We start from the raw sequence: 144,179 nt of genomic DNA, 5'->3' as shown, positions 1-144,179 counted from the left end.
CAGCAGATTGCCCTACACTAAATGAATAGCAGTATTATTAGAGAATAGAATATACTTTTTAGATAAGGGAAAACAGGAGGAAAGGAAGAACTAAAACATAGAGACTATGTAGTGAAATATTAAATACTTTATTTTGATGCAAAAATTAGTGACACATAGAAAAACATTTAAGATCAGATGCAATGAAAATGGAGGTAGAATTGCATGATCAAACTGCACAGATTGTGACAAAAGAAAAAGGACCTCTCTCCCAAATATGGTGACTGACCGTAGTTATTTGTTTAAAAACAGAGAAACTGAGGGCAATCAGATGGACCTATTTTTCAAAACAGAAGACCACATGATAGGCAAAATATTGTTTTACAAAGTGATGAATGTAGTGGCGTAGTGTATGGATGGGGAATTAACATACCACAATTGCAGGGTAAATATATATTTGTGTGGCGGTTATATAGCCGATCCATACACTAAGGCATACCTATAAAAAAGTATATCTTAATGGAGGTGCTTGTTACCAGGAGGTTTGAAAACTGGTAAAAAAACAGGATAATGAATGCATTTAATGTCTGTAAAATTTGTATTGAAAAAGAGGGAGGAAGAGCCATCAAGGGGATATAAAGGAATCCCAATAGTTACCTGTTGATAGTGCGGAGTCGCAGAGATGGGGAGAGGGGTCCCCCCAACGATCATTTCGCAGGAGCGCTTTTTCCAGGGGCAGTGTAAAGGTATAGGGGAAAATGTGCCTCTTTAAATAGTCATGGCACATTTGTGGTAGATCAAATCATTGCGACCTGGTGCGGCGCACGCACAGATCGCGGAAGGACGGGAGGCGGGGAAACCACAAGCGCCGTCATTCAGGCGCACGCCCAGGAGGTAGGGACGCGTCACCATGGCTCCCGGGCATGCGCATACGGCGGCGCAGGGCATCCTCGCCGCCCGGCCATCGGCAGATCAGCGCGTGCGCACGGTTGCAACCAGAGGATCTCCTCAGACCACACATGTGAGAGGTCAAGTATTAAGAAAATTTAGGCATAAGAGAAATAGCTCAAAGTATCATAAATTGACATAGACATAAAATCAGAGGACATAAACAGAATAAGTGCAGGTTCCTATAGATTGGTGGATCCAGAATACTTCAGAAGGAGCGTGTTAAAAAATATATATAATAGTGGATCCAGAGGAAAAGTCTTGCATTTATGTAAAATACATATAGGAAAACCTGCATAGAAAGAAGATAAAGAGGAGGAGAACCAATTAATAAAAGGTACAGATATAAAACGATATATTTTGTATATTCATATACCAACCTAATGTGACATCAGCTTATCCATCAGCTTACCCTACACTAAATGAAGCCAACAGCAGTATTATTAGAGAGTAGAATATATTTATTAGATAGCAGTAGCAATGTCTGGAAGGCTCGAATACCTGCATACATGCCTCTAATACGTTATCTCTTCTCTAGCAGCTTGCTCTACACTAAATGCAGTTACGATCAGTGTTATAGAATTAGCCCTGTAAAGTATTGTTGGTTTAATGTTGCATCAGCAGGTATTGTCACGCTGTAACACATTGTCCCTTCTCCAGCAGAACCTCTCCTTACACTATTTACAAGTACAGTGCGACAAGCATGGAATTACCAGGTATTATATAGACCCAAAGACGCTATGTAGCTGGCCAATCATAGTAATGCCAGTAGCCAACATGGCTATGGCACTATCATGATTGGCAGGCAATCTTTGCTTGTTTAGTAGTTGAATAAAAAGGCGCAAAACATGCGCCCAAGTATCAGTATACTCTATCGAGTATCCTGATGCTCAATCGAGTACTGATTACGCTCGCTCATCACTAATAATAATGCCTTTCAATGTGCACATAATGTTGCCTATATAGTGACAAATATTTTGCACTCAAAGGAAACCAGTGAACTGATTCATGTTGCCCAAACTATGGACAGCATGATTCAGATCCTGGCAGCACAACCGTGGTAAAACTCTACGCTATGGTAAAACTCTGGTGCCACCCCTGGAACAGCTTCTACCAGCAATTCAAGAGGTGATTGACAGGTTTCTTACTATTGGAGAGACCTATCAATCACCTGGAGTGGTGACAGATCAGAATAGTCTTGTTTCTGGCTATGGTTCCTGGTCGGATCTGTAATGTATATTTTCTCTGAAACGCTGGAACATTTCAGAGAAAAATATACCTGGCTGCATCGCACAACCAGGCCCTGATTCATGCTTCCCATGGTTTGAGCAGCATAAATTAACTGAAAGCTCCCTTTAAGGGACTAATACTATATAATGCTAAATACAAGACCTCATAACCTGACCATAACAGGTCTAAATATCACATGTAGCACCGAACATGAACTTTACTAGGTTTATAAAGATTTATTTTATTTAGAGACATAGGATAATACTTCACTACACTCTCCCAAATCTTCCTAAATCAGCACTGCTATCCCACTATATTGCAGTCTAGCACCTGACTTATTTTTTTTTTTTTTTAAATAAAAAAAAAAGAACCAAATATACGCCATTTCACCCCTCTGGCCTAGGAGCAGACGTAAGAGAGTGATAAGGATAACGGTTGGGCCTCTGCAAAAAATGTTGTTTCATTTAGACGCACCACTTAACTCTATACAGTAAATATGTAAAGAGGACCACCATGAACACAAGAAATGAAAGTGTGACACTACCACTATACAAGCACCACAGTTACCAGTAATACCGCCATACAATCACCATATATATCGTTCAGATACCAGGTGGACACCAACGTTTCACAGCTTATTTTCTAACTGCAGGCAACTCAAGATAATATACAGTAAGTATTTATATTCACTGTTTAGATATGTCTGTTTTAGGAAATACGTATATTGTACATACAAGCATAATTTTTAATAATGATGCATTTTTTGCTGTTTGTCTGTTCTCAAAATGGATAAAAAAAAATATACAACTGTGTGATAGTGTCCAATCATTACTAACGTGATCAGACTGTATAAAAACACAACCTGTATTCAAAATACATGGAAACTGCTGGTTAATTATTAATATTATAGCGCCATTTATTCCATGGCGCTTTACATGTGAAAGGGGTATACATAATCTGGACAAATACAATAATCAAAAACAATACAAGGCACAGACTGGTACAGGAGGAGAGAGGACCCTGCCCGCGAGGGCTCACAGTCTACAAGGGATGGGTGAAGATACAGTAGGTAAGGGTAGGGCTGGTCGTGCAGTGCTGTATGGAGTGTATGGAGATGTTTAGTAGCCTTACTGATGGATTTTTTCATGTTTTTTAGAATGAAAGTGCCAGTCTTTAAATTTGCACGCATTCCAATATATGGCTTTATGCTGCTTATTTTCTTCATAGTGCTTATATTGATAATCCATAGGTCAAAGCCTATAAGGATCAATATTAGTAAGTACAAATATTATAAAAAGATGCAAGGCAATATAATAAAAAAAATTAAATCATTAAGTCATAAAAAGGTTTCCCCCGGATGAAATATTTTTATCGAAACGTGAATTTGGAGTGGAGTGTCTCTAGATTCCTGCACCAGCACTATTTTACTAATTGTTTCCTGCTAATACCTGGTAATATACTGGTACAATGGGTTTCTGTTCAAGGTGTAGACTACCGTGTTTTTCGGTTTGTAAGACACACCAGATTATAGATACACCCCAAATTTAGAGAAAAAAAGGCTAAAAACAAAATGGGGGTAGTCTTATAATCCGGTGGGGACGATAGCGGTGGTGGAGTGGGGTCACAGGAGGCAGGGGCAGTGGTGAAGCAGGGCGATGCTATGGATGGTGCAGCTGGCGGGTGTCCCAGATGCTGTTTCAGAAACTGTTGGCGGTGGTGGCTTTGTTGGGGAAGCTGTTGTGGTTGTGCTGGGGCTGGGGCAGTGGCCTGGTTCTGCAGGCGGTGATGGCTTCAAATAATGGTGCCTGAAGCTGGCGCATGTGCAGATTGAGCTCTCGGCTCAATAACAAGCTGAGATCTTATCTGCATGGGTGCCATTTTCCTTAAGTTTGCTGCTGGGAGATCAATGGGCCATAGGCGGCACATGCGCAGATGAGATCTGGAGCCGAGAGCTCCATCTGCACACGCGCTGGCTCCGAGCACTATTATTTGAAGCCCTCATTGACCGCAGCCTCAGTTACCGCCACAGACCCTGCCCAGCTGCCGCAGATCCTGTACAGCCGCTGCAGACCCTGCACAGCTCCTGCAGACCCTGCACAGCTGTCGTAAACCCCGTACAGCTGCCGCAGCCCGTGCACAGCCGCTGCAGACCCTGCACAGCCTCAGCAGACCCTGCACAGCCACTGCAGACCCTGCACAGCCACCGCAGCATTGCCCCTGCCTCCTGCTACCCCTCTCCACCACCCAATGTTAAATTTTTGGGAGGAAATGTGTCTTATAATCTGAAATATACAGTATATACTACTGTAACTAGTTGGTACCATATTTGGTGCTTTAATCACTTGTTTGTGTAGAGATCTGCTCCAAGTAAGAACTTCCTCCACTTCAGCTGTTATTGGTTCTACCTGTTGTCTACCCTCATGTATACCCATGCCATTTATTTATTTGCTCTTGATGTGGCCACCCCTTGTTAAGTGTGTATGGATTGTGATTGTGCAGAGTTCATTTATGTGTATTTTCCAGGTCTTCAGATGGTCTACTCTGTGTTGTGTCTCCTTACTCATTTTAACATTGTATTTTTTAGGACTTAGGAAACCGGTTTACTTTTTATTCTGTTATATTACTTTGCATCTTTTTCTATTTGTGTTTTCCATAGGTAAAATTAATTGAGTTGCAAAAAAACCAAAAAAATCCCCATGTAGGCCAGGTCTTGTTCATACAGTCAGGGCCAGAAATATTTGGACAGTGACACAAGTTTTGTTATTTTAGCTGTTTACAAAAACATGTTCAGAAATACAATTATATATATATAATATGGGCTGAAAGTGCACACTCCCAGCTGCAATATGAGAGTTTTCACATCCAAATCGGAGAAAGGGTTTAGGAATCATAGCTCTGTAATGCATAGCCTCCTCTTTTTGAAGGGACTAAAAGTAATTGGACAAGGGACTCTAAGGGCTGCAATTAACTCTGAAGGCGTTTCCCTCATTAACCTTTAATCAATGAAGTATTTAAAAGGTCTGGGGTTGATTACAGGTGTGTGGTTTTGCATTTGGAAGCTGTTGCTGTGACCAAACATGCGGTCTAAGGAACTCTCAATTGAGGTGAAGCAGAACATCCTGAGGCTGGAAAAAAAAAAAGAAAAAACCCATCAGAGACATAGCAGACATGCTTGGAGTAGCAAAATCAACAGTCGGGTACATTCTGAGAAAAAAGGAATTGACTGGTGAGCTTGGGAACTCAAAAAGGCCTGGGCGTCCACAGATGACAACAGTGGTGGATGATCGCCGCATACTTTCTTTGGTGAAGAAGAACCCGTTCACAACATCAACTGAAGTCCAGAACACCCTCAGTGAAGTAGGTGTATCTGTCTCTAAGTCAACAGTAAAGAGAAGACTCCATGAAAGTAAATACAAAGGGTTCACATCTAGATGCAAACCATTCATCAATTCCAAAAATAGACAGGCCAGAGTTAAATTTGCTGAAAAACACCTCATGAAGCCAGCTCAGTTCTGGAAAAGTATTCTATGGACAGATGAGACAAAGATCAACCTGTACCAGAATGATGGGAAGAAAAAAGTTTGGAGAAGAAAGGGAACGGCACATGATCCAAGGCACACCACATCCTCTGTAAAACATGGTGGAGGCAACGGGATGGCATGGGCATGCATGGCTTTCAATGGCACTGGGTCACTTGTGTTTATTGATGACATAACAGCAGACAAGAGTAGCCGGATGAATTCTGAAGTGTACCGGGATATACTTTCAGCCCAGATTCAGCCAAATGCCGCAAAGTTGACCGGACGGCGCTTCATAGTACAGATGGACAATGACCCCAAGCATACAGCCAACGCTACCCAGGAGTTCATGAGTGCAAAAAAGTGGAACATTCTGCAATGGCCAAGTCAATCACCACATCTTAACCCAATTGAGCATGCATTTCACTTGCTCAAATCCAGACTTAAGACGGAAAGACCCACAAACAAGCAAGACCTGAAGGCTGCGTCTGTAAAGGCCTGGCAAAGCATTAAGAAGGAGGAAACCCAGCGTTTGGTGATGTCCATGGGTTCCAGACTTAAGGCAGTGATTGCCTCCAAAGGATTCGCAACAAAATATTGAAAAAAAAAATATTTTGTTTGGGTTTGGTTTATTTGTCCAATTACTTTTGACCTCCTAAAATGTGGAGTGTTTGTAAAGAAATGTGTACAATTCCTACAATTTCTATCAGATATTTTTGTTCAAACCTTCAAATTAAACGTTACAATCTGCACTTGAATTCTGTTGTAGAGGTTTCATTTCAAATCCAATGTGGTGGCATGCAGAGCCCAACTCGCGAAAATTGTGTCACTGTCCAAATATTTCTGGACCTAACTGTATATTTCCAGTAAGAATAACAAGGCTATGTCGGAAAAAAGGAATAATGCTCCATAATGGTTATTCAGTACTCAAGGGTTTGCTATGATGCATTCTTCCTTTTATTCTCTATCCAGCCCAGAATGCTCTAACAAATTATATTGATGACCGTGGAATATGTTACAAAAACCCCCAGTTTATGTTGTATCCCAAATTCAGACACCAGATCAAACTCCTTTAACTGCACATCCCAGATACACTAACTATACTCTTTCCGTTGAATGCTTTAGAACCCCCTGAGGCACATATTTACTGTTATTCACTAACCTAACAAGTAAATTACAATATGCTATCCTGTTATGAGCTCCATACAGATAAACAATATAGGTTCACCTCAGTGCCCTCTCCAAGGTGCAGATTTTTGCTGCCTAGTTAGCTATAGCCACAGAATAAATTATCCATTTGGCAGCAGACTTCCTTAGATATCCCTTTCTCCCACTGCCCCATACATATGCATGCTCAGCTTGGCCGAGAGGACACGTGTTCTCAGAAGTGTTAAGGCTACTTTACACACTGCGATATCGGTCCCGATATCGCTAGTGTGGGTACCCGCCCCCATCTGTTGCGCGACACGGGCATATCGCTGCCCGTGCCGCACAACATCGCCCACAGCCGTCACACATACTTACCTGTCCGGCGACGTCGCTGTGACGGGCGAACCGCCTCCTTTCTAAGGGGGCGGTCCATGCGGCGTCACAGCGACTTCACTGAAACGTCACTGAACCGCCGCCCAATCGCAGCGGAGGGGCGGAGATGAGCGGGACGTAACATCCCGCCCACCTCCTTCCTTCCGCATAGCGGCCGGGAGGCAGGTAGGGAGAGCTTCCTCGCTCCTGCGGCGTCAGACGCAGCGATGTGTGCTGCCGCAGGAACGACGAACAACCTCGTTACTGCTGAAGTAACGATAATTGGGAATGGACCCCCGTGTCGCCGATTAGCGATTTTGCACTGTTTTGCAACGATGCAAAATCGCTAATCGATGTCACACGCAACGGCATCGCTAATGCGGCCGGATGTGCGTCACGAATTCCGTGACCCCAACGACTCCGCATTAGCGATGTCGTAGCGTGTAAAGCCCGCTTTAGGCTATGTGCGCACTGGAAAATGGAATTTTCTCAAGAAAATTCCGCAGGTATTCAAAGATTACCGCACCCGCGGTAAAAAAAACGTGGCAAACCGCACCCGAAAACCGCATGCGGTTTGCCGCGGTTTGACCGCGGTATTGTTCGCGGTATTGCCGCGTGCGGGTTGGGATGTGCTTTATTGCATTCAATGCAATAAAGCACATTGAAAAAAAAAAAAGTCATTTAATTCTGAGATAATAGCTAGATAGACAGAAAAATAGATAGAGGGATAGATAGATAGAGGACAGATCGCTGCATTTCCCACGGTCGGCAGTGAGTTCACATTACCGGCCGTGGGAAATGACCGGTGATTACCTCTGCTGTCTGCTGCATTCATTCAGCACTGTGTCTGTGACAGTCGCGGCTGGATGTAAGCAGGACGCTGGAGCTGTGGATTATGCTGGACCTATGGATTACGCCGGAGCTTTGTTGCGGGAGGGGTTAATAAAATGGTGAACGAGGCTTGTTTGTTTTATTTAAAATAAAGGATTTTTCTGTGTGTTTTATTCACTTTACTTATGGGTTGATCATGTCAGCTGTAACATAGACGCTGCCATGATCAAGCCTGGAGTTAATGGCGGTGATCCACCACCATTAACCCCTTGTATTACCCTGACCGCCACTGCTACACGGCGGCAGGAAGAGCCGGGGACACGCCGGTGCTGCCGCATAATGCATGCGACAGTCCCGGGGCAGCTGCGGCTGATATTCTCAGCTGCGGGAGGGGGAGTGAGGCGGGGGACATTAACCCTGCCCCTCTCCCTCCCCAGCCTGAGAATACCGGGCCGCCGCTGTGTGCTTACCTCGGCTGGAGGGTAAATATGCAGCGGAGCCCACGTTCTTTGTTTTCTATATTTCCGTTTTCTTTCTATGTGTGTTCTATGTGTCTGTGTTCTATGTGTGATCTATGTCTGTGATGTCTGTGTGTGTGTGATCTGTGTGTGTTTACTCTCTGCTCCACTTCCTCTTCCTGTAATGACATCACTTCCCTGCAAAACCACAAGCAAGTGATGTACATTACCGGAGGTAAACAGCGAAATACCGCAGGGAATAACGCAGGAAAACGCAGTGAACCGCACAGAATTTGCTGCCTGCGTTATTCCCTGCTGGATTTCACGATTAACATTGGAGTCAATGTAGTGAAATCACGCAGCGATGTGCGGAAAAGAATTGACATGCACTTGTTTTTGCTGCGGGAATCCCGCAGCAAAACATGCAGCTGTCAAATTCCGCCCAGTGCGCACAGGATTTTTTTTGCCCATAGGTTTTGCTGGTGATTCACTGCAGAGATGTTATGAACATTTTCTGCAGCGAAACATGCAGCAAAACCGCAAAAAATCCGCGGCAAAATCCGGTAAGTGCGCACATAGCCTTAGAAGAGTAGGCTGCTGCCAGACATGTCTGCCATCAGCTTATCCATCTTGAGAACAATGCATGGGGTAGGCTGAAGTCAATATGGCCGACTCTTTTTTCCCAACTGATATACCAATGCACTCCTTTCTTTGCAGGTGAATTTACTGTTTAATCAGCGGTTTTTAAATGGCATCTGCAACAGTATGAACAGGATTAGTCTCTTTTGCACGGTAAGAGCTGATGTACATGTTCATGAAGCTATGGGACATTTTTATAAATGCAACTGTGCTAATTCTCTGCAGTAAAATATTGATTTATTCTTGGACCCCTTTTTACCATTACTTCTAAACTCTTTATTTTAACAATGATTTTTTAATGCATTTAATGCTTTTTTTAAAAAAAATATTCCTTACTCTGGAAAGGGATTATTTAGAGCAGACAGCTGGATGGAGTTTCAACAGACTACCGAGTATCCAGATCTACCATAACACTTTCCGAGAGGTCACACTTTCACAAATTCTCATTCTATGTAGTCCTATCCCCCCTCTCCATCCCCCCCCAACGTCACCCTCTTTTTTTTCCCTCTCCGATTTCTTTTCTTTCCCCTGCCTTTTGAGAAAATCCTAAAAAAGTTAGGATGGCACTTGTTGCATTACCACTAATGATTACTTTTTCGATCACATTTTGAATTCTGCATCCCTGTTCATTTCCTGTATTTTGTATTGTCAGATATGGATGATACAATATTGTGGTGGCTGTAATGTTTCCGTGTTTACTTCCTTTAAATAAAGAATGAAGAAAAAAAAAAAGGGAGAACCTGTCACCCAATTCATGCTGCCCAAAACGACCGCAGTATTAATCAAAGCCTAGGTGCACTATTGCAGCCAAGTATATACTTGAAAGCTCTGCCCGTGGACCATAACCGGGAGATGTGAGTTGTCCGGTTATGTCACCTGCCAGCCCTACCTAGCGCCGCTCTAGGTAAAGGTTTCTCGTTATGAAGGAAACTTGTCAATCGGCGCTGCAGTTTTTCGGGGAAAAATGTACTTGGCTGCAATAGTGCATCCAGGCTGTGATTCCTGCAGACTCTGGTTTGGGCAACATGAATCATGTTATAGCTTCCTTTAATTGCACAGAACATATAGCATATTTTTAGTGCATAGAAATACTCAATGTGTTAAATGTAATTGTGTAAGAATTACATCCTTACAAGTGATTATGTATCACTAGTAAATGAGTAGTTTAGTACAGCGCCACCATCAAATTCTTCCCCACACAGTTGATGGCTGGACACTTTAGGGAACTAAAGAACAGTCCCATTTGCACGTAATAGTGATAAAGCTAAAAGGGCCTCTGCGGCAGGGCTGTGGAGTCAGAGATGGAATAAAATGGACGGACTCCAACTCCTAAAATATATAATAAATTAGGTACAGCGGTTCAGTGGAGCATGTGCTGAATATTTTTTCATAACAATTTGGGAAAGTTATGAAATGTCGTATAAATGTCTGTTCTATTCCTGATCAAAAAATATAGGCTTGTAGTTGAGATGAATCTGTGCTGCACTCCAGCTACATGATATAAGTAGTGAAGCTCCTCCTCTATAGATAAGGATAAAAACAAAGACCCAAAGGATACCTGTAATCATCTCAGAACTGCTAGAGACTCGAGTGATCAGGAAAGTAGCATTAAGGTAAGTATTTCTTAAAGCAAGTGTAAACTTTCAATAAACAGCAAAATGATCCTTTGGAATTAGATGATCTTGTTGAAACTGCCTCACATCTCTCTCCTATTTATTAAATGCGCTGTGTTGTGCACACGCTGAAGCTGGCAATATGAGATTGTCTGCAAGAGGGACATGCTGGAACTCTGATTGGCTAAGTGAGAAAATTGGTTATTGCTGCCAGAACCCCTAAAACTGATTCCATCTTGAAGAGACGTGCTGGAAAAGGGGCAATTGTCGATCAAGCCACTCGATGGGTCAGCACTTATTTAATGATTGAGCTATTGCTTGAGCTGAAACCCTTTCTTGTAGACATGGCAAACCCTCAGGTAACACTAAATAAAGGTCAATGGACACAGGTGGCTGAATTGAAGGAATTGCTTAATCACCCATTTATAATGACTAAAAATAATTACAAGTTGAGGATGTAACATGCGGCATTTTCATAAAGAAGTGGAAGAACCTGCTGTTTTGCCTGTCCCAAATAGGAAGTTTACTCACAGATGGCATTGATGCTTCAATGAAACACAGAGACACTGCTATTAGAAAATAAAATTCTTCTGGCATCTATGGATATGGACCCATGTCATTGTATATTCCTGGATGAGCAACAGCTTACTATAGGAATAGAAGCTCTGACAGAGGTAGCAGTTAGGATGAGTGGGCTACAAGACTGCCAAGAGCAAGAGGGCTTGGATCCTGCCAGTGCTACTGCTGTCGTATCTTCAGCTTCATCAGATGAGGAGTGTAATTTTGAAATGTATTTGGATGACATAGAGCAGGCAAAGCGTTGCCGTAGAGAAAAAGATTCCACTCCCATAGCAAACAGATTGACGGACTGTGCATGAGGCAATTTCTTTATACCCTGATATTAGAGATGTTGCCCATGTGGTCAACGCTTTGCCACCAACCCAAGTTAGTGTAGAGAGGTTATTCTCTAGCCTTAAAATAATTAGATTAGATTTGAGGTCATCTATGAAGGGGGATCTGATGAAGGCGATACTAGTTCTCAGAACAAATTCATAGACTTCACAAATGTTATTCCATAAATTTTTGTTGAAAACTTTTTTCCCCACTTACTGCACAGTGTAATGCACTTTTACAATACTACATCAAATACATTAAAGTTTGTGTTTTAAACTTGCATTCCAATAAATCTATTTTAAGTTCTATCTAAACAGCTTGATTATAGCATCATAGAAATGATTAAAAGCCTGATGTTACCATTTTACTACAGTAAATTTATCACAAACATGAATCATGTATGAGGGAGTCAGAATCAGGGAAATTGAGGAGTCGGAGTTTGGCTTACAGACTCCTCAGCCCTGCTCTGCGCTTTCATTCCTAGAATCAATGTGGGCATCAGGGGTTAGTCTTCTACCAATCTTAATGTTATAAACATATCCTGGCAATATGACATATGATTATGAAATGATAATAACCCATTAAAGGGGTTGACCGGGACTATATTATTTTTTTTACTGTGTGCCTAAAAGAACTAACAAGCAGGTATGAGGGACCGCAGATAAGTCTTTGTGATCTTTTTTGTTTCTATGGTAACTAATATTACGTCACATGAAAGCCTTATGTGTCTAATATATGTTTTCAAAATTTTGTGTTTGTTGCTTATGGAGAAAGTATTCTACGCACTCAGGAAAACAAAATGGTTGAGTCTAATGCGGTATTCACAGCAACTGAGAGCAGAGGAGTGATAAAATTCTTGTTTATGCAAGCAAACTCAGCAAAGGATATTCATGGTGATATGTCGCAGACATTGGAGTATCAATGCCCTTCATATTACACAGTTAAGGACTGGGTGACCAAATTTAAAACAGGCCGCTTCAGCACCAATGATGAGGAACGTCCTGGAAAATCGAGAGGGGTGGTTGTTCTGGAGATCGTCAATGCTGTGCACAACCTCATACTGGAGAATCGACAATTTTCAGCTAAAGCAATAGCAGACATCATGGGGATTTTCCGTGAACGTGTTTGTCATTATTCATGAACATTTGGACATGAGGAAGCTATCTGCAAAGTGGGTCCCCAAATGTTTGACAACAGATCAGAGAAGCATGCGAGTGAAAACTTCCCGGTCCATTTATCAGTGTTTCCGGATTGTTAAGTACTTCCTGGATTGACTGGTCACTATGGATAAGACCTGTATTTATTTGTATGACCCTGAAAACAAGCAGCAGTCAAAAGAGTGGAGGCACAGTGGTTCTCCTCGTCCAAAGATGTTCAGGGTGCAAAAATCAGCCGCTAAAGGTGATGGCGTCTGTGTTCTGGGAAAAGAGGACGTGCTGCTAGTGGACTTCCTTCAAAAAGGGTCCCACCATCAATGTAAGGTATTATATTAAACCTTTGGACCAATTGAAGGCAGCTCAGAAAGCCAAAAGGCATGGCAAGCTGTCTAAAGGAATCTTGTTCCTGCAAGACAATGTCTCCGCTCACACTGCACAAGCGACCATGGCAAAACTGGGCTTCCAGCTGGTTGACCACCCACCTTATTCACCAGATCTAGCTCCCTCCCACTATGACACCTCAAGGGCACCAATTTTCACACCATTTGATGCCATGGCTGCTACGGATGCCTGGTTTGAGCCACAACCAAAATCCTTCTTTTTGCTAGTCTTACAGAACTTGGAATACTGGTCTAAGAAGTGTGTTGACATCAGTGGAGAGGATGTGGAATAAATGTAAAGTTTCATAATCCTATCTCATTTCTTTTTGGGCAAAGCGAAAGACTTATCAGCAGCCCCGCGTAGTTGTTTACTACCTACCTATTCTAGCCGGCACTTTCTTGAACAGGTAAATAGGATGGAAACTTCAGCTCACCTGCTGCCTAGACTGTTCAGCCTTGCGGGTGCCTAGGATCCTTCGGTCTATCCCAACCGGTAACAGGCAACGTGGAGTGAAAAAGAGGATGATCCGGCACAAAATCTCCTTAAGTAAAAATATCCAAGACTTTATTGAAGCATCATTAAAAACATCGTGAAGACCAAGTATCCACTCAGATGGTAAACATGGGGATCATGATACTTAAATACATATATTAGACACAGTCCATTATAAAGGCTGCAGGGAGCACGTAAGTAAGGGATAAGCAAAGTTCAAATGGAGAGGTAAATAGGATGGAAACTTTTTAATGATGCTTCAATAAAGTCTTGGATATTTTTACTTAAGGAGATTTTGTGCCGGATCATCCTCTTTTTCACTCCACGTTGACTTTCTTGAACAGCTCTGAATGAAATTCTGCTGCTTCACATCAACAGAGCAGCTTTCCTCTTCTAGTCGTCTGGTCTGTCTTCGGGGCGTCACTGCCAACGTCATGCTGATTGACAGCTGTCTCTCTGCAGTTGGGCAACAGGGAAATAGCTGTCAATCAGCATGACGTCAGCAATTATGCCCGGTCAACAGACCAGATCGGAAGAGACGCTGACGCTCTGTTGACATGATGTCAGTAGAAGCCGCAGAACCGCCGACAGGAGGGGTCTGTGACTGCTCTGTTCCAACAGAAATCTGTTGAGAACAGAAGCGATAGATAGTTAGGCACTGACTGTTACTTCCAAGGCCCGGCCCATAGTAAAAAAAAAAAAAAAAAAAAAAAAAAAGAAAATCCTGGACAACCCTTTTAATATACATTATAGTTTCCTTGCAGCCGCACAGATAAATTGAGAAGTATATTAAATCCCCAGTGTTAGAATCTAGTAGATGAATCATTTAACAGAAATAACATTTTGCTGATACTTTCACTATAAAACTTCCATTTGTGTTTATATTATTAGGTCCTTCTGTAGCAGCATTGGACAACATAAATGGACACATTAATAGTTTAGATTCCTGGAAATGTCTAGAGCGGAGAAGGAAATCAGCATGACCAACCATTGCAAGCCAAGACAAAACAGCATGTGTGGCAGCCTGGAACAAGATCAGTCATTTCGGGAAGCAAATTGATCTGAACAGCCTAAATACATTATGAATATATGAGACATTTACATGGTGAATTAAAAGCAGCCACATTTCAGCCCCTTGAAGAGCACAACATCTTCCATGCAAGACTCCAGCAATGTGTATGGATAATGTAATGCATCCAGCTCCAAAAAAAACCCCAAAAATGCTACAGTATGTAACAGAGATGAGCACACACAGGGAATATTTATCTCAGCCAAGGGAATTGTTTGCAATTTATGCTAAGGATGAGCAAGGGGTTTTCCTGCATACAAAGTGGTTGTTGGTATTATCCCACATTACTATCACAGCATCTGCCTTTATTGTTGTCAAATGATTTTTCTGCATCTTCAATTTCAGACAAATCCCCAAATCCTTCCCATAACTCAGTTATACTTTTTCCTTCAATTAACATAATAAAATTATTTACTGAAAAAAAAAAATTAAGTTTAAGGCAAAGTAAACAAAGTATCGCTCATACCACATATAAGATGTAAATGTACATCGGTTAAAGTTAATTCAAACATGTGGATCAGGCAAATAGCACTGTATTGTGAATACTTTTACCAAGATAGGAATGGTAAAATAAGAAAAGAAAACAGAAAAAAAACAGAGAAAGCAAATAAATTCAGATTATACCGTGTCATGGTACGACTTCTCAAAACAGTATTATGGAAACTATTTTAACTATAAAGACTGAGTGGAGATCAGAAAGAGAGAAGAAGGAAGAAAGAGATAGGTATAGGAAAGAGAAGAGGGTATGAGGGGGGGGGCGGGAAATAGATAGATAGATAGGAGTAAGTCGGGCGTCCAGAGAGCTCATACGCACAAATATACGAATCTTCATAAAGATTACAAATATCAGTTAAAAGGAACCTGGTGGATAAACGCAGTATAGCCCCTTATCTGTGCCAAGACGAATATTCCGGAGTCTCTCGGAAAATGAGCCAGGAAGTCCACGTGCCAGCATGTGCATCCCATTTGTCACTGTCATCTGCCATCAGGGATTCCATACGCTCCAATCTATTTATCTCCTCCAAAAATTCCCTCATAGAGGGGGTGGTAGTTGTCTTCCAATGTCTTGGAATAATCATACGAGCAGCGATGAGAAAAAAAACGCAAGATACCTCTTTTGGTCACAGAGAGAGATCCAGGAATTAGGGACAGTAAGGCTATTTGAGGAGTGGGGATTACTCGAATATCCGACAGTTGAAAGTACACTTCAAAAATTAAATCCCAGAATGGCCTTATCAAGGAGCAATCCCACCATATATGTTTCATAGTACCAATTTCGACTCCGCATCTCCAGCAGGTATCTGGTACTGTGGGGAAGATCTTATGCAGTACGTCAGAGCATCTGTACCAGCGTGTAAGAATTTTAAAATTTTTCTCCTGTGCACTACAAGAAATGGACATTTTATGAGAGAGTGTAAAGATTTTGAGATGATCTTGTTCCGACAACGTAATCTGTAGCTCTCTTTGCCAGGCCTCCAGATACGTTGGGGTCCCTTTATACTGGGCTGTACATAAGAGGTTGTAGATCAATGTGATGGAATGCTGCGGCACGGCTTTTAATGAAATTAGGGTCTCAAAGTGTGTAGGTTTGGATAATAGAGCGTTTCCCGGGAATTTCTTTTTTAGAAATGTGGTCAATTGAGTATATTCCAGCCAGGATAATCTCCTCTCCGGGCATGACTCCTGCAAAGCCCCAAAAGACGCCGTTCCAGATAATTTCCTAGCCACCTGTCCCAGTGTAGCTCCGTCTGCGGAGTCCCAACATAAGAAGGTAGATCTCTTCAACGCAGGGGGAAAGTCTAAATTATTAAAAAGTGGGCTCATACTCCCCGGACTGTGGGATAAGTTTAATGTCTCCAGATGTCTGTCCCAGAAAAGCATGAGCGCCTGAGTCAGAGGTTGAAACCCCGAGACCGCCGGTCTCTGTTGAAGGGGGGCCCATAGAAGCTGTGCCAAAGGGAACGGGGAGAGATGGGACTCAACGCCCACCCATTGTTTATTGAGATCGTTAAATCTCCAATCTAAGACCCTCGTGAGGAGGACACTCTGGTAATATTTTTCGAAGTCAGGTAAACCAGCGCCTCCCCTGGATTTGGGTCTCACCAGTGTGGCGTATCGAATCCGCGGTCTCCCCGTCCCCCAGACAAATCTGCTACACGCCCTCTGCAGCTGTCTAAAATACTGTTTAGCAACTTTTACCGGGACTGTTTGGAATAAATAAAGAAACCTCGGGAGTATGTCCACCTTGAGGGCATTGATTCGGCCAAACCAGGAAAGTCGGCCCCAGTTATATCTATTAAGATCTGCAAGAGTTCTAGTAAGCAGTGGGGAGTAATTAGCCTTAAACAACTCATCCGGATTGGCCGAAACAAATATCCCAAGATACTTGATAGATTGGGTCTCCCACTTAAATGGGAAGGCGGATTTTAGTCTATTGACTTGTGTGGTAGGAAGAGTAATATTAAGGGCCTCTGTCTTTGAGTAGTTTACTTTGAAGTTAGAAACCATGCCAAAGCGTTGAAATTCCTGGATGAGAACTGGAAAGGCGATTTCCGGGTTTGTTAGATATAGAAGGAGGTCATCAGCGTATAAGGCAAGTTTATAATATTTCTGACCTATATCAAAGCCCTTTATATCGGGGGAGTTTCGAAGGGATATAGCCAAATGCTCCATGGCTATCACATATAGAAGGGGAGAAAGAGGGCACCCCTGTCTAGTGCCATTAGATATTTGCAGAGGAGAAGATAGAGTATTATTGGCTCGAACTCGTGCCGAGGGCTTATGATACAGGGGCAGAGATTCTCTCCAACATAGTTTGACCGATTCCCAGCTGTCTGAGGGATGAGTGTAGGAAGGTCCAGTTAAGACGATCGAATGCCTTCTCGACATCGATCGATAGAAGGCAGGCTGGAGTACCTTGTCTGTACATGTGGGAGGTCAAAAGTAGAGTTTTAATAGTGTTATCGCACGCCTCTCTACCCCGGACAAACCCTGTTTGGTCAGTATGGATTGAGGCAGGCAACAGCGGGGACAACCGGTTAGCTATTAGTTTGGCGAAGATCTTGATATCTACCCCTATAAGAGAGATAGGTCGGTAGTTGGAGCATAGCGATGGGTCCTTCCCAGGCTTGGGAATCACCGTTATGGTAGCCGCAAGAGTTTGCGCGGCAAAGGGGCAAGCTGAGGATATAGCGTTAAAGGTCCTGGTCAGGAAGGGCGTCAGTTTCAAGGCGAATTGCTTATAGAAATTGGCCAGGAAGCCATCCGGACCAGGACTCCTACCATTGGCTAGACCCTTAATAACCTCAGTGACCTCCTGTTCGCTAAAAGGGTCATCTAGCATGAGAGAGTCCACATGGTTCAGTGGGGGGAGAGGGGTACCATCGACATACTCGTCCACTTTTCGCTTGGAAATTTGTTGGGGACATGTCCGCCACTGGGCCACCTAGGTTGTACAACCCGTCATAATAGTCTCGGAATACATCTGCAATTTCATGAGGTTTATATGCTGAATGGCCAGATGGTGATTTAATGGTGGGGATAAATGTAGAGGGCAGGCGAGGATTAAGAAACCTAGCCAGAGCTCTGCCTGGCTTGTTAGAGAATTCGTACATAAATCTCCTACCTCTGTCTCGGTGACGGGCAGACACTGCATCCAAGAGGGACCCCAGATCTAGTCTAGCCTTGAGCAAGTCTGTTAAAATCTGAGGGTCATGGGTCCGTTTATGGGCCTGTTCTAGGTGTTGGATGGAAGTCAGTAATCTATCTATTTTGCAAGCTCTATCCCTCTTGAGTCTGGTTCCCTGTTGAATAAAAGTCCCCCGGATCATCCCCTTCAGGGCCTCCCATTGGAGCGGTAAGGGTGTTGGGTCATTGGCGTGAAATTCGAAGAAGTCCGTGATGGTCTTCCTGATGGCTGACTGACATATCTGATCTTTTAATAAGTGTGGGTTCAATGACCATACCCACTCCCCAGGGCGCAAGTCTGTCAAGAGGAAAGAAAGTGACACCGAAGCATGATCGGACCACACTATAGGGTCTATAGTACAGGCCGGGTCATGTGAGAGTAGGTGGTGGCTAATGAAAAAAAGGTCTATTCTACTGTACATATCATGGACAGGAGAATAGAAAGTGTAGTCCCGTGTTTTAGGGTGTAGGGTACGCCAGATGTCAATAAGCCTCAAGTCCAGTAATTTAATCCTAAGACCCCGCAGTTTTACTGCAGGAACAGAGGACCTACCCGAGGAGGAGTCAACAGCTCGATCAAGGATAAGATTGAAATCTCCTCCAAGAATCAAGGAGCCTTCAGCGAAGTCAGAGAGGGTGTTCAGGTACTTTTGGCAAGTCCTGGCCGGGTCCTGGTTGGGGAGATAGAAATTGGCAATGGTAAATAATTTGGTACAGTGATAAAAATAAATCGCCCCTCTGGGCCGGACTTAACTACTAAGACCTGGGCTGTGAGAGATTTATGTAGAGCGATGCTAACTCCCTTGGATTTTGCGGCTGAATTGGTACTATGAAACCAGGAATTATAATACCTATGCTTAAATGTGGGAGTGTGGTCCGTTTTAAAATGGGTCTCCTGAAGCAATAGAATATGGATTATTTTTTTATGCATGTTATAAAAGGATCTTGGATCTCTTCTCTGGTACATTAAATCCTCTAACATTTAACGAGCATAGGTTGAGGTTCGCCATCTTAGAAGCCCTATCTTTTGGGCACCCGAGAGAAGAGTAGGGAGATGGAGAGGGAGAAGAAAGCAACTGAGATTACAGGAAAGAGAGGAGAGAAAGTAGTAGAACGGAAAAAGAAACCAGAATAATAAAGACTAGTATCAAAACCTGTCTTTACTTAGCCTCCTGAGTCCTAGCTCAGAAGGCAATTAAACTGAGAAAATACTCGTAACTAGTGTTCTAGGAACACACCCTAATGTGGGAGGTGACTGAAAACTGTCGCCTGAAGGACGGCTGCTACACCACCTAACTAGTTAATACCGAAAAGGGGTAGAAGAAAAGGAAACCACAGATGGTCAGTCACCCGACCAAAATGAAAGTAACATATATAACAGCTAACAGCTCAAGTTCAATATAATTAATCACAGCAACAAGGTGAGGAATGCAGCAAGAGAGATAAACTCCCGTCTCCTGGCTCACAACTCGTGAGGCTTTTAGGAGAAGCATAGATACCCATGGGGGTTCAGGCGTCCCAACTCAACATTGGAGCATGTCGGGAGGGGAGGCAGAGAATCCCAACATTATTAGAATTAGTGATGCCCGGGGGAGGGGGGAGAGGAAAGGAGAGGAGGGGGAGAAAAAAAACAAAACAAAAAAAAAACAAACAAAAAAAAACAGACGGACAAAGGTCAATATTAGTTAGGCATCAGAGTAGGCCATAACAGCTCTCATTCCTCCTTCAAACTACATGTATAACCCAGTAGTCCCGAGAGTTCAGGTCTCCGCCGATGAGGATCTCAGCGACTTCTGGGATCTTGGTCGCTGAGTACGGTGTTGATCAGGTGGGAAGGGACCTCCACGACTGACCATTCTCTAGGGTGGAGGTGTAGTATACGGCCAGTCCAGCAATTTTATCCCAGGGAGATCCAGAGCCGAAAGAAAATCTAGCAGGTCAGCCGGAGACCTCAAGATGATCAGGTTGGGACCTTTCCTGACTTGTAGTTGAAAAGGATAGCCCCAGGAATAAGCAATATTGTTGTTATGTAGAACCTCCAGTAGGGGTCTCAGGGCTCTCCTTTTTGCAAGTGTTGATCGGGAAAGATCCGCTAGAAGTTGTATGGGAGTTCTTTTAAAATCCAGGGTACCTTTATCTCTTGCTTTTCTCATAATATTCTCCTTGACCTGGAAGAAGTGTACCCTGCAAATAATGTCCCTTGGCCTCTCTGGGTCTGGGTTTCTAGGCCCCAGTGCACGGTGTGCTCTGTCCATCTAAATGCGTGTTTCAAGGGGACGTTCCAACAAGGAGTTAAACATCCTCTGCAGTGTAGAGGTCAGATCCTGAGGCCCGACTGACTCCGGCAAACCACGAATGCGCACATTATTTCGCCTGTTGCGGTTTTCAGCATCTTCAATCATGTCAAACAAGAGGTGGATCTGTTGAGCCTGCGGATCTATAAGCGGTTGTTGTGAGCTTTGCTGAGAGTATAAATCCTGGGTGGACGATTCAAGGGCCCGCACGGAGTTAGTTAGTGATGACATATCCTCCTTCAAGGAGCGAATTTCAGTTTTACACACAGCCTCCAGGCGGGCAATGTATCCCTCCATATCCATTTTGGTTGGCATAGCATTGATTTGAAGCCTTAAAGCTGATATTTCTGAGCCTTGGTCTTCCCCCATTGTGTTGCAAGGGAGTAGCTGTGTTCTCCCCTCCATGGCAGGGGAGGGCGAGCAAGCTCTTCTCCATAGCCTCTCCTGAGCCGGCTGCTGGGGTATTTGAGTGCTGTGGGGCAGGGAACGACCGCAGGGTACCTGGTGAGTTGGAGCAGCCAGGAAGAGAGGCAGGAGATCCTCTGCTCTGTGAAGCCCCAGGGGGAGAAGCGCGCCCTGCAGCCAACTTCCCACTGCTCACCCCTCCCCCATCAGTCACCACAGGCCGGTCTCCAGTGCCTCCTCCAGGAGCCATCCATCCAGGAGCCTGCGATGCCAGGTCAGTCTGCAGCCCCTCTCCGGGTTGCTGTGCAGAGCGGGCGGGGGAAGCAGGAGAACGCTCAGGCTGTGACAGCCGGGTCGCAGCAGCACGTGTCCCGGTCGCCATTACAGGCCTGGGAGGACGCTGGGCCTCAGTCAGGTATGGTACAATACCTTGCCCCCCACGGCTGGGAGTCCCTCTGGCAGGCGTCTGCGACCGGAGACCTGCTTTCCCTCTCATCTGACCCCGGTGCTCGCTCTTGATAGCTGGTGGGTGGTGGTGTTTGCAGCCGTTACTGAGGAGCTCCTACAGTGTGTGTCTTGCCGGCTCCATGTCCAGGCCACGCCCCCCAATTAACATAATTTTTATACAAGATGAATCATATTTGTTCTATTAGTATCCCAAACCCTCGTCTGGAATAGGTTTTATGTTGTTTGAAAAGATGTGTTCTAATAAACATTGGTGAAATGGTGAACAATTGAAATGGTGAAATATGAATCACAAATAAAAATGTAAATAAGTAGAACGTACATGCAGAAATTCCTATAAAGACACAATCTTGAAAACTGGCTAAAAGTTGAAACTTTGAAAACTCACTAGAGATTTCACCAGCAAAACATAACACCCAAACAAAACCCACTCCACCTTAAAGGGAAGAAATGTAATTGTTATAATAAGGGACCACATAACATAAGGACTAGTGGTGAGAGAGCACTAAAGTGCCCCTTATTCGAATTCAGTGGGTCTAACTCTGAACCGCTCGATTTGAGTAATAAGTATAATGGAAGTCTATGGGGAACTCAAGTATTTTTCTGGGAGATCCCACTATAAGGCTGGGGAGACTGGAAAAAAAATGCATGGGGAAGACACCTAGGCACTTTTCTGACTCATAGGTCAGTGCTGGCAAGTAGAAAATTAAATGATTTAAAAAAAAAAAAAAAAGTTTTTGATAACCAGTCAAGGTAAAGAAACACTGGTATTATCAGGCTGGGAAGTCCCATAGTTATGTGACCTTGTCAGCTTAAATAAATAGTAGCCTGCAGACTCCCAAGGATTAGCACATTTCAAACTCTTTCCGATTACCCTGCTGTGGTAAATGGTCGGACTCCGCCCAGCAGGCTTTTTCCTTTAAAAAGATATTTTTCACAGCACCTATACTCAGTCAACCTGATGTTTCACAGGCTTTTACTGTAGAAGTTGATCCATAAGAGGTGGGGTTTGGGACTGTGTTGTCACAATGTCCTTCTCCTGGTAAATGGTGTACATCTGCTTTCTTTTCCAAGAAATTGTCCAAGGCCAAGAGAAACTCTGATGTTGGCAATACAGAGCTCTTAGCGATTAGGAAAGCTTTCGAGGAGTGGCGCCACTGGCTGCAGGAGGCAGTTCATCCCATTATGGTAATCAGAGACCATAAAAACCTGTCAAATCTCCAGTCTGCCAAATGTCTCAATCCCAGGCAGGCTAGATGGACTATATTTCTTGCCAAGTTTAATTTTACTGTCACTTACTGTCCAGTTAAAGCTAGGATTAAAATGTAACTTTTAATATCAATAATATAAAATCATGATAGAGCAAAGTGCAATGCAGTGCATGAATAAATAACAATAAATGGATAGATCTCACCCAGTTCTTCTCCTGAGGAGATCAGACACCACCAGAAGATGTCTGATCTCCTCAGGAGAAGAACTGGGTGAGATCTATCCATTTATTTTTATTTATTCATGCACTGCATTGCACTTTGCTCTATCATGATTTTATATTACTGATATTAAAAGTTACATTTTAATCCTAGCTTTAAGTGATATTCCAATCAGGATTTGGGCTGCTCTGTTTTGCCGTTGCGGCAAGATTGCTTTTCTATTCACTTAAGGGGGCTTTACACGGTAGCGATATCGCTAGCAATTTCTAGCGATATCAAGCGTGTAAGTACCCGCCCCCATCGCGCACGCGATTGTTTGTGATCGCTGCCGTAGTGAACATTATCGCTACGGCAGCGTCACACGTACTTACCTGGTCGGTGGCGTCGCTGTGACTGCCGAACAATCCCTCCTTCAAGGGGGAGGGACGTTCGGCATCACAGCGACGTCACCGCAACGTCACTAAGCGGCCAGCCAATCAAAGCGGAGGGGTGGAGATGAGCAAGACGTAACATCCCGCCCCCCTCCTTCCTTCCGCATTGGGGCCGGCGGCAGGTAAGGAGACGGTCCTCGCTCCTGCGGTGTCGCACATAGCGATGTGTGCTGCCACATGAGCGATGAACAACATGGATAAACAACCCTTACCGATTTTTGAGTTTGGTACGACCTCTGTATGGTGAATGATTTTCACCATTTTTGAGGTCGCTTAAGGTCGCTGGTCAGTGTCACACGCTGCGATATCGTTAATGACGCCGGATGTGCGTCACTAACAACGTGACCCCGACGATAAAACATTAACGATATCGTAGCGTGTAAAGCCCCCTTTACTGTCCAGGGATTAAAAACATCAAAGAATATGCATTATCCTGGAGCTTTCCTGGTGCTAGTGATCATGTAAACTTCGATATCCATTTTGCAGATAGGGATGGTCATCTCGGTCTTGTGCTCAGACCTGGAAGGGGAGGTGTTGGAGGTTCAGAGGGAGGCCTCCTTCCCTTAAGGGAGGTTATTCGTGTCGCCCAATTTGAGCCGTAAACTATTTGGTGAACATCACAATTCTGCACTTACTAGTCATCCAGGTGGTAATAAAACCTCGCACCTCTTTTCTCATCATTTGTGGTAGCTGAGGTTGCATCAGGATGTGGTTAACTATGTGTCTTCTTGCAGCATTTGCGCACATTCCTAGGTAACGCATACTTATTTATCGAAATCTCTCCTACCATTGGCTATCAAGAAACAGACCATGAATGCATTTATCTATGGATTTCATTACTGAACTACAGGTGTCTTCAGGAAAGACTGTGGTTTTGGTGGCTGTGGATAGGTTCTGTAAGATGACGTATTTAGTTGCGTTGTCAGCACTTCCAAATGCTCATCAATGAGATTGTGAAGCTTCACGGGGTTCCATCCGATGTGGTCTCAGCTCAGGGAACCAGTTTGTTTCCAAATTTGGAAAGCATTTTGTGCTCGACTGAGGCTGTAGTTGTCTTTTTCTTCTGCCTTCCATCCTCAGTGGACTGGGCAGACCGAACGCATAGATCAAAATTTGGAAACTTACCTTAGGTGCTTTGTCTTCGAGAACCAGGAGGATTGGCCGAATTTGCTTTAACACTAGAACTACTGGACTCGTGACACCTATATTGAAATACATGGTGCAAAGTAGTCAAAATGACTACCTCAGTAGTTCTAGTGTGAAATAATCGTCACCAGGAGTTTACTGGCAAGTTACCATTCTTTGGTGCATACGGTTTTCATTCACAATTTGGTACCTTTAGTGGTAGGGCTGAATTGGGAGTTTCCTGAGGAGCTTTTTGCCTTATCGCTCTGTTCTGTATAGCAAGGGGTTCAGAGCAGGCCCGGACTGACCATAGGGCAATTCTGGCAAATGCCAGATGGGCCGGTCCCTGTAGTAGGCCGTTGCCTGTAGTGGGCCGTTGTATCTGCAGTCACCGCCGCGCTCCTCAGTAGTGTGTGCATGCCAGGCACACTAGCTGCAGCAGGACCAGGAGGCAGCGCGCTGTGCCGGCCCTTCTATGTGATAGTGTGCCCGGCATGCACACACTGCTGAGGAGCGCAGCGATACCGGTGACCGCAGCTTCCTCCTTCTTATGCAAATGTATTTGCATCTTTCAGACGTAAATATATTTGAACAGCACGCCGGGACTAGGCCCCGCCCCCGACGTGCAGCACCGTGATGAGATCAGCACCTTGCTGACGTCATCACAGTGCTGCGGGCTCCACCCAGGAGACATCAGGAAGCGGTAAGCGCTCCATGGAGGAGCCGAAGATACAGGTTTAATTAATGGGGATGAGTGAAGAGGGGCTGAGGACACAACGGGGAACATTTGTGAAGGAACACAGCTTTGTGACAGGCAGAGGGGGAGTACTGTATTCTGAGTGGGGGAGTTAGGAGTGTGTAGTGATGGGATAGTATAATTTGTGTGTGTAGGGGGTGATGGAGGGTGCATTGTACTATGTCTGGGGAGGGGGCATTGTATTGTGTGTGGGGGGAGGGGTAATGGAGGGTGCATTGTAGTGTGTGTGTGTGTGTGTATATATATATATATATACAGTTAGGTCCAGAAATATTTGGACAGTGACACAAGTTTTGTTATTTTAGCTGTTTACAAAAACATGTTCAGAAATACAATTATATATATAATATGGGCTGAAAGTGCACACTCCCAGCTGCAATATGAGAGTTTTCACATCCAAATCGGAGAAAGGGTTTAGGAATCATAGCTCTGTAATGCATAGCCTCCTCTTATTCAAGGGACCAAAAGTAATTGGACAAGGGACCCTAAGGGCTGCAATTAACTCTGAAGGCGTCTCCCACGTTAACCTGTAATCAATGAAGTAGTTAAAAGGTCAGGGGTTGATTACAGGTGTGTGGTTTTGCATTTGGAAGCTGTTGCTGTGACCAAACATGCGGTCTAAGGAACTCTCAATTGAGGTGAAGCAGAACATCCTGAGGCTGGAAAAAAAAAAAGAAGAAACCCATCAGAGACATAGCAGACATGCTTGGAGTAGCAAAATCAACAGTCGGGTACATTCTGAGAAAAAAGGAATTGACTGGTGAGCTTGGGAACTCAAAAAGGCCTGGGCGTCCACAGATGACAACAGTGGTGGATGATCGCCGCATACTTTCTTTGGTGAAGAAGAACCCGTTCACAACATCAACTGAAGTCCAGAACACTCTCAGTGAAGTAGGTGTATCTGTCTCTAAGTCAACAGTAAAGAGAAGACTCCATGAAAGTAAATACAAAGGGTTCACATCTAGATGCAAACCATTCATCAATTCCAAAAATAGACAGGCCAGAGTTAAATTTGCTGAAAAACACCTCATGAAGCCAGCTCAGTTCTGGAAAAGTATTCTATGGACAGATGAGACAAAGATCAACCTGTACCAGAATGATGGGAAGAAAAAAAGTTTGGAGAAGAAAGGGAACGGCACATGATCCAAGGCACACCACATCCTCTGTAAAACATGGTGGAGGCAACGTGATGGCATGGGCATGCATGGCTTTCAATGGCACTGGGTCACTTGTGTTTATTGATGACATAACAGCAGACAAGAGTAGCCGGATGAATTCTGAAGTGTACCGGGATATACTTTCAGCCCAGATTCAGCCAAATGCCGCAAAGTTGACCGGACGGCGCTTCATAGTACAGATGGACAATGACACCAAGCATACAGCCAAAGCTACCCAGGAGTTCATGAGTGCAAAAAAGTGGAACATTCTGCAATGGCCAAGTCAATCACCAGATCTTAACCCAATTGAGCATGCATTTCACTTGCTCAAATCCAGACTTAAGACGGAAAGACCCACAAACAAGCAAGACCTGAAGGCTGCGGCTGTAAAGGCCTGGCAAAGCATTAAGAAGGAGGAAACCCAGCGTTTGGTGATGTCCATGGGTTCCAGACTTAAGGCAGTGATTGCCTCCAAAGGATTCGCAACAAAATATTGAAAAAAAAAATATTTTGTTTGGGTTTGGTTTATTTGTCCAATTACTTTTGACCTCCTAAAATGTGGAGTGTTTGTAAAGAAATGTGTACAATTCCTACAATTTCTATCAGATATTTTTGTTCAAACCTTCAAATTAAACGTTACAATCTGCACTTGAATTCTGTTGTAGAGGTTTCATTTCAAATCCAATGTGGTGGCATGCAGAGCCCAACTCGCGAAAATTGTGTCACTGTCCAAATATTTCTGGACCTAACTGTAGATTTCCAGTAAGAATAACAAGGCTATGTCGAAAAAAAGGAATAATGCTCCATAATGGTTATTCAGTACTCAAGGGTTTGCTATGATGCATTCTTCCTTTTATTCTCTATCCAGCCCAGAATGCTCTAACAAATTATATTGATGACCGTGGAATATGTTACAAAAACCCCCAGTTTATGTTGTATCCCAAATTCAGACACCAGATCAAACTCCTTTAACTGCACATCCCAGATACACTAACTATACTCTTTCCGTTGAATGCTTTAGAACCCCCTGAGGCACATATTTACTGTTATTCACTAACCTAACAAGTAAATTACAATATGCTATCCTGTTATGAGCTCCATACAGATAAACAATATAGGTTCACCTCAGTGCCCTCTCCAAGGTGCAGATTTTTGCTGCCTAGTTAGCTATAGCCACAGAATAAATTATCCATTTGGCAGCAGACTTCCTTAGATATCCCTTTCTCCCACTGCCCCATACATATGCATGCTCAGCTTGGCCGAGAGGACACGTGTTCTCAGAAGTGTAAGGCTATGTGCGCACTGGAAAATGGAATTTTCTCAAGAAAATTCCGCAGGTATTCAAAGATTACCGCACCCGCGGTAAAAAAAAATCCAATGTGGTGGCATGCAGAGCCCAACTCGCGAAAATTGTGTCACTGTCCAAATATTTCTGGACCTAACTGTATGTGTGAGTGAGGGTAATGGGGGTGCATTGTATTGTGTGTGGGAAGGGGTAATGGGGGTGCATTGTGTGTGGGTGGGTAATGGGGGTGCATTGTATTGTATGTGTGTGTGTGGAGTGGTAATGGGGGTTCATTGTATTGTGTGTGTGTGTGTGTGTGTGTGTGTGTGTGGGGGGGGGGGGAGTGGTAATGGAGGTGTATTGTGTGTGTGTGTGTGTGGGGGGGGGGGGAGTGGTAATGGGGGTGCATTGTATTGTGTTGTGTGTGTGTGTGTGTGTGTGTAGGGGTGCATTGTGTTGTGTGTGTGTGGGGTGAGGGGTAATGGAGCGTGCATTGTATTGTGTGTGTGAGGGTAATGGGGGTGCATTGTATTGTGTTTGTGTGGGGAGGGGTAATGGGGGTGCATTGTATTGTGTGTGTTCGGAGAGGCGCAGAGTCATTAATCAAGGACTAATTAGTGTGATATCAGTGATATTAGTCCTGGACCTGTCCGCACAGGTACAAACCCCTGTAGTGACTGCAGAGCTTGTAGAGTGATTACGACACAGGTATGTTGCGGAACAATCCACAAATCAGGGAAGCAAAGAGCAGAGAATACATCAAGGTCTGCTACACACTGCAAAAATGTGTCACATAATGCCATACAGTGCTTACTTAGTGCCATACAGTACTCACATAGTGCCATACAGTGCTCACTTAGTGCCATACAGTACTCACATAATGCCAGTGTCACATTATGCCATACAGTGCTCACATAGTGCCATACAGTGTCACATAGCGCCATACAGTGTGACAGAGTGATAAAGTATCACATAGTGCCATACAGTACTCACATATACAAGTGCAGAAATATATTACACATTCACCATGCGAAAAGTGGGCCTGTGTACCCCCAAATGCCAGAGCTGAATTTTAGTCCCAGTCCGGTCCTGGTTCAGAGTAATTTAAGGCTGATAGGACACCGATAGAATTGTATGGCTGACAAAAACCGCTTGCCAGGTGTGGACCTAAGTATGAATGACTATGTGTTATTATCTAATCTGCACATAAATTGAAGATTCCTTCCTGGAAGCTGGGACCTAGATTTATTGGTACCTATAAAATAACCACCACTATTAACCCAGTAGCATTTTGTCTGTGTGGCACCCTGGACAAGCCAGGTCGTCACAGGTACTACACCAACACACCGCACACCCCGGCTAGGCACATCTAGGTCAAAACACAAATCCGTGTTGCCTTCCTCCAGGGACTGATGTCCACACCAGGTGGTGGGCCAGGCGGTTGGTCCCGCCCACCGAGGAGTTCACAGTCCTGGAGGCGGGAAAAGTAGGCAGATGAGTTTTGGAGTTAGAGAAGTGAAGTGGTAGAGGAGCAGCCTGACTGTGTCCGGGTGTGTGGCCCGGGCACATAGAGCAAGGTTGGCACACGGTGGTGACAGTCTGCAGGAGAGGCTGATTGGAGTGAACCGTAAGGACCGGGGACGGGCGGTGGCCCGCCAGTACCAGATCGGGGAGTGAAGAGAAGCCAGCACCATTCGGCAGGGCCTACGGACCCAGACCAGGCTAGGAGTCGCCGTAAAACTGGTCAAATTCGTTAGTGAAGGGAACCTCCGGGGTTTCCCAGCAGTCAAGACCCGATTGAAGGCAACAGCTCACACCGTAAAGGGAAACACAGTCACCGCCAAGGCTACAGTTCCCAGGGCCAGAGCCTGCGGGCAAAAGGGGCTCCCTCAGCATCCATCCAAGCTGGGGAGCGGGTTACCGGTGGGAAGCCATTGGAACCGTAAAAAAAAAAAAAAAAAAAAAAAAAAAAAGAAGAGGTGCAGGGAAAGGCAGTCACCATCAGCCTACCGGGAGGAGAACAACTGCAGCAGTCTGTGGGACCTGTCCATCCAGCCGTTTGTTTGACCAGAGACTCCGTGTAAATTACTGGCTGAGTGAGTACCACCGTGCCGTGCGGCACAGCGCTGCCCCCCGCGACCCTGCACCTCACCAGGCCCCATAACCCGCCTGCCATCCCTAACCCTCACCGGGGCCCCGGGACAACCAACCTCCCTACCCACGGAGGGGAGAACCAACATCCAAGCTGCTCCCTGTCATCGCTCCCGGGATCCCCGTCCAGAGCAGCGGTGGTGTCACAACTTCACGACAACCGTGGGTGGCGTCACGGACAATATCCCCAAACCACACACCACCCCCCTTTCACTCACGGGCGAGGAACGCCGCTCGAGTCCCCGGGATCTGGCCCACCGCTCGAGCCACCACCGAGCAGCAGCAGCAGCCGGACCCGAGCATTGGGTGAGCGCAGCGTCCCCTCCTCCGCCCGCGACATCTGGAGTTACCTCAGGCTCTTAGGATCCACAATGTGTTCCACAGGGCACTGCTCAAAATGTATGTGGTAGCTTTGGAGCCATCCCCCTTGCCGCCAGCCCCAATCAAGGTTGATGGCAACTTAGGGTTTAAAATAGCTGAGATTATTGATTCTCATTTTCTGTCATTCCCTTCAATACTTGGTGCGCTGGAGGGGTTATGGACTGGAAAAGAGTATGTGGTCCCAACATTGGATGTGAATGCTTTGTTCATTTAATGCTGCCCATCCGATAAGTCTGGTTCTGAATGTCTGGAGAGGGCGGTACTGTCACGGGTGACAGACAGTCCTGTAGTGTCCAGCTATAGAAGGTCACAGTGTTTGGCTGCACAAACTGCTCCCTAACCTTCTATCATGCCTGATTGGTTTTCATTCTTTACCCTTTACACCCCTAGGGCATTGTTCAGCCTGTCAGCTGATGTTCATCAGTACTTTGCTTGTCATTATATTCCTTCACTTCCTATTACTTGGTGCTGATGAGATTAGATACATCTTTATCAAGTCTGCTGTGTAAGCAGGCGGCTTGCATATGTGACGCCCTGGCAAAACCAGGTTGTCACAAATAAGCCCCTGCACAACACCGTTCCCTCATTAGGAAACACACAGCCAACCATTAAACCCCAGTCACCCCTTAGGGACAGATAGACACACCATTGGGCATGGCCAGGCGGTTGGTGCATGCCCATCCAGGGGTTTAGACAGCCCGGGGCGGGAAAAACAGTAGATGAGTTAGTAGTTCAGTGTGAGTGGAGGTCAGGCCTGTGTGTCAGGCCTGAAGCAAACTGACAGGTACCAGGGTAGGAGCCCTGGTGCCTTGGCTAGCAGGCAGACGGTGGTCTCCGTCAGCAGGAGACGGGAAGACGGCTCGGTGGAACCAAGGTGGACCGGGCCAGGGTTGTAGCCAGCCAGTACCGACACGGGGAACCGACCCGGACACCATAGCACAAAGGGGGGTACTCGGACCCTGAAGCCAGAAACCAGAATCGACTGGAGCTGGTTAATTAACCAAATGAGGCCAGGACTAGAGAATCTGTCCCACCCAAAGTCCCTCATAGAAGACAACAGCCTACCGATTAGAGATAAGATGCCACCGCCAAGGCCCATAGATCCCACGGGCCAACGTCTGCGGACTCGGCTCCTTAGGCCACATCCAGCTGAGAGCGGACGCCTACGTTTCATACTAGGAAGTCTTTTCTACTTAAACTGTGCAGGAAAAGGATAGAGACCACCAGCCGGGTGGGGGACCAGAACGGCACCGGCCACCAGCACATTGGTTTACCAAGAGACTTGTGTGTGTATCTAACCGTGAGTACACCAGAACCATCTGCGGTCGCCATCCCCTGCACGCACCAACCGGGTCCCAGGGCCACCATCTCTGCCCACGGAGGGGTTAACAACTTGCTGCACAACATCTCCCCCGGGTGCCTCGTAACAGCAGCGGTGGTGTCCCACCTCACCACGCACCGTGGGTGGCGTCACGAACTTAATACGGCTCAGCCCATGTATATACGTCCCCCCATTTATTCGGCGTGTCCGCAAGACCCCCGGGTCCAGAGACCCTCAAGCCACCTCCCCTGAAGGCTCGGACCCGAGCAGCGCCGGCTGCTGGCGTGGGGCAGCACACATACATCAGGAAAATCTTGGTGGTTGTTACAGCTTCTTTCACAGAGACAACTAAAAATAAGTTATTTGTGGTATTCCCTTGTTTGTTATCCCTATGTATCTTTTAGTGCTTTGAGGGGTTGACAAAGAGCTTATTCCATCCAGTCTCTACCTAGGCCCCAGATCATGGTCAGCCTAGGGTCAGGTATCTGACTAAGCACATAGGTGCGGAACCTATCTAGGGCAATGAGGGAACACCAAACAAAGTGGTACGCTTGATTAGGGGTCACATCTCCCCCTTCCCTACACAGGGTTTCCCTTCTGCCGTTTGCTTGGTACTTCCCCATACCTAGCGTGGCAGCCATTACTACTCAGTGAGGCAACCCCATCCCAATGTTTGGAGGAGTTCATAGTAGGCATCATCTCAAAAGTAAATCCAAATAAATGTCAGGTCCCAAAGTTTGCCAGCATAACATTGTTCAGAGCATACAAGTGCCTCACACAGTTTGCTGAAAAAATGTTAATGCTACAACTGAAAGTGCTAACAATGCAATTTGTGCACATATTGATTTTCTGTGGATCATATATGCACAGACTTTAAACACTCACCCAGTCTGCTTTCTACTTTGAAGTGACAATCTAAAGTACCATTGCATAATAGAGCAGCTGCAAAGAGCCAACTGTCAGATAGAGCTGGACTGCTCATAGGAGATGGCAGAGCCTGTCCATCACAGTCTTTGCCTTCATGATCACTGTATGCACAGTGCTAAACAAGCGCTGTGTATACAGTACTTGGAAGTAGGGATGGGCGAACCCCCCCCCCCCTCCCCGATGTTCAGGAGACTCGCCCGAACGTTTTGTAAAGTTCGCGTTCGGGTTCTGATATAACGTGAATTTGCGTGATAACACCGAACTTGGACTTTACAGTTATGTGATGGGGCGGGGGGGCTGTAAAATAAAGAATATAGTTAATAATAAACATTGTCATTACACTTACAGGTCCCCCGACGCGTCCTGCAGACTCTGTCTCCCACCTCTTTTCCTTCCGATCATCACTGTGCCCTCCCGGTAACCAGCACTGATTATAGGACCTTCCGTGACGTCATAGCATGTGACCAGTCACGTGTGTATTATCTCAATGACTACAGACATGGCTATGGCATCATACTAGGTCCTGTCAGTGCATCTTGCCAGTATGCGGTGCTCGCCCGAGCATCTCTGTACTCAGTATACTCAGCGAGTGCCGTGTACCGGTGAGATGCACGGGCACATGCTTGGCTCCCCATCCCTGCATGTCGGCGCTCTTTACAGAGGCAGCCCGCATGCAGGGACTGGCTGCCACAGCTGGTGAATAGCGGTGCCGGGAATCAGGTGATCGGAGATCACCGTTGCTATAGTAACCAGCCTGTCAGGTTACTATTGCAACTGTGGCAGCAGTGACGTCACCGCTTACCAACCCGGAGCCTCTGCTCACTCATTGAGTGATTAGACTGCATGGGGAGAAGAAGCATTCTTCCTCCCATGCAGTGCTGTCTGATGTAGCAGAGCTGCATGGGTTGAAGGAGAAAGAAGACAGAAGACCAGGATCGCGGAGGGGTGAGAGGAAGTAATAAACATGGAGTCTCTAAGTGTGTCTGTGTATTTATTTCTAATAAAGTATTTTTTCTCTGTGTAGTGTCTTTTTTTCACCCTTTATTGGAGATTCTTAATAGCCGGATCAAACTTCCCTGACATTAAGAATCTATGGCTTAATACTAGCTAGTAAAACAAAGCTAGTATTAACCCCTTATTACCCAGCGTGCCACCCATCACCAGGGCCACTGGAAGAGTTGGATACAGCGCCAGAAGATGGCGCTTCTATGAAAGCGCCATTTTCTGGGGCAGCTGCGGACTGCAATTCGCAGTGGGGGGGGGCCCAGAAAGCTTGGGCCAACCTGCGCTGTGGATTCCAATCCCCAGCTGCCTAGTTGTACCTGGCTGGACACAAAAATGGGGCGAAGCCCATGTTTTTCTTTTAATTATTTCATGAAATTTATGAAATAATTAAAAAAAGGGCTTCCCTATATTTTTATTTCCCATCCGGGTACAAATAGACAGCTGGGGGTTGGGGGCAGACTGTACGTGCCCGCTGTACTTGGCTAACATTCAAAAATATTGGGAAGCCCATGTCATTTTTTTTTTTTAGTTTTTTGGCAAAAAAAAAATAAGAAAAAAAAAACAAAACACAAAAATGCTTTCCTGGATTTTCCATTGCCAATGAAGATAATACCAAGCAGTTGGGGTTAGCAGCCAGTAGCTGCTTGGATTACACTTAGCTAGCAATACAAAAAATGCAGCGGGAGCCCACACATTTTTTTTATTTATTTAAATAGCAAAAATAAAAAAAAAAGGGCTTCCCTGTATTTTGATTGCCTGACGTCAGTACTGTAAAAATAAATCATATAAAAAAAAAAAAAAGGTAGCGCTCCGCGGTATTTTTAATTCTCAGCGCAGATAAAGCAGACGGCTATGGGCTGCCACCCCCATCTGCCTGGCATTACCTTGGCTGGCAATCAAAATACAGGGAAGCCCATTCATTTTTTATTTAAAAAAAATTAAAAAAAAAAAAAAATGCGTGGGCTCCCGCCGTATTTTGATCGCCTGTCAGGTAAAGCCAATAATATAGAGATAGACCTGGCTCACTCAACGTGGGGGTGCTCTGGAATAATAAGTCCAATATAACAAAAGAATATATCCGGCACACCACTATGCAAAAGAGGAATCTTGGAATTGGTTTGAAAAAAACATGGATTTATTGTGTATGTACAGGAAAGTCCGTCCAACGTTTCGATCCAAAAGGATCTTTCACAGGGACAATGGGACTAGTGTGAAAAAACACAAAACATACATAGAATTAAAAAACAGAAACAAAATATCATCAGTGGTACACTGTAGTGATTATATTACAGACATCATGAAAACAGCAGATACTGCAGTGACAAAAATAACAATATGAACATTTAAATCCATAGATTTCATAGGCACCAACTGATGAAACATGTAGATCTCCATTAGGACATAAAATAAATGACAATCTGTTGAAACATGAAAGAATTCGTTAGAGAAGTGACCATACATAAAAATAAGACACGTACCCTGAAGTATACAAGGGTTGTCAAATCATATCAGTGCAGGAGGCCATCAAAGTGTACCAGAAGGATGCGTAAGCGGTCTATGAAAAGGTAGATGAGGAAATGGGATGATGGTTTGAATAAAAAAAGTCTGATTACACAAGTCAAACAGGAGAAAGGGAACATACCTCAGTATTTCTATTAAGTGATATAGTGCTAGGGGAGTGTCCAACAAGAACGTGTCGTGGTCTTGTGTATAGCAGGGAAAAATCCTAAAGGGGATACATAGGAAAAAAGAGAGAGAGAAGTGAGGGGTAATCTTATGGTCCTACTTATAGAAAAACAGTTCTTTTTTACAGAGGTCTTTTGTATGAAAGTGTAATGGGGCATATATGTATCAACCTACCGGATCAATGGAACCAATAAATGTTAGTCACACAATGTCGGATGGGGAAACCGATCATGCCACTGACTGGGTCACATTAATGTAATTCCTTTATATAACGTGATCTGTATAGGCAATAAAATGTACAATGTGAGTAACAAAGGAGGAAGAAAGAAGCAGAAGAGAACAAGGTAAGAGGGTGAACGTACCGGAGAAGGGGAAACCTTGTTGGTAAATAGGGCATTAATATTAAGCGTGGAGTGGCACTATGACGGTCACTAAGATGAGAACAAATAATAGGTAGTATATGTTACATGACCCTATATCTCAATAAATGTTAGTGACAGGAACAATTGGGAGTACGTAATTCTCCTGTACCTGTTAAGTGCGTATCACTGGGTATATGGCTGGTTTGTAGGTAATGGTTTTTATTGGAAAGACATATACCAGTTCCCTACAGAAGAGGGATCCAATTTGTCTGAGGGGAATTCCCTTACAGCAAGCAGAGCAGGAATGCTGGATTAAGGAGAAAAAAAGGGGGGAGACCTGTAAATACTATACACTTATCCCACTGGTGCATATAGGACAAAAAGAAGTGTAAAGCAGAAATAGTATACCTTCCAGAGAGGAGGAATGGCAGTGCTGCCGGCTGAGAATGGGTAAACGGAAGCCTGCAACTAAGGTAATGTAATTATGATTAGCAAGCAAACAAGCATGAAGAGATAAGCATAAAGAAACGAAAAAGGAGAAACAAAAACCCCATGTGGTGCCATTGTTACTGTACCTGCGTTGGTGGGAAAGTGGATCTCCAGTGATGGCGTCAGCACTGTATGTGCACCTCTGAGGGATCTTTATACACCTCTGTATTAGGACGCTGCGTACCTCACTTCCCATCTGTCAGCACTATATAGGTTTGTATTAGGGACACACCTGGTCTTGTCCTTTTATCTATCCAACAGTATCTGTTAGCATATATGTTGTATATATGTCCCTATTTCGCTGCCCTCACCTTTATATGTAAATCACCATTTACCACCACTACACAGCCATACCACCACTGCACAGCTAACAGCACATATTAACATTCTCCCCAGACGCTTTATGTCACTCACACCACCCCCTCTCTCCCTAGTCCATATATATTCCTTTCCCTCTTTCTTTTTTCCTCTCTCTCCTTCCTCTTCTTCATCTTCCCTCTGTAAATCCCATTCAGTCTGCCCCCTCATGTGTCCCTGCACATATCCTACATTTGCATAATTATATGACCCTTTTGATCCTTATATCATAAACACAAAGCATAACGTCCACATATGCCCCAGGCGCTAATCGCGCATAGTATCTATTCATCTCCGCATGGTAGCCAATAGCAAGCACCTAACATACCATCACAACGCCACACCTCCTTCATTTAGAGACAAACACTGTTTCACATTCGCTCTGCGCATGCGCGGGTTACGAGACCAATGCGCATGCGCAGGCGTGCGCTCCATACTCCACGCTGCGTTCCACTCCGATACAGGAAGTGGACGCAGCGTCCTAATACAGAGGTGTATAAAGATCCCTCAGAGGTGCACATACAGTGCTGACGCCATCACTGGAGATCCACTTTCCCACCAACGCAGGTACAGTAACAATGGCACCACATGGGGTTTTTGTTTCTCCTTTTTCGTTTCTTTATGCTTATCTCTTCATGCTTGTTTGCTTGCTAATCATAATTACATTACCTTAGTTGCAGGCTTCCGTTTACCCATTCTCAGCCGGCAGCACTGCCATTCCTCCTCTCTGGAAGGTATACTATTTCTGCTTTACACTTCTTTTTGTCCTATATGCACCAGTGGGATAAGTGTATCGTATTTACAGGTCTCCCCCCTTTTTTTCTCCTTAATCCAGCATTCCTGCTCTGCTTGCTGTAAGGGAATTCCCCTCAGACAAATTGGATCCCTCTTCTGTAGGGAACTGGTATATGTCTTTCCAATAAAAACCATTACCTACAAACCAGCCATATACCCAGTGATACGCACTTAACAGGTACAGGAGAATTACGTACTCCCAATTGTTCCTGTCACTAACATTTATTGAGATATAGGGTCATGTAACATATACTACCTATTATTTGTTCTCATCTTAGTGACCGTCATAGTGCCACTCCACGCTTAATATTAATGCCCTATTTACCAACAAGGTTTCCCCTTCTCCGGTACGTTCACCCTCTTACCTTGTTCTCTTCTGCTTCTTTCTTCCTCCTTTGTTACTCACATTGTACATTTTATTGCCTATACAGATCACGTTATATAAAGGAATTACATTAATGTGACCCAGTCAGTGGCATGATCGGTTTCCCCATCCGACATTGTGTGACTAACATTTATTGGTTCCATTGATCCGGTAGGTTGATACATATATGCCCCATTACACTTTCATACAAAAGACCTCTGTAAAAAAGAACTGTTTTTCTATAAGTAGGACCATAAGATTACCCCTCACTTCTCTCTCTCTTTTTTCCTATGTATCCCCTTTAGGATTTTTCCCTGCTATACACAAGACCACGACACGTTCTTGTTGGACACTCCCCTAGCACTATATCACTTAATAGAAATACTGAGGTATGTTCCCTTTTTCCTGTTTGACTTGTGTAATCAGACTTTTTTTATTCAAACCATCATCCCATTTCCTCATCTACCTTTTCATAGACCGCTTACGCATCCTTCTGGTACACTTTGATGGCCTCCTGCACTGATATGATTTGACAACCCTTGTATACTTCAGGGTACGTGTCTTATTTTTATGTATGGTCACTTCTCTAAACGAATTCTTTCATGTTTCAACAGATTGTCATTTATTTTATGTCTTAATGGAGATCTACATGTTTCATCAGTTGGTGCCTATGAAATCTATGGATTTAAATGTTCATATTGTTATTTTTGTCACTGCAGTATCTGCTGTTTTCATGATGTCTGTAATATAATCACTACAGTGTACCACTGATGATATTTTGTTTCTGTTTTTTAATTCTATGTATGTTTTGTGTTTTTTCACACTAGTCCCATTGTCCCTGTGAAAGATCCTTTTGGATCGAAACGTTGGACGGACTTTCCTGTACATACACAATAAATCCATGTTTTTTTCAAACCAATTCCAAGATTCCTCTTTTGCATAGTGTTGTGCCGGATATATTCTTTTGTTATGTCAGGTAAAGCCAGGCAGCCAGGGGCTGGGCTTGCCCCAGCCGCCCCTGGAAATGGTGCATTGTTTCTTAGCGCCATTTCCAGGTGCTTTACCCGGCTCGTCCAGTGGCCGTGATGACAGTGGCTCGCTGGGTAATAAAGGGGTTAATACCAGCTTTGTATTCTCAGATGGTACCAAGCCTGAAATTCATGTCAAAATAGACATTGCCACCATGAATTTCTAGGAAACTGTAAAAACAAAAAACAAAAAACAGAATTTTTTTTTTATTAGAAATAAAACAAAAACAAATTTAGAGACTCCCCCTTCATTATAAAAAAAATCCTTACTCTGACATAATCCACAGGGACAGCCATGTCAGCTTCATCACTGTGCACAGATACAGTCTATACACAATGAGGAGCAAAGAGCAAAGTCAACTCTGCTTCATCACTGTGCACAGACAGTCTATACACAGTGAGAAGCACAAAGAGCCATTCAGGTCTGCTACATCGCTCTGGACAGAGCGATGATGCAGACGCTGACAGTGAGGGGATGATTGCACTTGCGTCTCAAATTGCATCACCCCACTCTCCCAACAGCAGCGCCTCAGCTGTGGAAATACATGCAGCTGACCCGCTGCCGTCGGGAGATTGTGCGCCGTGATGCGATGACACTCACATCACGGCGCGCCAGGACCTGTGATGAAGTCATAGTCACGTGACCAGTCTGTAGCCAATGAGGTAATACAACATTCACACGTGACTAGTCACATGGGTATGATGTCATGGTCAAGACAGGTCCTTTTAGCCAGAGTTGCTTACCAGGAGGGGGGGGGGGGGACAGCAATGATCGGACGGACGCAAAAGCAGAAGCATTGGGAGACAGAGTCTGTAGGACGTCGTGGGACCTCTAAGTATGATCATAATTTTTTTTAATAACATGCTTTTTTTTGTAACAGCTCCTGGACCCGAGCGTTCACACAAACGTCCCAGAAAGCTCGTGTTCGGGGTCGTGTGCACGAACACCATATGTTCGGTACGGACACTGAACTTTACAGTTCGGGTTCGCCCATCCCTACTAGGAAGCGCTTATAGTACTTTCTTCTCCAGACCCAGTTGTCATGTGATCACAGGGTGTAGTGCTTAAGCAAGAGCAGCTAGCTCCTGAGAGACCCAGCCAGCATAGAAATGCAGGCAAGAGGTTGAAATTGTCCTGTAATTTAGACGAATATTGCTGTCCCAGACACAGAGAAAATCAAGTTTAACACTAGAAGTCCTAGAAATTTCAAGCTCCATAGGGTTCCAATGGTAGAAATGTTAAATGACCCCTCTCTGGGACTTCTAGTTTTAAAAAGACAAAAAAAGCTGACTGATAAAAAAAAACCCTGTAATGTTTGGGAAAGGGGAATAAAATGTAAAATATATTTTAGCGATACTTTGTGGTTATTTAAAAAAATAAATAAATAAAATATACAGTGGAACCTCGCTTAACGAGTAACCCACTTAACAAGAATTTCGATTAAGAAGCAAAGCTTTCTGTAAATTTTTAACTCCATTTACGAGAAATCTTTGCTGTATGAGCAAAATCCTCACCGCACACACTTCCGGTTCCGTACATCCACCGCACCCTGACCCGCTCTTGCAGTCCACACAAACACACACAAGCACGCACACACATACAGTATTATGCTCACCTTACCTTCCGTTCCACCGCTGGCCTCATGGTTCTTGTATTTCCCGGGTACATCGCGACGTGCTCGCGGCGAACTACAAGACCCAGGAGGCCGGCGATGGAACGGAAGGTAAGGTGAGCATAAGATGTGTACCTTCAGTTCCATCGCCGGTCTCCTGGGTCTAATAGTTTGCCGCGAGGACGTCGCGATGTACCCGGGAACTACAAGTACCATGAGGCCGGCGGTGGAACGGAAGGAAAGGGGAGCATATAATATGTGTACCTTCCGTTTCAACGCCGGTCTCCTGGGTCCTGTAGGTCGCTGCTCCACTCCATGCTGTGCATTGGCAACCATAGCGACGAAGCAGGAACTTCCTGTCACCGCTACTCAAAGGCAGCGCGCTGGCCAATAAGAGACAAGCGGCTCTGCCTTTGACGTCAGCGCTCTGGCAGCAGAAGTTCCTCCCTCGTCGTTATGGTAACCCGATACTGTACACAGCCCGTACCGGAAAACAACAAGTCCCAGGAGACCGGCGATGGAACGGAAGGTAAGGTGAGCATAATATGTGCATGTGCGTGCGTGCTTGTATGTGTTTGTGCGTGTGTGGAATGGCACAAAAGGGGACCAGGATGGGACATTTAACAAGTTGTGGAACAAATTGTCTACATTGCAATGATTTCCTATGGGAAATCTTGCTTTGCTGAACGAGTAACTTGGATAACAAGCACACTCCCAGAACGGATTGTTCTCGTTAACAAAGGTTCCACTGTATATATAGTGTAATAACAACCTAAAAATTATACTTCACGTATCACATTCAATATCCAAACAAGAATTTTTTTTTAAAAGAAGCACTCACGATAAGTTTTATTTTATTAGTTAAATGTTTGCGTATGCATATAATGGAATGTGGGTGTGATAATATACTCACCTACCGCCGCTGTCTTGAGTGTCCAGCGCCATTCTTCTCTTGTTGGAGAAGAGCGGACTCCCGCATTTGAGTTTGGATTCAGTCAGACTTTAGAAGATTCAAGTTCAGGACCTGGACTTGATCTGAATGTCATTGGAAGTCACTGGGCAGTTCAGCTCACATACAGTTAGCCATAAACAGAGCATAAATAGAAGTGCTCTGGGGGAAGGAGGGCAGGTTTTTTTTTGTGCACACTACATCCAATAACAAAATGTTTTTAGCTCTAGTGCGAACCATTTAAGACACTGCAAGCGGCTTGCACTGGGCCGAGCACTGAGTGTACCTGAGTACAATGATGCTCATTCAAGTGGTTAGCATACATAAAGCAACTGAACTCCAAACTCTAACACTTTTTTTTTTTTGTAAAGTCTGTGTTTGGTACAAACATCGAAATTTACTGTTTGAGTAAGCTCATCCCCCCAGTGAGCCAGGTACAGTACAGCTTATAGTCCGAAAAATACAGTATTATATCTTCATATTTCCATCTCTGGTGGACTATATTTTGTGCACTAAACTTTATTTCCACAGAGAACATACAAACTCCATGCATTTAAAATGTAATATGTTTGGTTTTAAGTGAGCATTATACGTTTGTGATGACGGATAATATGTAATGAGATGTTCCATTATATGGTTATTATACACATACCAAAAATCATACTAAAAGATGTGGTCTTCAGATCCTCTACAGTACGGCAGAACTTTTGTCAGAAGAACTGTGCCTTCCCCTAAATAAAACTTTGATCTCTCTTCACAAGTAACTGAACTCCTTGTGTTCAGATCAACATGAATATATTCACATCCAAGATTCAGAATTTGTATTTGGTCCATCTAGTAGATGTTGATTTATTGAAGACTCATAGAAGCTGGCTTGTTAAACTTTTGATATAGACCAAGGGTGAGCAAAATTAAATTTTCCCATGGGAAACAGGAGAAGTCCCTCTAGACTGGAAAAGGGCAAATGTGGTTCCTATCTACAAAAATGGGGAAAAGGAGGATCCAGGGAATTACAGGCCAGTAAGCCTGACCTCTATTGCAGGAAAAATCTTCAAGCAAATTGTCAAAGAACATATACTTAGGTTCCTGGATGGGAAGGTATTAATCAACCAAAGCCAGCATGGCTTTATGACCAATAAATCTTGTCAGACCAACCTGATTTCCTTCTACAACAAAGTCACTGAATGGTTGGACCAGGGGAATGCTGTGGATATAGTATACCTTGACTTCAGTAAGGCATTTAATAAAGTATCACATGACATCCTCATTGAGAAGATGATCAAGTATGGAACTGACAAAAAAAATCAGTTAGATGGATTCACAACTGGCTTAATGATAACGAGTAATACTCAATGGATACACATCAACCTGGAGGAAAGTCAAAAGCGGGGTACTGCAAGGCTCTGTCCTGGGGCCAGTTCTGTTTAATATCTTTATAAATGATCTGGATAACGGAATTATTGGGAAACTCATAAAATGTGCAGATGATACTAAGAGGAAAGAGAGCGGTTTCAAAAGGATCTAGACACACTCGAAGGTGGCCTGGACGGCAATGTGAAGAGACGTGTTTGTGGAGCTCTCCTGCAAACTCCCTTGATAAATCCCTGAATACCGCTGTTATCACTGCCTCAGCAGGCTGTCAGGAAGATAAGGTGGTGAGGACTTATCTGGAGTGAGTCTGGTGGATGCAGAGAGGTGCCATGGTCCGTCACAGGCAAAAAGATAATGGAGGCGGGAAAGTCCCCAGCTCTCAGGATGGTGCCATGATAAGGCAGGAAGCTGAGAAAGTGAATGCAGCCTGTCAGGAGAGGATGCAGGTCGCAGCAAGGCTGGAGAAATTTGCCCGGACTTCAGAGAAATCACATCAGCATACAGATAACAGAGGTGAGGAGGGATTATATTAAATAGCCACTGGGTTAAATACACAGATTAACAGTTCAGGACAGCAGTATTGCGCAATAGGGTCACCATATGCGAGAAAAATTCTTTAAAATTTAACTTTTAATTAAATTATTCATAAAAATGAGGATAATCCTCACTGACAAACAAACAAACAATACAAGAATAGGTTTGGCCCCTCCTACTTTTCAAGAGTTCAATGCAAACCACAAGTAGACTATTACCGCTAATATAAAGTGGAACTTTTTGCCCATAAATCAGGTGCCAGTTTCATAAAGTCCACTGATAAATAAAGAATTGGAATTATCTCACCAAATTCTGATATACCACATATTAAATTCGAATGGGTTCAGGCATCCTCCTGGCGGAACCTCATGATTATGAAATTGTACCTCCCAACGCGTTTCGTTAGAAAAGCAAACTCATCAGGGGAGCTTATAATTGTGGCAATTACATCTCAGATCTCATAAAAAATGAGTCCAAAAAGTTCATCATATGCTGAAACAAAACATATATAGAGTAACAATAAGTATCAGCATATCAATGGTTAATCACACAATCATATGTGGAGAAACTCACCACAGATCATAGACTCAAAACAGGAGTCATATGTGCGGTCAATCCAATTCAGGTCCCACAAGCCATGGACCTCACTTGCAATGGCATGCTGAAATACATTTATAGATAAACAGACATCAGCATGTCAGGAACGATTCATTCCATGACAGCATGCAGACAGAGCAGGGGGACTCACCACATGGCAGGAGCGGCCGTGCTTCTCGCTCTAACAAGAGAGCCACCGCAGACTGTCAGGGTTTAAATGTTCCCACCCTGCACCAGCGTGTGACGTGGTTTCCGCCCATTCCGGTCACATGACCGCAGAGGAGCACACCACGTCATGATGTTTACACTGTAGCCGTGGTGATGTGCACCTCCCCTCAGCAAGTCATGTGACAGAACGTCACACAAACAAGGGAAACAGCCCGATATTAAACTCCAGGCACACAGTATCATTCCGGCTTGCATGCAGATTCAAAGAATCGTCCAATCCTCCAGCATTCATTCACAAGTAATCACTAGGAGGGTATTGTTTGTAAAGAACAGACTGCTCATGACTCAGTGATTTATATCCGCTTATTTTGAACAGTCGGTTTCACCAGTGTATATCACAAGCAGTATAATGGTGATTGCATACCATACTCAAAAGGTCACAGCCATACCACCACAATAATCAAAGACATGCCCGTGGAGAACAAAAGCCCCACTTTAGAAGGATGTCACCCAGAAATATGGGGACCTCAAAAAAGCTCAAAATCAATATTATACTCAAAGGGCAAAATAGCAAAGGGGCTCCGATGTCATACTAATAGTCAGATTAAAATAACCTACTGAAGAGCTAGCAATAAATTGTGCCCATATCGATCACAGCAAACCTCCAAAACCTATGAGGTTCATCAGGGGAACCTTTAAGAATACCAATCAGAAATAGAATTAGAAACCGCCACATAGATATTAGCCTGACCCTACTTAAACCAAATTTCAGGGATGGCCCTACCTATCACGTGGGGGTCGGCGCCGTAAGACAGAACGATGTGTGGGCGCCCCCACTCGGCCGACGTCTCACCCTCCTAACTAAGCTCACCCTACAACACCACTAAATAAAGGGTGCGAAAGAGAGTTCTTCATTTAAACCATTAGGATGAAGTGTTTTCAACCAGAAAATCCATCTGGATTCTTGCTGCAACAGTCTCTTATCCCAGTCCCCTCCTCTAGGTGGAGGCCTGATGTGATCGATACCCTGAAATTTCAAAACAGTGGAGTCTCCATTGTGTACTTTATTAATGTGCCTCGCCAATGATGTATCATTATTAAGTCTAATGTCCCTCAGATGTTCTCCTATCCGTCGTCTTAGTTCCCTGCGAGTTTTACCTACATACTCCATATTGCATATACAGGTCGCCTTATATATCACACCTCGTGTTTTACAATTAATAAACGACCGGATGTCATACTCTTTCTTGGTCACTTGACTGTGGAATTTGTTTCCCACTATGATGGAGTTGCAGGCAATACATCCGTCACATCTAAAACAACCCTTCAACGTTGGTATAGCCTCAAAAGGATTTTTTGGGGCGAGATAGCTGTGAACCAGCCGGTCCTTCAGCGATCTCGCTCTCCTATACGTAACGGATGGCCTGTCTGTAAGAAGGTCTCCTATATCACCATCCATTTTCAATATGGGCCAATACTTCTCAAGGATGTCTCTTACATCCCCCGCTCCATTGTTGAAAGTTGTTATAAATCTCATCACATCCCTGCCCTCGTCCTTCACCAATTTTTTAGGGGGGTATAGAAGATCTGTTCTCTTAACCTTCTTTATGTCAGCAGCCGCTCTACTTATCACTTGTTCTGGATATCCTCTTTCAAGAAATCTTTTCTCTAGATCTTTAGACTGGTTTTTGAAATGCAATTCATCAGAGCAGTTCCTCCGAATTCTGGCGAACTGTCCCTTAGGGATGCCCCTCTTCAAACTCAGGGGGTGACTGCTTTCCCATTTTAGTAACGAGTTAGTTGAAGTCGGTTTACGATAAGTACTCGTTACCAGGTTGCCTCCCGAGTCTTTCTCGATCAAAAGGTCCAAAAAGGATAATTTTGACTTATTCATCTCAAAAGTGAAAAAGAGACCCAAGTCGTTTTTATTCAAATCATCCATAAACCTCTTTAGTCCAGCTTCATTGCCTTTCCACACCATAAAAATATCATCAATGAATCTATACCAGATTCCGATGTTCTCATTGATGGACTCACGGTCCTCTCTGAAGACCATTGTTTCATCCCACCAGCCCAGGAGCAGATTTGCGTACGACGGGGCACAGGGGCTCCCCATCGCTGTGCCCCTGAGCTGGTGGAAGGTGTGGCCATCAAAGGAAAAAACATTGTGTGTCAGGCAAAACTTGAGGATATCCATGATATCCATCGGAGCCCCTTTGCTATTTTGCCCTTTGAGTATAATATTGATTTTGAGCTTTTTTGAGGTCCCCATATTTCTGGGTGACATCCTTCTAAAGTGGGGCTTTTGTTCTCCACGGGCATGTCTTTGATTATTGTGGTGGTATGGCTGTGACCTTTTGAGTATGGTATGCAATCACCATTATACTGCTTGTGATATACACTGGTGAAACCGACTGTTCAAAATAAGCGGATATAAATCACTGAGTCATGAGCAGTCTGTTCTTTACAAACAATACCCTCCTAGTGATTACTTGTGAATGAATGCTGGAGGATTGGACGATTCTTTGAATCTGCATGCAAGCCGGAATGATACTGTGTGCCTGGAGTTTAATATCGGGCTGTTTCCCTTGTTTGTGTGACGTTCTGTCACATGACTTGCTGAGGGGAGGTGCACATCACCACGGCTACAGTGTAAACATCATGACGTGGTGTGCTCCTCTGCGGTCATGTGACCGGAATGGGCGGAAACCACGTCACACGCTGGTGCAGGGTGGGAACATTTAAACCCTGACAGTCTGCGGTGGCTCTCTTGTTAGAGCGAGAAGCACGGCCGCTCCTGCCATGTGGTGAGTCCCCCTGCTCTGTCTGCATGCTGTCATGGAATGAATCGTTCCTGACATGCTGATGTCTGTTTATCTATAAATGTATTTCAGCATGCCATTGCAAGTGAGGTCCATGGCTTGTGGGACCTGAATTGGATTGACCGCACATATGACTCCTGTTTTGAGTCTATGATCTTTGGTGAGTTTCTCCACATATGATTGTGTGATTAACCATTGATATGCTGATACTTATTGTTACTCTATATATGTTTTGTTTCAGCATATGATGAACTTTTTGGACTCATTTTTTATGAGATCTGAGATGTAATTGCCACAATTATAAGCTCCCCTGATGAGTTTGCTTTTCTAACGAAACGCGTTGGGAGGTACAATTTCATAATCATGAGGTTCCGCCAGGAGGATGCCTGAACCCATTCGAATTTAATATGTGGTATATCAGAATTTGGTGAGATAATTCCAATTCTTTATTTATCAGTGGACTTTATGAAACTGGCACCTGATTTATGGGCAAAAAGTTCCACTTTATATTAGCGGTAATAGTCTACTTGTGGTTTGCATTGAACTCTTGAAAAGTAGGAGGGGCCAAACCTATTCTTGTATTGTTTGTTTGTTTGTCAGTGAGGATTATCCTCATTTTTATGAATAATTTAATTAAAAGTTAAATTTTAAAGAATTTTTCTCGCATATGGTGACCCTATTGCGAGAGGTGAGGAGGGAGAAGACAATGCCAGCTCTGATGAGATGGGGGATGGTGAACAGCAGCAAGATAAGACAGGAGAAGTAGAGGAAGCACATAGTGCAGACCAGGCTCCAGAAAACCCCACTTTAAAGGACATTTTTGCAGTGGTGTCTTTTTGTAAAGAGGCTCTGACTTCCCTGACGAAGCAAGTTAAGGGATTACAGGCAGAGGTTGCTGACATTAAGAAAGACCTCAAGAAAGCAGACCTGAGAACAACGGCTGTAGAGGAGAGAGTGGGGATAACAGAGGATCATATTACAAAACTACAAAATTCTGAAAAAACATTTGCACAGCAGATAGCTGAAATCACGGCAAAAAATGATGATTTAGAGAACCGCTCTAGAAGAAATAACATCCGAATTATCGGCATCCCTGAGAAAGCGGAAGGAAGAAACCCCACTGAATATGTAGAAGACTGGCTCAGGGGGAAAATGGGTGCTAATGTCTTATCCAAGCTCTATGCTGTGGAACGTGCACACAGAGTCCCGATGCAGCCACAACCAGCAGGCAGGGGCCCTCGCACTATGCTAGCCAAGCTCCTCAACTACAGAGACAGGGACACTATACTGCGAAAGGCAAGAGACATGGAGGATCTTATGATTGACGGCCAGAGAATTTCCATATACCCGGACTACTCCATTTCTGTTCAAAAGCTACGTATGACTTTTACAGGAGTAAAGAGGCGCCTGCGAGAGATGGGGGTGCAATACTCAATGATGTTCCCGGCAAAGCTAAGAGTGACGGCGTTGGAGCGGGTGCACTTTTTTACAACTCCAGAGGAAGCCATGCAGTGGTTGGACGCAAACGAAAAGCGGATCCGGTTGAAGGAATGAGCTGACTGTCTGAATCTGCAGTGTGTTGGAGAAGGCCGGCTGAGGCTCTACAACATCCTTAGGAGCTTACAGGGGACCCTTCTTGTTTTTTCCTTTTTTTTTTTTTTCTCCTTCCCTTTGGGATTGAGGTAGTATGCAGGGGGAATGCGAAGGGTTTGATGTGAGCTTCGCAGGACATGGGGACTGCCTAATTTGGCGCGGTGGGGGTATTTACAATTTGAGATTCCAGTTTAATTACTGTTCGCCATTTTACTGTTATATTGGTTGAATATTGAATATTGAGTGGAATATGATTATACATAGAAAGGGGGGGAGTGGAGAATTGTTGGAAAAGGGACGAGTTTTAAAATGTGTCTAAGAGGGGAAGGCGAGGGAGGTAGGGGGGAATTTAGTAGGGATTATGGACCAGGTTTGGAAAACCCGATGCTTCACGGGAGTACTCGAAAACAGGAAGTGGTGGGGAGTAGGAGGGGAGGGGAGCAGGGGGGGAGGGGGGAAAGGGGTAGGGTAGAGGCAGCATGGGGAGATACTACAAGGTTTGATGGTTTTACTGGGTGGGATAATGGGGGATAGAATTAAGGTGTTGAGTTGGAATATTAGAGGGTTATCAGATAGGTCTAGGAGAGCGGCAATAATTAAATATGTTCAAGACCAGAACCCGTCAGTAATATGTCTACTAGAAACGCATATAACAAAGGAGACAACACATGTTTTAAATAGGAGATGGGTGCAGAAGGCCTATCACTCCACCTTTTCCAACTATGCAAGGGGTGTATCACTGCTGATCCATAACTCTGTGCAATATGAAGAGATAGAAGTGTATGTGGATAAAGAGGGACAGTGTGTGGCCGTCAAGTGTAAAATATTTGGCAGACTCATGTGTATAGCTGCAATATATATACCACCTCCATATAAGTGCACCAAACTAAGGGAGATAAGGGAGTTCTCTGAGAAGGGGGGAGTAATCCCTTTTTTACTGGTGGGGGACTTCAATAATGTGATAGACCTGTACTGGGATAGGAGTAGTAGACCTCCAGGTATTCAGGATAGTTGTATGACTTCGTTTGGCACTCTTATTGGGGAACTTGGAATGGTGGATGCCTGGCGAGTGAGGAATGGGAGGGTATCCTGCTTCTCTTGTTATTCGGCTTCACATAACACTCTGTCCCGCATTGACATGGCTCTAGCTAGTGATCTGATGGATGCAATGATAAGTGACGTGCAATATCTGACAAGAGTGATTTCAGATCATAGCCCAATTCTAGTGTCCATACGACGGGGAACCCTGACAGGGGGAAGGAGGGGAGAGTGGAAGCTTCATCCAGCATGGATCCGTCATATTAATATGGGGAATATAGAACGGGATCTTGGGGATTTCTTTATCCACAACGAGGGTAGCACTGGTCCGCTGGTGGTATGGGATGCGATGAAGGCATACCTCAGGGGGCTCCTGTTCAGGGATATCTGTAAACGTAAAACACAGACGAGGCAGGATGAGAAAGATAGGCTGGAGGCCTTAGATAAGGCAGAGCTGGAAGCAATCCGGAGTACTACTACGGACGCGAAGCAAAATCTTAGGCAGGCGCATGAACAGGTTAATAAGATGCTTTTGGAGAAGGCGGTAAGGAAGCAGGCATTCCAAAAATTGCTTTTTTATGAGGAGGGGGAAAAAGTTGGTCATCTATTATCGGTCATAGCTGCAGCTCAAAGGAGTAGTTCATTTGTGCATGGTATGGACACGGTGGAGGGGACACAGGTCACTGAGGTTGAGGCGATCCTTGAGGTCTTTAAAGATTTCTATCGCACGCTATATTCTTCTAGCGGAGAGATGAGGGTGGAAGAGGTGGACTCATTTCTTGAGCGAGGTGAGCTTCCTGTGTTGTCTGTGGTGGATAGAGATAAACTGGAGTCACCTATTACTATTGATGAACTGGAGGGCGCTCTGCATGGCATGAGCAATGACAAGGCACCGGGAGCAGACGGGCTACCAGTTGAAATTTATAAACAGTTAGAAGAAATCCTATTACCCAAACTATTGAAAGTCTTTGAGGTGGCGGAGGGGGAAGGTGTATTGCCTGAATCTATGAGAGAAGCAATAATAGTAGTAATTCCTAAGGAGGATAAAAATCCGAGGCTTCCAGACTCATATAGACCCATCTCGTTATTAACAGCGGACGTGAAGCTTCTGGCTAAGGTGTTGTCAAACCGGCTGACTGGAGTTATATCTAACCTAATCCATATGGACCAATCAGGGTTCATGGCCAATAGGTCGACAGCTGCTAATATCAGGAGATTGTACCTTAATCTACAGTTGCCGCCTGACAACCCTGGCCGGAGGGTGATCGCTTCGTTAGATGCCCAGAAAGCGTTCGATAGTGTTGAGTGGGGGTATCTGTGGAAAGTGTTGCAGCATATGGGTTTTGGCCCACGGTTTGTAAAGTGGGTGCAGCTGTTGTATAATAGGCCTACTGCTAAAGTTAGAGTTAACGGTATGACCTCCTCAGCGTTTGAGTTGCACCGGGGAACGAGACAGGGCTGCCCACTATCGCCGCTCCTATTTGCTATTGCAATAGAGCCTCTGGCGGCGGCCATTAGGAAAACAAAGGAGATCCATGGATTTAAGTATGGGCATTTAGAGGAGAAAATAGCTCTTTATGCTGACGATTTATTACTTTTCTTGGGGGATCCATCAGCCTCATTGGATCATGCCATGCAGATAATAGAGAAATTTGGAGAAGTTTCGGGACTGACCATTAATTGGTCTAAATCGAGCCTCTTTAAGGTGGATGGGGAAGTAGCCTGGACAAATGAGGATACTGGGGCTAACAAATTGAAGAATGTGGACGAATTTAAATATCTAGGTATCCAGATATCTCTGCCAGTAGAAAAATACATACAGGTGAACTTATGGCCGCTCCTTAAAAAATTGAGAACCAAGGTGGATGCCTGGAACAAGCTACATTTGTCAGTTGTTGGAAGGGTTAATTTACTAAAGATGGTAGTAATGCCTAAACTCCTATACATACTGCACAATGCCCCTGTTTGTATTTCAAGGAAAAGATTTAAAGGGATAAACTCGCTGTTTAGGGACCTGGTGTGGGGTAAAAAGCAGCCTAGGGTGCGATTAGAGACTTTACAAAGGCCGAAGGATGAGGGGGGTCTAGCAATCCCAAATCCGGAATTGTATTATATAGCGGCGCAATGTCAACACCTCAGGGGTTGGTCTGATCGAGAGAAAGATGGGGGCATTAAAGAAGTACTGGAATACATAGTGGGTAGAAGTCCATTGGTAATGGGACTAGAGGATGGTGCGGTGGGGCTCCTGGGTAGAACATCTCCTACAATGGCACTTATAAATAAGACCTGGGATAGGCTGAAAAGGGTGAGAGGGGTGACCCGGTTAACCAAGTTTACACCTATCTGGGATAACAGTAATCTCCCGGAGATTCAGAAAATGGGGAATATTGAGGAGTGGAGACGCAAGGGTGTAATATACATGCATCAGATATTGGACGGAGGAATTGTGAAATCGTTCCCGCAGTTAGAGTGAGTTTCAGTTACCGGCGTCCGGCTGGCTCCACTACAGACAATTAAAACATGCGATTGCAGCCCAAGCGGCTAAACAAAGTGTGGCCATACAGACTGACCTGGTACTGGAGTATGTGTGTAAGGGCGGAGGAAGCACTAAAGGGATCATTTCTGGCACGTATAAAGATATACTACATACCTTTCTGTTAGAATACCCAATTAAAACTAAATCTAAATGGGAGGAGGAAGTTGGGCCGATAACGGAGGAGGTGTGGGAGAGTATCCTGGCGTATGTCCCTAAACTTTCCATGAGCGAACCGGCCAGACTGTCTCACCTATACGTGATTCACCGGGTATATAGGTCTCCCTTACTGATGTTTAAAATGGGGTTGAAAAGGAATTCGGAGTGTCCAAGGTGTCAGGGATCTGACGCAGGTATTTTTCACATGATGTGGTCTTGTCCGAGACTGGTCTCCTTTTGGACTAAGGTTATCCACAAGATAGGAAGAACATATGGGTGTGTCCTCCCCAGGGAACCAGTGATATGCCTATTGGGATATGTTGAGGAGCTTGGGGTGGAAAATACTATGAAAATTGTCATTGCTAGGCTGCTGTATGCGGCAAGAAAGCTAATCGCCAGGTCCTGGATTAAAAAAGAGCCCCCGACCAGGGGAGAGTACATTAAAAGGGTGAAGTGTATTCTTCAGCTGGAACGGGGAGTGTATGAAAGAAGGGGGAATGTTAAAATGTTTGAGAAGCTCTGGTCTCCTTGGCTGCAATGCGGATAGGACGAGTGATGGACCAGTAAACTGATATGGGACGGGGATAGCCGTCTGAGACCTCTGATGTGTATGTTTTGTTTTATTTGTGTTACTAGTTGTTCCTCCTGCACAACGGGATGGTTCTATACTACAGTTGAAGGGTATTATAAGTGTGTACTATATGGGATGTAGTATCGGGGAGAAGTGTTGCTGCCGGGGTGGGGGAGGGGGAGTTAAAGGGGTAATAGATGTGATAAATTTAATTTGGATGCCAATTTGTTATTCTGTTGTATGTACTCTGTTTTAATAAAAAAGTATCTGATTTAAAAAAAAAAGACACACTCGAAGAATGGGCTGAGGAGAACAGAATGGTTTTTAACAGGGACAAATGCAAGTCCTACATCTGGCTAAAAGAAATGTAAAAAGCATATATAGCATGGGAGGAATAGTAGGTGATAGCATCAGGGAAAAGGACTTGGGCATAATAGTGGATCCCAGATTCAACATGAGCCAACAATGCAGAGCTGCAGCTAAAAAGGCCAACAACATTCTGTGATGTATCAAGACAAAACATTGAGTCTAGATCAAGAGAGGTAATAATTCCCCTATACTCTGCCCTGGTCAGACCCCACCTGGAATACTGTGTACAGTTCTGGGCGCCCTAATTCAAGAAAGACATCAATATATTGCAGTAAGTCCAAAGTTGAGTAACCAAGATGGTAGAAGGTCTGCAAACCATGTCCTATGAAGAACGGCTAAAAGAACCAGGGATGTTTAGTTTGAAAAAGAGAAGGCTGAGAGGAGACTTAATAGCAGTCTACATATATCTGAAAGGATGTCACAGTGCAGAGGGAACTACCCTATTCTCATTAGCACAAGGAAGTAGAAGAAGCAATGGGATGAAACTTAAAGGAAGGAGATTCTGATTAGACATTGGGAAAAACTTTCTAACAGTGGAGGGCAGTCACAGAGTGGAACAGGCTATCACGGGAGGTGGTGAGCTCTTCCTCAATGGAAATCTTCAAAATGGAAACTGGATAAACATATAGCTGGGATGATTTAAGAGAGCCTGCACTCGCAGGGTGTTGGACCCGATGGTTCTTGAGGTCCCTTCCAACTCTATCATTATATGATTTATGAATTTTCCCATGGAGTGATAACGTGGCGCAGGGTGGTAGTCGTGGATGAAGTATTTGTCTGCCGCACCCCGGCACGCTGTATGAAAATGGAAGTCCTGGCTGGGTGTGTGGTGTTGCACTCTGGAGGCGATACGCCTTTGCAGGCAGCATGTTGCCGATGGTTTGGGCCGGCCAGGACCAGGTGGTGCACAGTTCATTGAGAGAGACCACAAGTTCATAAAAAATGTCATTTTACTGAACATAAACTTGTCAACACCAATGTACATTAGATAGTGCACATAAATAAATCTTCTTACATGTTTCAGTGTCACAAAGGATCATTAAGCACACAACCTTCAGTTCAGTTGTTCCAACCTCCATAAGTCCTTTTCTTTTCCACACTACCCAGCCAAGTATCACATCACAGTCCTTGGAAGACATTCTCCTCCTCAAGCAGTTCCACGTCTTTTCCCTGTTTTGCCAATGTGGCTGGACCCAGCTACTCAAGACGCCTCAGGGACACCTGCTTAAAGCACTCACGTCGTTCCTTGTCCCGCTGTGTCTTGGACCAGGACTTGTCATTCTCTGTCACTCATTCCTTATTTTCCTCGGTCACACTATTCTATGTAATGGGCTCCCTCTTTTCTTGTCACCCATATCATGCGGCTCTGCTGCTCCTCAGACCTGACGTCTGTCTCTGTCACAGGTTGGGCCCTAACTGACGTTTCCACAGCAACCGTTTCTCTCCCTCAGCAGTAGCTCTTTCCCTATTGGCTAATCCTAGAATCCCAACTGTCACCGGGCAGATTTAACTTTTCACCTGAACCTGTAACACTAGTAATACCTTATTAAGCATTATACATTATAACATTATATACTCCATAACATTACACCTTATACCAATACACATACTGTACATTACATCTTCAATACTGCTACACCTCTACATAGTAACATTCTCTACTCTGCTACATCTTATACATTACAATAGCTTACACTATACATTTCTAGATAATATTACTTTATATCTTATCACATATGTATATACTTAACACCACATTTGGTATCTTCAGGAATAGGAACTCGACTACCATCTTACATTGCTCCATGAGAGGAAAGCTGACCAACAGACTAAATATAAAATAATGAGCAGAATTAAGTTAATTTTTATCACTTAATATTGAACAAATTCAGTATGATGGCTAGCAGCTACTGCTAATACAGGTCACGATAGGAATTATTATAAAATGTATTCTTACCTGTAGCAGGTAATCAAAACCATATACCATATTTTTCAGTTTATAAAAAGCATCGGATTAGAAGACGCACCCCAAATTTAGAAAGAAAAATAAAATAAAAAAAAGTAAAAAAGGGGTCCATTTTATAAACTGGTGGTGTCTTACCAGAGGGGGGCGGCAGCGGTGGTGTAGCAGGGTTAAAGGACGCATGGGTGGTGGTGGAGCAGGTGTCCCAGATGCTCGCTGTGGGCGGATTGAGGCAAACAAGATCCAGAAACTGCGGTAGGTCGCTGTGCTGGGGGCGGTGAGGTGAGGCAGGGGCTATCCTTAGGTGCAGGGGACTGCTGGCGCTGTGCTGGGGCTGCTATGCTGGGGGGCAGTGAAGCAATGGCCAACCTTAGGTCGGCAGTACGGCTTCAAATAATGGCGCATGTGCGCAGATTGAGCTGTCGGCTCAATGACAAGCCAAGATCTCATATGCGCACCCACCACCTCTGGGTGCCATTTTCCTTAAGTCCGCTGCTGGGCTGGAGGCGGTGCGTGCGCAGATGAGATCTTGAGCTGAGAGCTCCATCTGCGTAGGCACTGGGCACCATTATATGAAGCCACACCATCGACCTAGGATGGCTCCTGCCTCACCAACCCAGCACAGCGGCTGCCAGCAGCCCCAAGCACAGCCCCAGCAGCATTGCCCCTGTCTCCTGCTAGCCCTCTCCACCCCCTCACGGTAAGCAATATTTGGGTGATAAGATGCACCCCTCATTTTCCTCCCAAATGTTAAGAGGCAAAGTGCGTCTCATAATCTGAAAAATAGGGTAATTTACAGTTTATTTAAAAAAAAAAAAAAAACCCACACTGCTCTTTTTATTCAGCCCCAAGTATTTACGAGGTATGGATGTGACTTAATCAACATGGGATATGTGACCGCCCAGGAACAGCCAAAGATAATCACTAAATTTATATTAAGAAATAATGTGAGTTCTGTAAAAAAAAGAAAGACAATTTAGGAAATTTTAGCAGCTTTGGTAATAAACTATAAAAAGGGAACGATAACTTTGTAAATTAGAACTATCAGGGAGGCGAGAAGTAAATAGATCGGCTTCTACGCACATATCTTTATTCTATTGTTATAGCTTTAACATACAATGAAAAGGTATGATTTTACTCACACCAGCTTTGTTGCCTGTGTCAAATCTTGAGCAGGTTTAGAAGATTGTTCCTTTTGTGTAACTGTTGGAGACTTTTATTCTTTACCGAAGAGTCATCACTATGTCTTCGGAGAGCTGCAGCGATCTGTGTCACCTCTGGCCCTGCTCCTTGAGAAGTTATTATCTTATTCTCTTCAGGTTTCCTTACATTCAGGCTTCACCCAGAGAAGCACAAAGTGGATATTTTAAGGAATGAGTTGATAGAATACAGGCATTGCAGGATACCATTATGCCAGTCATATTTGCATTGAAAATAGACAGCAGACCTTTGTGAATGAATCAGTGAGTCCAGACAAAACAAATAAAACACGTACACCAAAGGCTGCTCAGTCTAGCTCAAAAAACTAACCATAGGAGAAAACAAATGCAGTTTTCTGTCTCAATGCTTAAATCTGATAAACAAAGAAACTGGTTGCTGCAGTGAAGAAACCCAAGACACTTATTTACCGGTGAACCACATAAGATAAATAGAAAGGCACATTATGGGTCAACCCATCCCTTATACCCCAAGAGTGCAGATTTCATCACTAATGTTCTCTCAAGATCCCCTTTTATTTAACAGAGCAAAGAGCTCTTGTCCTTATGTATTACAGTCTTCAAGATAACTGCAATATTTGATCTGCCCATGTATGAGGCCTTGATTTTTGTTTTCGTATGCCTAACTTTTAAGGCAACAAAGTGAGCTACAGCTGTATGTTGATGCAGGAATCAGGACTACAGCATGGGAAAACTGGGTACAACATCATAATCACTGTGTTTTTAAACAGGTAAAATATATCTTGTACTGTGTTAGCCAATAGAGATAAAAAAAAGTTTGTTTAAATGAACTGAGAGTCCTCAGTAGTTGAAGCCTTTTAATGGCTAACTGAAAAGATGGTAATAATAGCAAGTTTTCGAGACTACTCAGGTCTCTTCATCGGGCTCAGTATAACACAAAATCTGAAGAGTCACATTTATACACAACAGGACATAGAATGTGGCAGTAAATAAAGCTGGGTTCACACATAGCGACAACGACCTTGTAAGTGGCTGTTATGATCGCTGCTTAGCTGTCAAACACAGCGACGCAGCAGCGATCATAACGTCGCTACATGTGCAGAGAGCAGGGAGCCGCGCACACTGCTTAGCGCTGGCTCCCTCCTCTCCTAGCTACAGTACACATCGGGTTAATTAACCCGATGTGTACTGCAGCTACATGTCACAGTGCAGAGAGCAGGGAGCCGCGCGCACACTGCTTAGCGCTGGCTCCTTGCTCTCCTAGCTACAGTACACATCGGGTTAATTACCCGATGCGTACTGCAGCTACATGTGCACAGAGCAGGAGCCGGCACTGGCAGCTGAGAGCGGCGGAGGCTGGTAACAAAGGTAAATATCGGGTAACCAGGGAAAGGTCTTCCCTTGGTTACCAGATGTTTACCGTGGTTACAGCTTTCCGCAGCTGCCAGACGCCGGCTCCTGCTCGCTTCATTATGTCGCTCTCTTGCTGTCACACACAGCGATGTGTGCTTCACAGCGGGAGAGCGACGACGAAAAAATGAAGCAGGACATTCAGCAACGAGCAACGACCTCACAGCAGGGGCCAGCTCGTTGCTGGATGTCACACACAGCGACAGCGACGGGACGTCGCTGCAACGTCACAGAAAATGGTGACGTAGCAGCGACGTCGTTGTTGTCGTCGTCGCTGTGTGTGACACCACCTTAAGACACGTTATGTGAAGCAGAACTATCACTATGGCAAGGGTGCACTGTTGTGGCCATAAATATTGTTGTAGTTCATAGATAAGCAGTGTGAACGTTTTATTGTCCTCTGATTAGTGTGTCTGGTCCGGGCTGTGATGCCCCCACATGCTCTGAGGAACACATTTCTTAACTGATGTAAAAAGACATAAATCCATGTGACACATTCATTCCTGCTCTGAATGTGTCAAAGGTCATCATAAGTTTGTATTTCCAGACTCTGTCTCTTTGGGACTTGAAATTTCCTTTCAATACCAGCTAAGTGATACGTCGTTGGATTCAGGGTCTCTTTGCTTACATCATGCTGCTCTCAGATTCACATTAAAGTGAACACAATAGTATTGTTTGCTGTCCTAGGATCTCCAAAACAAAAATCAGGAGCCAGCTGTCCTTATCATGAGTCAATAGGCTGTTAGGAAATAAATTTGTCATAATTGTCATTCATCCATAAAAAAAGGAAGGCATGGCTCCAGCATCTGAGTCCAAGACAGTTAGGAAAATGGAAGTGAAGTTTGTATATAACAACACAAAGTCTTTTAATAATAATTACTTTGTGGGATTTGTCTTTATTGGCAAGATGTTCGTAATCCAGTAGTCAAATAAAAAACACAGCGCTTTTATGTAATCTGAAAAAGACAAAAAGAAATCAGGCTGACACAAAAAACAATTGTAGGAAGTTAGAATTCAATATATCCTAGATAATGCATGCATTTGCTCCATTCAGTCAAGTCAACACAATACATAAGAAAGAAAGGTCACATCAGGCTTCTTACCTTTTTTTCATAAAAATGCAGAAAAAAAACAAGTGGAGTAAAGATTTTATTAACTATCAACCTGATTTCTCAAAGATTTTGTAGAAGTGAGCACCATTAGAAGCCACTGTATGGGTTAATTATTTGATATTGTTGACCACATGCCCTACCTTTGTAATGATGCAAACTTTACAATATATACAGTATATATATATATATATATATACATATACATACATATATACATATACATATATATATATATATGTGTGTGCCGTATTTTTCACTTTATAAGACTCACCTGATTATAAGACGCACCCCCAAATTTGGTGAAGGAAAACAGATTTTTTTTTAATGTTAAATGGGGTCCATCTTATAGTGCCAGTGTCCGTCTAACAAATCATATAGGGTATATGTCCCTCATAGCCCCATCCTAAAATTAGCCCCCTTAATCTGGATATGGCCCCCTTATATTGAATATAGCCCCCTTGTGCTGGCACACGTTCCCCTGTGCTGCCTATGGCCCCCTATGGATTGCACACATTTCCCTGTGCTGCCTATGGATTGCACACATTCCCCTGTGCTGCCTATGGCCCCCTATGGATTGCACACAGTCCCCTATGCTGCCTATGGCCCCCTATGGATTGAATACGTTCCCCTGTGCTGCCTATGGCCCCCTATGGATTGCACATGTTCGCCTGTGTTAGATATTGCCCCCATGCTGCTGCCCATAGTAAAATAAAACACTCTTTCCTTACCTCCTCCAGCGCTGATCTCCCTCCTGTCTCCCTCCGTGCTTCTGTTCCTCCACTTCCTGGTTCTTGGTGCCGGTCATGTGATCGGCACAGCAGAGTGACTTCATCTGTGTGCCTGATCACAGTGGAAGCAGGGACACCGGGGAGAAAAGATGGAGGAGGTAAGTAAAGCTTTTTAATTTTAGGATGAGCAGCAGCATGGGGGCCATGTGCCATCACAGTGGGACGCAGGCTCATATAATATGCACTGTTGCCCCAGCCCGTCACTGCGGTGCGGTTTCAGCGGTGCATATTATATGAGCGGGAGCAGGAGATCTAACGCAGCCGCCCGCAGCGACCACCTGCCCCCAGAGCGGACCCTGCTATCTATATATCTATATCTATATCTACACACATACATACATACACACCCCCTCCCCCCCGTATATTCGGCTTATAAGACGCACCCCCTACTTTCCCCCAAAGTTTGGGGGAACAAAAGTGCGTCTTATAAAGTGAAAAATACGATATATAGATATATATATATATATCTATATATCGTATTTTTCACTTTATAAGACGCACTTTTGTTCCCCCAAATTTGGGGGGAAAGTAGGGGGTGCGTCTTATAAGCCGAATATACGGGGGAGGGGGTATGTATGTATATATTATATATATATATATATATATATATATATATATATATATATATATATATATATATATATATATATATATATATATATATATATATATATATATATATATATACATACATACATACACACCTCATCCTGGTATAACCCCATCTTGCTATATACTGCCGTCCTGGTATGTGCTCCCATCCTGCTATATACCTCATCCTGGTATATGGCCGCATCATGCTATATACCCCATCCTGTCCTGCTATATACTCCATCCTGGCATATGGCCGCATCCTCCTATGTATCCCCATACTGGTATGTGCTCCCATCCTGCTCTATACCCCCATCCTGCTATATACACACACCATCATCCTGATATATACGCCATCATCCTGCTATATACGCCATCATCCTGCTATATGTCCGGCATCCTGTGGCACACAAAAAAAATAAATAAAAACGTTTATACTGTACTCGCCTTTCCTCGCTCCACGCAGCATGGCTCCTGCTCCCGTCTGTGCCGGCGGCGCTGTGTGGAGCCAGTCACGATCCCTACAGCATCGCGATGTCCTCCTGTCTGCCGGCTACGGCTGCGCGTGGACACGTGCGCACAACGATGACGTCATCGCTGTGAGCGCCGCTAGTCTCCACACAGCCTGAGGCGATTTTTTTTATTTAAATCAGATTTTTTTCAATAAACTGCTTTTTGAGGAAAATATTTTACCATCCAAAAGGTTCTTCCATCATGAGATAAAGCAGAGTTGTTTCACTCAGTAGAACAGAGGTCCCAGCCTCTTCTTCACGGCAAAAATATTACAACATGAACAGAGTTGAGAAAAAGACCTTAATCCTATTGTTCTGCAAAACTATGAATACAGAATCAACCCCTTCATTGCCAAGTCCAAGAAGTTAGACAATATGTTTCTGATTGTTTGGAGTGGAATAGATCTGCACAACACAAGAAGAATGTGAATCTAAGTGTGAGGAGGAGGAAGGGCAAGCAGACAAGAAAATGAAAGTGAAACTTTGAGCATAATACTGCAGCATAGCCACAGACAGACAAGTCTGGATCTGTTTGTGTGTACGATCTGAGGTTTATTACATTCTTTCCTTATAATGGCAGCAGGCCGTAAAAGAGACCCAGTTTGGGAATATTTTAATGAAGCTCCTTCGCCTATCGGTAAGGCAGGCATGCGTGCAAAATGCAAACGATGCAACAAAGAGATGCAAGGCCTGGTGGCGCGAATGAGGCAACATCACGAGAAGTGCGGTGATGAAGATGACCAAAGAAACACTTCTGAACAGGCAGGATCTTCAGGTTGGTAAACATTTTTATTGAATCCTATTTCTAAAGGCTGAACTGTCATGTGTGAGAAAAATTATATTTCTTATTATTACTGCATGTTACTGTCATTTGGTACAGTTATGAAGAAAAACAAATATTCCTTTTGGGGCAGGGGCAGTGATGTGTTGTGTACAATAAGCAGAAATTGTATAGTAAACAATAAAATAACAGCATTGACTTTTTTTGTTTAGGGGAATTCATGGATTCTGGAAACTATCCACCTCCAAGATCACCATCATCCTGTTCTACAGTTTCAGAGTTATCCATCCAGGATAGTGCTTCATTAGCAGCAGCATCATCATCAGACACCCACAGCCACATATCACCATCACCCAAAAGGAAGAAAAAACCTTTACCTCCTGGAACCACCATAGATAGGTTTGTGATAAGAACTAGCAGATTAGAAAAAGAGTTGATGAAAAAATTGCCCAGTTTATTTATGCAACGAACTCTTCTTTCCGTCTGACTGAGAACCCACATTTCATTAATATGGTTCAGTCACTGAGACCAGGATACAGTCCACCCAGCAGAGCTGATGTTGCAGGGAAACTGCTGGATCAAGTGTATGACAGAGAAATGGAGCAATGTGCAACAGCTCTGGAGGGTAAAATTGTTAAACCCAAGTATTGATGGGTGGAGTAATGTCCACAATGATCCTATTGTATGTGCATGTATAACAACAGAAGAAGGTAAAGTCTTCCTTACACAAACAACTGATACGTCAGGAAATGCACACATAGCAGAATACTTACAAGAAGTGGCAGTAAAAGCTATAACGACATGTGAGCAAAAATTCAAATGTCTAGTACGCAGTTTGGTCACTGACAATGCTGCAAACGTATCCAAGATGAGAAGAGATTTAGAAGAGCAGGGAGGGAATACAAAGCTGCTAATAACATATGGTTGCAGTGCTCATTTGCTGCACCTCTTAACCAAAGATTTAAGTGTTCCAGAAATAAAGGCTAATGTTGTTGAAATTGCTAAATACTTCCGTAATAATCATTTTGCTGCAGCAGCTCTGAAAAGGATGGGTGGAACCAAGCTAACGCTCCCACAAGATGTTAGATGGAACTCTGTGGTGGACTGTTCTGAGCAGTATATCAAAAACTGGCCTATTCTGATGACACTTTGTGAAGAAAATCGAGATAAAATAGATGGCACTGTCACGGCCAAAATCCTCAACATTGGGCTTAAGAGAAATGTTGAACATATGCTGAGCTTCCTGAAACCCATCTCTCAAGCTTTAAACAAAATACAGAAAAATAGCTGTTTTATTGCGGATGCTGTTGAAATTTGGAAGGAACTGAGTGAACAATTAAAAACAGAACTACACATGGACAGAATTAAATTACAAGCAGTAAACAAACGAATGGGACAAGCACTGACTCCAGCTCATTTTTTGGCAAATATTGTCAATATCCAATATCAGGGTCAAAACCTAAGTGCTAAGGAAGAGGAGTTAGCTATGACATGGGTATCCAGCAATCATCCATCTTTAACGCCAACTATAATAAACTTCAGAGCTAAGGGGGAACCATTCAAGAAATATATGTTTGCTGAAGATATTTTAAGGAAGGTCACACCAGTAAACTGGTGGAAGTCACTTAAGCGCTTGGATTTAGAGACTGTTCAAGTAATGATTTCACTTTTAACAGCAGTAGCTTCTTCTGCAGGCGTTGAAAGAATATTCTCTTCCTTTGGACTCATTCATTCTAAATTGAGAAATCGGTTGGGACCCAATAAAGGAGGAAAGCTTGTTTTTCTTTTCCAGATTATAAATAGGAACAAAGAAGAAGATGATGATGAAGATGACGACAAGTGAGCTACAGAGGACAGCAGGGACAGTAGTATTTAAGTTTTTCATGTGTCGGGTGGGCTGACAGTCTAAGTTTCTTAAAATTATATATATATATATATATATATATATATATATATATATATATATATATATATATATATATATATATATATATATATATATATATATATATATATATATATATATATATATTTTGTTTATCCAAATTAGTTAACAAACATGGATGTTTAAGCAAATAACTTATGCTGTAATGTTGTTATTGTTTCAGTTGAATAAATCTGTTTAAATTGTTATTAAGGTCAGGATTATTTTTCTCCTTCCTAAGTACAACAGAACAGTGGTGTCCAAATATGAATGATTAACCCATTAAACTGGGGAGAAAAAAGGAATATAAAAAGTGATTCTAAAAATCTTCATCTACTTGCATGTTAAAGTAGCAAGAACTAGTTTAGGTAGAAACTTTGATTTAAATCACTGATTTAAATCAAGCCTTACTGACTAGTGATTTAAATCGTGATTTAAATAGTGATTTAAAATCAGTTAGATTTAAAATCAAATCCACCCTGCAGCCGAGCATGATCACTCCAGGCTGTAGTTGCCAGGGGTGATCATGCGGCCGGCTGTTAGTGCGCGCGCACCCCCCGCCCATCACCCCGCCCACCTGTCAGCGTCAGCTTCAGTGCTGAGAGATGGGCGGGAGGAGGGCGTGCATATGTAATGAGTGGGCCCACGTGGTCACGGCAGGCGCTGCTGCAGCCTGCTCGTGCCCCTATGACCCGCTCCACCGCAGCACCCTCATTCCCCTCAACCACATTTAGACCATAATACGCACCCCCCACATTCCCCCAACATTTGGGGGGGGGAAATAAAACGTATTATGGTCCGAAAAATACGGTAAGTGGTGAATTAAAACATTGTAAAAATATAACTAAATTAAAAAAAAAGCCAGTGTCGCCATTTTTGGACACCCACAAAGTTTTGGAGGTTGATGAAGCTTAGTGAAGGCTTCTTTTTTGAAGGTTGACCTGATGTTTATTTGGACACTATTTTGGGGTAGATATGACATTTTGATCGTATCTTATTGAAATTTTTTGAAGAGTTGTGGAGACAAAAGAAAAAAAAAAGAAAATTGAAACTCCGGAATTGTATGAGTTTTTTTGTTTCTCTGTACACTGTTTACCGATCAGGTTAAGGTTATATTTTTATACAGATCTTTTTAAACCTTCATCTTAAGTGTAGGAAAAAAGGGCGCCTTGCGAGGTTTTTATTAGAGAGATATATATATATATATATATATATATATATATATATATATATCTCTCTCTATCTATCTATCTATCTATCTATCTATCTATCTATCTATCTATCTATCTATCTATCTATCTATCTATACACACACATATACATATACATTATATATATACATATACATACATATATTACACACATATACATTATATATATACATACACACACACATATACATACATACATACATATATACATACACATACATATATATATATATATCATACATACATACATACACACACACACACACACGTACGTACATACATATACACCCCTTTTTTCCCCCAAATGTTACTGTATTTCTTAGTCCTTTTCATGGATTTTAACCTCATCCAATCACTTGTATTATATACAGCATTACCACAGTATTGCTATATAGCAGAAATCACAGACTCCTATGAATACCATTCAGAAGCTGGCATTCACAGAAGTAGCATCATGACAGGCACCGAGGGGTCTTCAGTAGACCCCTTGGCATTATGGCAACCCATTGACACCATATGATCATGTTACGGGGGTGCCGATGAGCAGTTAAAAGCAATCCACCCCCTGGAACACGCATGATAAATGATGCTGTGATAAAATGACAGCGGTATTTACCAGAATAACAGCCGCGGTTGGAGCTCTCTAACTCTTAGCTGTTTAAGGTAGATAATGACTGAATAACACAGCCTTCATCTGTCAGGAATGGGGCAAGCTCAGCTCCTAAGGCCTCTCCATTCATCCTCTGCCAAGCAGAACTGTACATGTAAAGGGGTTAACTATACACATTTGGTAAGACTAAGAACCCTTACTGCACTTGCAGAAAATAAACTGAATTTCTTACACTTTGTTTTTGTTCATGTTTTGCACTGGAAATAAGCCAAATGTCCAATGCACTTCAAGCGTTGTACATCTTATGTTTTGTGCTGGTTCTTTGCCCACTTATTTCTTGGCAGAAATCTCCAGTTTAATTTAATCTTTTAAATGAGCAGAATCCTTAACTCCATTAAGTTTGAGCTACATGGACTATTAAAGAAAATGGACAAGGTTAGGGAGTGTTTAAAGTCCCCATATGAATGACTAAGGTTCTATTTGCATTTTGCTTACAACAGTCTAAACCTGGGGGAGTTGTCACAAAATGTACCTACCAACGTAGACATTATTCTACTTGTTTGTGACCTTGTCAGCATTCTGGCCAGCTCAAAAAAAATACTTCAGTCTACATTTCTCAGGAAATGTTTCACCCAACTAAAATCACACAACCAAAATGAAGAAGAGCTGATAAACAACGTTCACCTTAGCTTGACATATGTTTAGCTTTCTTATGATACATATTGCTTGTTTCAGTAGGAGAAAGCCAATAATGTCATAGGGCAACAATAAGTAAAATAATATTTTCCATGATGCTCAGGTATATAAAAGCTTTGGTATGGGATTGGACAGTAGACTGAAGGCAAGGTAGCCAACAAGTGCTCAGCACCATTAGAAACACCTTGAAGACTGTTGGAAGCCATTCCAGGTGACCACCTGATGAAATTGCAACTCTGCCAATCCCTTCACTGGCTTCCCATTGCCCAACGATTCCAGTTCAAAACATTAATCATGACATAAAAAGCCATCCACAACCTGTCTCCTCCTTACATCTGTGACCTAGACTCCTGGTACCTACCTGCACGCAACCTCAGATCCTCACAAGATCTCCTTCTCTACTCCTCTCTTATCTCCTCTTCCCACAATCGCGTACAAGATTTCTCCTGTGCCTCCCCCATAGTCTGGATCGCTCTACCTCAGCATATCAGACTCTCCCCTACCATAGAAAGCTTCAAAAAGAACCTGAAGACCCATCTCTTCCAACAAGCCTACAACCTACAATAACCCTCAGTCCAGTACACCACTGCGCAACCAGCTCTGTCCTCACCTATTGTACCATCAACCATTCCCTGTAGACTGAGCCCTCGCGGGCAGGGTACTCTCTCCTCCTATACCAGTCTGTTTTGTATTGTTATTGATTGTTGTAAGTATACTCCCTTTCACTTGTAAAGCGCCATGGAATATATAGCGCTATAATAATAAATAATAATTGCTTGAGAAGATACCAATGGTGCGTAGAGCTGTTATCAGAATAAAAGGGGGTACATTTAGAAATCCAAGGCTTAACACATATTGTGGTTTGTTTCACATGTGTTTCTTCATGGTATGCTTGCCTTCAGTCTGAATCTACAATGTACAGCACAGGCCAAAAGTTTGGACACACCTTCTCATCTCTAAAACAGCTATTAAGAGGATACTTTGCGCAGCAGGCATTCATGGTAAAATAGCTGCTAGGAAACCACTGGTAAGGACAGGCAACAAGCAGAAGAGATTTCTTTGGGCTAAAGAACACAAGGAATGGACATTCGACCAGTGGAAATCTGTGCTTTGGTCTGAGGAGTCCAAATTTGAGATCTTTGGATCCAACCACCGTGTCTTTGTAGAAAAGGTGAACGGATGGACTCTACATGGCTGGTTCCCACAGTAAAGCATGGAGGAGGAGGTGTGACGGTGTGGGGGTGCTTTGCTGGTGACACTGTTGGGGGATTTATTCAAAATTGAAGGCATACTAAACCAGCATGGCTACCACAGCATCTTGCAGCGGCGTGCTATTCCATCCGGTTTGCGTTTAGTTGGACCATCATTTATTTTTCAACAGGACAATGACCCCAAACACACCTCCAGGCTGTGTAAGGGCTATTTGACTAAGAAGGAGAGTGATGGGGTGCTACGCCAGATGACCTGGCCTCCACAGTCACCAGACCTGAACCCAATCAAGATGGTTTGGGGTGAGCTGGACCGCAGAGTGAAGGCAAAAGGGCCAACAAGTGCTAAGCATTTCTGGGAACTCCTTCAAGACTGTTGGAAAACCATTTCCGATGACTACCTCTTGAAGCTCATCAAGAGAATGCCAAGAGTGTGCAAAGCAGTAATCAAAGCAAAAAGGTGGCTACTTTGAAGAACCTAGAATATAAGACATATTTTTAGTTGTTTCACACTTTAAGTATTTCATTCCACATGTTTTCATTCATAGTTTTGATGTCTTCAATGTGAATCTACAATTTTTAGAGTCAGGAAAATAAAGAAAACTCTTTGAATGAGAAGGTGTGTCCAAACGTTTGGTCTCTACTGTACATATTCAAAGAAGAACGAAGAAAGCCATTGCATGAACTGGTATGTCCAAAAACATTTGACTGTTACTACAAGAATAATATAATATAGGGTTAAAAGTTCACCAAACCTAAAATATCCATACACTTAATAGGAGACAATAAAATAATCCCTCAATGAAACATTCATCAGTCCTGCAAATAAATATATTATAAATCAACAAATGCCTCAATATCTGGGAATGGTTCAAATAACTAGTCAGATTTCATTCAGAGAGGAGAGATATGTTCTAGAGACTAAGCAGGCTGTCAGGATTGAGACTTAATAAAATCAAGCATCTTCCAGTGTAATGTTAGACATGCAGGTTACAGAAGAGAAATTGTATTAATTTTAATGAACGCTTACTACAGAAATATTTTAATCCACATCATACATACAATGCATTATAAAAAAAAATGTAAAGGTGTCTAAGGTTTATGAGGAAACTTGGATCACAGAGATACTCCTTAGTTGGATGAGCACTCCTGCCATCGGTCAAAGGCTGTTTTTAATTATTGCTGGATTCTAACTGTCCGGTAAATTGATAGGCTTTTAACTAGAAAGAAAGGACATTTTTGTGTACTCACCGTAAAATGTCTCTTGAAGCCTTTCATTGGGGGACACAGACAGTGGGTTATATGTTGTCTCCAGGGGAGGCTTGACACTAGGTTTAAAAAAAGAGTTAACTCCTCCTACCACAGCATATAACTCCAGCTAGGCGGGAACTAGCTCAGTTTGGTGTAAAAGCAGTAGGAAAAGGACAACCAAAACCACAAGGGCGGGAGCGGTGTCCCCCAATGAAAGGTTCCAAGAAAGACATTTTACGGTGAGTACACAAAAATGTCCTTTCCTTTCTCGCCTTTTCATTGGGGGACACAGACAGTGGGACGTCCCAAAGCAGTCCCTGGGTGGGAACTGAACTATTAACAGTGTATAACATCAGACTAAGAGCTGACTAACAACTATAGTGAACACATCAAAACACTGTCAAGAACCGAGCAGTGGCCACTTATAAATGGGCCACTGCCGCCTGAAGGACTTGTCTTCCAAGAGCAGCATCCGCGGAGGCAAGCGTATGCACTCTGTAGAATTTTGTGAACGTGTGCACACTGGACCAGGTAGCGGCCTTGCAAAGTTTGGCCGCCGAAGCCTGATGGCGGATAGCCCAGGAGGCACCCACTGCTCGTGTAGAGTGGGCCCGCACAGATTGAGGGGGAACGGCACCTCCTGCTTTGTATGCCTCACAGATGGCAGTCCTGATCCATCGAGAAATCGTGGATTTAGACGCTGGGTTGCCCTTTTTGTGTCCTACTGGGAGGACGAAGAGGGCATCGGACTTGCTCAACAGCGCTGTTCTGGAGATGTAGATCTGCAGAGCCCTGACAAGATCGAGAGTGTGAAGGGCTTTCTCAAAAGGAGTGGACCGGGGCCGGGCAGAATGACGGCAACACAATGTCCTCGTTCAGGTGGAAAAAGGATACGACCTTCGGAAGGAAGGCGGGGGGAAGGCCGAAGGACCACCTTATCATGATGGAATATCAGGTAAGGTGAGCGACAGGAAAGAGCTGCCAGTTCGGACACTCGCCTGATAGAGTTAATAGCGACTAAAAAGGCAACTTTCCAAGACAGTCGCTGGAGAGAGATTTCTCTCAGAGGTTCGAAAGGAGGCAGTTGAAGGACTCCCAGAACCAGATTCAGATCCCAGGGATCTAAGGGGTGGCGATAAGGAGGGACCAAATGCGCTACCCCTTGAAGAAAGGTACGGACCTGAGGGCGAGAAGCCAGCTGCTTCTGGGGGAAAAAAAAAAAAAAAAATTCGACAAGGCAGAAACTTGTCCTTTAAGGGTACTGAGAGCAAAACCCAAGTCCAGACCGTCTTGCAGAAAAGCAAGAACATTAGGGATTGAAAAGGTCAGGGGCGACCGATTATGACGGTCACACCAGGAAAGATAGGTCTTCCAGGTCCTGTGGTAAATGCTGGCGGAGGAAGGCTTCCGAGCATTAAGCATGGTATGAACTACCCTGGAAGAAAAGACCCGATTTGGCTAGAATCAGGGATTCAAGCGCCACGCCGTCAAATGCAGCTGTGCTGTATTCTGGTGGAATATTGGACCTTGCGACAGAAGATCCGGGCAGTCGGGAAGACGCCAGGGAGTGTTGCTGAGAAGTTGGAGGAGCTCTGGATACCAGACTCTCCTGGGCCAGTCCGGGGCCACGAGGATCACCGGGATTCCCTCCGCTTTGATTTTCTTGATTACTCTCGGAATGAGAGGAAACGGAGGGAAGATGTAGGGCAGGCGAAACTGCGACCATGGAAAGACTAGGGCGTCGGAGCAGAGCGCTAGCGGGTCTCTCGACCGAGATATGAAGGGACGTATTTTGGCATTCATTCGAGACGCCATAAGGTCCACATCCGGGAGTCCCCAACGAAGAGTGATCTGATGGAACACTTCATCGTGGGGGGACCATTCCCCTGCCGCTAGACCTTACCTGCTGAGAAAGTCTGCGGCCCAGTTGTCTACCCCTGGGATATGGACAGCTGAAATAATGGGGATGTGCTTCTCTGCCCAAAGAAGAATCCTGGATACTTCCTTCATCGCTGCGAGTTCCTCCCTGACGGTTGATGTAAGCCACGGCCGTGGCATTGTCTGACGGGATCCGAACAGGGAGGCCCAATAGTAAGGGTTGAAAATTCTGAAGGGCCAAAAATATGGCTCTGATCTTCAGAACATTGATGTGCAGAGAGCGCTCGGAAGGAGGCCAGCGTCCCTGAACAGTGTGGTGGAGAAATACCGCCCCCCAGCCTATCAGGCTGGCATCCGTCGTGACTACCTGCCAGTGGACCGGGCGGAAGGACTTCCCTTGAGATAGGGATGAGGCTTGAGTCCACCAGACGAGGGAGCTGAGCGCAGACCGAGATCGGCGGACTGACCGGTCCAGGGAAGCTGGATTCTTGTCCCAGGAAGATAGAAGATCCAGTTGTAGAGGGCGCAGATGGAATTGGGCAAAGGACACGGCTTCTATGACCGCCACCATCTTGCCTAACACTCTCATTCCATTCCGAAGGGATGTGTGATGGCGAGAGCGGAGGGATTGGGTGGCCTGGATCAGGGAAGACCTCTTGTCCTCTGGAAGAAAAACCCGGGACTGAGCCATGTCTATCAGCATACCTAGAAAGGTGATGCGCTGATGAGGAATGAGGGATGACTTGTTGAAGTTGATAAGCCACCCTAGCCTTGACAGCGTGTCTAGGCAAATCTGCACGCTTTCTGAGCAAACGTGAAGAGAGCTCCCTTTGACAAGAAGGTCGTCCAAATAGGGAACGACCAGGATGCCTCTGGGGTGTAAAATGGACATGACGGCCGCCATGACCTTTGTGAAGACCCGAGGTGCAGTGGCCAGCCCAAAGGGGAGGGCCCTGAATTGGACATGACGGTGTCCTACGGCAAAGCGAAGGAACCGTTGATGAGAGACACATATAGAAATGTGTAAATAAGCATCTGGAACGTCTGTGGAAGCTAGGAATTCTCCAGGTTCCATGGCGGCTAGTACTGGTCTCAATGATTCCATTCGGAAAGTTCGAATCCGTACGAATTTGTTCAGCCGTTTGAGGTCCAAGATAGGGCGGACAGAGCCATCTTTTTTGGGAACGACAAAAAGGTTTGAATAGAAACCTTTGCCGTGCTGTTCCAGGGGCACTGGAATGATGACGTTTGCTTTCTGTAAAGAGGCTATGGCCTGAAATAAGGCCTGGCTTTGCGTTTTGGACTTTGGAAGACGAGAACGCAGAAACCTGTTGGCCGGCAGGGAATGGAAATCGATCTTGTAACCTGAGGTGACGATTTCTCGAACCCAAGCATCGTGAGTGTGGTCTAGCCAGATATCCCGAAAAAGCAGAAGCCGCCCTTCCACAGGAGTCGGATCTGCGGGATACCTGGCGTCATGCTAAGGGGGCATGTACAGAGCAAGGTCCTTTGGGTTTAGGTTGCTTGGAGTGGGAACGCCAAGAAGAGCCCCTTGAGGGACCGGATCCTCGATCTGAGCGTTGGGATGGTCCTTGGGCCGATGGTTTTTGGGGGGCAGGCCAAAAGGACTGCCTGCGCCAAGAAGATTTTTTGAAATTTCTGGCTACAGGCCGCTTTTGTGGTAGAATGGTACTTTTACCACCCGTTGCCTCAGATATGAGTTTGTCCAGGGATTCACCAAACAGACGAAGACCCTGGAAGGGAAGTGTGGACAGGGACTTCTTGGAGGCACTGTCCGCATTCCATATTTTTAGCCACAGAACCCTGCGGGCGAAGACAGCATTGGCTGCCGTTAGGGCTGACCAGCTAGCTGCATCTAGGGAGCCGTGAAGCAAATAATTAGAAGCGAGATAGAACAAATCAAGAATCTCAAGAGCCTCTGGAGGAATATTGCAAGGGCGAAGCAACTTGCGCAGGTTCCTACTCCACACGCTCATAGCTCTTGCCACCCATGTCATGGCAAACAGGGGGCGCAGAGAGGAGCCCGAAGCCTGGAAAATAGATTTGACCGCAGCCTCAACTGCGCGGTCGAACGATCAGGGTGATCTCACCGTTTAGATATGATTTGATGAAAAATCGGATCCTGGGCAAAGGACTTAGGAGGCTTCTTGGCTCGCTTGATTGCCGACTGAGAAGTCGGGTCCGAGGGCTGATCAGAAATCGACAGAGAGTGACTTACAGCCGCTATTAAAGTGTCTTCCATATGCCTAGACTCAGAAGGGACATCTGAATCAGAGTCAGAGTCTCGGGAATCGTGACTACTAAAGGTCACAGAGCCTGAGTCAGACTGACCATCGTGTGAGTCAGACGAAGCGGAGCGGTCGCAATGGCGCCTTTTGGAGACAGCCTTTTTACGTACTGGGGATGATACACCAGACGAAGGCGGGCTCCTCTGAGGGAGTGGAGCCGGGGGGAGGCTGCGGGAGCCTGTGGAAGGCTGGGATATCTGAGCGGCCAGGTCATCTAACCTTTTAGACATCAGAAGAGCCCATGCAGGGATAGCCTCATCAGACGGAGGTGCTGCCTGAATGGTGGCCGGGGCCGAACCCACAGATTGCACGACCCCCTTGTCCGGCAACGCCTGTTGTGACACTGTAGTAGGGGCATCGCAGCCCCGGCAGAATGGATAGCTTTGACCATTGGGAAACGAGCTTCCACAGGTGGTACAAGCATAGTACAGGTCCATAGAGGATCCCTGGGAAGCTTTATCACCCTTGCGGTTTTTACGCATGTCAGAAACAAACGTACAATTAGTACTTTGAGCCTCTAGCAGTATTACACTACTGTGGGTGAGGAGCTACTAGCAGTATTAGAAAGGGACTGCTATACAGAGCTGGTATCTACCAATAGTAAAAAGTGGCATACACTGTTAAACAGTCGGTATATACCTGCAGACACAGTCAGTATATACCGCTAAAAGCTGATATACACCACCAGCCAGCAGGCACACACCGCTAGAAAGGCAGCGATATACCGCTGAACAGAGCGGTATATAGTGCTGCAGAGTTGCAGAGCCAAGGAGGCGATCTCACCCGTGTCTACTCCCCACATGTAATGGCGTCCAGTGTTCTCTGGCAGCATGGAGGGGAGAGACGGCCCACTAGAGGGAGTGGCTTCTGGAGCAGTGGAGGGGGTGTTGCTAAGAATGCAGGCAGACACCGGGAGCTAAATTTATGATGCTTCCCCGGGAACACGGCCTGCATCGCCCCACCGGCGCCAAATCAGGCGGCGGTTGGATGCAGGGGACGGGTACACGTCATCTCCCTGCCTGCTCCTGGCTCCGTCTGAAGACGCGTCGGTCCTGGGATGCGGAGATCTCAGGGATGCATCTTCGGCTCAAGGCTAGCAGGTGCTCGGCTCTGCTTAGCCCTCTGGAGCTACCTTTGTGAGGTGCTTCCAGGGAGCCTGGAGGGGGACGCAGACCCGACCACTTGGGCGCGAGGGAAGACGGACGGCTTGTGCACGCCAGGTTTCCTCTGCCCGTACACGGGGGGGAACGGGGGTGAGTACACCCTGGTATTGCCCCATAGTCAAAAATAGAATAAAATCACAAAGAAAAAGAAATAAATAAACAAAAAAAACATGAGCTGGCCTGGGGCTCAGGACAGACGTGTCAGCCTCCCTGCTGACACTAAAAAGAACTGAGCTAGTTCCCGCCTAGCTGGAATTATATGCTGTGGGAGGAGGAGCTAACTCTTTTTTAAACCTAGTGTCAAGCCTCCCCTGGAGACAACATATAACCCACTGTCTGTGTCCCCCAATGAAAAGGCGAGAAAGGAAGCATGTTTGATTAATCAAATAATTAGGTCATGGTCCCATTAGAAAAAAGTTGCTTTCCATAGCGGATGGGCACACATCAAGCCAATTTGTGCACTAAGTATCTTAATTTTCTAAGTATATTCAATATGTATGGGAGGAATAAAACTAAGCGATAGCACAGGGGAAAAGGACTTGATAGATGCCAGATCCAACATGAGCCAACAGTGGGGTGCTGAAGCTAAAAAAAGCCAACAAAATTCTGGGATGTATCAAGACAAGCATCAAATCTATATCAAGAGAGGTCATTATTCCCCTCTACTCTGCCCTGGTCAGACCCCACCTGGAATACTGTGTACAGTTTTATACCCCCCAATTTAAGAAAGATATTGATATATTGGAGCAAGTCCAGAGAAGAGCAACCAACATGGTAGAAGGTCTGCAAACCATGTCATATGAAGACTGGCTAAAAGAACAGTTTGCAAAACAGAAGACAAGAGGAGACTTAATAGCGGTCTACAAATATCTGAAAGGTAGTCATAGTGCAGAGGGAGCTAATCTATTCTCATTAGCACAGGGAAGTACAAGAAGCAATGGGATGAAACTAAAGGCCCCGTCACACTAAGCAACATCGCTGCTAACGAACAACTTTTGTGACGTTGCTAGCGATGTTGCTGTGTGTGACATCCAGCAACAACCTGGCCCCTGCTGTGAGGTCGTTGGTTGTTGCTGAATGTCCTGGGCCATTTTTTAGTTGTTGCTGTCCCGCTGTGAAGCACAGATCGCTGTGTGTGACAGCGAGACAGCAACAACTAAATGTGCAGGCAGCAGGAGCCGGCTTCTGCGGAGGCTGGTAACCACAGTAAACATCGGGTAACCAAGAAGCCCTGTCCTTGGTTACCCGATATTTACCTTTGTTACCAGCCTCTGCCGCTCTCACTGTCAGTGCCGGCTCCTGCTCTGTGCACATGTAGCTGCAGGACACATCGGGTTAATTAACCCGATGTGTGCTGTAGCTAGGAGAGCAGGGAGCCAGCGCTAAGCATTGTGCGCTGCTCCCTGCTCTGTGCACACTTAGCTGCAGCACACATCGGGTAATTAACCTGATGTGTGCTGTAACTAGGAGAGCAGGGAGCCAGCGCTCAGTGTGCGCTGCTCCCTGCTCTCTGCACGTGTAGCTCCGTGCGCTGGTAACCAAGGTAAATATCGGGTTGGTTACCCGATATTTACCTTAGTTACCAAGCGCAGCATCTTCCACGCGGCGCTGGGGGCTGGTCACTGGTTGCTGGTGAGCTCACCAGCAACTCGTGTAGCGACGCTCCAGCGATCCCTGCCAGGTCAGGTTGCTGGTGGGATCGCTGGAGCGTCGCAGTGTGACATCTCACCAGCAACCTCCTAGCAACTTACCAGCGATCCCTATCGTTGTTGGGATCGCTGGTAAGTTGCTTAGTGTGACTGGACCTTAAAGGGAAGGAGATTCAGATTAGACATTAGGAAAAGCTTTGCCAGTAAAGGCAATTAGACAGTGGAAAGGCTACCATGGGATGTAGTGACCTCTTCATCAATGGAAATCTTCAAGCACAAACGTATAGCTGAGATAATTTTGGAAAACCTGCACTTGCGGGGGGTTAGACCCAATGGCCCTTGAGGCCCCTTCCAACTTTACCATTCTAGGATATAGCAGTAATGCAGTTTAAATGTCATTGTATTCAATGTTTGCAAACATCTTAGATCATACGTTGCTCAATGACGAACAATGTTTCTTCTAGCATTACGGAGCACCAGATCACAAGACAAAAATTATGACTAAATGGATTGGTGATCAAAACATTGAAAGACTGGGTCCATGACCGGAAATCTTCTCAAACCTCAATCCCATGGAGAACCTGGGGTCTATTCTTAAAAACACAGGTGGACAAACAAAAATCACAGAAATAAACTTCAAGCACTGAATACATGAATGAGTTGTCTCTTTAGGCCAGAGTCACACTTGCGAGTGCCTCGCGTGTAACTCGCGCGGGTCTCTCATTGAATCACCTGGCACGGACTCGCACTCTCCTGACAGGAGCGGGTCGGTTGCATGTATGTCTATGCAGCTGAGATTCTCCTGTCCTGAGAGTGTGAGTCCATGCCGGGCGATTCAATGAGAGACTCGCGCGAGTTACATGCGAGGCACTCGCAAGTGTGACTCTGGCCTTAGTCAGGATTTGGCCCAGAAGCTGATGTCTAGAAAATAAGGGCGAATGGCAGACGTCTTGAAAAATAACGGCCAACATTGAAAATATCGAGTCTTTGCATAAGCTTTTTGTATTGGTCAATAAAAAAAGTGTAAAAACTTATGAACTTATAATTGTTCTTCAGTAACCATATAAACAGATCACTTAAAGATTTAAAGACGCTGCAGATGCAATCTCTGAAAAACAAAATTTACTCATTTGCAAAACTTGTGGCCACAACTATACATTTCTGTTCTTGGTAGTTTTATTGCAGACTCTTAGTCTGTTATCTGATATATAGTAACTAAAGAATGGAAGCTCTGAATTATATAAAAACAGTAGAAAGTACATACCAGGAGGCATGGAGGATTGCTCTTTGAAGCTGCCCAAAGATTCGTTTAATCTTTCAATATCCTGTAGGAGAAGCAGGCTTTTGAGATGATGTAAGAGCTGAACTTCAGAAAAAAGCACTGCACCACTCTTGATCTGGTCCAGAATCTCTAGGATCTGTTCTACCATCAGAGCAGAGTCTGCACATCTGGTCTTGCCTGAAAGATATACGCATAACATTCTAATAGAACTTAGTTTAGCCATAGAAATGGAACCTGACAATAATTATAATTCATCAACATACAATAGGACAAAAAAATAGTAGAGGCTCCAAATATATCAATTCAGGATTAATATTAGCTTTCCAAACGACATCTATACATCTACGTTTGCTGTTAAATGCTGTGAGAATTGGGTTAGATTTTATGTGCACCCTGCCAGTGCTACTTTTTAATTTTCTCCCACTAATGGCAATGAAAGCCCGCATATTGAGAATTTAAAGGGGTTGTCCAGCCTTGCGACGCAAGTCTGAAGTCACTATATGTACAGAGACTTGTGAATCCTTACAGCGCAGTGTGCGCACTGTCAGGGTTCTCCATTTCTGAGAGCAGGTGGGCGTGTGACCGTGGATATGAGATTTGCATAACTATGGTAACATGCCGACAAGACATGCGCGGCCTCGCTCAATGCGAGTGAATGGAGTGATGCCGGACACGTCTAGGCAGAATGTGGGAAGGTGCAAATTGCATACTTGTGTTCACATGACCGCCCACTCCCAGCACCTGGAGAATTCTCCACATTGTGCCCTTTGAGGGTTAACACGTATACAGTCACAGAGGGACTACAGAGTTGCTCCCTGGTGACTGGTGAGGAGGGCCAAACAAATAGGAGGAAATTAATATGAACATAAGTAATTATAATTATTAGATGACATTAATTGCATAATTTAATATTGAGCAGAATGAAAAGGGTTTTCCCATGAACAAAATTCATTTTAAAAGTACATTTTAATCAATAAATCTTGGAATATTAATAAGATTCCCAATTGGACGTGGTTAAAAAAAAAAGGTTCCTGTGCTTATACAGTATACAGTATATGTCCCTGCTGTGTAATGGCCATATCTGACCGTACAGGGACCTGGTCTTGTCATACCACATCTCCTGGGCAGGGGAAGAAGTAAAAGACTATACAGAACGGGGTCACAGCTGATTTTTTTTTTTTTTTAGTTAAAATATTTCCCTGCCTGTTTTTTTTAAAAATGTTTTACCTGAAACAAAAAAAAAAAAAAAAAAAAAAAAAAAAAAAAAAAAAAAAAATCAGGCGCGATCCTGTGCTGAAATGTCTTAATACTCTTTTATTTCCTCCCTGGCCCAGGAGCTGTGGTATGATCAGACCATGTCCCTGCACGGTCAGACACGGCCATTACACAGTACATAGCAGGGACACATATATAACATTATCTCAGCACAGGAACATTTTTTATTTAAATCACATTCAATCGGAAATCTTATTATTATTCCAAGATCTATTGATTAAAATGTATTTTAAAATTAACTTTGTTGGTTGGAAAATCCCCTTTAAGTATGCGGATATTCCCTATCTCCTTTTACTGTATACCAGTATGAGCCCACACATAGCCCCCCTATATACAGCATGAGCTCCCACCCAGTCCCCCTATACACAGTACAAACCCCCTAATATAGTCTCCAATATACCATATGAGCCCACACACAGACCCCTATATACAGTATAAGCCCCCCTATATACAGCATGAGCAGCCACATAACCCCTTATATACAGTATGAGCCCCACATGGCCCCTCTATATACAGTGAGCAAACACATGGCCCCGCTTTATACAGTGAGCCCTCACATAACCTCTTTATATACAGCATGAGCCCCCAAACCGGCTCCTAAGACCAGCAAGAGACCCTCACAAAGCCTTTAAAATACAGTAAGGGCCCTCATATAGCTTCCTATATACATGATGAGCCCTACATAGCCCTAGGTACTTTATGAGCCCCAGATAGCCTACTATATATAGGAGTTCAACATAGCCCTCTATAAACAGTATGAGCCTCACATAACCTCCTATATACATCAGCCCAATATACCAATATAGCCTCCTATACACACACACACACACACACACACACACACACACACACACATACACACACACACATACACCTTTCTATATACAGCATGAGTCCCCACATAGCCGTATGTACAGAAGCTCCACATAGCCCCCTATTATAGTATGAGCTCATAAGCATATTAAAAAAAAAAACCATCACCACATACTCGCCTCTCTTCAGTTCCCCAATCTGCTGCACTGAACCTTTGCACAGCTGTCTCACACACTGATAGTGGAAGAAGGGGCTGGCTGCCCCACCTCCACCAAGGTATTCACCGTATTCAGTGGAGAGCGGTGAAATAGGGTGGCAGGCAGCAGCAGCGACAGCCGCGGGCACGGTGCAACCCTTTGGCTGTCTCGGTCCCCAGGCTGGACATAAACTGTCAGAGGACTGAATGTGACCAGAGGACAGCACTTTGTCCAGCCCTATATTGGACAATAAAAAGATGTACAGGGTTTTTAAATGAGACATATTCGTTAAGTTCTCTCATGAATTATTCTTATATCAAAAGTCCTGATGGTCAGTTAATAGCCATCTTAAACTACTTTGCAGTATTGCTAACAATTTTTTGCTTCTTTGATACCTCCATGATGCTGCAAGTTTATGATGCTGAGGGAGTGCTCTGGACAGAAATCAGCCTCCTGCCCACTTGGCAGCTAACGTTATACATATTTGCAGATGTAATCCTTACAGCTATACTGCTATATTTCTGCCATGGCGCTGGTCCTTTCCTGACGGCAATGCAATAGCTATTGGTTACACTACAGTGACCAGAAAACGACTAGTATTAATGGTGGGACAACCACATATAAATATAAATACATAAAATAATGGATAAATGGCACCTTCTTTCACAATAGTATGACTGTGTAACTATAGGACAAGTTAGGATGACCATTAAAAGGGGCGGTCTGACATACAAAGTAATTTTTATCCTTAATCCCTATTTAGTGGCATAATCTAAACTAATCTCTAAATATACTTTAAATTAAAAAAAGTCCGTCACTATTTTTTTTTCTCTTTTTTTACCACTTCCTTTGTTGAAGAGGTTTCATTTGAGAATCCCAGTGCATGCTGGGAAATTCAAACAAAGCATCATCAGGTGGCAGAGGCTGCGGACACTGCGATCAGTGACCCTCATTTCAGGGGCTGGGCTAGTCCCTGGTCTGTCACTGTGCAATGTGCACAATGACAGCACGCCCCCTGTTGCCACCTCAGATCAGCAGTAACAAGCTGGAGTGTTGTAAGACGAAAACACAAGGTGCAGGGATCAGCATTGCCTCCATAAGTGATGTCACCTTATTTGAGTATTGCAGCGTCATAAAAAAAGGAAGTGGGAGGAAAGAAAATGTAGTTAGAGAGTAGTGAGGGAAGTATATTAGAAATTATAAGTATATTAGAAATTAGTTGAGATTATTGCATTAAATAAAGACTTTAGAATCAAAATGACTTTTTATGTAAGACTACCCCTATAGAGCACTACTCCAGTGTTTTGGGTTTTTTTCAGCGCTGGAGTGGCGCTTAAAAGCTAAGTCCCCTGCCTCCGGTATTATACTCACCCTCCACATTTACATGCTTTTTTGGTGCTGCTCCAGTCCCACGGCGCCATTTTGTGACTGTACCTTCTGACTAGTCAGAAGTTATATCACAAGCTCCCAATACAATGCTATAAGATCCAGTATGAGGTTCCCATAGACTTATTTATTTAATGACCTCTGGAGCACTCCTGCAAACACTGGAGCTGCCGGCAAATAAAAAATAGCTGGAGACCGACAGGAGCAGCAATGACAGAAGATGAAGATTGAGGGGACTTGGATTTAAAGCACCACTCCAGTACAGGGGGGCAGGGGACTTAGATTTAAAGCTGGTGCAATAAAAAAAAACAAAAAAAAACAAAAAAAACCCCCACTCACTGGAGTGGTGCTTTAATATTTATTCACAAGCAGTATTGATATATTCTTCTTTTAGTGATGCATACTATCAGAGAAATATAGTTCTTCTGTTGACTGAAGGAAATCCAGCAAGTCCTCCCTTTTCTTTCGCTCTTCTTCCTTTGTGTGTTCATCAGCTTGCTTTCTTGTTTGGTCTTCTTTCTGGCACATATCGGACTGACGTGCTCCTCCTTTGGTCCACTTGCCTTCAGCCTTCAGTCTTGCTTTCTGTCTTTTTCTCTGCAATTTTCTCTTTTTGTTTTTATTGATCTTTCCTCCTTCCAACGATTGAGGAGTTTTTTGGATGTGTTGTTGTCGGTCAGAGGTGGACTCATTTTTAGAGTTTACTTTCCTCTTTTTCCGTCTTCGTCTTTTACAAGTTTCCGCAGGCTGATCTTCTAAAAACAATCATATACAATAATAGTCATTCAGTGAACAAATATACCGAAAATAAATTCAAATTTTACAATGACATTTTTGGAAACTTTGTAGAATTTCTAAATGTAAGGCTGGAGTCATCACTGAGCTAGAACGAAAAACAAACACAATTGAAGAAATGTAAACAATAACAAAAAAAACAGCAATGCTATGAATACAGTGTTCAGACACAAATGCACAATAGGGCGTACCAGCACCCCCCCCCCCCCCATGATATAGGGGCGAGCACAGGTGCAAAAATACTAATGGACAATCACTTTCAAACATATCTGAAGCATTGCCACCTTTAGCTTTTTTTGCTTTAGACTTTGTTTTCCATACATTTTTTGAACTGTGCTAAAAAAATGAAGAAAACGCTAGCGTTTTTTTTTTTTTTGCACCAGAAAAAACAGAAACAAGACCTCTATTAAATGCTTTGCATTGTTAAAACTATGCATTAAAACATGTGGAATTAAATGCTTAAAGTGTGAAACAACTGAAAATATGACATATTCTAGGTTCTTCAAAATAGCCACCTTTTGCTTTCATAACTGCTTTGCACACCCTTGGCATTCTCTTAATGAGCTTCAAGAGGTTGTCACCAGAAATGGTTTTCCAACAGTCTTGAAGGAGTTCCCAGCAATGCTTAGCACTTGTTGGCCCTTTTGCCTTCACTCTGCGGTCCAGCTCACCCCAAACCATCTCGATTGGCTTCAGGTCTGGTGACTGGAGGCCAGGTCATCTGGTGTAGCCTCCCATCACTCTCCTTAGTCAAATCGCCCTTACACAGCCTGGAGGTGTGTTTGGGGTCATTGTCCTGTTGAAAAATAAATGATGGTCCAACTAAACGCAAACCGGATGGAAAAGCATGCCTCTGCAAGATGCTGTGGTAGCCATGCTGGTTCAGTATGCCTTCAATTTTGAATAAATCCCCAACAGTGTCACCAGCAAAGCACCCCCACACCATCACACCTCCTCCTCCTCCATGCTTCACGGTGGGAGCCAGGCATGTAGAGTCCATCCGTTCACCTTTTCTACAAAGACACGGTGGTTGGATCCAAAGATCTCAAATTTGGACTCATCAGACCAAAGCACAGATTTCCACTGGTCTAATGTCCATTCCTTGTGTTCTTTAGCCCAAAGAAATCTCTTCTGCTTGTTGCCTGTCCTTAGCAGTGGTTTCCTAGCAGCTATTTTACCATGAATGCCTGCTGCACAAAATCTCCTCTTAACAGTTGTTCTAGAGATGAGAAGGTGTGTCCAAACTTTTGGTCTGTACTGATAATAAATATATATATATATATATATATATATATATATATATATATATATTACACACACACACACACATATATTATATACTAGCTGAAGTAGCCGGGCAGAGTCACTGTCTCTCTTCGAATGTGCGTCTGTCTCTGTGCGTCTGTCTCTGTGCGTCTGTCTCTGTGCGTCTGTCTCTGTGCGTCTGTCTCTGTGCGTCTGTCTCTGTGCGTCTGTCTCTGTGCGTCTGTCTCTGTGCGTCTGTCTCTGTGCGTCTGTATCAGTTTCTGTCTGTATCAGTTTCTGTCTGTATCAGTTTCTGTCTGTATCAGTTTCTGTCTGTATCAGTTTCTCTGTCTGTCTCTATATCTATATCTGTCTCTCTCTCGCTTTCTCGGTGTCTGTCTGTGTCTTTCCCCGGTCTGTCTCTTTCCCCAGTCTGTCTCCTCCCATCGCTGTCTCTTTCCAGGTCTGTCTCTTTGCCTGGCTGTCTCTGTCAGTGTGTCTGTCTGTCTTTTTCTGCCTCTCTCTATCAGTCTCCCCACCGACATCTTATTACCTCACACATAAGCTTCTTATACTAACAGTTTATTTTGTTCCTATAGCAACCACTGACAGTTGCTATTAATAGCCTCATCTTCCCACTTCCATTCAGTTTAATGGAGGCATGTTTTTTTAGAGAGTAACTGTAAAGCATGGGGTTAAATTTTCCTGTCAAAACAGTCTATGACGTTCCCTGAGTCACATGGGGCGTCTGTGCAAAATTTCGTGATTGTAAATGCGACAGTGCGGATTCCTTTAGCAGACATACTGTACATACATACATACATACATACATACATACATACACTCAGCTTTATATATACATCTAGTCTAATATATCTACATATATACACATACATACACATTTACACGCTTGTCTAATCATTGCCAGGGTTTGCTTCCTCCTCTCAGAACAGCATAATATAGGAAAAGATACCCTGATTCTAATGATGCATCACTTAGTTTACTGGATGCAGCAGTTATGTTACAGTTTTTAGATGTAGCAGAGCTTAGAAAGGCAACGCCACGCACACCGGATTTCTGTGAACATTATCTATTGACAGTGAGCTGCTTATCCGAGAAGGGGGTGTGGTCAGTCTGGCAGTCATGTCAGCTGTAGTCCAGGCATTGATAATTTCCTAGTTATAAAGCCTTCGTTGTAAGTAAACAAGAGCACACAGCCTAAGAAGAAACAAAATCACTGAAAACTGTGCCTTAAGCCCTGTCTATTGACATCTTCAGATTACATCGCAAAAAAACTGCTGACAGATTTCCTTTAACACTAAGGGCGGCTTTGCACACTACGACATCGCAGGTGCGATGTCGGTGGGGTCAAATTGAAAGTGACGCACATCCGGCATCGCATGCGACATCGTAGTGTGTAAAGCCTAGATTATACAATTACGACGATTTTGCGCTCGTTAATCGTATCATCGGTGCAGCGTCGGCGTAATCCATAATTACGCTGACGCGACGGTCCGATGTTGTTCCTCGCTCCTGCGGTAGCACACATCGCTGTGTGTGAAGTCGCAGGAGCGAGGAACATCTCCTACCTGCATCCAGTGGCTTCCGTAGGATATGCGGAAGGAAGGAGGTGGGCGGGATGTTTACATCCCGCTCATCTCCGCCGCTATTGGCCGCCTGCCATGTGACGTCGCTATGACGCCGCACGACCCGCCCCCTTAAGAAGGAGGCGGGTCGCCGGCCAGAGCGACGGTCGCAGGGCAGGTGAGTGCATGTGAAGCTGGCGTAGCGATAATTTTCGCTACGCCAGCTATCACAAAATATCGTACCTGCGACGGGGGCGGGGACTATCGCGTGCGACATCGCAGCATCGGCTTGCGATGTCGCAACGTGCAAAGCCCGCCTAACAATTTATTTCAAAAAAAGACGACAATCGGGCAGAAAAAAGCCATAATCATATGGTACAGCATTCCATTTCTAATAAACACATACTTTTAGCAGTGCGCCCTGATGCATGATGCACATCTCTGTATGAAACATTCGAAAAATAACTAGAAATGTGCTTTAAAAATAAACCAACATGTCTTGCCACATTAAATAAAACTAATCTGTGGTACTAAGAAGTCAGATGGAAAATATCTCCCAAAGCACACACTAATATAAGTGAGAAATTGGAAACCAGGACACACATCACCAAACTCATATTACTGAAGTTCTCCCAGGTCTTTTTTCTTCAAGTGCTTCACTACACATAGATTATTACAACATGCAAATGTAAATTAAACCCATTTTATTCTCTTCTGGACAAGCTCTATGGCACACACCAACCGTCCTAAATATTACTGTAATGTACAGACGTCTCTGGTCATATTATCCAGTATCATATCTGTGAGTGGCAAAAGTATGCAAACCTTTGGTCTCAATATCTGGTATGCAATAACTGCATCTAAAACATTTCCGATAAATGTTCATTAATCAGATGCTTGCAGGAATTTTTGCCTATTCCTCTGTACAAAACAGTTTCAACTCTGCTGATCTGAAAGTTTTTCCTCAGGTGTAATCCTGCTGAGGAATACAAAATTGCAGAATGAAGAGTATGGCTGCGTATGTCACATGAGCCTTTTCAATTCAAGTCTATGGGTGGAAGAAAAGAAAAAAAAAAAAAAAAAGTCGGCACATGGACCAGCTGTATGGCATCCGATTTTTATCAATACATATTAAAGGGAATCTGTCAGCAGGTTTTTGCTACCTCATCTAAGAGCAGCATGATGTAGGAAAATGGTTTATGAATCTAATGATGTATCACTTAGATTACTGAGTGAAGCTGTTCTGATACAGTGAAAGATGTTATTTTTAACATGTAACAGAGCGCTGGAAGAGCTGCCCCGCCCACACCAGGCTTTCAGTGTACATTTCCATAGTCCGAATCTGCTAATCACAGAGGGGGGCGGAGTTACACTGCTGCTCAGACCCACTAATGATAAAGCTAAGAGGCTTAAACTAAGGGGTACTTCTCACATAACGAGATCACTAGCGAGATTGCTGCAGAGTCACAGGTTTTTGCGATAGGGGTCTCACCAGCGATCTCGTTATGTGTGACACTAAGCAGCGACCTGGCCCCTTCTGTGAAATCGCTGATCGTTACACACTGTTCTGGTTTATTTTCTTCAAAGGCCATGTCCTTCTGGGCAGGACGCATCGCTGTGTTTGACACTGTGTGACAGGGTCCCAATGACAGTAGAGATCGTTATACAGGTCGCTACTACGACCTGTATTGTTACTGAGTCGTTGGTAAGGTCTGACTGTGTGACATCTCACCAGCGATATCCAAGCGACTTACCGGCGATTCTTATCAGGTCGCATCGTTTTCGGGATCGCTGGTAAGTCGCTAAATGTGACGGGGGGGGGGGGGGGCTTTACATTAAACGTAAACAAAAACAGACTTTCAGAGATAAGAGACAGCTGGCTGTAAACTTTATGTTAACTCTTACAGCATGCTGGCTTCAGCTAAAAGTAGAAATGTCCTGACAGAGGCCCTTTAAAAAAGGCAAAAAACCCTACTATAAAGATATAGATAGAATAGATCGATATCCTTCAGATATATAATGTCACCACTCCCCTACATACAATAAACTTGCACCCTTCATGCCTTTCATGTGCAGTTTATTCTATAGTTGCTTAAGCTTGTGTAATTAATAAATAAAATGGAAAAAACAACATGTGCTTTCCCCTATTTTATGAAACCAGCAAAGGTAAAACAGACAGCTGAAAGTTGATATTATCAGGCTGGGAAGGTCCATGGTTATTGGTCACTTATCAGTATTAAAAATACCAGCCTACAGCTGCTCTAGAAGTGGTGCATCACATTAGATGTCCCTATTCTGGCGCTGAGCCTCGGCTCTTCCCGATTGCCCTGGTGCGTTGGCAGTTGAGGTAAAAGGTATTTGGAGTTGATGTCAGCTGGGAATTTTTAAAAAACACAGCTGGAATAAAGCCCTGGTGTTAGTAGTGGAGAGGTTATCAGACACCCCAGACACTAACCTAGTAAGTAAAATGAAGGATAAAACAAACACACACACACACACACACACACACACACGGTGACCAATTTGACCTGTCAGATGCTCTTTGCCCTCCAACCCAACATGATTGATACCTGTATGCCCAAATCCCCCTCCCTAACCAGCCCTGTATAATGGTATGCAATAACATGAATGCTTACAAAAAACCTCGCTGTCCCTCTGCTATTAAGGGCCTTGACTAGTCGGAGGGGCGTTGTTTCCCCAGACTAGTTGGCCCTCTTTCCATGTTATCACAACCTGTGAGTGATAACATGATTACCATGAGCCGGTATTACCGAGGGAAAGGGAGGTTTATAAATTGTTTTAAACATTGAGATTAGTGAATACCATTATGCAGTGATGGTTAGGGAGGGAATTTATCCATACAAGTATCAATGCCTCTGGGTTGAAGGGCTTAGGGGATCTGACAGGGTCGCTTAAAAAAACAAAACAAAAAAAAAAAAAAAAAAAAAAAAAAAGAGAAACAACAACCCAGGCAGGTCTCACAAGATTCAGGATATCCAACATAGTCTACAAATTTAAATCTGAAAAAAAAAAAAAAAAAAAAGAGAAATCTAAACAATTGTCTCTAGTTCAACAATTTATCAGAAAGCAAAGTTCAAATGCAGGTCCAACCTAGTCCAATGCTTCCCATGACGTTCTCCGATTACATTAATCAAAGGCTATGATGGAGCATCGTTCTGACACTCCATGTGCTTTGAGCAACAGCCACTCCCAAATCTGACTGCACTCCACGGGACCCTGCGGAGAGGTCAATAACGTTATCGCTGTCCTGATGTTCTTGATCACATTGCGCTACACATGACCCGGCAATAATGTTACAGTCGTCACCGCTCTTCACAGTAGCCGGGTCGCTCGGAGCACAGCGTGAGCCGGAAGTGGCCACTACTTAAAGCCCATGGGGTGTCAGAAGGAGGCTCCAAAGAGTATGACAGAATCGAGGACCATCATTGAAAATGCTCGACTACGTTGAACCTGCGTGGGAACTTTGCTGTAATAAATTGGTGAATGAGGGACAGTGTCTTTTTTTCTTTTTATGTTTTTTTGTTAGGTTTCTATCTGTGGACTACGTCGGATTCCCTCAATTACATCAGACCTGCCTGGGTTTGTTTGGTAAAACGGAGAAAAAAAAAATTGAAGAGTCTGTGAGTGTTTTTTTTTTTTTTAAAAGTATGTATATGTGTCTGTGTGTTTTTTTTTTCTTTTTACTTACTGGGATAGTAATGGAGTTGTCTGATAAACACCTCTCCGTTACTAACATCAGGGATTCATGCTAGATTTGTTGTTTTTGGACAATTCACAGCTGACATCAACCCCAAATACCATTACCCCAATCGCCAAAACACCAGAGGAATTGGGAAACCAAAGCGCCAGAATTGGAGCATCTTATATGATGCTCCATTTCTGGGGCTGGTTATTTTAGCTTGAGAAGTGACCAATAATCATGGACTTTCCCAGCCTCATAATAATAATAATAATATCAGCCCACCATGCTGCTTTAACATTGCTGATTTCATAAAATAAGTGGAACCCCACATCATTTTTTTTTAGCTAAACAAGCTTAAAGTTTAACCACCACATGAAAGGCACTAAATGGTTCACATTTATTATAATATGTTGAAGGTTGTGAAATTATATCTGCAAAATATGTATTCTAGTCAAGTTATTATGTTTCTATATACAGTATTATTATATAGCTAGTATCTTTCTATCATCTATCTTTTTATGTAAGATTAAATCATCATTTATGACAACTAGCTTTAATTTACATAGTGTTATGGTATGTAACATATGATGTTAAAAATGCATTGCATTCAGATTTAATATGCATGTCATATGAATGATTGTCAATAAAAAATACCCCCCAAGAGAAAAAAAAAAAAATACTAATACAGTACTAATAATAATAAAATAATAATTAAAAAAAATATTGCACACTAGCATAGCACTTGCATGATATATGGAATGATATACACCTGACACCCGGCCATCTTTTCAGGATGAACATCGGGGCGATTTTATATACACAGATGTGCGCGAATCTTTAAAGGGCTATTCCCATCTCCAAGATCCTAGCCCATTATATAGTAAGCATAATAATATTAGCAAATACTTCCAATTAGAGATGTAGTATAACTCTCTTGATACGAGCTATGGTTCTTACCTCATGGGCAGGGGATTGCAGCTTAGGTATCTATGGTTACGTCCACTCATAGTGACAGTTAAGGGTGCTTTACACGCTGCGACATCGCTACCGATATATCGTCGGGGTCACGTCGTTAGTGACGCACATCCGGCGCCGGTAGCAACATCGCAGCGTGTGACACCAAGGAGAGACGATCAACGATCACAAAATCGTTGAAAAACGGTGATCGTTGACACGTCGCTCCTTTCCTTAATATCGCTGCTGCTGCTGCAGGTACGATGTTGTTTGTCGTTCTTGCGGCACCACACATCGCTATGTGTGACACCGCAGGAACGACAAACATCTCCTTACCTGCGTCCACCGGCAATGCGGAAGGAAGGAGGTGGGCGGGATGTTACGTCCCGCTCATCTCCGCCCCTCCGCTTCTATTGGCCGGCCGCTTAGTGACGCCAAACGCACCTCCCCCTTGAGGGAGGGATTGTTCGGCGGTCACAGCGACGTCGCTGACAAGGTATGTGCGTGTGACGCTGCCGTAGCAATAATGTTCGCTACGGCAGCAAGCACCAAATCTCACACGAACGATGGGGTCGGGTGCTAACGCTCGCGACATCGCTAGCAATCGCTAGCGATGTTGCAGCGTGTAAAGCACCCTTTAGTTGCTCGTGGATGTAAATATAGATACCTAAGCTGTAATGCCCTGCACATGAGGTAAGTGACATGGCTATATCAGGAGAATTATACTACATTTGCTAATAATAATATTGTTATTATTATGCCTACTACATATTGGGATACCATCTGAGAGATGGGAACACCCTTTTAAGCTCAGGGCTATGACCTGGCCATTCCAAACCTTTAACTTCATTCTACTTTAACCATTCTTTTGTAGAATGATTTGCATACTTTGGGTCGTTGTCTTACTTCATAATCTTCATTTCTCTTACAATTCAGCTGATATTTTGCTTTGAAAATTGCTGTTAAAACTCAGAACTCATTGTTCCATGAATGATGTTAAACTGTCCTGGCCCGAGTGCAGCTAAAAACACAGGCCTAAACCATGATACTACTACCACTTTAATTTGTCACGGATGGTACAAGGTTTGTATGCTGTAATTGAGCAAAATCTAAAACAGAAGCCCCACACAGTTTTTCAATATTGCATTTTTATGACACATCACTAATGTTTAGTTTGGTGTTTTTATCTATAGTACTTTCCGCAGCGTATTTTGGATCAATCACACACATCAATAATTGGGAAATTTTAAACAGCAGCTTCTCAAAATTAGCTGTTATAAAAGAAGTTAGGCTATGTTCACACAGGGCTTGTTTGGGAAGTTTTTTTAGCTGCAGATTTGCCTTGGTTTTATGCAAATCCATGCTATTAAAACGCTGCTTTTTACAGTGCCAGCAAAGTCTATGAGATTTCTGAAATCTCATGCACACACAAACATATCAGGTTTTTTTCCTGACTGTTTTGTTAAATACCTGCTTTTTTGGTCAGGTTTTTAAAGAATGAGCATGTCTGTCAATTCTTTGCTGCAGATTTGCTGTGTTTTTTCATGGATACAACCCGTTTTGTAGAAAAAAAAAAAAAAAAGGAGCAAATCCACACCAAATCTGCATCAAAAACACCACTAAAAAAACGCATCAAAATCACACCAAAAACGCAGATGACTCAAAGATTTCCTGCCACAAGATATGGTTATGGTCAGGAAAAAAAAAAACGTAACAAGCCCTGTGTGAACATAGCCTAAAGGTACCGTCACACATAACGAGATTGCTAGCGGTTTCTGTGACGCAGCAGCGATCCCGTTAGCGATCTCGTTATGTGTGACACCTACCAGTGATCAGGCCCCTGCTGTGAGATCGATAGTCGTTGCAGAATGGTCCAGGCCATTTTCTTCAAAGGCGATGTTCTGCTGGGCAGGACACATCGCTGTGTTTGACACTGTGTGACAGGGTCACAGTGACTGCTGAAACCGTTATACAGGTCGTTACTGCGTCGTTGGTAAGAGCTGACTGTGTGACATCTCACCAGTGACCTCCCAGCGACTTACCAGCGATCCCTATCAGGTCGTATCGTTGTTGGGATCGCTGGTAAGTCGTGTGTGACTGGGCCTTTACTCAGCCAGAAAGTCACAAAGAAAACAAGAGAAATCTACTGTAAAGACAATGTCACACGATACCTTCAAGATCTGAATCTTCTGTGGTGGAAGGTCTGAGATCAGTTTGAGGTGGTATATAGCCATCCGGGGGTAGACTCGCAGTGTATACCTTCAGCGGGGAAATGTTTGATTTTTCAATATCTGCAGGAAGAATATTAAAAGCTTGACTTAGAATAAATGTTAAACTAGGACTATTCTGGCATACAAGTCCTGATTAAAAATGAAAAAGCATAATATATATATTTTTTTTTTTTTGTTAATGGTTTTACACACATTTCCAAACATTGTTTTTGTGCTTTTTGGACAACTGTATCTACAGCAAAATGGCCGGCTTGTACAAAAAGCACAAAAACAATGTTTGGAAAGGTGTGTGAAATCATTAACATTATTTAATCACAAATACAATACTATGCACACGTGTATAAAAATATTTTAATGAATCAATACTGAAAGTCTATTTTTGTGAACCTATTTATTCATTGTACCCTCTCTGCCAGCAGAGGGCAATATAAGACTTTACACAAGGAAAAGTGCCAAGTACAGCAATTTATAGGATGTATTTGGTTTATTGTCTTTTTCCTTTCTTCGGGAATTCAGTTCCTCACGTATCACCCATCAGTTATACCCAAATATCCTGCAGTGGCTCCTGAATGTGGTAGTGTTGGGTGGCACAGCCTCCTTGATGCCATACATTTCCCCATCGAATGCTGCATGTACCAAGAATACATCTGTGCATTGGAAATTCAACAAAAATAAGACAACACATGCAAAGGGACAGTAAGATCCCATCCACTTGTATGGGTACATACTATGGTGCTATACAGCATGAAGTCTCTATTATAGGAGGACGTCAAGAAAAGAACTGAAGTTACAGTGATACGCTGGGAATCTGTCTGCGAAATTAGCCAGAAAACGCTGAGAAATAATTAATTGATATATGATCATTACAAATAATATATTGTTTATAGCCATTATTAAAAAGTACATATTCTGAGACTATAAAAAGTGAAGAAATATCAGAATATCGTCTGGACATTTTTTGATATTTCTTCATTTTTTTATTTTCTAAATGTATGGCTTTTTCCTCAATATTCAGTGAATCGTTAGCAAATTGTTATAATGAGTTTGAAAAGAAGGGAAATTATGGGCAGCTTTCATTTTTCATGCGCAGGCCTATTATCTAGGCATGGAAAAGCACAATTTATCAGTCACAGAACATCCTGTCTTTTCTGCACAGTGTTTTCATTGAATCATCAATCCCTCTTTTGTCCTGAACATTTCAATTTTTGTTTTGTAAGAGAACACTTTGATCCGATTATGTGTTAAAACAGCTTCTCGAAAAAAAAAAAAATGAAACAGGCGTTAAATAAGCGTACTGGAACACAGGCCTCCATAAAATTCACCAAACCATGAAGTCGATACACCCAAAATGGGACTAGATAGAGAAATCGGTTGTTAAAAGCTGTAAATATATTTATTATTCATGTATAGTTTCTATTATACAGAGAATGAAGCATTCGCAAGAATGTTTTTATTACCTAAACCTGTGTAAATACATACTGGTCACAGTCTTCCCTGGTTCCCCACCCACTCTGGAGACTAAAGTTCCAACTTGTCAGATCACCGGATCGTTGTCTAGCATCGGATCACACTGGGAATTGTGTTAAATACAAGGAAAGTCTACGGAGCATCAGATCGTGGCTCCGCGGCACATACATCACACTGTTGTGATCTGGTCTGGCAATCAGTAAGTATTGTGTTACACTACATTACACACATTTACACAGGTCTTGGGAATGCCATCGTTCTTAGCAGGGCTTCTATAAAGGGAATCTGTCACCAGGCTGTTATCACCCAATCTGGGAGCATGTATGCAATGTAGAGACAGAGACTGATTCCATGGGTGCCGGGTTGCCAACTTGACTTTTTATTTTTTCCCTATAGCTTTTCAAGAAACAAACAAATAATATTTTTTTGCTGACACACTCATAATAATCATTATGATTATAAGTGATACAGGTCTACAGCCCATAATTGTGAAATCACCAGCTGCATTCACTGTAAAATCATGGCGATTACAGTCAAAATAAGCTGTACAAGTTTGTATAGTTTAAAATAAATAAATCACTGACTCTATATATCTATCTATCTATATATATATTTTTTTTTTTTTTTTACAGACGTTTGGCAGCCCAGCATGGGTGTCAATCACTGGGCTGTTTGTTGCAGTTTTGATAAAATCAGGTTTTTTTTAATCTGCTGCAGGTATTCCAGTTCTCTGGATGCTGAGCTCTGTGTAACCCCACCGACACCACTTGATTGGCAGGTTTCTGCCTATGCACAGTGTATTCAGAAGCCTGCCAATCAGTGGTGGCAGCAGGGTTATACAGAGCTCATGAATATGGAAAGCTACATGGCAGCAGGTTTACTAGATCTGTAGAGATAATCTTCTCATAAACTGCAATTTTAGGCTGCAGTCACGCATGTAACTGGCGAGAGGATCGCACTGCACTTCCCAGACCGGCCGGCAGCTCTCCTGATAGGAGCTGGTCAGCTTCATGTATTTCTATGCAGCTGACTCGCTCCAGCCAGGAGAGCCACAGCTGGTCCGGGGCGATGTGAAGCGATCCTTTAGCGAGTCACAAGTAAGTGTGACTCCACCCTTATTTAGAGGACTAGTAAACCTGTTGCAGTGTAATCCTGCATATTCATGACCTCTGTATAATCCACCCCCCACACAGAAAGCTGCCAATCAGTGGTGCTAGTGAGGTTATACAGAGATCAGCATTTAATGAACTGTGAGATCAGCAGCAGATAAAACCGCCATTTTATCAAAACTACAGTAAGCAGTCCAGTAAAGAGACAACACTGGAATTAGGGTTTCTATCTCTACATCATGCTCCTTTCAGATGTACTATCAAAACCTGGTTAGAGATACCGATTAACATGGAACAAACACAGTTCCAACATTCTTTTTCTCCATTAATAGAGCTGAAGATTAATCTTCTAGCAGATACTTTTCAGTTTCATGCCTGGGCTGTTATGGTGTATATGGTACAGTTACCTGCTGGCTCGGGTAATGAAGGCTGTATAGGCTCTTTAGGTTCTTCAGGCTGTAGAGACTCATTTTTCAATGACGCACTCTGAGGATCAGCAACATTAGGATACAATCTTGTCAAAACCTTGGAAAGAAGGACTTAAAAATAAAGGACATTAATATGGAAGCTGCTCATGTTTCACGAAGACATCAGTAAAACATTGAAATCTAAATATTAGAAAATAATATGGATTTTTGTAATACTTTATATTATATTATGCTATTAGAGATACTGAATCATGTTAAGGCAGTTTAGTGACAGGTACAAGATACAAATCTGAAGAATGTACTCCTTTCTTTTTAATTGCCATTGACTGAAACAAGCTTTTACAGTCAGTGACTCATCTTATGTTACATTATTTAGCAGGATAACATTGGTGAGATATCAGCTTCTCTACAGCTTTAATTTAGCACAATAGCTATAAAAGCATTGACTTGTTTTACACCCTCCTGAAATATGTGATATCAATGGATATGTCTGTATTCGAGCTTGATGTATAATATTAATATCACAATACAGAAGGAATATGAATGAAATAAGCATTGTATTGTGAAAGTTACAATTTGCTTTCCCACTACACATGTCCAACTGTGAAAAGTATTTAACTGTTGACGAGAATCCAGAGCTGCATTCACAAATGTGCCGGCTCCGGGGCTGAATTCTCTTTCGTATTTCCAGCAGAATCAATGGATCTGCTCATTTTAATAAGAATTCTGGAATGTAAAAACTACACTGTCATATAAATGAAAAATAAAAATAAAAGTTTTCCAATTACAGTATAGAAGCTCAAGTAAGCTGCTACATACAGTACAGACCAAAAGTTTGGACACACATTCTCATCTCTAGAACAACTGTTAAGAGGAGACTTTGTGCAGCAGGCCTTCATGGTAAAATAGCTGCTAGGAAACCGCTGCTAAGGACAGGCAACAAGCAGAAGAGACTTGTTTGGGCTAAGGAACACAAGGAATGGACATTAGACCAGTGGAAATCTGTGCTTTGGTCTGATGAGTCCAAATTTGAGATCTTTGGGTCCAACCACCGTGTCTTTGTAGAAAAGGTGAACGGATGGACTCTACATGGCTGGTTCCCATCGTGAAGCATGGAGGAGGAGGTGTGACGGTGTGGGGGTGCTTTGCTGATGACACTGTTGGGGATTTATTCAAAATTGAAGGCATACTAAACCAGCATGGCTACCACAGCATCTTACAGCGGCATGCTATTCAATCCGGTTTGCGTTTAGTTGGACCATCATTTATTTTTCAACAGGACAATGACCCCCAAACACACCTCCAGGCTGTGTAAGGGTTATTTGACTAAGAAGGAGAGTGATGGGGTGCTACGCCAGATGGCCTGGCCTCCACAGTCACCAGAGCTGAACACAATCAAGATGGTTTGGGGTGAGCTGGACCACAGAGTGAAGGCAAAAAGGGCCAACAAGTGCTAAGCATCTCTGGGAACTCCTTCAAGACTGTTGGAAAACCATTTCCGGTGACTACCTCTTGAAGCTCATCAAGAGAATGCCAAGAGTGTGCAAAGCCGTAATCAAAGCAAAAGGTGGCTACTTTGAAGAACCTAGAATATAAGACATATTCTCAGTTTCACACTTTAAGCATTTCATTCGACATGTGTTAATTCAAAGTTTTGATGTCTTCAATGTGAATCTACAATTTTTAGAGTCATGAAAATAAAGAAAACTCTTTCTGTTGGGCCTTGCATTTTAGAGTTTGTCCCTGCAAGATACACAGGTGGGGTATGGCTTGGCCCCCCTGATCTAATAGTATGGGCGTCACCTAATAGGCTGCGGGTTTGTGACTGTTATCTGCATGTGTGAACAACGCTCTATGCAAGCCACTAGTGTTCAGTTTTATCATCTAGCAATCGCCCCCCTCCATTCCATGGAGGTGTGTGAGTGATTTGCTCCTCCTGCACCCATGATGCTTCCACTTTAGTGGGGGTTTAGCTGTATCCTGGTAGAGTATTAGTTTTTGGCCCGGGTGATGTAAACACTGCAGCCCATCTTTGCTGTAGTAAAGGCCCCGTCACACAGAGATAAATCTTTGGCAGATCTGTGGTTGCAGTGAAATCATGGACATATTGTTCCATTTGTACACAGCCACAAACCTGGCACTGATTGTCCACAATTTCACTGTAACCACAGATCTGCCGCAGATTTATCTCTGTGTGTGACAGGGCCTTAATGCAAAGTGGATAAGGAATAAATAAATAAATTAAAATTTAAAAAAAAAAAAAAAAAAAAAGAAAAAGAAACCAGCATGAGGTCGCACCTATTTTTGATAACCAACAAAGGTAAAGCAGACAGCTGTAGGCTGATATCAGGCTGGGAAGATCCATGGTTAGTTGGCCCTACCCAGACTAAAAATAGCGGCCTACATCTGCCCCAGAATTGGTGCATTACATTAGATGTGCCAATTCTGGTGCTTTCCCGGCTCTTCCCGACTGCCTTGGTGAGTTGGCAACTGAGGTAATTGTTTTGGGATGTCAGTTGTGTAACATCAGAATAAAGACTCACCGCCCCCCCACTCTCTCATTTACCAATTAAACCATTTAAAAAAATCCTCAAAGTTCTGACGCAATCAAATGGTGTAATGCTTCATGACGCCCATCAAATCCTATGGAGTCTCATTCCCAGTCATTCATGGTTAGCAACAGGGAATTTCTCACACTCATGGGGGGTGGGGGGGGGGGGGGGGGGGGAGTTTTTATTCAGAACTTCAAGGTTAATAGGGGTGTAAGATACACCTGTTTATTACTACCCCCTGGACCGGATGCCAGCTGTCAATTCACAGCTGACAAACTCCAAAAATATTACCCAGATTGCAACTGCACCAAGGCAATCAGGAGGAGCTGGGCAAAGAGACAGAATTTGCCCATCTAATGGATGTGTCACTTCTGGGGCAGCTGCAGGCTGGTATTTTTAGGTTAAAAAGGGCCCAGTAACCATGAGCCTTCTCTGCCTCATAATATCCGCTTGCAGCTGTCTACTTTACCTTGGCTGTTATCAAAAATAGCTGGGCCACCACATAATTCATTACTATTTTTTTTATTTTGTTCCCAGCAGCTTCCAGACATTTTCCCCATACTGAAAGCTTATTGATTTGTTGCCCTGCATCCTTTCAACAAACTTTATTCAGCATTCACACAGCATACAGACTCCAAAATCGACCATGGACTTCCGTGAGACATCAGTGTTCGAATTGGAGCCCCGCACACTAGGTGTCCGGTACGAAGCCCAAACTTTACCGCTTGGGTTTGCTCATCCCTACTTCTGACCAGCAGAACTTTGGATGCAGCTCTGGACATCAATGCTGGTTGTAACAAGATTAGTGTAAAATTAACAAGAAGTAACTTACCGTATTTTTCGCTTTATAAGACGCACTTTTGTTCCCCCAAATTTTGGGGGAAAGTAGGGGGTGCGTCTTATAATCCGAATATACGGGGGGGGGGGGGGGGGTGTATATATATATATATATATATATATATATATATATATATATATATATATATATATATATATATATATATATATATATATATATATATATATATATATATATATATATATATATATATATATATATATATATATATATATATATATATATATACACACACACACACACTACAGAGTCCAGGGGAGGTGCGGGCAGCTCTGGAGCTCTGCTGGGGGACTTGTGAAAGCTGGGAGCAGCAGACTTTGATCTCCTGCACCCGCTCATATAATATGCACAGCTGCTGTCCACCACCATGGTGCTGAAAGTGCACCGCGGCGATAGGCTGGGGCAGCAGTGTATATTATATCTGCCAGCCCCTTCTTTGATTGCACATGCCCCCTCCCCCGTGTTAGCTATGTCCCCTATGCTGCTGCAAACAGTAAAATAATAAACTTTTTACTCACCTCCTCCAGCGTGTCTGCCAGGCCTCCCTCCTGCTGCTGTGATAAGGCACAAGAGATTTCACTCTGCCGTGCCGATCACATGACCGGCCGAGAACCAGGAAATGCAGGAGGCCGGAGATCAACCCCGAGGAGGGGGACACAGACAGGACAATGCTGGAGAAGGTAAGGAAAGTTTATTTTCCTAAAAGCAGCAGCATGGGGCGATATATAACACAGGGAGCTGTGTGCCAGCAATAGTGGGCCATGTGCCAGCAATAGTGGGCCGTGTGCCGCCACATGGGGCCATGTGCCAGCAATAGTGGGCCGTGTGCCGCCACATGGGGCCATGTGCCAGCAATAGTGGGCCGTGTGCCGCCACATGGGGCCGTGTGCCGCCACATGGGGCCGTGTGCCGCCACATGGGGCCGTGTGCCGCCACATGGGGCCGTGTGCCGCCACATGGGGCCATGTGCCAGCAATAGTGGGCTGTGTGCAGCCACATGGGGCCATGTGCCGCCACATGGGGCCATGTGCCAGCAATAGTGGGCTGTGTGCAGCCACATGGGGCCGTGTGCCACCACATGGGGCCATGTGCCGCCACATGGGGCCATGTGCCAGCAATAGTGGGCTGTGTGCCGCCACATGGGGCCGTGTGCCGCCACATGGGGCCGTGTGCCAGCAATAGTGGGCTGTGTGCCGCCACATGGGGCCGTGTGCCAGCAATAGTGGGCCGTGTGCAGCCACATGGGGCCGTGTGCAGCCACATGGGGCCGTGTGCAGCCACATGGGGCCGTGTGCAGCCACATGGGGCCGTGTGCAGCCACATGGGGCCGTGTGCAGCCACATGGGGCCGTGTGCAGCCACATGGGGCCATGTGCCAGCAATAGTGGGCCGTGTGCAGCCACATGAGGCCATGTGCCAGCAATAGTGGGCCATGTGCCGCCACATGGGGCCGTGTGCCGCCACATGGGGCCGTGTGCCGCCACATGGGGCCGTGTGCCGCCACATGGGGCCGTGTGCCAGCAATAGTGGGCCGTGTGCAGCCACATGGGGCCGTGTGCAGCCACATGGGGCCGTGTGCAGCCACATGGGGCCGTGTGCAGCCACATGGGGCCGTGTGCAGGCACATGGGGCCGTGTGCCGCCACAGTGGGCCGTGTGCCGCCACAGTGGGCCGTGTGCCAGCCATAGAGGATGTGTGCCAGGCATAGGGGACATGTGGCATCACTGGGCCATATCCAGATTCAGAGGGCTAATTTTAGGATGGGGGGGGCTATGAGGGACATATACCCTATATGATTTGTCAGACGGACACTGGCATTATAAGACGGACCCCATTTATTAAAAAATTCTCTATTCCTTCACCAAATTTGGGGGTGCGTCTTATAATCAGGTGCGTCTTATAAAGCGAAAAATACGATTACTTACCTGTCTCTAGATTCATGCTGTCTAATAATTCATGTAGTGTGAATCAGAGCCTGGCTATTGATAGGTCTCAATGATCCCCAGATGTTTTTTAAACTGTTTTCTCTGAAATGTAGCAGTGTTTCAGAGTAGACATATCTGTCTGCAATCGTACAGACGGGCTCAGATTTCTGTCTCCTGTAATTTGGCCAGCTTGAAATCGAGTGACAAGATACCTTTAACATTTTAGAATTATGAACCTGGTTATCTACATTCATATTGATCAATTATAGTTTTCACAACAATATTCAGCTGGGAAATGTACTCGTCATCACCATGAAAAGTTTAAAAATGCAGTAACTGAAAGTGATCGTCATCTTTTACCACTATTTTGTGGGGGTTTTTTTGTCCAAAATTTTGTGTTGCTCATTTGTGTAATAAATCTATCATTTGATGGACAGAACAACAACACTTTTGTGAAACTGGACATAAAGTCATACAGTGCCTACAAGTAGTATTCAACCCCCTGCAGATTTAGCAGGTTTGATAAGATGCAAATAAGTTAGAGCCTGCAAACTTCAAACAGCAGGATTTATTAACAGATGCATAAATCTTACAAACCAACAAGTTATGTTGCTCAGTTAAATTTTAATACATTTTCAACATAAAAAAGTGTGGGTCAATTATTATTCAACCCCTAGGTTTAATATTTTGTGGAATAACCCTTGTTTGCAATTACAGCTAATAATCGTCTTTTATAAGACCTGATCAGGCCGGCACAGGTCTCTGGAGTTATCTTGGCCCACTCCTCCTTGCAGATCTTCTCCAAGTTATCTAGGTTCTTTGGGTGTCTCATGTGGACTTTAATCTTGAGCTCCTTCCACAAGTTTTCAATTGGGTTAAAGTCAGGAGACTGACTAGGCCACTGCAACACCTTGATTTTTTCCCTCTTGAACTAGGCGTTGGTTTTCTTGGCTGTGTGCTTTGGGCCGTTGTCTTGTTGGAAGATGAAATGACGACCCATCTTAAGATCCTTGATGGAGGAGCGCAGGTTCTTGGCCAAAATCTCCAGGTAGGCCGTGCTATCCATCTTCCCATGGATGCGGACCAGATGGTCAGGCCCCTTGGCTGAGAAACAGCCCCACAGCATGATGCTGCCACCACCATGCTTGACTGTAGGGATGGTATTCTTGGGGTCGTATGCAGTGCCATCCAGTCTCCAAACGTCACGTGTGTGGTTGGCACCAAAGATCTCAATCTTGGTCTCATCAGACCAGAGAACCTTGAACCAGTCTGTCTCAGAGTCCTCCAAGTGATCATGAGCAAACTGTAGACGAGCCTTGACATGACGCTTTGAAAGTAAAGGTACCTTACGGGCTCGTCTGGAACGGAGACCATTGCGGTGGAGTACGTTACTTAAGGTATTGACTGAAACCAATGTCCCCACTGCCATGAGATCTTCCCGGAGCTCCTTCCTTGTTGTCCTTGGATTAGCCTTGACTCTTCGGACAAGCCTGGCCTCGGCACGGGTGGAAACTTTCAAAGGCTGTCCAGGCCGTGGAAGGCTAACAGTAGTTCCATAAGCCTTCCACTTCCGGATGATGCTCCCAACAGTGGAGACAGGTAGGCCCAACTCCTTGGAAAGGGTTTTGTACCCCTTGCCAGCCTTGTGACCCTCCATGATCTTGTCTCTGATGGCCTTGGAATGCTCCTTTGTCTTTCCCATGTTGACCAAGTATGAAAGCTGTTCACAAGTTTGGGGAGGGTCTTAGTCAGAAAAGGCTGGAAAAAGAGATAATTAATCCAAACATGTAAAGCTCATGGTTCTTTGTGCCTGAAATACTTCTTAATACTTTGAGGGAACCAAACAGAATTCTTGTGGTTTGAGGGGTTGAATAATAAATGACCCTCTGAATAAACTTTACACAATTTAAAAAAAAAAAAAAAATAAATAAATAAATAAAATAAATTAAATATTCTTTTTTGCTGCAGTGCATTTCACACTTCCAGGCTGATCTAAAGTCCAAATGTCACAATGCCAAGTTAATTCCTGCTAAATCTGCAGGGGGGTTGAATACTACTTGTAGGCACTGTAAAATTCAGGTTGGCTAACATACAGGGTCACTGTTTCAAGAAAGTAGGCTCATCTGATGGAGAATGAAGTGACTAAGAAAATAACAAGTGTGGCGATTCATCAAGGCCATCATGAATATATACAGCTCTCGAAAAAATTAAGCGACCACTTCCAAATATTCAGTTTTTCTGATTTTTCTCTTTATAGGTATATTTGAGTAAGATGTAAATTGTTCTTTTATTCTATAAAACTACTGACAACGTGTCTCTGAATTTCCAAGCGATACATTTTCTATTTATTTTCTGAAAATGAGAAATGGTCAAAATAACAAAAAAATGCAGTGCTTTCAGACCTCAAATAATGCAAAGAAAACAAGTTCATAATCATTTAGAAACAACAATACTAATAATGTTTTAACTCCGGAAGAGTTCAGAAATCAATATTTTTTTGGAATAACCATGATTTTTAATCACAGCTTTCAAGCGTCTTGGCATGCTTTCCACCAGTCTTTCACACTGCTTTTGGGTGACCTTATGCTACTCCCGGCGTACAAATGTAAGCAGGTCTTCTTTGTTTGATGGCTTGTGACTATCCATCTCCTTCTTGATTACATTCCAGAGGTTTTCAATGGGGTTCAGGTCTGGAGATTGGGTTGGCCATGACAGTGTTTTGATGTGCTGGTCCTTCATCCACATATTGATTGACCTAGCTGTGTGGCATGGCACATTGTGCTGCTGGAATTAACAGTCCTCAGAGTTGGGGAACATTGCCTGAGCAGAAGGAAGCAACTGTTTTCCAGGATAACCTTGTTTGCAATATGATTCATACGTCCTTCGTAAAGATGTTTGTTGAATTTTCTTTAACCAATTTTCAGTTGTGCCCAACACCTGGTCGTCTAAGGGTTAGATGGAGACTTGGAGAGCCGTACAAGCCACGGTGTTTTGCACCCACTGTCAAATTTAGTGGAGGATCGGTGATGATCTGGGGATGCTTCAGCAAGACTGGAATTGGGGAGGTTAATCTTTGCAAAGGATGTATGAATCAAGCCGCATACAAGGTTATCCTGGAAAAACAGTTGCTTCCTTCTGCTCAGGCAATATTCCCCAACTCTGACAATGCGCCATGCCACACAGCAAGGTCAATCAATGTGTGTATGAAGGACCACCACATCAAAACCCTGTCATGGCCAGCCCAATCTCTAGACCTGAACCCCATTGAAAACCTCTGGAATGTAATCAAAAGGAGGATGGATAGTCACAAGCCATCAAAAAAAGAACTGCTTACATTTTTGCGCCAGGAGTGGCATAAGGTCACCCAAAAGCAGTGTCAAAGACTAGCAGAAAGCATGCCAAGATGCATGAAAGCTGTGATTAAAAATCATGGTTAATCCACAAAATATTGATTTCCCTGAGTTAAAACATTACAGTGGAATCTCGCTTAACGAGTAACCCACTTAGCGAGTATTTCGCCTAACGAGCAAGGCTTTCTGTAAATTTGTAACTCAGTTTACGAGAAAGCCTTGCTGTACGAGCAAAATACTCACCGCACACACTTCCGGTTCCGTACATCCACCGCGCTCTAACCCGCACTTGCAGTTCACACAAACGCACACAAGCACACATAAAACCCACACAAACACGCACGCACACACATATTATGGTTATTTGGTGGACCCGTAGAAGCCTGATTGGCAGGTGAAACGGCGATCGTCCTCTGTGAGGGACCCGCATCTAGGTCTCCTCTCGCCTATTTTATCCTGCACCTATTTCTGGAATAAAATTCACCAGCACAGCAGTTCAGTGCAGTCTGTCTTCCTTACCTTGGATATTCTGGACTTGATTCTTCTTTTTTTAATGACATGCACCCTGCAGCCGGACGGTACCGTATGCTGGTGCTACGCCTCTCGCACAAGTGAGTCATCACATGGTAACAGCAGTGGACTAGTGGTGCAGGATTTGTTTCTTTTTTGATACACCCACATATTATGCTCACCTTACCTTCCGTTCCCTAGCTGGCTTCCTGGAACTTGCATGTATCGGGTAACCAAGGCGACCGCTGCTGGACCTTCATCTCCCAGCGCGCTGACGTCAAAGGCAGGAGCCGCTTGCCTCTGATTGGCCAGCGAGCTGCCTTTGAGTAGCGGCTGAAAGGGGAAGGTCCTCCCTCCACAGGACATGTATCCGGTAACCATCGCGACAAGGGAGGAACTTCCCCTGTCAGGCGCTACTCAAAGGCAGCGCGCTAGCCAATCAGAGGCAAGCGGCTCCTGCCTTTGCCGTCAGCGCGCTGAGTGCGGAAGGTCCGGCATCGGTCGCCTTGGTTACTCAATACACGTCTTGTACTGGTGAACTGCAAGTTTCAGGAAACCGGCGAGGGAACGGAAGTTAAAGTGAGCATAACCTGTGTGTGTTTGTGCGTGTGTGGAATGGCACAATAGGGCACCAGGATGGGACATTTAACAAGTTGTGGAACGAATTGTCTGCATTGCAATGATTTCCTATGGGAAATCTTGCTTTGCTGAATGAGTAACTTGGTTAACAAGCACTCTCCCAGAACGGATTGTTCTCGTTAAATGCACAAAGAAAAGACAAGTCCTGCACCACTCGTACGTTCCTGTTACCATGTGGGCTCACTCACATGTGGGGAAGTCCAGCTCCAGCTGACCATACAGAGTCGGGTGCAGCGTGCAGGTCAGAATATGGGTAAGAATTCCAATAATCAGCGGGTGAGAAGAAAACTGACCACAAATCTGCTGCTATGCCGATATTTCTTTATTTAGTCATCAAGGTGCAGGATAATAACAGGGCGGGAGGAAACGTAGATGCGGCCCCTCGCTGCGGACGACGTAGAAGCCTAATTACAGGCGAAATGGCCGTCGTCCGCAGCGAGGGGCCGCATCTACGTTTCCTCCCACCCTGTTCTTATCCTGCACCTTGCTAACTAAATAAAGAAATATCGGCACAGCAGCAGATTTGCGGTCAGTTTTCTTCTCACCCGCTGAGGATTGTTCTCGTTAACCAAGGTTCCACTGTATTAGTATTGTTGTTTCTAAAGGATTCTGAACTTTTTTTCTTTGCATTATTTGAGGTCTGAAAGCACTGTGCATTGTTTTGTTATTTTGACCATTTCTCATTTTCAGAAAATAAATACAAAATTTATTGCTTGGAAATTTGGAGACATATTGTCAGTAGTTTATAGAATAAAAGAACAATTTACATTTTACTCAAAAAAAAAAAAAAAACCCTAGACAGAGAAAAAAAATCAGAAAAACTGAAAATTTGGAAGTGGTCTCTTAATTTTTGCCAGAGTTGTATATTTTTGTTATAAAAGCATTTTTTCGTGTGCAAAGGTAAGAAAACTTTAACCGCCCCCCAAAATAAAATAGAAACCTGGTTTTGCTGTAACTGCACTGACTTGAAGAATAAAATGCTTTTATTGTGTACATCATGCATATGGTATAAATGATAAAACAAATTCCTACACTAACGATTGTTCATTCTGCTTTCTAAAAGTCAGAATAAGGCCGACTGTAGACGAGCATAGGACAATTCATCCGAGTTTAACTCAGAAAACATGTCAATTTTCCTCTATATAATCAATTTTTTATGTCTGTATGACATCCATTTTCTAACATTTACATGATGAAATACATCAGTAAACAGAATACCATATTAGTGGTTCCAGTATACATTACCATATACAACCTACAAAAAGAATACTGAAACTCATTAAAACAATAATTTTTATTATTGAAAATTGTTAAAAACTTTTTACAGGAAGAAAAGTTGAGGGAGGGGGAAAAAGGGAGCATGAAAAATGAACAGTGAATGATATAATCCTGAAATGGTCACCCAGTATCTGTGAGAAAAGTAATTAATTGGTTCAATGCACAGAGTAAAAATAAGGGTCTCAGTATAGAATGGAGTAGTCAATGGAGAATTGGACACCTATGTAAAAAGGTATCCTATATGTATATTTAAATACTTTACAGGTGAAGGGATTGCTATTAATAGCATGTAAGGCCCGAATCGGCCCACATAGATCACTCCAAATCAATGGTCCTCACCATATAAAATCCAGTGGGTAATTGACTAGAGGACTCAGGTATCCCAAAATATCTAGATCTGAGGAGGTCAATTCATAACCAAGATCCTTTGGTGAGTATACTCCTATTGAATAAGCTATATACTAGAAAGAGACCACCCTAATGCAGATAACATATAGGGTATTTAAGAACAATATATATGAATAGTATTTCTCTGCACATCCACCGTATGCAAATAACACATAAGGTATTTTTAAACAATATATATGAATAACGTTTCTCTGCACATTCACCATATGGAGTAATGGACAGGTTTCAAGCAAGCCACATATATGTGCCCGTATTGGCAACTATAGATGGAAGGTCATATCTATGTAAAGAATATATATCTATATACAACTTAACCTTTCCAAAACTGAACTTCTGCTTTTCCCTCCATCTCCCAACCTTCCTAAACCCGACATCTCCCTCTCTGTGTGTGGCACAACGATAAGTCCTAGGCTGCAGGCCCGCTGTCTGGGCGTTATACTTGACACTGATCTCTCCTTCACCTCCCACATACAATCTCTTGCCCGCACCTGCCGCTTGCACCTCAAGAACATCGCTAGAATCCGCCCCTTTCTCACAATGGAAACGACAAAAACCCTCACCGTGGCCCTGATCCACTCTCGCCTTGACTACTGTAACCCTCTATTAATTGGTCTCCCCCTAACTAGACTCTCCCCTCTACAGTCCATCCTTAATGCAGCAGCCAGGGTCACCTATCTGGCTAACCGCTACTCGGATGCCTCTGCTCTGTGCCAGTCATTGCACTGGCTGCCCATATATCACAGGATCCAATTCAAACTGCTTGTTCTCACCCCCACAAAGCTCTCCACAGTGCAGCACCCTCCTACATCTCCACCCTCCTCTCTGTCTATCATCCCACCCGTTCTCTACGCTCTGCAAATGACTTTCGATTAACATCCACACTAATTCGAACCTCCCACTCCCGAATCCAAGACTTCTTCCGAGCTGCACCAAACCTCTGGAACGCTCTACCCCAAGAAGTTAGGACAAATCACAACTTACTCAGCTTCAGACGCTCCCTAAAAACGCATCTTTTTAGGGCGGCCTATCACACTCCCTAGCCAAACTAATTTCACCTAATCCCTCTACAACTTCTCAGAACATAACCCCACGTCAAACTCCTTGGCACCCAAATGCATCTCAAGGCTCTGGCCAACTGGTCCAGGAAGCCATCATCTATCCCCCATGAGCTGGCTGGATTGTCATTTTAAATAAACACTTGTACCTTGCCCCTCCCCCCATCTCATTGTAGATTGTAAGCTCTCACGAGCAGGGTTGCCATTTTTCCTTTTAAATATTGTATCCTCTATAATTGTTACTTGTCTGTATATGTATATGATATGTATATGTTCCTCCTGAATTGTAAAGCACTGCGGAATATGTTGGCGCTATAGAAATAAAGATTATTATTATTATTATTATTATTATATACAGCACACCAACAGATGTGATCTGTCAATGTAAATGAGTGTGCTCAGCAAGACTGTTTATCTACAGAGCAAGCACAATAAATCACAACTTATGCTGATAAAGAAAGACCATATATATATAATCAATCAGAAGATTGAGATGTGTATTTAGAATGCCAATATGCATATGTGCACATATATGTGTTCATGATGTTTCCCTTGATAAAGACGGCGAAACGCGCGTTGGGAAGCCCCCCTGTGGTCCCCAGTATTCTTAATATGTAAGTAATTTTTCTCTGTACATTCCACTTAATATTTATGTGTACCCTTAAACACTCTGGGTATATTATATGGTAATTCCGTCTGTGATGGGCATGTTTTTCTACTCTTAGTTGGTATAAGGTTTCTGCACTTGCATTTAATATCCGATTATATGTTGATTCATGTGTGCATACCCAGTCAGAGGGTTACTATATCTACTCTGTACATAAGTAGTCTTGCTGAACACATATGTGCACATATGCATATTGGCATTCTAAATACACATCTCAATCTTCTGATTGATTATATATATGGTCTTTCTTTATCAGCATAAGTTGTGATTTATTGTGCTTGCTCTGTAGATAAACAGTCTTGCTGAGCACACTCATTTACATTGACAGATCACATCTGTTGGTGTGCTGTATATAGATATATATTCTTTACATAGATATGACCTTCCATCTATAGGTGCCAATACGGGCACATATATGTGGCTTGCTTGAAACCTGTCCATTACTCCATATGGTGAATGTGCAGAGAAACGTTATTCATATATATTGTTTAAAAATACCTTATGTGTTATTTGCATACGGTGGATGTGCAGAGCAATACTATTCATATACAGTTAGGTCCAGAAATATTTGGACAGTGACACAATTTTCGCGAGTTGGGCTCTGCATGCCACCACATTGGATTTGAAATGAAACCTCTACAACAGAATTCAAGTGCAGATTGTAACGTTTAATTTGAAGGTTTGAACAAAAATATCTGATAGAAATTGTAGGAATTGTACACATTTCTTTACAAACACTCCACATTTTAGGAGGTCAAAAGTAATTGGACAAATAAACCAAACCCAAACAAAATATTTTTATTTTCAATATTTTGTTGCGAATTCTTTGGAGGCAATCACTGCCTTAAGTCTGGAAGCCATGCACATCACCAAATGCTGGGTTTCCTCCTTCTTAATGCTTTGCCAGGCCTTTACAGCCGCAGCCTTCAGGTCTTGCTTGTTTGTGGGTCTTTCCGTCTTAAGTCTGGATTTGAGCAAGTGAAATGCATGCTCAATTGGGTTAAGATCTGGTGATTGACTTGGCCATTGCAGAATGTTCCACTTTTTTGCACTCATGAACTCCTGGGTAGATTTGGCTGTATGCTTGGGGTCATTGTCCATCTGTACTATGAAGCGCCGTCCGATCAACTTTGCGGCATTTGGCTGAATCTGGGCTGAAAGTATATCCCGGTACACTTCAGAATTCATCCGGCTACTCTTGTCTGCTGTTATGTCCTCAATAAACACAAGTGACCCAGTGCCATTGAAAGCCATGCATGCCCATGCCATCACGTTGCCTCCACCATGTTTTACAGAGGATGTGGTGTGCCTTGGATCATGTGCCGTTCCCTTTCTTCTCCAAACTTTTTCTTCCCATCATTCTGGTACAGGTTGATCTTGGTCTCATCTGTCCATAGAATACTTTTCCAGAACTGAGCTGGCTTCATGAGGTGTTTTTCAGCAAATTTAACTCTGGCCTGTCTATTTTCGGAATTGATGAATGGTTTGCATCTAGATGTGAACCCTTTGTATTTACTTTCATGGAGTCTTCTCTTTACTGTTGACTTAGAGACAGATACACCTACTTCACTGAGAGTGTTCTGGACTTCAGTTGATGTTGTGAACGGGTTCTTCTTCACCAAAGAAAGTATGCGGCGATCATCCTCCACTGTTGTCATCCGTGGACGCCCAGGCCTTTTTGAGTTCCCAAGCTCACCAGTCAATTCCTTTTTTCTCAGAATGTACCAGACTGTTGATTTTGCTACTCCAAGCATATCTGCTATCTCTCTGATGGATTTTTTCTTTTTTTTCAGCCTCAGGATGTTCTGCTTCACCTCAATTGAGAGTTCCTTAGACCGCATGTTGTCTGGTCACAGCAACAGCTTCCAAATGCAAAACCACACACCTGTAATCAACCCCAGACCTTTTAACTACTTCATTGATTACAGGTTAACGAGGGAGACACCTTCAGAGTTAATTGCAGCCCTTAGAGTCCCTTGTCCAATTACTTTTGGTCCCTTGAAAAAGAGGAGGCTATGCATTACAGAACTATGATTCCTAAACCCTTTCTCCGATTTGGATGTGAAAACTCTTATATTGCAGCTGGGAGTGTGCACTTTCAGCCTATATTATATATATAATTGTATTTCTGAACATGTTTTTGTAAACAGCTAAAATAACAAAACTTGTGTCACTGTCCAAATATTTCTGGACCTAACTGTATATTGTTCTTAAATACCCTATATGTTATCTGCATTAGGGTGGTCTCTTTCTAGTATATAGCTGATTCAATAGGAGTATACTCACCAAAGGATCTTGGTTATGAATTGACCTCCTCAGATCTAGATATTTTGGGATACCTGAGTCCTCTAGTCAATTACCCACTGGATTTTATATGGTGAGGACCATTGATTTGGAGTGATCTATGTGGGCCGATTCGGGCCTTACATGCTATTAATAGCAATCCCTTCACCTGTAAAGTATTTAAATATACATATAGGATACCTTTTACATAGGTGTCCAATTCTCCATTGACTACTCCATTCTATACTGAGACCCTTATTTTTATTCTGTGCATTGAACCAATTCATTACTTTTCTCACAGCTACTGGGTGACCATTTCAGGATTATATCATTCACTGTTCATTTTTCATGCTCCCTTTTTCCCCCCCTCCCTCAACTTTTCTTCCTGTAAAAAGTTTTTAACAATTTTCGATAATAAAAATTATTGTTGTAATATGATTTTCAGTATTCTTATGATGAAATACAGCTTAATAAAAACGTATCCATAAAAATCAGATGCCACAGGTAGGTTCTGTGTGGGATCCAAATTGTCATTTTTTTTTTTTAAGCGATCATCTGATATATGTAGGAAAGTATGCATGATGCAATTTTTTTTTTTTTCTCACAGACAGTTGGACCGAGGAAACAATCGTTCATCTGAACAGCCCTAATGAATAAGGCTAGGTTCACATTTCCGTTGTTTATGATCAGTCACAATCCGCCGCTGTTAAACAACGCAATCAGTTTGGCGGATTCCGTTGTTTCCCATAAACTTGTATGAGCGGCGGATTGTGACCGATGCCCTTGCGTTGCATCCGCCACCCGACTGATCAGTAGTGGAACGACTGACCGTCGGGCGGCAGGAACGCAGCGAAATCCTTTTGATTTCACTGCGCATGCTCTCTCTCGGCGGCCAAATGCTCAGCTGATCGCCCGGCAGCCGCCTTCTGTGAGCGATCGGCTGATCACCCGGCGGCCAGCTTCTGTGAGCGATCGGCTGATCACCCGGCGGCCAACTTATGAGAGCGATCAGCTGATCGTTCACAATAGCCGGCCGCCGGGAGATCATATGATAGCTCTCAAAAGCTGGCGGCCGGCTATTGTGAATGATCACTCGTTTTACAACGGAATCCGCTTTCTCGTGACAATGAATTCCAATTCTTGTCACCCGTTGTACTACGCATCAGTCACAAGCGTCAAGCAACGCATGTGACTGATGCAAAACAACGGAAATGTGAACCTAGCCTAACATGGGTCAGAGTGCTGTCCGAGTGCTATCCAATCAAATATTGCACAGCATATGACTAATTTAATCTCATCTCCATGAGTCCTTGGGCTCAATGCACATTTATCCTATGATCTACAGCACTTACGTTGAGGTTTCTATCTAAATCTCCAAAACATAGGATTCAGACTAAATCTTCTAGTGCAGACATTGGCAATGTACCGTCTATGGGCCACATGCAGCTCTTTGGACAGTCAATGGGCTTTATGCAGTGGTGTCCTGCAACACGTGCCAGGTGTAATCACTATCATTGGTATCTGTAGCCTCAGGATACCAATGAAAACAATGACTGAAAAGGGAGCTAAAAACTCCCTCTTCCATCATTGAGCCTGTGCGCCTGAGAGCGCAGCAAGTGCGATGACATCACTACATCGCACCAACTACATAGCAGTACATAGCGAAGACTGAAGTAGTGCGGTAAGTAGTATAGATATTTTATTTTTTTCTACATCGTACTGCGCATGGCGGCACACAACACTATGTATGGGGCCACAAAATGTAAAGAAACATTTCCTGTATAGTGACTTATATATAAGACAGAATTAAAAAATAAAAAAAAAATTCAAACCACCTCTTCCACCCCTTAAGACCGCTTTACACGCTACGACATCGCTAAAGCGATGTCGTTGGGGGTCACGGAATTTGTGACGCACATCTGGCCGCGTTAGCGATGTTGTTGCGTGTGACACCTATGAGCGATTTTAAATAGTCGCAAAAACATTCAAAATCGCTTATCGGTGACATCCCCCTTATTCCCAATTATCGTTGCTGCTGCAGGTACGATGTTGTTCGTCGTTCCTGCTGCAGCACACATTGATACGTGCAACAACGCAGGAACGAGGAACCTCACCTTACCTGCGGCCGTCCGCAATGAGAAAGGAAGGAGGTGGGCGGGATGTTACGTCCCGCTCATCTCCGCCCCTCTGCTTCTATTGGGCGGCCGCTTAGTGTTGTCGCCCGGACCCGTCACACTACTACCTTCCTAGCGACGTCGCTGTGACTGGCGAACTGCCTCCTTTCTAAGGGGGCGTTCCGAGCGGCGTCACAGCGACGTCGCTAGGAAGGTAGTAGTGTGACGGGTCCGGGCGATGTTGTGCGCCACGGGCAGCGATTTGCCCGTGACGCACAACCGATGGGGTGGGAACGCACGCTAGCGATATCTGTAACGATATCGCAGCGTGTAAAGCGGCATTTCGGCTATGTTCATTAGTAGCGTTTTTGCACACTTATTGCTTTCAAAGCTGAAAAAAAAAAAAAAAAAAAAAAAAGAAAAACGCTGAAAGAATTGACAAGCTGCTTCTTTAAAAAATGCAGCAGTTTTGCATTTCATTCATGAAAAAAAACAATCATGTGCATTAGGTTTATGAAGTCTCCTAGCTTTTGCTGAAACTGAAAATCAGCTTTTTTTTTTCATGAGTTTCATGCATATTTAAAACAAACTGTGTACATAGCCTTAATAACCGGGCCAACTCTCACCGTATTTCCCTGCTGCCTATGCCTACAGCAGATGACATAGTATAGGTGATAACTAAAACTACACCCGCCGATAGTCACCGGTAAATGTAATTTTAACATTTTACTACTTTATCTGGGCACTTGTATGTGATATTGTCAGTCACATCCTGTTTAATTTATCAAGGGGGGACTCTGAAGGTCACAAAGCCTATGCAGCCAATGCAAGAACAGTCAAAAATTGGTAGGAAGACGAACTCCAATACACCCTATATTAGACATAAAGGAGGGCCTCATACACGTTGTTAACATTGTTAGTAATTGGGACTGCTACACTCATAAATGCTATGCAATAAGTGCAAGGGCTGCAAAAATTAGAAGGAGGTACTCCAATACACCCTGCAAGACACGTAGAGGAGCGCCTCCGAACTTTTTTGTTACCATTAATAATAGTGGGACTCCTGGACTGGGATAGCATATGCATTAAGTGCAGGGCTCACAAATATTTACCCATGGGGCACATTATATTATTTGTGTACATGAAGTTTTGAGCTAGACCTCTAAAAATTATGAAGAAAGGCATCATAGATGCCCTTGCAAAAGGGAATCTGTCAGCAGGTTTTTGCTACCTCATTTGAGACCTATATGATGTAGGAAAAGAGGTCCAGAGTTCAAAGATATATCACTTAGATTGCTATGTGCAGCCGTTCTGACACAGTGAAAGTTTTTAGATTTTGCATATAGAAGTGTTGGGACAGCTGCACCCGCCCACACCAGGCTTTTCGTGTACATTTCCAAAGACAGAAACTACTAATCAGAGAAGGGGGCAGAGTCGGACTAGAGTTTATGTGCTGCTGAGACCCACTAACAATAAAGATAAGAGCCTAAAACTAGCATTGCAGGTAAACAAAAAAAAAAAAAGAAACCTGCTGACACATTCCCTTTAAGAGGGAGGGTCGCATGACCTGTTGCAATGGTAGAGAAGGAAGGCACATATAAGAAGAAACAATAAACCGTATACACTTGTTTGGTGAGAAGGGGTGCAACGAATACCCCCCAAAAAAAAAAAAAAAAAAAAAAAAAACCTAACATTTTAATTGCCTTTTTGTTCCGCTGCTTTTATCCGGAGGGATTCAGAAGTCTGGGCCAATCCAAGCCTTATTCACTTTCATAACAGTCAGCAATTACAGTTGATATGTGGATGCACTAAGATCCCACTCAGACAAAACGCTAGAGGCAAGGCAGACCAGCACCTTCAAAGCGTAGTTGGACAGTTCATGCCAGGAGTCCAGCATGGATGCCCAATAGTTGTACGGAACTGAGTAAATATGGAGGACGCTGGTATGGTCGGCTAGGTACTCACTCACAATCTTCCAGAACTTTTCCTTGCTTCTCAGAGTACCTTGTGCATCAGGTCCTGGGCGCATCTCATGAAACTGCCCCAGACCTTTGATAGTGTTCCCCTAGCTCTGTTGGACCCGTTGTGTGTCTCCCTCACCTCTCCTCCTTGGTTGCCCAAGAAACTATGAATTCTGCTACCAGATTTGTCAAATGGGAATTTTTGGACTAATTGTTCAATTAGGGCTTTCTGGTATCGCACCATTTTACTAGACATCTCATCTGCAGGAAGGAGAGATGGAAAGTTCTCCTTGTATCGTGGGTCAAGAAAAGTAAACAACCAGTAATTAGTGTTGGCCAAAATGTGTATCACGTGAGGGTCATGGGAAACACAGTGGGACAAAGTCAGCCATGTCTCCCAGACTCTGAACAGGCAAGACCCCGTTCCCACCAAAGGACAACTTTCCATCTCCTCCTCTTCAGGCCATACACGCTGAACAGATGGGAATGTTGTGGCTAATACCCTCTCTAGCGCAGTCAACCGTCTCCTGTTCCTCCTCCACATTATCATCAAATTCAAGCTGAGAAGATGAGATGAGGCTGGGTAGTAGAGTGTTGAGCAAAAACAGAAATGGGATGGTTACACAGATTATGGCATCATCATCACTCACCATCTTGGTAGATTCCTCAAAGTTTTTGAGAACTTCACAGAACTCAGACATCCATGCCCACTGGTTGATTCTTATGTGCGGAGGTTAACCGGAACACCGACGGACATGCTGTAGCTGTTATTTAACTACTGCCCTCTGCTTCTCACAAAGCCATGTCAACATATGCAATGTGAAGTTTTAGCACGTGGGAACGTCGCACACCAGTCAGTGAACTGGCGCTTGCAAGTGTTGCTGCCGAACTGCCAGACTGGTGGTAGCTGTTGCTGACTTGTGGAAAGGGAAAATGGGTGTCCACATACACAGCGTACCTTCACAAGTAGCTCAGGCAAATCTGGGTAGGTTTTCAGAAACAGCTGAACCACTTAGTTGAGCACATGGGTCAAGCATGGTACATGTGCGAGCTTGATAAGCTTCAGAGCCGCCACCAGATTATGGACATTATCAAATACAACTATGCCTGGTTGAAGGTTCAGCGGTGAGAGTCACAGGTCTCTGGTCTGTTGGACCTTTCAACAACTCTGGCAGTGTGCTGTTTGTCACCTAAATAAATTAGTTTATGCAGAGCCTGTTGGTGCTTCAGTCCTTCCAGCTTGCTGTTTGGGGCTAAAAATCTTTTTGTAGCAAAAAAAAAAAAAAAAAAAAAAAAAAAAAAAGGTTCATTTTTGCTGCCCAACATTATAAGCTTTTGTGAAACAAGTGTGTGCCCAATATAATCATTACACTAGCAGTGTAGTTTCCAAAATGTGGTCAATGTGGGGATTTCTGCTGTTTCGGAACCTCAGTGGCTCTGCATATGCAACAAGGTGTTCACAAACTATTTTGACCAAAATATGCACCCCAAGTTCAAATAAGAAATTTTCCTTCTGAACCCTGCTATATGGAAAACTGTAGTTTCCGACACCATATGGGATATTCATGTAGTTAGGAAAAATTGAAAACTAAATTGTGTAGTCCATTTTCTTCTAAAAAAAAAAAAAAACAACTTAGGGCTAAAGAAACATTTTAGTGAGGTGTCCAAGGGGGTAGGGGCAAAAAACTAAAATTTTCATTCTTGAATCCCAATAGTTAAAACTTTTTTGAAGCATCTATGGTTTCAAAATGAGCACTACAACTCTAGATTTTCTTAAGGGGTGCAGTTTAGAAAATAGGGTAACTTGTGGGGGGGGTTTCTTCCGTTTTGCACCTCGGAGGCACGTCAAATGCAAAATAGCTTATGTAACCTAATCCAGCAAAAATAGTTTTTCCAAAAGTCATAGTGCTCAATTGCTTTCGAGCATTGCCGTTTGCAAAGGCAGGAGTTTCTAATTGCATGCGAGGTGTCTCCATACTCAGGAAAAAAATGCACAACATATTGTGGGGGCCATTTAATCCTGTTTGTTTTGAGAATACCAATAATTTGGAGCTTAAGTAAAATGTTGTGTCAAAAACTAATTTTTCACTCCACTTTTCATTCATTCTTTTTAAGCAACCGAAGTATTAAAAAAACTCCGTAAAGACAGTTTTGAATAGTGTGAGGGGTGCAGGGTTTTTTTTGTGAATTGGTCCTTAAAAAGAAAAGTAGGTTTTGTAAATTTTGTTGAAAAATATTACTAACATTTTAACTGTTCTAAAAGATCACAAATAATAAGACAGATTTGATGAATGTTAATTTATTAACAATTTAGTGTGGTATGACTGCTTTAGGATCATATATTTTCAAGTTCAAAAATTGCCTATTTTTCTATATTTTTATAAAATGTCATTAATAAACCTAAGTCCTATTGACTTACATTTACGATCAACATAAAGCACGTGTCACAAAAATGTATCTAAGAATCAGAGAGATATGTAGAAAGAGTCCAGAGTTGTTATTATTACCACATGAACTGACATGTCAAAATGGCAAGGATGGCCAGCTCAGGCAGGTGAAAATTGACTTTTGAGGGAAGGGGTTAAAATGGTTTAAAGGGAACCAATCAATCTGTTTTTCGTATATAACCTAAAGCCAGTGTTATACTGTCACTATTATGCGGATTCTATACATACCTGTAGTGGTCAGCTCGCATGTTTAGGTTTTGAAATCAAAGAAAGTAAAGTTTATAAAATGAGCAGCTTCTTGAGTGACAGCAGCTGAGGAGCAGATCATATATTCATAGTTATCCCCTCCCCCTGTTAGAATTAGCATAAGCATGACACAAATGACTCACTTTGTCTAGCAGGACCTGTGGTGAGGTCATACCCATGTGACCAAAAGGGGCGGCGCCTCAGCCACCAAAGCTGGATACCAGGTCACATGGTATGACCTCACACAGGTCCTGCTAGACAAAGTGAGTCATTTGTATAATGCTTATGCTAATTCTAACAGGGGGAGGGGATAACTCTGAATATATGATCTGCTCCAGTGCAACTGTCACTCAAGAAACTGCTCATTTTACAAACTTCACTTTCTTGGATTTGAAATCCTAAACATCCGAGCTGACCACTAATGGTATGTATAGAATCAGCCTGATAGTACCAGTATAGCACTGGCTTTAGGTTACATATGAAAATCCTGGTGATTGGTTCCCTTTAAACTAATTGCTGGAGGTTGGTAGAATTAGTGAATGGGCTGAAGTCTATTGTACGTCCCACATGACAAGATATATAATGACTTCTGACTTGGATACGAGGAAACAGACCGAGATACTTTTTAATAATAAGTAGGGATATAGAAACGAGCGACCCTATTACTGCTGGAAGAAAACAATGCAAACCAGGCAGGCAGCGATAAAAACACTACGTCAACAATGCAAGAGATCTGCTAAACGGCCACAGTATTCATAGTACAGTAATTCCTGCTCTTATAAAAGGATCAATTCCTGCAGCTCCAGACAATACAATTTCTTTGTCATAATGGCAGACACCATGGCGAATTATACATTAAAAACCTCACACAAGCGATGGCTCATAAGCAATAACCGGCAGCGGACAGTCCTAGGTACGTGACCTTTACAATTCCAAGACTTTTCATAAACACATTGAAACAATCCAGAATGGAAACCTAACCATTTTATAGAAATGTAGTGCCACCACTTGAAGAATGAAGCTTTTTGTGCTCTTCCAAAATGCAAAATTAATTATCCTTCCTCTGGCTGTTTCTGTATTTACAAAAGGCAAGAAAGAAATCATATTAGCGGTACAGCTAATAGACGTCAGGACAACGTTCTAGTTCTTTTGGCATGAAAACTTGCTAAATTTCTGCTTTTCTGATCCCAGAGGACACTAGCAGACCCCACTGAACGAAATATCAATGGATGGCATATAGATAATAGAAATTCATGCAATTCCGATTTTTTTTTGTTTACAGAAACAGGAAAATAAAGAAGCCCTCCTGTGAATAACGTTTTCCATTAAATCTGTGTATATGTGTATTAATGTTCTCACCTTCTCCGGGATCCAGCGCTGTTCTGCTCCTCTTCTCAGACATCACCCTTCTTCAGACTCGCGGGGTCACACTGTGCTCTCAATCTCCGGGAAGTGGCTTTTACAATGTAACACCCTGTTGTGTCAGAACAAGGCTCCATAGGCTCGGATTGTAAAAGACTTCCAGCTCACGCACACAGTAAACACGATAGTCTGAAGAGCGGTGACACCACTGAAAAAGGGGCAAAACTTTGGATCCTGTGGAAAGCAGTGGTGGGCATTCACCCCTTAACCACATCCGAAGCGCGTTCCCACAAACCGCAGAACATGTGCAGCGCTGAAAGAGTCGGTCACCACACGGACTCAGACCATAACCAAGCATATCATGGGGGAGCTTTGTCAGCCCCTGCATCGGCGATCGCTGCATCAGGCTGACTAGCCAATCAGTGTTTTACTAATAAAGTTGTAAAAAAACAAAACACGTCGATGGCAAGTGACTGGTGCTGTCAGCGACAAACATAAGCAAAAAGGATGATGTGATCGTGGCATCGCCTGTGTTTATTAACTCTTGTCAATAGTCAATGACCAATTTGGGCCCACGTTAAAATAAATTAACGACTGCCGCTCTGCTCGCCATATTTCACTCAGATTGGTGCTGAAAATCTCCTCTGTGCTACCCGAGAGAAATAATTGGTGGTCAGTGGCTGCGATTCTCCTTAATCTAGAGCTTCAGATCTCCTTCTGTTGCTTTGCCGTTTGCTCTGTGTGACCTAACTGTAATCACAGCAGCCATCAAGTACAAATCCCTGTTCCAGGTCCCTCCTGCGCCGCTTTCCCCTGCTCAATACCACCCCTACTCCCAAAATACTCAATTTCTGTCTTGTCCCCCTCTTTAAGTCTGCATGCCCCACAACTGCAGGGCTCTTATCAGTATTGCTGATCAGAGTCTGACTCCCCCACTCCACAATTGCTGATCAGAGTCTATACTAAAATTTTAGTTTTTGTTTTTTCACACTTGCACAACCGTGTTGCACTGTTACCAACATTTATTCTCTTTGCTAAACAGCCGTTGCACATTGTAAGTTGTTTGGTCATTTTAGGCGAATCTTAGGATCCTCTATTAAAACGTGCACTGTATTTATATTGGGGAAGGGGAATAGTCAGTTGGGGATTACAGTGAATTTTTTTTTAACTTTGTAAGCTGTTTTGCTGTACCATGGGTGGCATGTATTACACCCCATCTAATTGTTTCTTGCTCAAGGGTATTAATAGGTAATTGGATTATCCAGGCACGCCTGTAGGTAACACATAGTGAATATACTGTAGGTGACAGCTTGTAGAGCGCCACACTGTACAGCACAAGGGTCTCAGCCTCTTCACTGTGTAGATTTTGTTTCCCTGAGTTCTCCATTATTTTATTTTTAGGTTTTTTTTTTACATATTGAAGTAATACACTTTAGTTGGTAAGGGTACTTTCACACTTGCGTTCAGCGGAGTCCGTCACTATGGAGAATAGCGCAGTCCGCAGTCTATTCTCCATAGACTTGTATGGATGACGCACTGTAACGCAAGTGTCAGCGTTGCATCCGCTCGACGACGCAGCGTCGTTATTTTGACGCTGCGCCGGGCGGGAGGAACACAGCATGTAACTTTTTTTGAGCAGCGCAATCCGTTGGATTTCACTGCGCATGCCCTCTCTGGCTCCCTGCACCCGTAAGCAAGGTAAATATCGGGTAACCAAGCAAAGTGCTTTGCCGATATTTACCCTCGCTACGTGTGCAGGGAGCCCAACACTTCCCCGCTTGGCTCCGCTCCCACACATTCTCAGCAGCCGAGCGATCAGCTGATCACCCGGCGGCCGGCTGCTGGGAGCGATCAGCTGATTGTTCACAATAGTCTGCCGCCGGTAAACTTTTAAAAAAAAAAAAAAATCCAAAGACGGATTCGGTTGTGCCACTATATGCAACACATCCGTTGCATCCGTCACACAAAGCAATGCAACGGATACCATTCAACGCAAGTATGAAACTAGCCTAATCTAGCATTCAAGCCGATTATTTCCACTTTGTGACTTTGCTGTATCCTAAAAAAAAACACCCCGGTACACTGCTTATAAACTTATGACATTTTGGGGCACTGTGCTGCATTTGGGCATAGTGAAAAAAACAAACCGAAAAACAGATTTTGACAATACTGCAGTACTGACATTATACAGCTCAAGAGCATTCCATATGGCCATGACAAGGACACATTGTGAAGAAATCCAAAAACGTTTGCCTTAGGCAGGGGTCACAAGAGCGTATGAATCGGACAAGTGCAATGTGATAAATAAAATAAATCAGGTTGCACTAGATCAAATGTTAGAGGTCAGACCTCTTCGTTTCTTCAAAAAACAAGTGGTCCCTTAAAAAAAAAAGTTAAATAAAAATATAATAATAAATAATAATAAATAATAAATAATAATATAAGATTTTAAATTTAACTTGAAAAGAAATGAGCATGACCTTTTGTTTTCAGGGCACACAAATTCAAAGTTAAAAAATTGAAAATTCTTCAAAAATTTACAAATTTCTGATATTTTCATACATAAATGGATATCATATACTACTTTCATAAAGTACAATGTATTAAGAAGAAAAAAAACAAAAAAAAAAAACACAAAACAAACACACACACACACACACACACACATTCTCGGAATCACTGGGAGCCCATTGAAGTGTACTGGAGTTAAAGTGACACTGTTAGAAGAGAACAATTTGGCCTGGAAGGTGAAAACAGGGTTTAATTCACTTACGCTACACTACATTCAGCTATATACAAATTTAATGGAAAAAAACCAATTTAATGGGAGTATTTCTTTAATATCAGAGAATCAAAGATTAATTGCAGGAGGTAGAATTGTGGCTAATAGGATGTTACGGAGGGGACGATTGGAAAATATGAAACCAATCGTCGCCTGAAGTTCGCCGGGCAGATGACAAAGCCGCTATGGGACTGGAGGACGAAATACAGCAACTCAGGAGAACCCAAAGGAAACGAAGGGGATGTTTAAGGCAGGGCTGTGGAGTCGGAGTCGGAGTCGTGGAGTCGGAGTCGGAGCTCATTTTGGTGGAGTCGGAGTCGGAGTCGGTATAAAATGCACCGACTCCGACTCCTAAAATATATAATAAATTGGGGACAGGAGTGCAATGCAGAATGTGCTGAATATTTTACTAAATAATAACATTTAGTATAATGCTTATATTTAAGTGAAAAATGTATTGTAGTACAATGTGAACATCAGACATTTAATTGTTTTTATGATACAATAATCAAGATATTTGGATAGAACATAAAATATTTATTGGAATACAACTTTAGAACACAAAAAACTAATAAATTTTAAATATGTAATGTATATATATATATACAGTGTATATACACACAAGATATATATGTAATCTACTGTATATTACATAGTGTATTACATATTTACAATTTATTACAGTTTTTTGTGTTCTAAAGTTGTATTCCAATAAATATATTTTATGTTCTATCCAAATATCTTGATTATTGTATCATAAAAATTATTAAATGTCTGATGTTCACATACACATATTCATGTACTACAATACATTTTTCACCTAACTATAAGCAATATATGTAGGAGTCGGAGTCGGAGCCGGAGTCGGAGTCGGAGTCGGAGCCGGAGTCGGTGCAAGAGAATTTGAGGAGTCGGAGTCGGAGTCGGAGTCGAAGGTTTGGCTTACCGACTCCACAGCCCTGGTTTAAGGGCACACCCCAACGTGTAGTGTGTCCCTGTTAATCTCACAGGTACACATGTAATGGTCATGTGTGTAGGGACATGTCAAAACCAAAAGAATTTGCAACAAATATTGGTCACATATGTAGGAACCTGTCAGACCGAGAGGTAACCCAGGTAATGTTACTGGGAAACCTGGGACGTTACCGCTGAACCAGTCACTTGCGTACAGGGGCACGGCAGACCGTGTACAGGTACAAAGGAATCAGTCACGTGCCTAGAGGGCACGTCAGACCGAGTAGGCTACCCAGTTAACGTCACTGGGTACCCAGGGCTGGCACACACACACATCTGCCACTAACAATGCAGACTGGTCACGTGCGTAGGCGTCACGTCAGACCATGTGGATCCTGACCCTCACCGTGCCGAGACACAGCTGTACCGAGATACGAATACCTGGTACAGACGCCTAGCCCTATAAACACATACACACTGGTAGGACAATGGTTGACCCTCACCGTACCAAGGTACAGGTGTGCACGGATACGAATACCCGGCACCGACGCCTAACCCTGAAGTAGTCACTGTCCTTATCCATACACACATCTGCCTGCAGGAAAATGGCCCTGGAACCTAATCACTCTAACAGCCAGGACAGCAGCCTTAGCTGTCAGCATGCAGTATGACACTCGGGCGCCAATGAGTGGAGCTACAGACCTTTTATAGCCGCCTCCATGGCCAAGACCACATGGCATGTGGTAATAGCGTCGGTTGCAGTCATACAGAGGCTGCCACGTCATTGCTGATGTCACTGATGACCAATCAGTAGCCACCTTGACATTGATGACATCACGCACATGCTCAGTATGATTGCATGAGCACTTAGGCTCAGGATGGTACAAAACTCTAGCCACATTATGCCAGGGCGAACCCCTCAGCGAGATTAGAGAGGTCTCGTTAGATTTATTAGAATTATTAATCCCACGTATTAAACTAGATGGTTGGAAAAAGAAGGGAATTTTAAACATGTGTAATTTATTAAGAAATAATTCTCTTTTAGGATTTGAGGCTCTTGCTGAGGTATACCATCTGCCTGATACAGAAAAGATTAATTGGGTTAGGATAAGTGAATTCTTGGCAGATACAACAACTTTTACCTTCAAGATTCCGAGATTACTGAATGTTCTTTTGCACAGACTAATGAGATCTTCTGGAAAACTAGTAACATTTACAGAATATTCAATGATGATCTCCAATTGACTAAATTACAGTATATGAAATCTTGGGAAAGATCTGGATTGCTCATTCTCGCTTAAACGATGGCAAACTTCCTTGAAACACACATATACGAATTGTGCTTGTGCTAATTTGCAGGAAACACACTATAAATTACTTAGTAGATGGTATTATACGCCTCAGAGATTGAATGTCATCTCATCCTCTAATTCAAGTCTTTGTTGGAGGGGTTGTGACTGTACTGGCTTTTTTCCATATTTTTTGGAGTTGTCCTTTGTTGGGTATCCTATGGAAAGACACAGAACATCTTATATACACGGTGACCTCAGTTAGAATTCATTTGACCTCTGAGCTAGTTCTCCTATCTATTGGTTTGGAGGAGTTGAAAAAGCGGTGTAAACAAATTACTTGCCATATTCTTTTGGTCATTAAATCTTTACTAGCGTCCAAATGGAAGGAAATAGATGTCCCCTCAATACAAGAAGTTATAGATAGGGTTTCCTTACATAACATATATGAGTACAACATAGCCCTGAAGGAAGGTAACTTTTCTAGATATGCTGAGAGGTGGTATCTGTGGTCTCTTAAATTTAACCCAACCCTTAAGATATACGACCTTTGATGTTATTCACTTGTTTTTTTTCTACATATATTAGTTGTTTGAATTTTCTTACTGTTTGCAAAATTTGCCTTATATTTGCAGTATGTTTCTTTTGCATAGTAATAGTTGCTAGGAATCTTGGAGTTATATATTTTTATTTATTTATTTTTTTTAATGTTGCCTTTCAAATTATATCTAAAGCCTATTGTTTGTTAAAAAAATGACAAAAATTGTAAAATAAGTAATTTCAATGCTTGCTACACCTCATTTTATGTTTCCCCTTTCCCTTTTCCCTGTTATAAATAAAGACAGTATACAAAACTCTAGCCACTTGATGCCTCAGGTGGCACTGTGGAGTTGACCGACCCCCATGTGGGAGTCAATGATGGGACTGGACCGGTTCGAGGCACAACAGAACCCCGAACCGTAACATAAGAAAGCAAATAATTTATTTAAATGAGCAATGATCACTTAAATGACAGTTCATACAAACGTTCAGGCCAGCAATTCCATAACTAAAAGAAAAGTCACTTTTTTTTTTTTTTTAAATTTTCTTACTTTTTTTATGTGGACATGAAAATCAATGCTTGTTGACAGCACATCCTCTTTTTTAAGCAGGACCAACAAAGTAAAAGTATTGGTGCATTTATACAGGCTACATAAAATCGGCAGTTATTTAACAGTCTGTTTAGATCACAGGTCTCAACCATGCAGCCCGCATGCGGCTCCTCAGGCTTCTTCTTGCGGCTCGCAAGCCCATGGACCCCATGACAATCGCGGCCAGTGCCCGCAGTAGTCAGGGCTTTATTTCATTTGAATGAACTGCTAGCACTGCGCACAGAGCTCTCTGCAGAATCATAACTAAGGCAGCCGCTGGCCAATCGCAGTAGGCCAGCTGCTGACGTAGTGATATGACGTCACAAGCTGGACTCTGGCCGGCTGCTGCCATTGGTTTGGGACTGCAGAGAGCTCAGCAGTTCATTCAAATGAAATAAAGCGCTGACTACTGCGGGTATCAGCCACGATCATCACGAAGTCCACTGGCCTGTGGACCGCAAGAAGAAGCAGGGAAGAGGACACCGAGGGAATACAGGACAGGTTAGAAGAATAATTTTTTATAAAACGGGAAATTACTACAGGATGGGACATTACTACAATGAGACTAGGATGGGCACAATACTACAGGATGGGCACATTACTATAAGTAGACCAGGATGGGCATAACACTACAGAATGTGGACATTACTACAAGACCAGGATGGGTACATTACTACACAGGGACAAGGATGGGCACATTACATAGGACAAGAATTCACACATTACTACAGGATAGGGTAAAAGATGGGCACAATACTATAGGATGAGGACAAGAATGGGCACATTACTACAGGATGGAGACAAGGATGGGCACATTACTACAAGGGGACAAGGATGGGCACATTACTACAAGATGAGGACCCCATGGGAATATTACCACAAGATGTTAGCCAAAATGACTATAATGGTGCAAATTGTAAAATATTATTTACAAACAGGGGATAAAATGTAAAAAAAAAACAAACAAAAAAAAACTAATAAAAGCATGGACTTTTTTTTACCTTTAAAAATACTTTCTATAAAAACTAAAATAAATAAAGTGCATGTTATTGCCACATCCATAACAATTCAAGCTATAAAAACTTACAATAACCCATACGATGAATGCCATTTAAATAAAAAAATATATATATAAAGTGATCGTATGGTGTATAGAAAAAAAATTATATGGTATTACTAAAAATGTCACTTTGTCCTACAAATAATGCAGCCCACCAAATATTTTTTTTTTTCTGTGTGGTCCATATACCCAACTGAGTTTTAGAACCCTGGTTTAGATAGCCTGGCTGTGCAGATTGATCGTTAATACGATTGTTTTTAGTATATAGTATACTCTCCTTGCCAGCATGTCTTGTTTACACAGGACAATAGGCTTTCGAGAACGATGATTTGTAAGTAAGCTTTAAAATCATTTCACCCAACAAACAAGCGTTTGTTCATTCATTGGTTGATCGGCAACAGATTTAGATTAATGGGAAACAGAGTTCATAAGGACGCTCGTTCCTGATAGTCAGTTAGTGTAAATGGACCTAATAAGGGGAGAAAAAAAAAAAAAGAAGGATGATTACACAAACAAATCGGGTATACAGTGGAACCTTGGTTAACGAGAACAATCCGTTCTGGGAGTGTGCTTGTTAACCAAGTTACTCGTTCAGCAAAGCAAGATTTCCCATAGGAAATCATTACAATGCAGACAATTCGTTCCTTCCACAACTTGTTAAATGTCCCATCCTGGTCCCCTATTGTGCCATTCTACAGATCTACAAACACGCACAAACATTGAATTGAAGGAATTGCTTAAACACCCATTTACTGTGACTAAAAAATTACAAGCTGAGGATTTAACTCCTGGCATTTTTATAAGGGAGTGGAAGAACTTGCTATTTTGCCTGTCCCAAAGAGGTTTAATCGCAGATAGCATTTCTGCCTCAATGAAACTGAGAGAAACACTGCTATTAGAAAATAAAATTCTTCTGGCAGCTGTTTCTGTGGACCCAAGTCATTGTATACTGCTTGATGATCAACAGCTTTCTAAATGAAAAGAAGCTCTGACTGAGGTAGCAGGATGAGTGGCCTACAGGACTGCCAGGCGCAAGAGGACTTGGGTCCTGACAGTGCTTCTGCTGCCATATCTTCATCCTCATCAAATGAGGAATTTAACTTTGACAAGTATTTGGATGACATGGAGCAGGAAAACGTTGCCGCAAGGAAAAAGATTTCACTCCGTCTCCTATAGCAGCAGATTGACCAGATTTCAGTAAAATTTTTCACTTGCTCTCAAATAGAAAAATTCAACCGTTCATCAAAACTGACTGCGCATGAGGCAATTCCTTTATACCCGGAAATTATTAGAGGTGTTGCCCATGTGGTTACGGCTTTGCCTCCAACCCAAGTTAGTGTAGAGAGGTTGTTCTCTAGCCTTAAAATTATTAGGTCAGATTTGAGGTCATCTGCAAAGGAGGATCTGATGGAAGCAAGTCTATTTCTTACAGCAAATTCATAGACTGCACAAATGTTATTTAGTAAGTTTCTGTTGAAAACTGTTTTTTTGCTACTTACATAGTGTTTATATAATAATATATGTAATAAACTATGTAATAAACTATTATACACACACACTATATATAATCTATATTACATAGTGTATTACATATTTACAATTTATTACAGTTTTTTGTGTTCTAAAGTTGTATTCCAATAAATATATTTTATGTTCTATCCAAATATCTTGATTATTGTATCATAAAAATGATTAAAGACTTCCGGATCCGGTCCTGGCTGAGGTGACAGCATAGAGGGGAAGCTCCTGCCACCCCCCCGGAGAAACCGACAAAAAATAACTCACCCGGACACGTGGATGAGATAAAAAGACCGCAGTGTGGAATCAGAAGTCAGCAGGCATGGAGCGGTACCTGCTGAAAAGTGTTGGCTGCAGCGAGGTGTCCTGGAGAAGCAATGATTCTGACGTGCCGCGTGTGGGGGAAGAAATCAACATGGCGCCGGAGAGTCTGATGGAGGAGGGGGACGGAGTCCCAGCTGCAAGCCGCGGTAACACAGATTAGGAGAGGGGGAGATAAAGGAGATGTGCGCGATGAGACAAAAAAGGAGGGGGCTGGGGAGAGATGGATGCAGGGGACAGAAGAGGGAGGATCTCAGTGGGAAGATGAAGGTGACATGGACATGGAAGAGAGAGGGGAAGGAGAAGTTAGCAAGCAAAAGTTGCACAGTGGAGCAGCAGGAAGAGAAGGGAAAATAATCATCAAGCAACATGAGGGACCTAATCCTGAAAGACCTCACCAGAAGCTACATGCCAGAAACACTAATACCCCCTGTAAAGAAAACAAGAAGCAGCCAGGAACACCAATGTCTCAAGCATGCAAATTACTGCTGGCAGAGAGAGGTAAAAGCTCATTGCAACATAAGAAATATAAGACAATAGCACCACCTGGAGGCCAAAACAAGTACAACCAGGAGCTCAATATAGATTATAAAAAATTAGCTGAAGAAGTGACATCACATCTGTCAAAAGAGATCAAAGTGGTCATTGAGACAGCCATACAAACATCATTGGCTGCTATGCAAAAGCAGATAAACATCCAGGCATCTAGACTGGCAGAAACTGAACAGAATATCTGATTCTGAAGAAACAATTTTGGCTATGCAAGGACAAATAGCAAGTCTAGTGAAGTCTAATGAATATCTGAAAGACAAGGCTGAAGACTTGGAGAATCGGTCGAGACGAAATAATTTACGTATAGTCGGGCTGCCAGAATCGGTCTCATTGGGGCAACTGGACAATATATGTGAGCTGGAGCTACCTCAGGCCTTAGGTATAAAGGCAAAATTCAGAGTAGAAAGGGCTCAGAGAGGGACCACTGCGACAACAAGAGGCGAACAAGGGAGAGGAACAGAATCTCAACAAGAAAAACCCGGTGAGGGCTAGACAGGTGATAGTTAAATATCTAGATTACAAGCACAAGGAGGAAATACTGAGGGCCTTTAGGGAACGAAAGCGCCCGTTACATTACCAGGGCAATAGATTGCTGATTTTTGGAGATTACTAGGCTGAAGTGTCCAGAAGAAGAAAAGATTTTAGCAAAATTTGCACATTTCTATATAAAACAAAAAAATAAAATGTCAGCTGATGTACCCTGCTACACTAAAAGTTAAAAACCCCAATGGCTCGTTCGCTTACTACAAAGATTATAAAGAAGCAGAAAATGCTATCATGACAGAGCCAGACAAGTCCCGGCCAGATGGACAGGGGAGAGGATCTAGTGAAGAAGGGAGCAACAGAAGAAGATTCTCCATGAGCCCAGGAAAAGATCCGGAACATCTCGGAGGGCAAACGCAAGTTGAGAGCAGAAAGGAGAGGAGAACAAGCCCAGGATTACAACAACCTACTCCTCGCATGGATCACAGAGACTAACTCTTGGGAAGATTCAGCACAACTGAAATCAAATAGATCCCTTTCGTATTTTTTGTCAAGGAGAGAGGGGCGAGGGGTCGTGAGAGGTGGAAGGGGAGGTTATGTGCCAATTTTTGGGCCTCCTCCTTTGACTCCCTGCTCCACCTTCCCCCCTTTTTTTTCTTGCCCCCTCTTCCCTTACCTCCTCTTTCCTTTGTCCAAGATCGGCATACAGACACAATTGAAGGGAATCTAATCTGAACGTCAGGATGGTTTCCAGGACTCAGAGCTAAGTTGGACCCGAATTTCCTTTTTTTTTTATTTTCTCTTCTTCTTAAGAGGTTTTAACATAGTATCTCAATCTCCTCATATCATTCGGGGCGCGTTCATGATAGTCCGGGGATAAAATGTATACTTTAAGGGGGGGGGGGGGGAGGACTAGGGAGCTTAATGGTTTGGTCAGGAAAAGTGGAAGTCACTAACATGGCGAAAAGTGCCAAAAATTTCTTGATAGGGAAAACATGTTTCACAGTTACTTGTTTTTTGTTACTTTTGTTATACTTAAACAACTAAGTCATGAAGTAGTGACACACGAGGCGGATGACAAGGGAAGGTGGCAACACTTAATCATTAGTCCAGCGGGCAAACTTAGTATTTATAATGTTTACGGTCCAAACGCACAACAGAACTCCTTTCATGAAGGCATAAAGGCCAGATTACTAACAGAGGGGGGGACTAACATAATAGTGGGAGGAGACTTTAACACAGTTCCAGACTCAGCGGAGGATAGGAGGAGGAGGGAGGAGGGAGTAGGAAACGTGGACAGGAGGTCAGACAATAGAGAGGCAACATTAGAAGATGTAGGATTGAAAGATATCTGGAGACTAACGCATCCGCATGATAGAGAATATACGCACTTATCACACCCACATGATAGTTGGTCACGTATTGACCAGTTCTGGATATCTCAAGACCTAGTTAATGGAGTACAAAACTGTGAGAGAGAACATGGTGATATCAGATCATAGTCCAGTGAGATTGGGCATTAGAGAAAAATTCAAGAGAGGTACAGATATCATATGGAGATTTCCATCGTTTCTTCTTAGACGAAAAAAACTTCCAAAAAATACTGCAAGAGTGGTGGGGAGAATTCATAGAAGACAACAAGGAACATAAAAGGGACACCAGTGTTATATTGGGAAACGGCAAAGGCGGTACTAAGGGGGGGGGGGTCGATTGATGGGGTATGCGGCCATGATCAAACGAAAAACGAATGAAAACTATAATGCCCTGAGTGAAGCAGTTCGGGTAGCTTACACTAAGTACTTGGCAAACAGATCTCCCACAGCTAAAGACAGATGGTTGGAGGCGAAAAGGGGATTTGACGATTGGGCCAAAAGGAAGGAACAATTATTCTGGTCGCACAAAGAAGCTGAGTTGCATAGATTCGGCAACAAGGCGGGGAGAATGTTCGCAAACCTGGCAAGGGGCAGCAGAAAGATGACAGTGATCCCCAAACTGAAAATAAAGGGGGGAGGGGTGACCACGGACCCTAAGGAAATTAATAAACTGCTGGGAGATTATTTTAGAAACTTATATGGGCCAGGAGATAATGACATGACTGAAGAGGCAGAATGGCTGAGACAAGCATACATGCCCAGGTTAAATGAGGAAGACTTGAGTGCCTTGAATGCACCTATTACAGTGGAGGAGGTAATGAGAACAATTGGGGACCTTAACACCAACAAGGCACCGGGACCTGACTGTTTTAATAGCGAATTTTACAAGGCTATGAAGGATCTGATCTCGCCGGATCTTACGGCTGTATTTAACGCATTCCTGGAAGGAGGGGAAATTCCCAAAAATTCTAATGTAGCATATATCAAACTACTCCCCAAGGGGACCAAAGATCTAGATGATCCCTCTAGCTATAGGCCCATATCACTTATAAACCAGGATTTAAAAATAATGTCCAAGATCATGGCTAACAGATTGGCCATGATTCTACCTAGGATCATTACAGAACACCAGGTGGGGTTTATTAAAGGGAGAAATGCTGTCACTAACATTCGGAAGACAATACTAGTGTTAGACGCAGTGAGATTAGAGTGCACTGGGAAAGGGGCAAAACCAGCCCTAGTTACTCTTGACGCTGAAAAAGCGTTCGATAATGTAAACTGGAGCTGGTTAGACAAGGTAATGGAGGCCATAGGATTAGTAGGCAAAATGAGACTTTATATCAGAACACTATATGCCAACTCGGGAGCTAGGATACACACTCCGGGCTTTCTATCAGACGTGTTCCCTTTGATGAAGGGAACAAGACAAGGTTGCCCGCTATCTCCCCTCCTATTCAACCTGGCAATTGAACCTTTATCAAGAATTTTACAGGGACAGAACAGCTTTAAAGGGATCAAGATAAGGGAAACGGAAATAAAGATAGCGCTTTTTGCTGATGATGTTATACTGTATATGGGGGACCCCAGCGCAGATTTACCACAGACTCTTACCTTGATTGAGAAATTTGGACTAATATCGGGATTTAAGCTAAACAAGAAAAAGTGCGAGATCATGTTTCTGAGGGGGCCTCAAGGACCAACAGGGGGAAATGCAAGGGAGGGTTGTTTCTGTGGCATCCCTATAGCATAGACTTCAATTAAATACCTGGGAATACATATAGGGAGAACGATGGAATCGATCTACGAGCTAAATTACGGACCGTTAATAAGGAAAATTATAACACAAATTAAGGGATGGAAGGGTCTGCCTCTACCATTTCTGGCAAGAAGTCACCTGATAAAAATGATGAGCTTTCCTAGATTACTATATCCATTCCAGACAATCCCGTTATTACTAAAACTAAAGGATGTGAATAGACTGAACTCTGCGTATGCGGATTTTGTATGGAGGGGAAGGAAACCCAGAATAAAATTGTGTACACTGATGAAGTCAGCGGAGGAGGGAGGACTTAGCTTCCCAGATGTTCGGGGATATAATCTGGTGTGTATAATGAGGCATGTGTTGGATTGGATGAGAGGGACGAGTAGGCACTCAGACTACGGTATGGAAGCTAAGTATGCATCACCATGGGATTTGACGTCCATTCTACACTCTCCACTGTCCAAGGTGGAAAGGCACATAAGGAGCTCAATCATATTCCGAGACACTATGTTAACCTGGAAATCAGTGAGAAAGAAGCTGAGTCTTTCATGGAAAGTGTCTAAGTACTTGAACTCTTGGGCATCTCCAAACTTCCCCTTGGGAAGAGAAAACAAGCTGTTTATTAGATGGAAAGAGAAGGGCATTAGGTGGGTGAAAGACGTTATGAATGTGGAGGAGAGAAGGTGGATGACAGGCAAAGAAGTGCTAGATAAGTATGACCTCAATAGCTCGCATATTCTCCAATATGAACAATTAAAATTTGGGGTGCTTGGAGATCTGAGTGAGCTTGGAAGGGAACTGAACAGAAGTTTGATGGATGAACTTATGGAAGGTGATGTAGCAAGTGTCAATGTCTCTCATATCTACCGAATATTTCGGGGGGTGCTTATATCTAGGGAAGATAGCCGTACCCTAACAGCTTGGGGAAAACAATTGAAAGGACAAGAAGTGGTGGGCACCATATTGAAGGGTTGGGTACAAGTGCGGAAACATGTCACTAATGAGAGATGGAGGGACACTCAATTTAGAATCTTACATAGGGCTATCTTGGGATTCAATATACCAGGAAGAGATATGAGATGTCCTAAGTGTCAAGAAGAGAAAACAGATATGTTACATGGATTATGGAAATGTAAGAAAATTCAGGGGTTTTGGAATCAAGTTAGGGCATTTGTTAGAGCAACATGGGGAATTTCTAGTGATTTAGAGTTAATGGTGTGGATTTTTCACTCCTTTGAGAAAGGAGTAAGAGGGGGTTTGGAGACGCAGGGACAGAAAAATTTTGCAATACTACATGACATAGCCAAACGATGTATCTTAAAACACTGGATACACAGAGAAAGCCCATCCATGAAGGAAGTCATTGGCGAATTACATAACCTATTGAGACTAGAAAAAATGGCAGCGGAAAGGGACAAAGACAGGTTGACAGGCAAGTTTTTTGGGAGATGGAGAAACTTTATTGAACGCCAATTTACCCCGGGAGAAATAAATAATGTGATGACACCTTTTACACACTCAGAGTGGTATCTCTTGAATGATATCCAAGACAACTTGGGTAAATTAAGTATCATCCAGTAGTGGGTTGTGGAGAGCGGAGAAGATGAGCAGACAAGGGTATATCGGGACACGTCAGCAACTTCGGAAATACCTAGGGTTGACACAGGTTTTAACGACTTACCAAAGAGCAGTTTGGAATTTTAAGTTGGGGCAATATCCCCTATTATGTTTTATTCTGTCAGAGGAATGTTCTTCTTTTGTAACCATGAAGGTCTTTGTTATGTTTATAAAAATTGAAAAAATTTAATAAAAACATTTGGAAAAAAAAAAAAATGATTAAATGTCTGATGTTCACATTGCACTACAATAAATTTTTCACTTAAATATAAGCAATATATGTGGGAGTCGAAGTCGGAGTTGGAGCAAGGGAAATTGAGGAGTCGGAGTCGCAGGTTTGGCTTACCGACTCCACAACCCTGGCTAACAGCCATGGGTGGATCTCCAATCCACCCGTGGCTGTTAGAGGCACATGATGGCTGATTAAATCAGCCGTCATGTGCAGGGAAAGTGTGGGGTTAGTGTGCAAGCCCACATCAAAGGCAGGGACATTACATAAACATTTGTCACATGTCGTGAAGGTGTTAAGCTTAAAATGGAATCTGCCAGCAGGTTTTTACTATGTAATCTGATAGAATCATAAGGTAGGGATTGAGACAACAATTCCAGCGAGGTATCATTTACTATATAGAGAAAGTTTTTTTATATTGCAGATAGTTTTTGAGCTGTATATAACCCCTGCATACACCACAGCTTTCTGTGTACATTGCATAGTGACAAAGAGCTGCTGATCAGTGGTATTGACGTGGTTGGACCACCCTGCACATGCTAAGTTGTCCTGTAATGATAATCACCTGCTGATAAAATGCTGATTGTTTTGAAACAGCAGAACACAGCCTAGTAAGGGATACAATCACTGGAATCGGGGTCTTTGCTTCCACATTGTGGTACACTCAGATTATAAAGGCAAAAACCTGCTGACAGATTCCCGTTAAACTGTCACTTTATGTCTCTGGCAATCTGTCTACCTCTATCTTGCCAAGTGAAATGGATGTTTGCATCTAAAATACTCCACAAACACATATCAATGACACTCAAGATCCACAAAAAGTAGGTTACCCAGAACAATGGCAAAAGACAATCTTTCTGAAAGTGTTTCCTGCCCTACGGGATGGGATCAGATACTGTGTTTGGGATAAGAGATTTCAAAATACACAGAAATCAAAAGTAGAATCTAGAGTATAATTTCTTCATTTAATGTTTCTAGAATATCTTGTAACACTTTCCTACAAAACTATAGCAGATAGACAACGAATCCGGAAAACTTCGTCAAGGCAAAGTCATCCGAGTACAAGATATACCTAGTGACAGATTTATATGGAAAAGTTAATTGAAGTTATTTACGTGAGAGCAAGAAACAAAAATGACAGTAAGATAGTGATGAGACAGCGTACATACAGCCCCGTGTGGAGACCACCAGATCTCTGATACCTTCCTGTCAGCCCTCTCCTGTGCCGCCAGATCAGAGATGACAGGTGCATTACCAGACCGCTATTATAGCACCGCTGCTGCTTTCTTGGTAATCATTTAGTTTGGAGGAAGGAGCTGGTTTGTTTTTTTTACAATAGGATTTTAGAAATAAGAAACAGTTTCGATTCCATAGAGCAGAGAAATTATAACACTAACAAACCTGAGCGACAGTTACCTAAGACTGCTTTCACACTTCTGTCTTTTTCCATCAGTCAAAATCCGTTTTGGGACTGATCTGACGGATGCATTGGAGATTGTGGTACAACTGATGGAACGAATCCGTTAAAAAAAAAAACGGATATCCGTTGTAGCAGTTTGTACCTGGCAGAATCCAGCTGTGGCCGCGGGTAACCTGAGTGACGTCACAGCAGACAGCGCGACTCACTTCAGTTGCTCCGTAGAGCTCACAGTGAGCGGTGGTGCTCTACAGCCGCTCCTGTCAGCTTCCGATGTAGCAGAGCTGAAAACGTCGTGGGACTTCGTGTGGATTACGCTGGACCTGGAGGGGTATTTGGGGATTAATAAAGTGGTGAAAAAGGGTGATTTGTTTGTCTTTTATTTCAAATAAAAGGATTTTTCGGTGTTTGTTTTTATTTACTTTCACTACAGTTTAGTGATGGGGAGGGGTGTCACTAAGCTAGGACTTAGAGACAGCTATGTGCTGCCATTAACTCCTTATTACCCCGATTGCTACCGCATTAGGGCAATCGGGATGAGCCGGCTAGAGTTCCGGGACTGTCGCATCTAAATGGATACGGCATTTCCGGGCGGTTGCTGGCTGATATTTTTAGGCTGAGGGCCCTCAGCCAAGTGGCTTTACCTTGGTTGGTATCAAAATTGGGGGGGGGGGGGGGGGGGTGACCGCACACTGTTTTTTTAAAATTTATTTATCTTACTGCAAGATAAAGACCCGCTCATCGGCAGCTGTGATTGGTTGCTGTGAACACCTGTCACTCAGCGTGGGGGCTTGTCTGACTGCAACCAATCATAGGCGCAGGTGGAAGCAGTGAATATGAGTTGGATAATGAGCGGCCGGCATTTTCAAAGCAGGAGAAGCCGCGGAAGCTTTGTGACAGCCGTGAAGCGCCGAGCCAGTGATCGATGAATATAAGAGAGAGGGGGACACCGACCGGCATCGACAGAGAGAGAGACCGGCATCGACAGAGAGAGAGACCGGCATCGACAGAGAGAGAGACCGGCATCGACAGAGAGAGAGACCGGCATCGACAGAGAGAGAGACCGGCATCGACAGAGAGAGACATTTTCTAACCAGAATGGAATTTACACATCTAAGCCGGCGCCGGATCCGTTTTATCCGGTATGCGACGGATTGTGTCTGACGGCAAAAGCCGGATGTGTGAAAGCAGCTACACAGTGCATTATTATCGTGTACTATTGATTTAGGAAATAAAAATGAAAAAGACAGTTAGGCTATGTGCGCACGTTGCGTACAAGCCCTGCAGAAATTTCTGCAGCGATCTGAAGAGCACATGTGCGCTTTAGATCGCTGCAGAAATGTCCGTAGTGAGCGCCGATTCCATGCGCTCTGCCTGCAGCTCCTGCCATAGACAGAGCAGGAGCTGCCGGCAAAGCGCAGGAAAGAAGTGACATGTCCATAGACTGTGCAGGGGCCGCAGGACGCATGCAGTTACGCTGCGCTACAAAGCGCAGCGTAACTGCATGTTTTTACGCAACGTGCGCACATAGCCTTACACCTAGCCTTGTCATAATTCAGGGCTCAGAGTATTCCAAAGCTGAGCAGACTTCTGTATATCAGGGGAAGAGCCGGGACTGCTCGCTGCCCCCCTAAGGGTAACATCCCGAGCCTCAGCGCCCCAGGACACACGTGTATATACATATACATATATATATATATATATATATATATACACATGCGCACACATAATGCCTGTATACATGGAGGGCCCTTTCACCACATGGCAGGCACAATCCGTTACCTTGTCTCCTGGCAGAGGACATGGCCGTGCAGTCCCCAGCGCCTCATGGACCGGGGTCAGCTCCGCTACACAGCGCGCCACAGCACAACTCCACACTACAAGAATAACTATATTCAGGAGGAAGTCATCGAGTCACATTCCAAACCCCGCCCACAGGAGCCAATAACCAATACACTTCACACGTTACTAAAAGCCACCAATCAGACCAGGAGTACAATGACTAATGCCACGCCCCATGCTTAGTTTCTACTACCGACCTCTCTGGTATGGCGCTCTGGAATGGACGTAGGCTGCACTGCGCATGATCTAAAGTGTTCATGTCTGACGCATGCGCATATCGTACAATTCTGCGAAGCAGAGTGAGCGCTCTGTGAGCCGCTTCTGGGATCTGTGCTGCTGATGCTCCTCAGAATGCAGTGACCATACAAGTGCCGGGGAGAAGGGAGGCGGACAGGGAACTGCTGCAAAGTTGTGTGAAGTGCTCGGCTGCAGGAGTAACGTGCTAGGAAGAATGCAAAAAGGCTGCGAGCGTAAGGTAAGACGTCTCCTGTCAGTCACACCGAGCGGCTCAGGTGCGGAGCGGAGAACTTTCCACACCTGTGTAACCAGAACTGTGCGCGGGGAGCGAGCGTCCGAACTGTGCGGGGTTCAGTCACGGGTGGGCAATGGCTCAGCCCCAGTGCTGTCTGTGACCGTGTATACATGTGTGTGGGTGCATAAATATAAATACACAGCACAGTCCGCACATCCTCTCCCCCAGGATCAGCACCTCTTATGCCTCCTCTAGAAACACAGCAGCACTGTCTATAGACCACAGTATATACCCTGTGCTGGGCACTGTGTGCTGGGCTGCCACCGGGGGCAGTGTACCGGGTACCCTGTGCTGGGGGGACTGTGTGAGGGGGTTGGTACTAGGGGGCAGTGTACTCCGCACCCTGTGCTGGCTGGGTACTCTGATGAGTACTGTATGCTGGTTGGGTACTGTCTGGGTGCTGGGCACCCTGTGCTGGCTTGGTATTGGGTGCTGTATGCTGAATCGTTCCTGTATGCTAAGTGGGTGCTGGATACTCTGTGCTGGGTTGGTATTAGATGCTGTATACTAGGTGGGTACTGTGTGATGGGTACTGGGTGCTGTATGCTGGGTACCCTATGCTGGTTGGGTACTGGGTGCTGTATTATGGGTGGGTACTGGGTGGGTACTCTGGTGGGTACTGTGTGCTGTATGTTGGGTGGGTACTGTGTGATGGTTACTGTGTGCTCCTTGGGTACTGTGTGATGGCTTCTAGATGCTGTGTGCTGGCTACCCTGTGCTGGGTTTGGTAGTGTGTGCTGGCTTTGGTACTGTGTGCTGGCTACTGGTTGCTGTGTGCTGGCTACCCTGTGCTGGGTTTGGTACTGTGTGCTGGCTACTGGTTCCTGTGTGCTGGCTACTGGTTCCTGGGTGCTGGCTACCCTGTGCTGGGTTTGGTAGTGTGTGCTGGGTTTGGTAGTGTGTGCTGGGTTTGGTACTGTGTGCTGGCTACTGGTTGCTGTGTGCTGGCTACCCTGTGCTGGGCTGCTGCTGTGTGCTGGCTACTGGTTGCTGTGTGCTGGCTACCTGTGCTGGGCTGCTGCTGTGTGCTGCTTTCTGTGTGCTCAGTACTCACTTGCTGGCTCCAGTGTCTCCTGCACATAGTATACCTCGCAGTATATAGGGCTTGTTGTAGCGTCAGCAGAGTCTACTATGACAAATTATTATCCTCCTGCGGCTATAACCTTATGTCACCTTTTTTCCTGCTTATCAGTAACAGAGCTACTAATGAATCCCGTGCAGCATCACTCACTGTCTCTAATGTGATGAGACAATGACTATGTTCCTTGGTTATGTGTGATTCCTAGGGACAGCTTCTTTTTTGCCATGAAATGAATGAATGAAAAATCCTGTTTTAGTTTATACAAATGCATGCACATTGGAGACTATGCTACAGAAATCATTTGGTGTTAAATTTATTAGATCTGGTAATACTTTGATGTACAGTATAGGCCACGTTAGGTATATTATGTGCCAAATTACTAAATAAGTGAAGTTCTGATAATTGATGCACAATATAGACCACATTGGGTACATTATATGCATTCTAAAAAAATAATCTGATTACATTGTCGGATTTTGATAAATTGCTAGACAGATCATATTATATTATTATTATATTATTATCATAATACATTGGGGATCAACACAAGGAGCTGATGATACATTCTGGTCTAGAGTGGATGGAGCTGACCCCCCCAGGCTTGGCGGCTGCTGTCCCTAGTGCTGAACCCCACAGGCTTGGCGGCTGCTGACCTTGGTGCTGTTCCTTTTCTGTTTCTGTGCAGGTTTCCCTGAAGCTCATGACCCCCAGGATTGGCTGCTGCCGTCCATGGTGCTGACCCCCCGCTCCAGGATTGGTTACAGCTGCCCCTGGTGCTGACCCCCAGGCTTCTTCCCTTCCCAGCTTGGCTGCTGCTGAGCTCCCCAAGCTTGGCTGATGCTGACCCCCCCAAGCTTATTGTTTGCTGGTGTTATCCCCCCCCCAGGCTTGGCTGCTGCTGACCCTCCCAGGTGCTGCTGTCCCTTCTGCTGACCCCCTGGCTTGGCTGCTGCTGTCCCTGGTGCTGTCTCTATTCAGATTCAGTGCTACTGCCCCTGGTGCTGACTTCCCAGGCTTGGCTGCTGCTGGTGCTGACCCCCCCAAGCTTGGCTCGTGCTTACCCCCCCCCCCCCCTTTCCGACTTAGCTGTTGCTAGTGCTGACCCCCCTCTTCCCAGGCTTGACTGCTGCTGTCTCTGGCTCTAACCCTTCCAGGCATGGCTGCTGCTGTCCCATCTGCTGACCCCCTGGCTTGGCTGCTGCTGTCCCTGGTGTTGTCCCTATTCAGATTCTGTGTTGCTGCTCCTGGTGCTGACTCCCCAGGTTTGGCTGCTGCTGGTGCTGATCCCCCCCCCCCCTGCAGGCTTGGCTGCTCCTAGTGCGCCCTCCCCCCCCGGGCTTGACTGCTGCTGTCTCTGGTGCTGACCCTCCCAGGCGCTGCTGTCCCTACTGCTGATCCCCTGGCTTGGCTGCTCTGCTGTCCCTGGTGTTCTCCCTATTCAGATTCTGTGTTGCTGCCCCTGGTGCTGACTCCCAAGGTTTGGCTGCTGCTGGTGCTGATTCCCCCCCCCCCCCCCCTGCAGGCTTGGCTGCTCCTAGTGCGCCCCCCCCCCTAGGCTTGACTGCTGCTGTCTCTGGTGCTGACCCTCCCAGGCGCTGCTGTCCCTGCTGCTGATCCCCTGGCTTGGCTGCTGCTGTCCCTGGTGCTGTCGCTAGTCAGGTTCTGTGCTGCTGTCCCTGCTGCTGATCCCCTGGCTTGGCTGCTGCTGTCCCTGGTGCTGTCGCTAGTCAGGTTCTGTGCTGCTGTCCCTGCTGCTGATCCCCTGGCTTGGCTGCTGCTGTCCCTGGTGCTGTCGCTAGTCAGGTTCTGTGCTGCTGTCCCTGCTGCTGATCCCCTGGCTTGGCTGCTGCTGTCCCTGGTGCTGTCGCTAGTCAGGTTCTGTGCTGCTGTCCCTGCTGCTGATCCCCTGGCTTGGCTGCTGCTGTCCCTGGTGCTGTCGCTAGTCAGATTCTGTGCTGCTGTCCCTGGTGCTGAACACATCCCATGAGTGCAGCCAGGTAAGCTGAGCTGATCAGGAGCAGTGAATGAAAGTGACTGTGAATGGATTAGAGACCCAGAGAGTGAGTCACTTGCATGGAGAACAGCTGAGCTCAATTTTTTGTCATTCCGGCAAAAATAAACCCTGTTCCACCCCCTGCTCGCAGGTGCTTCTACCAAGGGAGGGTTTCAAGTCTAATAGATAATACACATTTGTCGGGGGGGAGGCTTGTCGTCCAGATGTGTATCTTGTCAGTGGATATCATTGGCAACCTAAGAACTGTGCAGCAAATCTGTGTGTGTTGCAGAATTAAATGCACACAAATATCCATGAATACATGGGATGGGCACTTGGGTTTACTGCCTGTTTTATGCAGGTTTGTCCAGGTTATGGTACATTTTGCTTGTGTTCAATCTTCACTTCAGAGGCTATGCAAATGGGTTTTAACTAGATTTTCAGTGTTTGTAACGAACAAAGACTTAACAAAAAAACAGAGTTCGGTTCGGCGTTCGGGTGCCTTATGTATACAAATCACTCGCTCGAGTATCGCTGTGCTCGGGTACACGCGGTGCTCTGCCCATTGTGAGCTGCTTGTAATGTTTGATCAGCCCTCACTGGGGGTAATAACAGCGTGATCTGATGTAGTGTTCAGCAAACAAAAAAAAAATGGAGAAAACCTGCCCCCAGAAGTGATCTGTTTATGGTTGACTGCATGTGGGCGAGACCGCAACTGCCAAAGTAATGACTTCCATTGGGGTTCAGGTCAAGTCTGGGTCCCAAAGCGAAGTTTTTCAAAAGTCCGTCTGAACCCGCCGAACAGAAACATCCACAGGTCCAGTCAGCTCTAATTTTAACCAAAATGCTCGAATTGGCTGCTTTCCAGTAGAACGTGATGAGTGGGTCACTGCAGCACACATTGTATTCATTAAGAAGCTTTAAAGGGAGAACCTGTCAGGTCCTGTATGCACCCAGAACCGCGAGCAGTCCTGGGTGCATATTTCTAATCCCTGCCTAACTGTCCCTGTATCTAGTAGTATAGATAAAGAGATTTTTAGAAAGAGTATTTCTAAAGATCTTTTATGACATGCTTATAAGCGAGGGGACTAGTCACAAGGACGTTAGTTCCTGTGCTCATTTCGCCCCTGTGGGAGTGCTAACATGCTATTCAATGCCCATTTCCCAGCGTCATGAGTGATGACACGCGTCCCTGTATCCGTTGTCACCACCTCTCAGACACCGGGCTTAGGGTCAGTTTGCATGATCAGAATGCCCTGGACTTCTGGTCATGTACACTAGACCTCTCTGAAGCCGGGACATGTACAACCGGCTTCATAATGCGTATGACTGGATGTGTGGTTACTTCCGATCATGCGCACAGACCCTAAGCCTGGTTTCTGAGAGGTGGTGACAACAAATACAGGGACGCACGTCACCACCGATGACGCTTGGCAATAGCCACTGAATCTAATATGCTAAGGGTGCTCTCACACATCCGGCTTTTCGCCGGTTTGACGGATGCGGCGCATGCCAGTACAGTGTATACAGTACAGTGGCAGCGCTGTCATGTGACCGGAGCATGTGACCCGGAAGTTGCGGCGCTGCCACTGTACTGTATCATACTGTACTGGCGTGCGCCGCATCCGTCAAACCGGCGAAAAGCCAGATGTGTGAGCGAGCCCTAACACCCTTGTGACTAGTCCCTGCACTCATTAGCATATCATAAAAGATCCTGAGAAATACTTTTTCTAAAGATCTCTTTATCTATGCTAGTGTATACAGGGACAGTTAGGCAGGGATTAGCAATATACACCCAGAACTGCTCGTGGTCCTGGGTGCATATTTCACGCGACAGGATCCCCTTTAAAGAGTGCATCTTCTGGAAGACTTTAACAATTTTACTGAAATCTATCATTAAAGGGAATCTGTCAGTAGGATCAACCCTCGGAAAGCTGCCTATATGGGCAAGTAGGTCATAGGAGCTGAATACAAAAATAATACCTTGATACCTGCGATTTGATGTCTTATTCCAGAGAAATGTGCGTTTTTCTTAATAGGTAAATGAGCTGGTATGATTTCTAGGCCAGACACTGATCTCTCCGATTATCGGCCTTCGTAGCTTATTTTGAATGAAAGGTAGATCTACCAGTGTGAGTGCATCAGTACAGAGCCAGCTGTCAGTCATTGCCGGGGTGTGATTACAGCCGCTGCTTACTATGCACTCAGTGGTGACTGAATGATCAAAAGCCTGAGGCTGCCAGGAGGAATATAGTTAATTAATTCCAGGCAGTGGGGCTCTCAGTGCAGTGACCACATGGCGTCTGAACGCTGTTAAGCTGCAGAATAACCCCAGATCTGCAGGTTAATAGCGTTTTTTTTCATTTAGGGTTCCTTTAAAGGGAATCGGTCACCAGGTTTTGCAGCATAACGTAGGGGTAGAGACCCTGATTCCAGTGATGTGTCACTTACTAGGCTGCTGTAGTTTTGATAAAGTCACAGTTTAATCACCAGTTATCATTAAATGACTACTTGTCCTGCTGCTGGTAGTCCAGCATATTCATGAACTCTGTATAACTGCTAGATCTACAGCAGAAAAAGCAGTAACTTAGCCAAAATGACAACAAACAGCTGTGTAAGGGACACATCACTGGAATCAGGGTGTCGGTCTCCACATTATGCCATTATGCTGTTCTCAGATGAGGTATCAGAAACCTGGTGACAGATTCCCTTCAGGGTACGTGCCCACGATCAGTGTTCACAGCGTTTTGGACGCAGCATGTTTTCACGTGTCCAAAACACTGTATTCTACAGTACAATCATAGTGGATGGGATTTATAGAAATCCCCTGCACACTGTGCTTGTTATTCCTGCAGCGTAAACTTCGCGAGCTGCAGGATGTAAATTTATTGCTGTGGAGCCATGAGTGCTGTCCACAGGGAGAACAGAGAAGACCGCAGCTGCCCGAACCCTGATCGTGGGCACAGGCAGCTGCGGTGTCCTGCAGAGAACACTCCTGGCCCTGCATGAGAGGACATGCTCGGTCTGGGTCTTCATTTATCAATTTGAGCTATCATTAAAAGAATTAAAACAAAAAAACAAGACAAAAAAAAATCAAGAATCCACAGCTAAAAATCAGGGGCTTGAAATTTGATATAAAAATGTAAATATTGTATGAAGTGCAGACAATAAATAAGCATAAATATAAATAGGAGACCATGGATATAAGGGGTATGGAGCATAGCATTTGCAATAGCGGAGAGATAGTAACCACCTATGATAGTGACGGCATAGATAAAATGTAGTGGCTACATATGATAAAGATTGAAATTCTCATCAATCCTTAATAAATTGTTAAAGGGTTGAAAGTTTTTCCTAAATAGGAAAACAATCTTGATACCTTTCCTCTAGGTCATTGTTATAGTATACATTAGTGATCCCAAACTTGTGGCTCAGGAGCTACATGTGCCCCGCGGGCCTGTCACGTGCGGCTTGTCCTATCTACCAGCTTGGCACATTAGCACCAGATCTAGCAAACAGCTATGAAGAGCAGGTCTCCAGATGATGACTTTTGTGAGTAGCCCCACACAGAAGAGCGGATCTGAATGGGGGTAAGGTTGGAAGCCCCTGGATATCAGTTTACAGCCTCGGCGTGATTTCTATGGAAAAGGTTTGGCTGTCATTATACCGGTGTTTTGCCAAGTATTTAAAGGCATCGGATACGGCTTTAAAGAAGGCGATTAATTTAATTATAATGATTAAATGATTACAGAAAATAGGAAATAGTGTGATATTGCGTACAATTTTGCATAACATAGATCACAAAGGTAAAGTACTTACATTACACACTACAGAAGAAAGAAACTTCACCAGAAGCCACACATCATCTGCCTGGAAAACATCAGCTGTGATAAGCAAAACAGCGAAGACAGAGAAACTCCTGGGATCTACACTGTGGTGTCACGGGCGTCCCCTCCACAGGTAAACAGGCTTCTGACTTCACTGAAATCTTCATTAGTCTATATCTCACTTGTAAAGAAATTGCTTGCATAACAAATGTAAAGGGTGCTTTATACGAGACGACGGATCATGCGATGCATCGTCGGGGTCACGGTTTTTGTGATGCACATCCGGCATCATACACGACGTCGTCTCGTGTGAAACCTCTGAGCGACACAGTATCGCTCGCAAATCGTGAGTCGTGTACTCGTCGCTCAGTTTCATAATATCATTTATTTTTACTTGTGCCGGTTGTTCATCGTTCCCGTGGCAGCACACGTCGCTCCGTGTGACACCACAGGAGCGATGAACTCTGCTTACCTGCGTCCCACGGCTCCCGCCGGCTATGCAGAAGGAAGGAGGTGGGCGGAATGTTTACATCCCGCTCATCTCCGCCCCTCTGCTTCTATTGGCCGGTGGCTGTGTGACATCGCTGTGACGCCGAACGTCCCTCCCCATTCAGGAAGTGAACGTTCGCCGCCCACAGCGAGGTTGTTCAGCAGGTAAGTACGTGTGACGGGGGGTTCACGACTTTGTGCGACACGGGCAGCGATTTGCCCCTGACGCACAAACAACGGGGGCGGGTACGATCGATTGTGAAATCGCACAATCGGTCGTCCCGTGTAAAGCAGGCTTTACACAAATTCTAATAGGTTCCATTTGTCCAATATGGTATCCCTCTTCTGAGTGGCCAACACTTCAGATGCCAACATACACTGGACAAATGCGTCATCGGATGAGACATGCCAAAAAGCTCCTGGTTTCACGCATTTTACCATACTATAAACATGCACAGATTCTCAGTAAATATTGATAAGAAAACTATGTGGGACTGAGTGATTCTCACTAGAACTATAACTCCAGTTGTCTGGGAAAATTACAGATAAACAAGCCAATATGAACCATAAGTGCTGCAGGCTAATATCTTAAAGGGTTTCTTAAAGTCAGACTTCCAAT

The 144,179-nt window shown here is 43.8% G+C and overlaps 1 protein-coding gene and 1 long non-coding RNA gene across 3 annotated transcripts; one reads left to right on the top strand and one right to left on the bottom strand.

Annotated features, from left to right (window-relative positions):
* The first annotated feature begins 46,590 nt into the window (after positions 1–46,590).
* LOC142295366 (uncharacterized) lies at positions 46,591–47,285 on the top strand. The gene is made up of 3 exons (XR_012751440.1): positions 46,591–46,671; positions 46,759–46,846; positions 46,928–47,285. It is a non-coding gene; the product is annotated as an uncharacterized LOC142295366 (long non-coding RNA).
* Positions 47,286–53,918: 6,633 nt separating this feature from the next.
* ERICH1 (glutamate rich 1) lies at positions 53,919–135,690 on the bottom strand. Of its 2 annotated transcripts, XM_075340332.1 has the most exons (7): positions 121,748–121,803; positions 93,634–93,765; positions 90,591–90,710; positions 80,541–80,891; positions 76,448–76,642; positions 58,381–58,456; positions 53,919–56,248 (listed from the first exon to the last, which is right to left on the bottom strand). In XM_075340332.1, the coding sequence occupies exons 1-7, from the start codon at positions 121,764–121,766 to the stop codon at positions 56,074–56,076; spliced, it is 1,068 nt and encodes a 355-aa protein (XP_075196447.1). In that variant the 5' UTR covers positions 121,767–121,803; the 3' UTR covers positions 53,919–56,073. The 2 variants fall into 2 exon arrangements, with proteins under 2 accessions (XP_075196447.1, XP_075196446.1); XM_075340331.1 differs by lacking the exon at positions 121,748–121,803 and adding an exon at positions 135,579–135,690 and having other exon boundaries at positions 56,149–58,456.
* Positions 135,691–144,179: the final 8,489 nt, after the last annotated feature.

Source organism: Anomaloglossus baeobatrachus, chromosome 3 (genome assembly GCF_048569485.1).
Source record: "Anomaloglossus baeobatrachus isolate aAnoBae1 chromosome 3, aAnoBae1.hap1, whole genome shotgun sequence".
In the NCBI taxonomy this organism is placed as follows: domain Eukaryota; kingdom Metazoa; phylum Chordata; class Amphibia; order Anura; family Aromobatidae; genus Anomaloglossus; species Anomaloglossus baeobatrachus.
The sequence above is the reverse complement of the archived record's forward strand: the minus strand, read 5'-3'. Positions and strand labels throughout refer to the sequence as shown.

Coding starts and splice junctions, on each gene's coding strand:
- ERICH1 (XM_075340332.1), bottom strand. Junction 58,457..76,447: donor GCAATCCTCCATGCCTCCTG/GTATGTACTTTC, acceptor TGTCTTTTTCAG/ATTACATAAAAGCGCTGTGT. Junction 56,249..58,380: donor ATAAAGACAAATCCCACAAA/GTAATTATTATT, acceptor CTCTGGGTGAAG/CCTGAATGTAAGGAAACCTG.